Source organism: Oculina patagonica, chromosome 2 (assembly GCF_052425735.1).
Source record: "Oculina patagonica isolate OP01 chromosome 2, crgOcupat, whole genome shotgun sequence".
Classification (NCBI taxonomy): Eukaryota; Metazoa; Cnidaria; class Anthozoa; order Scleractinia; family Oculinidae; genus Oculina; species Oculina patagonica.
In genome coordinates, this window is record NC_135759.1 from 7,905,661 (window position 1) to 8,049,065 (window position 143,405).

General features: G+C 38.5%; 9 protein-coding genes across 15 annotated transcripts in view; 5 read left to right on the top strand and 4 right to left on the bottom strand.

Moving 5' to 3' along the window:
- LOC144642922 (pre-mRNA-splicing factor SLU7-like) overlaps positions 1–2,432 on the top strand; it is a 28,649-nt gene extending 26,217 nt beyond the window's left edge. Inside the window, exons 17-19 of the mRNA XM_078502026.1 lie at positions 1–9; positions 1,171–1,260; positions 1,772–2,432. The exon at positions 1–9 is cut by the window's left edge and continues 63 nt beyond it. Coding sequence (XP_078358152.1) covers positions 1–9; positions 1,171–1,260; positions 1,772–1,948 — 276 coding nt within the window. The 3' untranslated portion in view covers positions 1,949–2,432. The remainder of the gene's footprint in view (positions 10–1,170; positions 1,261–1,771) is intronic.
- A 3,666-nt stretch (positions 2,433–6,098) lies between these two features.
- Positions 6,099–14,686, bottom strand: LOC144642946 (fatty acid desaturase 6-like). Its single transcript, XM_078502067.1, has 2 exons — positions 14,605–14,686; positions 6,099–8,719 (listed from the first exon to the last, which is right to left on the bottom strand). Exon 2 carries the CDS (start codon positions 8,684–8,686, stop codon positions 7,622–7,624), a length of 1,065 nt encoding a protein of 354 aa, XP_078358193.1. The 5' UTR covers positions 8,687–8,719; positions 14,605–14,686; the 3' UTR covers positions 6,099–7,621.
- Positions 14,687–14,743: 57 nt separating this feature from the next.
- Positions 14,744–33,913, top strand: LOC144642909 (TATA box-binding protein-associated factor RNA polymerase I subunit B-like). The gene is made up of 9 exons (XM_078502014.1): positions 14,744–14,876; positions 16,684–16,774; positions 19,118–19,221; positions 21,554–21,794; positions 22,784–23,075; positions 25,399–25,500; positions 27,757–27,884; positions 30,515–30,683; positions 32,985–33,913. The coding sequence occupies exons 1-9, from the start codon at positions 14,790–14,792 to the stop codon at positions 33,673–33,675; spliced, it is 1,905 nt and encodes a 634-aa protein (XP_078358140.1). The 5' UTR covers positions 14,744–14,789; the 3' UTR covers positions 33,676–33,913.
- A 12,561-nt stretch (positions 33,914–46,474) lies between these two features.
- On the bottom strand, positions 46,475–48,621 carry LOC144642864 (uncharacterized). Its single transcript, XM_078501956.1, has one exon. It carries the CDS (start codon positions 48,410–48,412, stop codon positions 47,345–47,347), a length of 1,068 nt encoding a protein of 355 aa, XP_078358082.1. The 5' UTR covers positions 48,413–48,621; the 3' UTR covers positions 46,475–47,344.
- A 9,328-nt stretch (positions 48,622–57,949) lies between these two features.
- Positions 57,950–61,303, bottom strand: LOC144641755 (serine/threonine-protein kinase pim-3-like). Its single transcript, XM_078500781.1, has 9 exons — positions 61,042–61,303; positions 60,700–60,734; positions 60,537–60,627; positions 60,162–60,297; positions 59,978–60,069; positions 59,731–59,778; positions 59,191–59,563; positions 58,915–59,094; positions 57,950–58,736 (listed from the first exon to the last, which is right to left on the bottom strand). The coding sequence occupies exons 1-9, from the start codon at positions 61,195–61,197 to the stop codon at positions 58,636–58,638; spliced, it is 1,212 nt and encodes a 403-aa protein (XP_078356907.1). The 5' UTR covers positions 61,198–61,303; the 3' UTR covers positions 57,950–58,635.
- Positions 61,304–62,062: 759 nt separating this feature from the next.
- LOC144642902 (ATP-dependent RNA helicase SUPV3L1, mitochondrial-like) lies at positions 62,063–88,598 on the top strand. Its single transcript, XM_078502006.1, has 19 exons — positions 62,063–62,836; positions 63,762–63,839; positions 64,638–64,748; positions 65,013–65,127; positions 65,596–65,764; positions 66,533–66,644; positions 67,679–67,756; positions 68,179–68,270; positions 68,362–68,413; positions 72,099–72,233; positions 73,179–73,272; positions 81,110–81,250; positions 82,556–82,619; positions 83,925–84,005; positions 84,330–84,398; positions 84,689–84,799; positions 85,830–85,978; positions 87,465–87,661; positions 88,365–88,598. Exons 1-18 carry the CDS (start codon positions 62,275–62,277, stop codon positions 87,658–87,660), a joined length of 2,409 nt encoding a protein of 802 aa, XP_078358132.1. The 5' UTR covers positions 62,063–62,274; the 3' UTR covers position 87,661; positions 88,365–88,598.
- A 2,294-nt stretch (positions 88,599–90,892) lies between these two features.
- LOC144642951 (WD repeat-containing protein 54-like) lies at positions 90,893–99,777 on the top strand. The gene is made up of 8 exons (XM_078502073.1): positions 90,893–91,209; positions 92,444–92,506; positions 94,069–94,132; positions 94,320–94,376; positions 95,430–95,637; positions 96,109–96,271; positions 96,607–96,672; positions 97,882–99,777. Exons 1-8 carry the CDS (start codon positions 90,991–90,993, stop codon positions 98,011–98,013), a joined length of 972 nt encoding a protein of 323 aa, XP_078358199.1. The 5' UTR covers positions 90,893–90,990; the 3' UTR covers positions 98,014–99,777.
- Positions 99,778–101,336: 1,559 nt separating this feature from the next.
- Positions 101,337–118,892, top strand: LOC144642937 (LIM domain-binding protein 2-like). Of its 7 annotated transcripts, XM_078502048.1 has the most exons (14): positions 101,338–101,511; positions 102,090–102,252; positions 102,523–102,598; positions 104,202–104,304; positions 105,193–105,371; positions 108,652–108,855; positions 110,536–110,605; positions 111,442–111,495; positions 112,308–112,358; positions 114,809–114,868; positions 115,804–116,017; positions 116,776–116,821; positions 117,159–117,229; positions 118,081–118,220. In XM_078502048.1, exons 2-13 carry the CDS (start codon positions 102,212–102,214, stop codon positions 117,210–117,212), a joined length of 1,152 nt encoding a protein of 383 aa, XP_078358174.1. In that variant the 5' UTR covers positions 101,338–101,511; positions 102,090–102,211; the 3' UTR covers positions 117,213–117,229; positions 118,081–118,220. The 7 variants fall into 7 exon arrangements, 6 of the variants coding, with proteins under 6 accessions (XP_078358174.1, XP_078358177.1, XP_078358173.1 ...); XM_078502051.1 differs by lacking the exon at positions 117,159–117,229 and having other exon boundaries at positions 118,081–118,892; XR_013568816.1 differs by lacking the exons at positions 117,159–117,229; positions 118,081–118,220 and having other exon boundaries at positions 101,337–101,511; positions 114,809–114,867; positions 115,802–116,017.
- Positions 118,893–138,726: 19,834 nt separating this feature from the next.
- Positions 138,727–143,405, bottom strand: part of LOC144641756 (uncharacterized) — a 5,219-nt gene continuing 540 nt past the window's right edge. The window contains exons 1-3 of the mRNA XM_078500783.1: positions 141,092–143,405; positions 139,372–140,992; positions 138,727–138,955 (exon numbers count right to left, since the gene is read on the bottom strand). The exon at positions 141,092–143,405 is cut by the window's right edge and continues 540 nt beyond it. Of these exons, the coding sequence (XP_078356909.1) occupies positions 139,374–140,992; positions 141,092–143,405 (3,933 nt within the window). The 3' untranslated portion in view covers positions 138,727–138,955; positions 139,372–139,373. The remainder of the gene's footprint in view (positions 138,956–139,371; positions 140,993–141,091) is intronic.

Consider the following 143,405-nt stretch of genomic DNA (forward strand, 5'->3'; position numbering starts at 1 on the left):
TTACTTGAGGTTAGTGTTGGTGTTATTGTCCCCAGTGGGGGAAAATTTACGTTTCCTAGGGAGACGTCGCATCTTTGTTAAGTGTCATATGGTGTTTCGGGGGAGTAGTTAGAGTTGTGTTGAGTTAAGGGAATAGAATATCCCTTCGGAAATTGTTAAGGTGTCCTTGGGTTGAAATAGCCAATATATTCCATGGGGAAAATAAGTATATCCCTAAGGGGAATGTTTAACACATTGCTGGCGTAGAAGGGAAGCATGTCCCTTGGGTGAACAGTAAGCACATTCCCTAATTGAATAATTAGCTGGGTTATCTCTTGAGAGAAAGATTTGGCATTCCTGCATGCAACCTTAACCCTATTCAGACCGGGCTTTTTTGGATCTTTTCAGAGCGGGGGGGGGGGGGGGGGCGGATTCCGCCCCCCTCCGTAACTTCCAGAATATTTAAGCAATCACAATGAAACTTACTGGATAAATAGTATTTCCGAAAATCTAACTTTTGGTATACGTCACGTGGGATGATGACGTCACATCACGTGACAATGACATCATAATGCCAAAACAGCCGCCATATTGGATCAGCCATCTTGGATTTCGAATTTTTTTCAAAACGTCAGAAAACCGCCCAAAATTACTGGAAAGTACTCAAAATCAATAAAAGTGTGCTTAAAAGCCGTAAAAAGGTGAAAATAATTGCATTAAAGTTATTTTTCATTAATAGAAACACGAAAGTTTTAAATTTGGGAAAACATGCTTGTCAAAATGTCGTTGCCATGGTGACGTCAAGTTCCTGTCACAGCAACCGATCCTACCAAATTATTCCCAGATAAATTTTAGATAAAGTCGGAAAGTTTGGCAGCGTTTGGTTGAATATTGAAAAAGTTATTAGCGTTCAAAGTCAGCGCGGGCACTTTCCGCCCCCCCCCCCCCCCCCCGGTCTGGATAGGGTTAAAGGCCTGTGTCCGCCCATTTGGATTTGCGGTCTTGTGTTATTGTTTTGAAGTGACAATCTTGTTTCAAAACAATAAAGAGTGGCCGCAAAGCTAAACAGGTGAACAAAGGCCTTAAAGGCAGCAACAAGGTCATTTCTTAGGGGAATGAGTATTTCATCCGGGGGTGTGGGTTCAGCATTGCTCTTGGTTGCATTATTTTGACAATTATGTCACTTTCCAGCTTCATCAGGAAAATCGTAAGAAAGGCAGGAAAAGGGAGAAGTCAGTTGATGAAGAAGATGAGGATGCCAAACGTGAAAAGCTCAACAAGGTTTGATATAATTTAGCAACAGGCCACCCATTTTGTGTTTACCAGCGTGTATTTACCACTGCAACGTTAATAAGACATGTACATGTTAAGAAAACCCAGGTGGTTTATTTTACTCCATAGAAACAAAAAATTTACAATTCAATCAGCACAAGGTTATACAGTGTACCAGTCATGTCACACACATGAGTTAAACTCACAGACTGACTTAAAGGTTAGAACCACCTTGCACAGCGTAATAGACAGTACCACACAAAAGAACTGCTCAATAGCTTTCATTTGAATGGTCACACACTAGGCTTTCATTCAACGACTCTAATTTGAAACCCAATTATTTGTTTTTGATTATTTGAAGCGAAGGAATAGTTCCAACGCTGTGGGATGCCATTTGTGATATTAAAACCAAAAAGTTTCGGAACTCAGTAGGTTTTAATATTTCGGCTTTTACTGTTTATGTAAGTAACGGATGAAGACTGCAAAAACAACGATTTTTTGGTTTCTTCATTTCTGCTAGGCACTAAGAAAAGAGGAGCGTAACCAACAAGAAGCAGACAGGTTACTTGCAATGGATGAACGCAAAAGACCGTACAACTCCCTTAAAGGTGACTCTCATGACGTCACCGAGGAGGAAATGGAGGCTTATCGCATGAAACGACGTCAAGAAGATGATCCGATGAAAGACTTTCTTTAGTCATGTGAACAGCAATGGCGATTAACAAGTCATTTCTTAATTTCACATGGCATTGCTATAATGGTGGGACTGGAAGAGAAAGAACTGCAACATAAAAATCCATGAAGCAAGAAACACCAACTGGTGTTCTTCATATCTAAGATTTGTGCAGACTGAGATATCTTGCAAATTTTATTGTCTGCGGTGAAACGATTATGAGCTTCTGTATTGTGAAAGGTACGATCAACTTTCACAAAAAACAAAGACATAACATTAATTTTTCTCCATAACATGTTCTCTGGTGTTCGACATTACTCAACTATGTGAATATATATTTTGGGGATATTCAATTGTGATAAGAAGCAGTGGCAGTAAACTGCTGATGTAAATAGTGCTTTAGTTATTTCCTTAGAGTAAACACCATCTGATATCTTCGTACGATAATAATTATCAGCTGCAACCAGTCAGATGATTGCGTTTATAAAGAACATTGTCTATTATGCAGTCTTGAGGTGCCATCCACAAAAGGTTCGGCACTACATTCAAAATATTCAGTGGTGTATAACCAAACTCGGTCCCAGTCCCTACTTAGACTGGGGGAAAATAATATGGAGGTTGCGGGGCAGGCTGGGAAGGGCGAAGAAAAAGTAGGACGCTCCCCGATTTTCGTCCGACCTTCCCTTGATGCAATGCGTTCTACTCAAAACCGCCTCGGGAGCGACTGGAAACAAGCCTGGTGTATAACAATGTTATGTAAAATATGCTCTTGAGTTGACTGCTATTCCTGTTGGGTATTGATATACAGTACTGTGCCCAAAGCACAGAATTTTTGGCTTCTAATACACACAGATCGGCCAACATAATAAAAGATAACATGACTTCCATAAGAAACCCAATAACCCAATAACCCAAGAAGGACAAAATAATCTGGCAAAACAACTTTTCGCCATATATTTTCATCTAGCGACTTGCAATGTTTGCCCCCTAGCGATCCCAGAATCCTCCACGCAAAACACAGGATCCGATTAGTGGCAAATCATTCATTAAGACAAAACAATATCGCACGAGGTCAATATGCTGCTTTCAGAAATGATGAGTTCCATAGGGAACTCACCTCCCAAATAAGACAGAATAATCAAGCACGAGGTCAATATGCTGACCTCATAACATGATTTCAATAAGGAACTCGCCACCAAAGAAAGACAGAATAATCCAGCACGAGGTCAATATGCTGCCCTTATAAAACCCGACTTCCATAAGGAACACAACGCCCAAGTAAGACAAAAAAAAAACTAGCACCAGCCCATCAGCCAAGAACTTCAGGAACTCGTCAAGAACACCAGAAACTTATCAGCCAAGTGAAAAAAATAATCCAGCACGAGGTCAATATGCCGACCTCAGATAACATGATTTCCATAAAAACTCACTACCCAGTAAGACGGAATAATCTAGCACCAGGTCGATATGCCCTCTTATAACCCACCCAGTAATTTTTGCGCTCGCTTATTGGATAAAACGCATCACGTGGGACAAAATCGGACGACGGGTATCAGCGAATATACCCGTCCGATTTGATATCCGTCGTCCGATTTTGTAGGCAAGCACAAAACAAACGAATGAAGTCACCTTATTCAATTCTAACTTTTAATGAAATCACAGAGTATTAAAATATTAATAAACAAATCAATCACGTAAACAAATCAACTACATTTGTTTCAACCACAGTTACGTCGGGTTTATTAGGTAGGTTTTTCTGATAAATTTACTGCGATAAAGCGTGTTGTAGAACTTAATCGGAGGGTTATAAAATAAATAAACCCCTTCTAGCTTGCTGGTATATTGGAGGATAATGCCCTTGGCTGACAGATTGTCCTCAAAATTTCACAGTTGCCCTCGAAGCTTCGCTTCTCGGCCAACTGTTTATTTTTCGGACAATCTTTCAGCCTCGGGCATTATCCTCCAATATACCAGCCGCCTGAAGGGGTTTATTTACTAAATAATTATAACCTGACTTCCATAAGAAACACAACGCCCAAGTATGCTGCTCAGATAGCATTTGTTCCATAAGTACCTTACCACCCAAGTAGGACAGAATAATCTAGCACAAGGTCAATATGCTGCCATAATAATGTAACACGAGGTCAATTTGCTGCTATCAGATAACGTGAGTTCCATAAGGAACTCACCACCCAAGTAAGACGTAATAATGTAACACGAGGTCAATTTGCTGCTATCAGATAACATGAGTTCCATAAGGAACTCGCCACCACAGTAAGACGTAATAATGTAACACGAGGTCAATTTGCTGCTATCAGATAACATGAGTTCCATAAGGAACTCACCACCCAAGTAAGACGTAATAATGTAACACGAGGTCAATTTGCTGCTATCAGATAACATGAGTTCCATAAGGAACTCACCACCCATGTAAGCTTAAGACAGAATAATCCAGCACAAGGTCAATATGCTGCCCTCACATAACGTGAGTTCCACCACCCAAGTAAGACAAGATCATCTAGCAGAAGGTAAATATGCTGTAGCCAGATAACGAGAGTTATACAAGGAAGACGCCACCCAAGTATGACAAAATGATCTAGCTGGAAGTTAATATGCTTCCCTCAGATAACATAACTTCCATAAAGGCCCGGTAATACGGGCAACATTTTTGTTCAACTTGCTTTGTCTCGCAACATTGTTGCATTGCAAGTTGAACGAGTTGTTGCCCGTATTACTACCGCGCGCTCAACTTGGCTCGCAGCAAATTTCGGTGTTGCAAGTTGTAGCAACGTGTTGCACAATGTAGAACAGAGTTCTACTTTTTGCAACAACTTTTATCAACTTGCAACACCGAAATTTGTTGCGAGCCAAGTTGAGCGCGCGGTAGTAATACGGGCAACAATCCTTAATGGACTCGCGACCTAACTAAGACAGAATAATCCAGCATGAGGTCAATATGCTCACTACCCAAATAGGACAAAATAATTTGGCACGAGGTTTCTTCAAGTTTTACACGGCATAATAGCTTTCAAAGAAGATGGCGTTAAAAAGGATCAATTAAGAACTTTAGAAATTGTAAGTGCTGGACTCCATTGTGATCGTAGATAAAAAATATCATAATGAACTTAACACCTAACTATGACAGAATACTCCAGCACGATGTGAGTATGCTGCCCTCAGATATCGTAAATTGCATTAGGAATTCACCACCTAAGTAAACAAAAATCCAGGACAAGGTCAATATGCTGCCCTCAGATAGCATGAGTTCTAAAAGGAACTCACCCCTCAAGTAAGAGATAATGATTTAGAAGGACGTTGGTATGGGGCCTTCAGATAACATGAGTTCCATCAGGAACTCAACCCTTAAGTACGACAGAATAGTCTAGCAGGAGGACATAGCACTAGTATCTGACATAAGCTGGATATTGTGAAAAGAACAAGGACACGTTCAGCTGTGGAGTGAAGGACAAAAGACAAAGAAAGCACTTGTTCTTCACACGGAATGTATAAGCTTTCCATCTAAATTTTGGAATGAATTCCATCCTTGATTGATTGATTGTAAGGATAAAATAATAACGACTGTTTGTGATCTTTTTATATGCAAATCTCTCTAATTGCTCGAGAGCTGTGGTCTAAAGAGAGTATGGACCATGAAAATGACATTGCCTATGACACAAAGCATAGTTAGTAAAGGGGACTAATTATGCGCAAAGTAAGGTGAATTCCAAACCCCTCTTTTCTCAAATCAAATTCCGGCCATTTGTGAAACGCCAACTGAAACATTCTAGGCGACACTTCAAACACATTCGACAGTTTCGAGTGGAAAAACTGCGATCTAACAAACTGTCACATGCATGTGCGAACTTCGCACTGATATTGTATAGGTCGGGACACATGTCGCAGCGACAGGTCGCTTCGCGTGTACTGCTTCAAAACAAGTCGCTGCGACAAGGCGCTTAATAGTGGGAATGTGATTGAACTAGTTTTCCAATTCAACATGGCACAAGTACATGACGCTCTCTCATTGGTTAATTCATATTTTGTCTCAGCGACTTGTCGCAGAAGTCTGCACACGCTGCGGCAACGCAGATTTCGCTCATTTTGTCGCTTCGATCTGTCGCACGAATTCAAACTGGTTTGAGTTCGTGCGACACTTTGCAGCCACAAAATTCTGTCTCAGCGACATAGATTGTCGCAAGAATGCACCATGTCACACGAGGCAACATGTTGCAGAAACTTGTCGCCGCGACATGTCACCAAGTGTGTCCCGCCCTGTAAGCAACAAATTGACCACATTTTTCTATGGTCACTTTTCTAGACCATAGAAATGATGTCGTAAAATCGATCGTAAAATGTTACAGACTAGGCAGTGTACCAACATTTTATGACGTTATTTCTGTTCTTAGTTCTTATTAACTATACTTCAGTGACCGCACTTTAAAGCTAGTATCTTTATTTGTAATTCATAATACTCTTAATAAATTTTAACTTGCTTTACAAGAAACATTTCTGTGTAAATCTTTCAACTTTTGAAGCCGTGCGTTTAAAACAGAAAAAATGTAACCTTTGCAAACCTTGTTAAATTTGATAATCATCTTCTAAAGAAGACTTACTCTTCATTAATTATCATAAATACGGGACCCTTTATTTCAAATATAACAATACGAAATACTAAATATTATTAAAATCTGCCTCCAGTAGTTTTATTACCCACAAAAAATGATTTCTAAAAAAAAACAGGAAAGATTTCTTCAGCAAATCCCTGCTCATCAAATAAAAGATTTCCCAGCAGATTACAATGCTAGAATTCTGTTCTACATTTTATATGGTACCTTCATGACCTTTTATATCTAACACAATCTTCAAATATAATTCTCAAACTCATTAATAATTCATCAAGTTTAAACAAAGAAAATTATAACCGTGACGGTGGTTTGGAAACCCGATCTTAATTAGCATAGATTTTTACGATTTTATTTCTCCGATTGAGAAGAAATATCAAACACTCAAGACAGTGTTTCATCGGCTATCCAAACACCTCGAATTTCGTCAAAAATACTCCGCTGTGCGTCGTATTTTCAACTCTCTTATACTCGGTGTTTGGATATCCTGATGAAACACTGCCTCTCGTGTTTGATATACTACTTCTTCTTTGTGTTCATGCAGCCTTTGTTTCAAGACATGTTGCCTCCAACAAAGGAACTTAGACATCTTCTTGCTAAATTGCCTACTCTATTGCAACTTCTACTACCACTTGTGGTGAAATAATAGCCTAGAGATAAACTACCTTATATTTTAACATGTCTTTTAATCCAAAACTTAGCTTTCAAAATTCTTTTTTTGATGTTCTAACAAATTTTTAGTCCTAAGAACTAAAATTTAAAAAATCATTATGGAACAAGATACTCCCATGTAAAATTTTAATTTTCGTTTTAATTTTTTATTTTTGGGCTTAATCGTTTCGTTTTAATTTTTTGGGGGGCTGAAATCTTTTTCAAAAACAGTAAGCTTTTTTTAATTCTCGTTCGATGATCATTTTTTAGAAAAGTGAAAAATAAAAATGAAACTAAGCCAAATCACCTAGTACACAGTTATGTGCTTTAAACTATAAACGTTTTGAGAAACCAACACCAATTGTACAAACTTTTGTTGTAGAAGACTTCAAAACACAAACTGTTGTGTGCTTTGAGAAGTTTTTCACTGTATTCCAACCAGTTCTGTGATTGGTGGAGCTTTCACCATAAGTTCATCATATTCCTTGTAAAATTTGCTCAGTTGATCAATGTACGTTGCCTCGTTATACGGAAGGCCATTGTTCTTGAGGTAGCTGGATACAACTGGTTTGACCTTTAGACACATGTTGTCAGACAGTCGTGGGAATAGATGATGTTCCACGTGACAGCTGACGATGGCGTGACCAAAGGAATAGTCCAGCAGAGGATTCCTGGGTAGATTAAGGGCTGCCGACGCCAACTGGTAGAGTCGCCTGGGGCGCTTTTTGACATCATACATTGGTAAGCCGATATGCTGGAATACGTTTACATGGATATAAGGAATGGCAAACACAGAACGAGCAGTAAACATGCACAAGAGACTACCAAAGAATGACAAACCAGCAACATAGTGGAACAAGCATAAGTGCATAATATAGCCAGCTAATGCAACACATAGGAACCTTGCTATTGACAACCAACGTCCAGCTAGCAGGGTGACACCAATTGGAGTATTGAGAAGTGGCAGGAACAGTGGAGCAACGAACAGGTATGTGATTCGGTCCAAGAATGGTACACGCCATGAGCTAGAGTCGCCCAAGCCAATCACATTCGTGTAAGGGTGATGAAGCTGTATGTGAGCCTCATAGGTCCCTTGTTCTGAAAAACCTCCCCAAATCTCAACAAAGAACACAGTGAGAAGACGGTTCCAGAAAGGTGACGAGCCTGCCAATGCATTGTGCACAGCTGCATGTGCAAGCTTCACGGTAAACGTAGCATGAATGTAGGCCCACACAAGATAACCAATGACAAACAAGGGAATACTGCCAGATCCGATAAGGAAGTAGCTGATTGGAAGGAGTGAAAAATTGATGCACATGATTGCCAGGTCAATGCCGTAAAGATCCCACCAGGAACAGCGTGAGACCACATCTTTGACTAGTAAGTTCAGTTCGGTCATTGATGGCTTGTTTGGCAAGATGTCTTCATCTTTCTTGTCACTGTCAAGTAACAGATCATCAACAGCATCAGCCTTTCCATATGGAGGCATAGTTACAGTCTGTGTTGTAATGATGCCAGATTTCTGAAAAGGAGTAAAAATTGTGTTTTTAATGCTTCTATATATATCTTATTAATTATTTTAGGCCCCTTGCAGTTTTGCTCTCTTTTAATTGATTTGTTCAGGGGTTGATTTAAGAAAATTCAGTAACAGGGGCTTTAGCAGTTTGCAGGACAGACATGACAATGTAAGAGGGAGCAAAGCTCTGCCACCCCCTTTCTTTTCCCTCCCCCCTCCCCTGCATAAAAGTAAAAAATCTTGGTGCTCTGAAGTTAACCTCAAGATGCTCTCTTCTGCATTCTTTAAGAGTCTATGTGATGAAAAAGTTAGTGCTTTAAATAACAGATTTATAAATTTCCTTAAGAAAAGTGGGGCTGTTGCCCCTTCAGACCACTCCCTTAATCCACTAATGTTGTTTGCTCTGAAGTTTTCCTCTTATTGTATTCTCTGACACAATATAATGGGGAGGCAAGGTGGCCTGATGGTTAGTGCGCTGGACTCCATGCAGATTCGAGCCCTGGCTGGGGTTATTGTGTTGTGTTCTTGGGCAAGACACTTTACTTACTTTACTTACAGTGCCTCTCTGTCCAGGTGTACAAATGGGTACTGGCAGTTTCTGCTGGGGGTAACCAAGTAATGGACTGTAGCATCCCATCCGGGGGGGGGGGGAACTAGAAATACTCCTAGCCACTTCATGCTACAGAAACCGGGATAAGCTCTGGCCTGATGGGCTACTAGTAGTCTGGCAATATGGTGCATAAATTTGGGTGAATTGTGCGATTTTTGTTAAAAGCACCAAATTTGGCACAGTGACAGTATTTGACGAGCTGATCAATTTCAGATATAGGCCCATCCACAATTCTGTCAGGGGGGACATCTTTTGGACCCAGGGGGTGGGGGTGGGTGGCATTTAAGCTCTATGGCAAAATTTACTGCATCCTTTGAGTAAAAAGCACCAAATTTGACAAAGTGATAGTATTCGATGAGCTGATCAATTTCAGATATAGGCCCATCCACAATTCTGTCAGGGGGGACATCTTTTGGACACAGGGGGTGGGGGTGGGTGGCGTTTAAGCTTTCTGGCAAAATTTACTGCATCCTTTGAGTAAAAACCACCAAATTTAGCACAGTGGTAGTATTTGATGAGCTGATCAATTTCAGATATAGGCCCATCTACAATTCTCTAAAGGGGGGGACCTTTTGGATCCAGGGGGTGTGGGGTACCGGGTGGCAACATTTGGGCTTTATGGCAAAATGTACTGCATCCTTTGAGTAAGAAGCACCAAATTTGGCACAGTGATAGCATTCGATGAGCTGATCGATATCAGTTATAGGCCTGTATGAAATTCTGGTAGGGGGCACCTTTTTAACCCACGGGGATGGGGCGGGTAACATTTAAGCTTTATGGTGAAATAACTAAACCATTTTGGCTAAAGCACCTAAATTTGCAGAATTATAGTTATTAGCGGGCTGATTGATTTCATCTTTGGGTTTCTTTCAGAGTTGCCTTTTTTACCCAAGCGGATGGGGTGGTTTTCGTTTTGAGCTTTGTGGTCAAAGCACCATTTTTGGCTCGTTTATAGCATTAAATGTGATCACCAATTTCAGTATCAATAGGCTCATCTGAAATGGTTTATGGGAAACTCAGAGGGCAGACAGGGGTAGGTATGTTGTCAGCTAATGGGAAATTGATTGTGGATTTAATTTTTGGTTACGAGCACCACATTGATAAGATTAGCCTAGCTCATGAGCCATTCCGGTATTTTTCCAGCCAGGGTGAACTATTTGATCCCTGAAGAAGGATGAATATTTTAAGCAAATTGGTGAAATGATTGGACTCGTTAGGCTAAAAGAATCAAATAGGAATCAAAGAGCTTGACAATTTCAGCAATGTAAAAGGGGTATTTAACGTTTCTTCAACGGGTATTCAACGTTTCTTCAAAAACTGAAATGGAGGAATTAATGTAAAACACAAGCTAACACAACGACACCCATATTCACTGTTTCCGCCATCAGCTCTCACCATCTTGTTAGACTGCTTTCAAAAAATCTCACCCCACTTGCTTTGTAGTCTCACATCAGGTTCAACCCTTCGGGGAATTCCTACCCTGTTTCTGATCCCAGGTGCAGAGACCCTCTCCATCCAAACGAAAGAGAAACTCACATGGGCTATGCGAGGTTATCATATGTTATTAAAGGAAACCTTCGAGAGTTCTTCTTTCTGCACAGAACCGCCAAGAGGCAAAACAAGTGCAGCGCGCTCAGCCAATTTCTTACATATGTGGATGTTAACATCCACATATGTACGAAACTTATCCTTGTGTTGTCATGAAAAGACAGACACCTATCTACTTCTGTATGCACCGGACGGTGATCATGACAACCAACAAGTTCGTGATTAGAACAATGGACTTAAATATCTCTGATTCATGTACTTCAGATCAGTGGATTGCATTGCCTTCAGAGTAAGAAAACTTTTGCTATATATTATTGCACAAAACTCTTACAACTCTTGAGAAAGAAACGTCACGAGTCTTCCCTGAGTTATCCAGCTGTAAACCTCAGCATCCAGAAGAAGCGCAAAGCGACTACCTGCGCAGCATCAGGTTTAACACGAATAAGTAAGTAGAAACTCAATGGCATAACGACATTTCCGCTAATATCGTCGTTATTACTCGCACATGTGCTGATACAAACGGTCATATGTTTTGAAATACGGAAAACTTACATGGGATTTTGCATATTTTAGCCGATAAAGGACTAGACACTTTTCAGCTGTGTAGAGTGGAGTTATCGGCTAGGTCCCGAAATTGAAATATTCGCTTCAAAATCAAGGTCACTTTTCACTTGCAACCTTCGTTTGATGCCAATCAGAAATGGTCATTATATCCTTGATTTCGCATTTCCAGAGAAATTGAAAACTTGCTACTTTCTTAGAAAACTAGAAATGTTTATAAACGTATTTATTTAATATAAAAAATGTCAACCGTTCGATGCGAACGAAATATTTGACAGTGGCCCGAAAAATGCCTATTTTTCTAATTTTCCAGATGTTGCGGCGGGCCCGAAGGGGCAAAATATTTATTGGCTCCTAACGTTGGCCAGAAAATCATTTTCAATCAAACCAAATCTGTTTTATTTCTAGCCTCGGTAAAGTCTTTCAGTACTAGTTGCCAGGGTTTAAGGTAAAATTATTTTTTTGACCCAAATTTGAGTGGGTGGTTCAGGAAAGACAGCTTCTTAAATCTTTTTTCAGACCAAAACAAACGTAACCCTGAAAGCATACCAGAAATGCCCATTACTGAAATTGAACAATCAAGCTCAACAAATACTAAAGTTGTGTCAAATATGTCAACTCAATTTTTACATGGACGGCGGAGCATTTTTTCAACTGGGGGGGGGGGGGGCTGACTAGTGACTTGAAGTGGGGGGGCTTAAGAGACTCTTTTCTTATTAATTCTTTATTTTTTCTGTAAAAGTGGGAGGGGGCTAAAGCCCCCCAGCCCCCCCGGCTCCGCCGTCCCTGTCAAAGGGCGCAACAATTCCACCATAAAGCTCAAAAGGATACCATTGATCCCCCCTAGGCCGAAAAAATACCCCGAAAAAGCATTTTGGATTGGCCCACAGGTATAATGATCATCTTATCTAATTCTATAATCGTGGCAAAAATGGTGCGAACTCAAATGGCCCGACAGTGTAAAAACTCAAACGGAAACCACCACCTCTCCCTTTGGTCCAAAAAGGACAACTCTGAAAGAATTCTGGATATAGTAAACTCAGATCTGAAATTAATCAACTCGTCATACACTATTATAGTGTCATTTTTTTAACTTAAAGGGCTCAGTAATTCTAAAGTGCAAATGCTACCAACTCCAAGGGTCAAAAAGTGTCTCCCTCTGGAAAAATGTTGATTGAGCCCTCAGATGAAATCGATCAGCTTATCGAGTGCTATCACTGTGCGAAGTTGGTACTTCGTACTAAAAGGATGCAGTAAATTTTGCCATAAAGCTCCAATGCTACCCCCCCCACCCCCTGGGTCCAAAAGGTGGCCCCCTGTCAGAATTCTGGATGGGACTATATCTGAAATCGATCAGCGTATTAAATTCTATCACTGTGCCAAATTTGGTGCTTCTTACTCAAAGGATGCAGTAAATTTGCCATAAAGCCCAAATGTTGCCCACCCCACCCCCTGGGTCCAAAAGATGTCCCCCCTGAAAGAATTGTGGATGGGCCTTTATCTGAAATTGATCAGCTCATCAAATACTATCACTGTGCCAAATTTGGTGCTTCTTGCTCAAAGGATGCAGTAAATTTTGCCATAAAGCCCAAATGTCGCCCACCCCCACCCCCTTGGTCCAAAAGATGTCCCCCCTGACAGAATTGTGGATGGGCCTATATCCGAAATCGATCAGCTCATCAAATACTATCACTGTGCCAAATTTGGTGCTTCTTACTCAAAGGATACAGTACATTTTGCCATAAAGCTCAAATGCCAAACACCCCCACCCCCTGGGTCCAAAAGATGCCCCCCCTGACAGAATTGCGGATGGGCCTATATCTGAAATTGATCAGCTCGTCGAATACTATCACTGTGCCAAATTTGGTGCTTTTATCAAAAATCGCACAATCATTTCACCATATTGCCGGACTATAGGCCCATATGCAGCATGAAATGCAAGTGGTACCGACCTTAAATAAAATTATTTGCTTATTTGTGTCACGGTATTCTCAAGCGTAATCATACATTAGTCCGCCATCTGGTGTAACAAAAATATAACCTAATCAAAGAGCAAAATGCACATGAGAGCTTAGTATCTCGGCCATCGCTTGGAAGATGTGTTACACAATTTCAAATGTAAGGATTTTTGACCTCAGTAATACCTGCGCATCTAGGGCACTCAAGTGCCAAAATATGATAGTGGCAAACTAAGGTCTACAGATGCTTAACTAAGTGTCGGTTAACACATGGATTGAGCATCGGCCCATAGTGTTGACCAATACTCTGCCGACAGGTGCCTTAAGTACACAAGATCTCGATGTATCTGGGTCAAGTATCGGTAAAAATGTAGATAGCAACTGCAAATGAACTCATTAATGTGTAGAAGATTCTGGTAAACTAAGACGGAAGCAACCAGCTAAGAACAGGTGATCAACACCCATATTTCTGTTCATGCTGAAAGAAAATTAGCATTTCAAATTGTCTTAACCCGGCCTATTAAATTATAAATAGCCAGATATTGCCAATTTTGCTGGGGAGAAATATTTTGCACATTGAATGCTGAATACAGGCTTTTACAGACAAAGTAAGGCATGGTTATTATTCCCTACAATTTTACCACAGGTACAGGTTTCTAATTTGACAGGTTTAATTATAAATCTATTTTTAATCCTGCAGGGTACCTTTGAATGAAAACCGCTAAACTTAGTATGAACTTCAAGCTAGAAATCGGTTGCTAGCAACTTTAAACTTGATTAACACAGAATAACTGCTACAACTCTCACCAAATGCGTAAAAAATTTCACCTTAATTTATCGCCGTTTCAAACGTTCAAACAACGATATTTGTTTTAGATGCCTGGTGATATTAAAATTTTAATATTTAGTTCCTTGTCGCTTTTAATATTACATTTACCTCGAAAAAATTCCCAGGTTTTCTCTTGAACACTGCTGGATAATTCTTGCACTGTAACATAGAGGCGTTCCTGATTTTCATCCCGTAAGAGGTCGGCTATCATAGATTTTGTGATATTTTTTTCGGAGATGTTTTTATGCAGACCTGACAATTCACATGTAATGCGCTGTTTGCGATATCGTATTTCTCGGTGCCTTGTTGAGGCTCATCGTCTTAAATTTGGTTAAAAATGTTGACAGCCCAATAAAACGCCCAAATAAATACGACGTTAACTTACCTTTCAACCCGTGGAAGAAAATCGGGGAGATATTTTTGCAGAAGCGAAGCGAAGCTTTTGCCTTGGTTTGTTTTGATTTTGTAATGGTGCAAAGTTCAGTTTCAGCCGCGAAGGACTGTGAAGGAGTGGACATTTCAATTATGCATACATGATATGGCAATGGAGCGGATGCAAATCTGAAAAACATGCCTGTATGTGTGCTTTGTGAAGGCGAAACTTTTGATTGTACGGACGGACTTTATTACTGCCAAACATGCGGAACACAGTCACAGGTAAATTTTCATGTTGTTAGGTGTTAAGGTGTCTGATTTTTACGACTTTTGGAAGCACGTTAAGAAAGTTTTACAATAATAAACTGTAAAACGCAGTTAATGATCGTGACGTACTACACGTTTATACGTTCAGTCAAGGTCAACAATGCATGCATTCTGGCAATGTAATTCTACTGTGTTGCAACACTGTCTCATTTTTATTTCTTTCGCTTAATGCGGTTGGCTAAGGCCTTCAATGTTTCACAATGTTATCTCGTGATGCCTAGTTGCTTTACAGTACGTATTTTACTATTGGTTGTACATTGTACCTCATGTGTCTGTTAAGTTTATACCTTTGATGTAACACTTCGTTCTCCTCGTGGTAGCATTGTAATAGTATCACAGTTATTTCGTTTCAATCACTGTAAGTTTTTTTGGGGGGGGATACATGCCCTGCATGTATCTGTGGCGGTTAAATCTTGGTAGCGACTTCCCCCAAGCCTTTTGGCTTTCTTTTTGCTTGTGTTTGTTATTTCTTTGCCTGCCAATACTCTTGTCCGATCCAGCACTAGCTTATGGTGCTGGGGAGATAAGTGAGGCTTTTGATGGGCACACGTTATGTATCGACCTGCCAATACTCTTGTTCTGCCTGTCAGCGTAGTCCTGGGGAGACAAGTGAGGCTTTAAAAGGTCACGCAATTTTAGTCGCTTGTCACGCCAACCGCAGGGTGTGTCCCCTATTACACCAAACTTTGTGTTGTGTGTTTTGGTTTATTACATAATAAAGATATTTTGATGCGGAACAGAGACATTAACTACTGTTGAATCAGTGTTGACCTAAAAATTAATGCGTGCCAAATTTAAGTTGAGTCTTATAGAACATGAAATCAGTGAATTGTTCCTTGCAGACTTGCAGTTGATGCATAATTATATTTCACGTTTTCTCCTTATTTGGTCTGATCCCACGGATGTTTCTGTCAGCTGATATTGATACTGTCAGCTGATATTGTAAGGAATTTTAATAAATATGGGGTATATACAAGGTCCTCCTTCTCCTAAACAAATACATGTATGGGCAGCCCTCGTTTAGGCGGCAAATTTTGATAAAAAATCTATTGCCAGTTCTATTTCGATGGGGTTACCGTAATATAATTCCCACAACCAAGCCCTATATATTTAAAAAAAATTTAGGGGCATGTGTTCGGCAGCGAGGGGTGATAAGGGAGGGGGGGAAGGGGGGTGGTGGTGGAGCAAAAGCTGGAGATAATGGGGAGCAAGGAGTGGCAAGTAGGATATTATGTTTTCATATTCTCTTGATATTTGAGGTCTGTTTGTGATGTACAAACTACAATCAAAAGTTCACGCAGAAAATGAACGACATTGCTCAAACTGTTGAAACCTTACAAAGGTTACACTCAATTATCGAATTGTTCAATGTCCCATTTATACTTTTGGCGTTAATGACCTTTGACTACGTTGTTATGACACAATAGATTGCTTAAAAAAGTTGTTTACAGCCTAACAGTATCGGCTTCATTGAATTGTTTTTGCATGCGCTGTCTTTGCTGCTCAGTGTCATTGTTGACATGCTGTGACACAATTAATTGCTTTCTTGAAATCCCATTTGACATGAGCTCCAAGCCATCTGTGCCAGTCAGTCCAAAATGGCATCAAACCATAAAATTGAGTGGCATCAAATAGTAGTGTATGCGTTCTCCTCTGTTGAACGCAATGATAGATTGTTTGTTAACAAGATAGCTGTACAATAGTACAGTGATAATTCTTTCACTTGATACTAGTTTTACAGTTAGTGTGGTCTCCAATTTAGGACATTAGAGATGAAGAGGTCGCTGACGACCAGGTGGATGGCCGTTTGCGGGTGAAAAAACAAGGAAAACGTGGAGCAAAGAAACAATTCTGTAAGTCATCCTTTAGTTAAATGTTGGATAAGCAAAGCTTGTGGATAAAATTTTCAATACAAAGATTAGCAATAGCAAAATACAACGTTTTGACATCTTCAGGATGTCATTGATGATTGTCAAGTGAAATGTTTGTGCTTTACAAATAGATATACAATATGATGTGCGTGCGCATAAGATGACAAATTACAAGTGACAAGAAAAGGTGACTATTGATTGAGAACGGTCGGGAAGAGCTGGTACCTTGAGGATCCCAGATTTTGATTTCTTTTAGGTTGGCATCTCTTAACTCTACTATAAATTAAAGTACTTAATAATTACATACTGTAGCATTTAGTCACGCTGCTCCAGAAAATACATTTACATATTGGCGAAAATCAGTTTACATACCCTTGTCTTAAAAAGAATGACTGAAAATGCTCGTTTGGTAGAAATAAAATACTACGCTTATCAGTTGAGTATGTAACGAGGGAAGTTTCGTGCCAAGGTTTTACTGTTAAAACTCTGCTGTTGTCAGGGGCGACAGAGCTAGTTTCCATTGGAAACTTTTGCATGAACAGGACTAGAAACTAGCTTTGTCGCCCTTGACAACAGCAGAGTTTTAACGGTAAAACTTGGGCGCGAAACTTCCCTCATTGCATACTCAATTGATAAGCGTAGTAAGTCAGAGAATTCCTAGCCTCCCATGCAGTTGTTTTTCGATTATGGGGAGGGGTGAAACGTGATCGCCCCCAAAAACAACTGCGTGGGAGGCTAGAGAATTCCAAGAGCAGGAGTCAAACCCATAGATGTGCTTCAGGCTTGTGTAAGGTAGATCATAATTCTGACAAGATTTTATGAATGCAGCAAACTTTCTGCAAGCTGCTGGGATGTGTCAGTTAAGTATTGAAAGAAATGACAGTACAGCTGAACCTCTGCTAACAAACATCTCCTGTATGCAGACACCTCCCATAAGTGGACACTTATTCATGGTCCCAGCCACATACAAACACCACATTTTTAACTGCTTATAGCGGTGAATTCGATGGTATGATTTTGCCTACAATTATCGCATACAGCACACTTACACCATGACTACAACATGAATCGCGTCGTGTAAATCAACCTACCAAATCCTTACAACAGATGCATGCACGTAATGGTCCTAAGTCATATCGTAGGCCTGCCATAAGCTTGTCGCATACGAGAAGGCCCCAGGCAGACACTTTTCCAAGGCATAATTTTTCAAGTCTAAGGGTGTCACCTTATGTAGGGGAAAATTGGGGGGGTGGGGGGAAACACCACAATGCCACAAAAAATGGCAAATACCGTAAAACCACCATGACGAACAAAAATTGGAAAATACTACGGTATCATATCCTGCACTGCATAGCCAGCCATTTCGCTGTTACCAATAGCAAAAATATGATGCAAAAACCAGTGGCAGGACCAAATGACCACTTATATTTTGGTTGTTTAAACAATAAAATTGGAGATTAACTAGCACCATTTACTATCATGTACATAGATATACAGCCTATTTACTTGTGTGACAGAATAAGACTGTTTTAGTTTGTTTCTTTAACGATCATACATGTATATTAACTGAATATACGGTAGTAAAAAAACCCACAAAGGAATAGTTTTTGCACTGACTATTGTCAACCAAAATGCTAAGAATACAATTGGAGAATACCACAATACTGCAGTTAATGAATTTATAAAATTACCAAAATACTGCATGGAAGGGGTATCGAATGGTCTTTGCAAGCATTTGTGAGCATGCAACACAGCGTTTTTCTTTGCGAGCACGAGCAGTGACAATAGTTAGCCTTAGCAACAAGGACTTTTCAAAAGAGACAAACTAACTCCCGAGTTAGGATTTCGAGTTGGATTTTCGAGTTAGGATTTCGAGTTGGATTTTCGAGTTGGATTTTTGAGTTGGATTTTCGAGTTAGGATTTTGAGTTGGATTTTCAAGTTAGGATTTCGAGTTGGATTTTTTTTTGACAAAGCAAAACCCATAACAATTATTGAAAGCTAACCGTAAAGTAACAGGCTAACCGGAGTGCATAGTAGGCTAACCGAAGTGAATAGTAGGCTAACAGGAGTGTGTAGTAAGCTAACCGGAGTGCATTGTAGGCTAACCGGAGTGTAGAAGCCTAATTTTGCGAGCACTGCAAAATTTTGATAGACCATTTATGACCCCTCATGGAAAATTGACCAATACTGCAGTACCATTAACCCCAATCCCCCTCCTTATGGGAGCTTAACTTGCACAGGATTGCTATGCTTGATAAAAAGATTACATAACAAATACCGGTAAGTTTTAATTACTGTTTTCGTTTTTACTTGCATTCAACAGTTGCTGACAAAGGCAAACCATGGTTTATGTATGAAGCCTATCAGCACATCATCAAAGCACAAGTGGAATATCTCGTCAAACTTGGAGTTGACCCAGCATTAAAGGTATGTTAGTCATTCTTTTAAATAATAACCACATTGACCACATCTTTGCTGTTGCAGCACGTCCGACATGGATGTTTGTTTTCTTTACATGTAAACCCCCACCACCACCCCCTTGGAACTTCTAGGTTAGTTCAACATGGACGAATTTTGTTGTCTGTTTAAATGGAAAATTTTAGCCCGGTTGATGGGGATAAAATTCAAGAGACGAAACCAAAATGGTGACACATAAAGTTGCATCGTTTGTGACTATCGTAGGTGTGGCTTTGTTAACATGTGTAATTTTGCTAATAAATTAAGCTTATTCGCATAAATTATTTCTAAAGTGGGAATAGATACATGGCAAAATTATGCCATTTTGACCACCCAGTTACGAAATGGAAGCTATTTTCTCAAAAAAGGGTTCATCGCGGTAACCAGGATGGAGTGTTTTTATGGGAGAATTCTCTTCCTTGTTGCCAAGATCTTGGTTGCAGAAACCGAGATATCGGTAACCAGGCTGGTCCGCCTTCTCATATGAAAACATCGAAATTTTTACAAAGAAAAATAGGAGTGAGTCGAGATCTCAGTAACTGGGCCAGCCTGGTCAACCGGGATCATATGAAGAGGCCCTAAGAATTATTTCACGCTTCCCCACCCCCTTTTCCCTTATATTAGTGCAGAATGCACTATTGTGATGGTTTGTTGGCGCTGTCGTTCGCTAACACAGTAACACATTAACACAGTTACCCGCTATGGTGTAAACTTTTATAGTCAATTAATAAATTAATATCATTAATAATTCTCAATTAATTAATTATTCCTTGTGGAGGGGGTGGTGGTGGGGAGCACTTGACCATTCCCCCCAGGTAAAATGTAGATTATATCAATGTAAACTGATCAGTTTACATCAGTTTAATACAAAGATAGGACCAAAAAACTGAATTGTTACAGCATACACATACTGATGTAAGCTCAATATAGGCTACCACATAAACAGTGAAGAAAAATCTGAATAAAAATTACATCCTAAACGGAGACAGTAAAAAGAAATGTTAATGTGACAAGTACAAATTGTAACTACTACAAGCTACAGTGAAAAACATACTTTAAGTTAGTTAAAAAAAACTCATTTCAATTTTATAAAAAAAAATAAGAAAAAATTACCTTGAGTAAACTGGGCGGTGTCAAGTGGTGTGATATTCACAAGGAGTGGTTTATTAAGGGTTGAAAACTCCAATGGGAATAATTTGAAATACAGTGTACACCAGGCTTTTAGCCAGGCGGCCGTCCAGCCGTCCAAAGGACGGCCACTTTTCAGAAATAGGTGATTTTCGACGCCCTGTTTTGGGTGGCAATTTACGAACTTCTGTGGTTAATGTAACAAAACAGTGTGTATAAATTAAAAAAACTTACATTCCTTTTTGCTCTCAAGAGTTGTTTTAGTCTTGCTGGCGTGTTTTTCTTCTCTATTTACACTTTTTTTAGCGAGTTTCCTTACTGTTTTGTTCGCATGAATCAAAGTTAAGCGAAGCGATTTCACAAGCAAAGCCGCTGTTCAATAATATTAACTCCCCAAGTTGTGCCCAAGCTACTCTGCCGGGTGCTAAAAATAAATACGCACGTGGGTGCATATCCGTTCTTTCGTGTAAGTTTGTGGCTTGACAACTTCAAATTTCAATCACTGTTCATAACAACTGGAGTTTCTGTCCCAAATATAGTTCAATGTTAAACAAGGTAAGTTGAGGAAAGGATAGTTTTGTAAAATTATCAAGGAAAAACGGCGGTTTAATAAGTTAATTGAAAGACGTTTACAGCTGCTCAGAATCGCGGAAATCACGTCTTAGAGGCTTCAATTTTTCAAAATTTTCTGGGGAGAATACCCCCAGACCCCCCCACAAAAAAATGGACTCCCATTTTCTAAATCCTGGCTAAAGGTCGGGACACACTAGGTGACACGTCGCTGCAACACGTCATGGCGACATGTTGCTGTGACATGTCGCCTCGTGTGACATGGTGCATTCTTGCAACAAACCAGTCGCTGCAACAAATTTTGTCGCTGCGATGTGTCGCACGAATTCAAACTGGTTTGAATTCGTGCAACACATCACAGCGACAAAATGAGCGATAACAGCGTGGTCGCAGTGTGTGTACATGTCTGCGACAAATCGCTGCGACAAGTTGCTGCGACAAATTATAAATAAACCAATGAGAGAGCATCATGTATTGTTGCCGTATTGAATTGGAAAACTAGTTCACATTCCCACCCTTCCAAATTTGCTGTTTGTGCACCGAACAAACACCTTGTCGCATAGTGTGTCCCAACCTTAAAAGAAATACATTTTTGTGCCTTCAGGATGTTGTGTTCAAGCTTTGGTATAAGTACTTGCAAGTGACAGGCAATGCCTTTACTGGTTCTGTTGATGGCACTGTGCCGACCAAAGGATCCATTTTCTACTATCGGCATGCTGATCTGTTGGGTGTGAATAAACGGAAGCAAGGAGGCAGAAAGAAAAAAGTAGATCGTTTCACTGAGGATGATGATAATGATGAATTAGAACTGTGCTCGCATTTCAGTGATGAGGAGTTTTATGAAGGTATCAACACACGATTGTATATTCTATGCTAAAGAGAATCATAGAATGATTTACGACCCCATGAAAACTACAGAGAACTAAACAATTTATGATCATGGTAATAGGACTGAGTGGAGTCCAATTCGGTCTGTAATCATACAAGTGATTAACGAAATCGGATGACCGCGAAGTATGAGTCTGATTTGTTTAATCACAAGTATGATTACAGACAGAATTAGATGACACGAAGTCATGTAACTAATCACGTTCGAGAATTTTGTTAGAGTTTTGATTAACACTTAAAGGAGCATGTCATGGACAACACATCTTGAAAACATTGGCAATTTTTTTTCAAGTTTGATGTTCGTAATCTGTCTTAATCTACCTCAGTAGAAACCATCGACTTGTTTATTTTCAGGTATTTATCATTCCATTGTTGTTTTTCGGCGTTAGAAAACTATTATTTTGAGGTTTCCTTTAATTTGAAAGCAATCAGAAAAATAACTTACACTTTCAAATACCTTGACGTAGCTCCTTTAAGAACTGGCAATTTTGGCATAGCAGTTGCAAAGAAAAAGGCCTGACTCAGCTCCCATGCAGTGGCTTCATTGCCCAGGGGAGCATTAGCACTAGCATCACAGAGTCCATGCTGTGCCAGTAATTCTGAAATTGCATACGAATAAATAGGTTGATTGTTGTTGTTTTTTTTTTTTACGTGTTCTGTTTAAGGCCAGTACTGCCTGACTTTATCTCCTTATCTGTACACAGAAAACTAGGCTCCTCCCAACTTAGAAAAAATAAGGATTGCTTGCTTGCTTGAGTGACCGACTGATGCATTGGCTGACTGACTGGCTGAGTAATCAACTGGCTGACCAACCGACCAACTACTCGACCAAACAACTGACTGACCAACCGACTGACAGACTGATGGACTGACCAACCGACCAGTTTTCATTGGTTTACAGTTATCAGGTATGGTCTTCACCAAGTTATTTCCTGCCTTTTCTCAGATGATGACCCTTCAAAGGCTTTACCAAAAGATGGCAATGATGATGATGATATAAACCTTGGTGATGACTGGACTGCATTTTCTGGCAAAAAAAGGAAGCAAGTTGAAGATGTTCCATCAAGTGATGACAGCTCAGATAGCAGTGAAGATGAATTTGTTGGTTCTGTGACTTTAAGTGATTCTAGAAAAGCAAGAATTCAAAGTGGTCATGTCACTCTTCAAGCTACTCTTGCATTTTGTTATCTTGGCTTGCTTTGGCTCAATGAACCAGTGTTCCTCAGCGACTTAATAAGGTAAGTGTGTAGGCATAGTGGTCTCACTAGTGTTCTTTACTGGGAAAGTCGAAAAAGGACAGTTACGTCAGTTGTGATTTTTGGCTGACATTGCCAATACAACTCCAAATTTTGCCAGCAAGTTTGATTATGTGTATTGTCCTGTTTTTTTTTTTTTCGCTACATTTTCTTTCGTTTCAGCCAAACCCATATTGAAATGGATTTCAATATGGGTTTCTGAAATATTGTTGGGCTGAACAGTTTTCAAACTTAGTCTTGTTTGCTTGAAACTTTAAATTATAACGCCAGGGAGACGCATTTGGTTGCAATGAAGCTATATGGTTTTGTTATTTTGATCCAAATAATTACTTCCTTTGTAAACATTACCCGGTAAGTTTTATAGCAAGTATTTTGGCAAAAAAACTTAACTCAACTCAACAGTCCCTTTAACCCGACTTAAATAAACGTGAAATATTCAAGGGAAAATAAAAATAAAGGAAATATACAGTAACAACGTAAAACAGAAATTAACACAACGTAGACAGGACGAACAAGTTTATTTCAACACTAAGAGTGTAATCTTAAACGGAAACAATGTTCATGGTTCTTTCCCCAAATGTTAAGGGAAGGAATCTGACTGCTTTGTGCGTTTCTCATAGTTTTAATGATACTGGCAGATTTTCAGCCTTATAAAAATGTGATTTTTTCCAAGAGTCAAGAACGACTGGACTATATCGAGAAATAGGGCCAAAATAATAAAAATAAAGGTCATGGAAATTAACGCTCCACTTAATTAATGACGTTAAAATTAACGTTAACAAAAATATATTAACAAGAATTTTGAAATTCCCATTTCCTGAAATAAGGTATACAAAAAATGGTTCTTCCTGGCGACATCTTTTTAAAAGTTTGTTTTGCTTTTTCTTGTCAAACAATAAACTAAAAAAACAATGAAACCACCCAAGCTCAACTCATTTGTACTTTCCTTTTTTTGCAAGTTGAAGTTTGTTTTTGGCAATGTTTAATTTTAGCCAAAAATCGCTGCTGCCCACCACTTTTTCCATCACACCTTTTCAACTGACAATATTCGTATTCTGGGTAGTGGACTGGAACTAGCTTGCAATGGAGGCTAATGCGGGAAATCTTTTCAGATGCAAATGACAAGAAGCTTTTTTTTAGTGATATTCCCCCGCATTAGCCTCCATTGCAAGCTACACTGTAATTCCAGTCTAATACCGCGAATATGGTCTATTGTTTGAGGTTAAGATTTAGAATCTCACCGGATAAATATACAAAAAAAAACGTTTTAGAAAGAGCTTACAAAATATTGGTTGCTTAGTAGAATGGTTGCTATTTATTGATAACATGTCTATATAAGCTTGCCTTTCTAAAACTTTTCTAAATTTAAATTGCTCTAATTTTATGGTGAGTGGTTAAAAGAACAGAAAGCTGGCGTACACTGTAAACAGCACAGTGAACAGTGAGTTAGTTCTTACCCAATCGCTGTTCTTGTGTTGCCTTCTTCGGCAAGATTCTTTACTGTATTATTCAGTAATGTACCTTTCTCCACCCAGATGTATCCATGACTGCCTCCTCCACAGGCTTATATCCCAGGCCGATTGAGCGCGGATTCTGATAGCTGATAGATAATTGCGAGTGGGAGGATTGGGAGCAAACGCGTAGCGTAAGTGGGCGAATTGGGCGCAGTTGTGAAGCGCAAGCGGTGGTTTTTTTGTCCCTGCTTTCCTCAATAATTAACTAGCATTTCTCCCCACGATGAGTCCACGATGAGTCCACTAGCCAGATACCAGTGGACATCTATACATTGCAATTCTTGTGTTGCCTTCTTCGGCAAGATTCTTTACTGTATTATTCAGTAATTTACCTTTCTCCACCCAGATGTATCTGTGAGTGCCTCCTCCACAGGCTTATCTAAGGCCGATTGAGTGCGGATTCTGATAGCTGTTAGAGAATCGCGAGTGGGAGGATTGGGAGCAAGGGCGTAGCACAAGTGGGAGGATTGGGAGCGGGCGTGAAGCGCGAGCTGTGGGTTTTTTTTCACCCCCGCTTTCCTCAATAATTAACTAGCATTTCTCCCCACGATCGTGAGTGACTGGGGATGAGGCAGTATCTGTGAGTGTTTTGCAAAGTCTTTTTGCCCAAGAACCCAACAGAACATGAGTCCACTAGCCAGATACCAGTGGACTTGTATACATTGCAATTCTTGACTGTTCATGCACTGCATGCGACATAATCATAGTAAAAGTAAACTTTATTTTAGTGTTAGTCATTCTAGAAAAAAAATAACTGGGCATACTGGTAGTTAGTAAGCATTTTTTTCCAGGTGGGCAAAACAAGGGCAGCTCCCATACTTCCAGGTTACCAGGCACATCCCTCGCTACATGAAGTTTGGATCTAGAGATTCTCTTTTGTTGTGTCCCATTCGGTAAGAATTATTTGTGAGTTAAATATTGAAGTCTGTTTCCAGTCTTTCAGATCAAAGGGGCCAGAAGATGTGTTGGCATGGCTCATCTGTGCTAGTCGTTTACTCTGGTTTTTCTCCTTGATAAAAATCTTTTGAAGATATTTAAGGATCTTGAGATTTGCATGAGGATCTTTCGTGGATCTTGATGAGGATCTTTTAGGAACTTCATCCATATCCTCAAAGATCTTGTAGGATCTTTTAAAGATCATTTTAGCCCCTGGAACGTTCCTTCAGTTACGTGCAAAGATCTTCCAGGATCCTTTAAAAAGATCCTTCAGTATTCTTCAAGATCCGTAAGCATCCTTGAAGATCGTTAAGGATCCTTCGGGATCTTTGCACAATTTTTGGAAGATCTTTGCTGAACTTGAACGATCTTAACAAGAACCTGAAAGGATCCTTTCAAGATCCTGTATGATCCTAATGAAATCTTTGAGGAAACTAAAGGATCCGTGAAAGGCTCTTTGAAAGGATCTTTGTTTGGAACCTCATAAGATCATTGTAAGATCCTCTTGAAATCATTGCAAATCCTTAAAAGATCCTTTTCTTCAAGGATCATTAAAAAGAACTTTTGCAGATCTTTGCAGGTCATTTCACACTAGATGTAAGTTGCATTCGTAAGCAATCTTGACACTTGACTTGATCTTATCAGGAACTGCCAAAAAAAAAAAAAACGGGAAAACCTCGCGCAATTTTTACAATTTTCACCTAAATTCGGTTTGTTGTGGAAAATTATTATAGTGTTGTTTTACCACTATAATTGTGTACAACAGTTTTCATAGCTTTCAAGATATGCCTTTTAAAAGGAGTGATTTAGATATTTGTTTAAACAAAAAGCCAGTCAGATAAAAAAACTGCCCTACAAGTAGAAAAGAAAAAGAGGAAAGTTATTTCATCCAAGGCATTACACGGTCATTTGACAGAGGTCAGAGTGTAAACACTTCATCTCGCGAACGCTTATGCCAAAAACAAAACTGACATAAAAGATCTTTTTCAAACACAGGAAAAGTTGAAAAGATGGTTTGAAACAAGCAGTAGAGGTAAAATCTCACCCGAATATAAAAAAAAACATTGGGCAACAGGCTGTCATTTCTGTGTTACTTGGTGAAAGAGCGGGTGTCAAAATGGGTTTAAGATGACGAGCTGTCAACTGAAATACTCCAAATTTAACCAGTGACCATGAACGCTTTGGAGTGTTATTTGAAATCCTGCACCACTGTTATCCCTTTTGTCACGAGAAGACAGTGTGAAAATGCCACAAGCGTGAGTTAACCGCACTAAACTGACATCTGTTGGTTGCCGGCTGGAGAGAATACGCAATTTATGTATTATCCTCATTGACTATACAATTGACTATAAAAATAAGCGAAATAAGACTGTGATGTTTCAAAGTCATCTTGACTCCATTATCAAGTAGAAAGAAAGATAACGGTCTAACGTTAACGAATGCTTCTTATTCGTGAAAGAAAACCTACACTAAACACGCACTCGAACTCGATACGTGCGAAAGTATTTTTTTAATTAAATGCAGCACGCTTTGAACGCTAATTACCCGGTACCGCGAAAATTTTTCTAACATACCCTGTCACCTTTATTTGTATTTAAACTTGAAACTCGGCCGTTATCTTTCTTTCTACTTGATAATGGAGTCAAGATGATTTCGAAACGTCGTAGTCTTTTTTTGCTTATTTTTATAGTTAATTGTATATTGAAATGTTCTCTGACTATCTAGACATGCAGTAAAATGTGGCATACTTTTGTTGATTGATAATTAAAATCTCATTTTTGAAATTGCATTCTTTTTTAAATACGCGCGATATCAACAGTATATTGTTTACTGTTGTTACATTTTAAAAAAATATCGATCCAAGTTTTGTTGTTACTTGTTTTTCCCGTGGAAGTAAGTATGATAATAAATATTATATGTACTGTACGTAAAATCAATTTAACTCACGTACACACTTCATAATATCTTGTAAGACGCTTCTGTCGTACTTTGTATAATTTAATAACAACAATAAAATATTAAAAATTAAAAAAAGTATCGATCCATAATTGTTTTGTCTAGGGTACTTTGATCATTATACCAATTTTTAATAAAAATACTAAAAATGACAATGTGCTCAATCACTTAATTTTTTTACAGTCTGGTATAATATAACTGGTGGAAAACAAACACTTGTCTAGTCTTTCAGTAATATTTAAATTTTCTTTTCCTAGGGTACCCACTGTAACAAAAATTCTTAAACTGGCAACAAAGATCTCAAGTCTGCTGCGGCTTCCATGTTTTCCAGAACCTAAGTGGTCCACATACACCACGCGTTTTATCTCGGATCTACACCTTCCAGGTAACGCAAGTGGCAACAGTAGTACATGGAAGGCGGATGATTGAAACTTTTTAAAAGGACTATGTCACGGGGATTTCGCAGATTTTTGGTCTAAACTGCGCTGATATAAGTGGTAGTCAACTTTACCATGAGAAACAATATTTTTGAAAATTTAACCGAAGATATAACCTTTATTTGGGAATAGAAATCAATCTTCGGCCATAAATATCGATTTTTTTTTTTCAAATTGCAATCCATTTCCATCCGAGCCATCCGCAGCCAAACGCGCTTTTAAACAGTTTTAATGCTCTAATTATATAGCTGTCAGTAAATCCTATATTGTCAGCGCAGCTATTTTTCCTTAATTTCTGAGAACTGTCCAATTTGGGATTAAATTTGGATAGTTTCAATACCCGATTCCCTCTATAGCGCGCGCCTGCAGGGAATCACGGTAGTTGTATTCATCAAACCACGCGCGAGACTCAACAACGTGCATCGTTGCTGAGTCTCGCGCGTGGTTTGATGAATACAACTACCGTGATTCCCTGCAGGCGCGCGCTATAGAGGGAATCGGGTATTAGGACTTTCAGGTAAAATGCACAAACTGTCCAATTTAAGAAAAATTGGACAGTTTTGTCTCAGCCAATCAAATCGAAGTAAAAACAACATGTGACGGATATTAGCCAATTAGCACAAAGCATAGCGTCAGCCCTGTAAACTTGTCGCATTGTTAGTCGACAATGGCGGAATTCAGAGGCAAGTTTGCTACGTTTTTCCATTCTTTTTTAGCTTTTCAGCAATAGTAACAACAAAGAGAAATTTTCTACGTTGTCAGAAGACGAGCTAGCTACACTAAGAAGCAAACACCAAGAGCAAAACACCTCAAATAGTACAAAACTTGGGTGAACGTAAGTGCAGCGAAGCGAAGCAAGAAATCTGTCAGATATTCATAGCCATGAGCTAGATGCAATTCTTTGTCGTTTTTTTTTTGCTGAAATTCGAAAAGAAAAGACGGCGATGAAGTACGAACAAGATAGTGGAAAGGAGTTTGTCAGATTCAAGAAGTTGTAAAGCTCCTTGGACAGTGATGCAGTGTTTTCACTCACTTTGTAGCAAGCTTCGCAAACTCAGGTGAATAAAATTGCACTGTTTTGTTTAAGTTTTAATTGTGAAGACAATGCTTTGAGTGAGTTGCATGTGCTGTGTTATGCCTACTATTGTTGATTGCTTTTCCCGTTCTGGACATAAGTTTATTGTTTACGCTGGATTGACTGACTACAAGCTATATAATTAATATGTAACCGGACTACATGCTTGTCCAATTTGGAAATAATTAGATTCAAAAAATTCCTCTGACAGCCAAATTGGCTGCCCTCGGAATTTTTTTCATCAAATTATTTCCAAATTGGACGGTATGTAGTCCAATTACGTATACTAATATACCAATTGTTAATAAAAAATGGACCATTATTTTTAAGCTTTCTATGACACAAATATAAATTTTGGCTGTACAAAAATCTTTTAAAATCCGTGACATAGTCCCTTTAATTGTGGGGTGACTCTGTTGAGTAGTCTATAAAGTGGGCCTGTGTATGCATTTTTACGGGGACCAGAGGGGGTAAAATGGGAACTGCATAGAATTTCGGCAAATTTTCACTGGAAAAATGGGATTTAGATCACTGGGACGGGAATCACAAAAAAATAACAATAGAACTGAGACTAGGATTTGGAAAATCAGGAAAACAACGAACTGGAAATGGGATTTGTGTAACATTTGGGCTGGCGAAATGGCGTTTTATACCTCCGTTCAGAACCCACGTATATAGTAGAGTAGTGAGTGAGAAAAGCCGTATGTTAGTGTGCACGGTGGGTGGATCTTGGAAAAGGCACCACTATAATCATTACTACTCATCTGTTGAGAAGCGGGATGCAATTAATGTTGGGAATTTGAAGCCCTTCTAAAATGTTGTTGAAAGGTTGCTGGGTAGAGCCTGGTAGTAAAACAGGTACTGATGTTTTGGTCATATCAGCAGAAAACCATATCACGTAAGGGATAAACGCATTTTTCTGGTCTGAAATACGTGTATGATGAGGGTCGTGTGCGCCCTACATTCCTACCTAAATGATCGGGGGGTACCTTCTTCCTGGACACAGATGAAAGTTTCTTCCCACTTTTATGGTAATGAATAACAGTATTATAAATTATGATAACCATTCGGTTCCATGATAATACACAAGATATAAAAACGCGCTTTCATTGCCTCAAATTTCACTCCTTTTCCAGCCTAATTCAGGTAATCTACTTGTAGAAGACAGACAAATAATTGCGGATGAGGGAGAAATTAGCACGCAAAATGTTTTAACTGGAAGAGAAGCACTAATCTAATACTCTCAAGCTGTCCGTCACTGTCTGTTGCTCAGGAAGGGCCATATATATTCCTCTCCCGTTATTTACCACAGTTATTATGGATATCAGGAGCTCTTCCCTCGCGTACAAACCAAACCCTTTTTTCCCTATGAAGGGAGTTGCTTTTGGGCATGTGCAACGCCAAAGCAATAATTTAGTTTGGTAAGTTATCCACTTTTCAACAAACAATCTCTAGCCCCAAGGTGCTAAGCAATTTTAATGTAATGTTCCCTTTTTTAAACAGGCTTTCTGCATGGTGTAGTGCGTAACCTCACAGAAAAGGTTAAAGTTAACATGAGAATCCATCCTGGCCTAGAAAGAAGACGGTTAATCCCAAATCTTGAAGCTGGTGCAATGGCCTTCATTGTGCTTGCTTTGAAACTCTGCTATGGAATTGATGACAAAACAGAAAGGTAAGGATTAATAATAAATCTCAGTAGAATTAAGACTTTTTGAACCTCCAATGAAAACGAAATGGGTTTGTTCGAGAAATAGGGCGTAAAATCTCCCTGTTCGACTGAGTGAAACGTATCTAGAGAAATCTTGGATCCAATATGGCGGATTCAAGATGGCGGCTTTAAGGAGGCTCGATGTAGTTATTTTAGCCGAAGGGTGGTTGTTTTGAAAATTAAAATTATCTAGGAAGCAAATGTTCGATTTTTGCCAAAATACACCATAATCATCAAATATGACCAAATTTTAATTTTTTACTCGTCACTTTGTCACAAAGGTTACCATAGCAACCATTGACGTTTTCTTTTGTTCTCAAAGAAGCTTGGTTTTCTCGAAATCTAGACTGACACTTGGTATTCATTTTTTGATATGTTCAAGTACAGTAGATTTACTACCTGTGCTCAAAATTTTAGGAAAATCTGTAAGAGCGTTTTAGAGTAAATCAAGAATGAAGTTTTTGGTATTTTCTTATAATTTCTTACAATCGGCAGTCGATATATTTTAACAAATTAAAGCAAAAAGATTTCGCTTTTAGTTAATGGTCTTTGATGGTGTAAGTATTTATATTTCAGTGAGAGAAACTGTGCTCAAATAATACGAAACAATTTTAAGGCGCCTATTTTATATTAAAACGGTGTTTTTCTGAAAATTTCATTCTTGATTTACTTGAAAACGCTCTTACAGATTTTTCTAAAATTTCGTCAACAGTTAGTCAATCTACTAAACTTTAACATATCAAAAAATAAACACCAAGTGTCAGTCTAGATTTCGAGAAAATCAAGCGTGTTTGAGAACAAAAGAAAACGTCAATCGTTGCTATGGTAACCGTTGTGACTAAGTGACGGGTAAAAAATTAAAATTTGGTTACATTTGATCATTATGGTGTATTTTGGCAGAAATCGAACATTGGCTTCCTAGGTAATTTTAATTTTCAAAACAACCACCCTTAATCTAAAAAAACTACATCGAGCCTCCTTAACGTCCCATATGACGTCATTAGAGCCGCCATCTTGGATTACAATATTTTCTTAGTAAGTCTACTTTTGGTTTGAGATATTGGGAGGTTCAAGAAATCGAGGGTTCAAGAAATCGGGATTCTACTCCACTCTATAAAAGAAGAGGCGAGCTGCATAAGCCGTGTCTTCATCAAGTTTGTTGTTGAACTTTCTTTCTGCATGTTTCAGGCAAACAAGTAAGCAGCAGTAAAGATTTTTCATAAGTACACTGGTTTGACTAGATTTCAAACCAACATATGTCAGTTTGACTGGCTTTAGTTTGAACTGTAGCACTCCAATTGAATCCGTTATTAAGCGATGACATAGTCAATGCTTTATGTCATGTGCCGTCGACCAGTTCTGTCATGATCGACTGACCGAATAGGACTGGGAACTAACTACAGGAATAAATGAGATGTGAGCATAGATCGTGTTTAGCACAATAACAAACCGCTGCAAAGAACACAAAGCACACTACTTCTGGAAAATTAGAAATGAAAATACAAAATTTGATCAAAAAAGGGAAATTGTACTTGACGAGTTTAATTAGATTCAGTAAACAAACATCTTCTACAGTTGGCCTGTGTAAAACAGTTATGAGAGTGGACCTTGGTGGCTCGAGTGAAGAACGGGAAGAATTCTTTATCAAGCTTAAACCAGTTGCTATGCTACAAGATAGTGCAACAGTTGATGAACAATCATTCAATTCAGAAGTTGTCAGCTATCTTTATTTTATTGTTAATTTTTCTTGACAAGTTTCCTAAAAAATACTTAAGGCCCCCTAGGGAAATGTCATCGCTTCTGCATAGATTGCGTGTCGTTTATTAAATGTGGTGCCCAGGATTGTTGACCGATACCTAAATCACTGAATAATATTAAAGCATTTTACTGACTTTCTGAATGACTTTCTGAACGTCAATTTTAATGCTAAATTCAACTCAAGAATTAAAAAATTAAGGAAGTCAAATAATAAAACCATTGTTCAAATGGATAGCAGGTTATACATGAGCGTAAGTGGCATTTTCTTACTGCTTGACGTTTCAGACACACCAGCAAAAGTTGCAATAAATAAGTAAAATCTGTCCAAGGAAATTTCTTGAGCCAGCAATTTTATCCAGCGAATTGCCTAGCAACAATACCTACTCCTTTGATGCTATGCTGACGTCAAAGCCTTGAGGTGCTCGCCATTTTTTTATTTGCTTGTTTGTTCTTAGTGGATGACTTGCCGAGTTGTGTACGTCTTACACTCTTAACTCTAACTTGCAGGGAACAAGAAGCAATTGCAGTGCCTACAGAATCAAGCTCCAACAGGAAATCATGTGATACCATTCCCCTGTTCACCGATTGGCTGAAAAGCTGGAAGCACTGCGAGGCAAGGAAGTTCGAAAATGGCGTCCCTTGGACAGACGAACAATTCAAACTCGTACAAAATCCCACGGCTTATACTGCCTTCTGTAAATCAGACATTTTTGGCTCTTGGGAACCCACCGACCAGGTTTACACTGGAAACCAGCAAAAAAACCTTCGTGCAAACCGCATTACAAACGAGGAGAGCCAAGAAAAATACGCACAACTCTTTAAAAGCCTAATGAGCCGTGAACAACAGGAGGAGTTTGACAGCTCAGCCACGCCCCAAGTCACAAGTTTTCCTGCCACGTGCGTGCACGAAGCTAACACTGACAGAGGAAAAGCGAACTGTTTTGACAGAATGCAATCTCGTGGAATTGAAACAGACAGGCTTTTTGGAGACGATCCCCTCTCAGCAGACAACGATTTAAAGTACATCAGCTACCCTGCGAACTGTGCAGATCAGAGCTCATTTCCTAGCTCGTATGAAGCGCTGCTAACTATTCTGGCAGATCGCATTGAAATGAAACCAATGGACATACAAAGTAAAGTCAGCAAACTTGAAAAGTCCTTGTTTTCGGGTAACACTCTTTTTGATGGAATACTCTGATATATAACTTTTTCATAAATAAACAAGGTTTTTTAAAAGGGGTTCTACCTGAATTTGAATGACATCATTAAGAGGTTTCATGAAGGGTTGAAGAAAATTGAAACACCACCAGACAGTTGACCCCAACGCAAGATCACTCCAGGTTGTCAGTCGATTGTCAGGGGGACTGTCTGGTGTCCGCCAACCAATTTTAAACTCCAAATTCTAATTTTTTAAATCACATTTAATCTCCAATATTTCTTATTTCTCTACATTTTGCTAATCTTTTGAAAAAAAAAACACCTTCTCTCAACCCCTCCCCCCCCCAAAAAAAATGTACAAAACACCGCAAAACATAGATATATGGGATGAGTGAAGCGTTTTCGGATTCCGTTTAACCGGCCTTTAGGTGAAACCCTGCCTTAAAGGGACCGTGTCAAGGATTTTAGCCAAATTTAGGCATAGGAATTGACCATCAAATTTGTTTAAATATATAAAATAACATTTTAAAACAGTGAAAGGATATTTAAATAACACACCAAATGCAAAAGAAGGTACGGATGGCCAATAGTGACGAAGATTGAAACGGATTGCGATATGGGTTTTTTAAAAATGGTCCGGCGGAACAGTTTTCAAAGTCAATCTTATTTGCTTGTAACTTTAAATTATAACTCCGGGAAACACATTTGGCTGCAGTGAAGCTATGGTTTTGTCATTTAGAATCATAGAATTAATTTCTTTGCAAACATTTAGTTTCATAGCGGGTGTTTGGCAAAATTTAATAACATAAAATTAACTAAGCCGTGACACAGTCCCTTTAAAGGGTCTGTAGAACGATAAAACAATAACTAGCTATCTCTTATTCTTGGTAAACCTAGATGTCGGGAATGTTAAAAATTTTGCTTTATATTTGAAACAAACAAAACATTTTTCGAGTTTATATGAATTTTAAAAACACGTGTTTGGGAGAACGAGAAATGCTGTGGGAACACGAGCGGCAGGCCAGAGTTTACAGAGTTTTGCCAAGTTTTACGAGATCTCCCACATTTTCACAAGCGTCCTTCTATTCAAAGGTTAGAAAACGAGCCTCAGTTTTATATTAAACAAGACGCTAGCAGAGCGTTCACTCCGGCCCTGGAAGTGACATAGGGGTGGAGGATTAGGGAGGGGATTGGGTACGTATCGGAACTCCCGGGTATAAGAGGCTAAAATAAAACATAAAATACACCTATTGTTATTAATGTGCCATCATGAAGGAAAATTTTGCTTGACCTGCATCTTTTAAAACGCTTATTTCTCAGCTGTTATGGGTGCGATTAAGCTCAAATTTTACAGAGACATAAAGAAATGACGAAAGATTGTGAATGCCATCTTTTATTTGGTAGATTGCATTTAACGGCGATGTTATAGCCTCGTTAGTGCCAAATTTGGAAAAACATGGTTTTGTGGCAGAGTTTGCGGAACGAGTAGGAGACACCACACTGTGATCTTGTCAAAAGCTAATCAGTCAATACCTCAAGAGTGTCATAACAGAAGCGGATTTTTTAATTTAAAGTTTGCCAGCAAGTTATGGCGGTTTAAGTGCGCAAATTTGAATTCAATGTCTTCTACCTCTTTCTAAAAGCGCTCTTTTAAAATTCCGCTTCTGTTATGACACACTACAGTATTCATAGTTTACCTATCTGCAGTGGCAAGTAATGAAGTTTTGTATCCGCGCTGTATTCTCTGCCACAAAATTGTCGGAAAAGTCCAAACTTTGAGATTTCCGAAGGTGTCCCGACCTAAATACGATCATTTTGCCAAGGAAAGATGTAATTATGGTAATTATATTCCACGCTTTTATGGTGAGAACTATTGTTTATGCCAAATATTTTGTGATTACTCTGAGTTGCAGAAATATTCAAATTTAAATGAAAATAAGCTTAAAGACTTCCTTCAATCTATATGAACGTTTATCGCTAAGTGTTGCTTTAAATTGGTTAAAATATCAAAGAAACAGGGATTTTTTACAAATCACACGCACGCGCCCATATTTTTGTCCAGTCATAAATATCTCGTAAAGTTGTCGATGTCAGTCGTTGTACTTCGTGCATACACTTTAAATAAATGCATAATGATGAGCCTAAGGTGTCCCCCGCGACCTTAACTTGTTGGACATTTATCGAACGTTTAAATAACAAAGACAATGTTTGTAAACAAATATCTTCCCTATAAAGAATAAAGAAAAGCTGCCTAGATAAAACTAGGAATATAGACGTGGTTTTACAGTGTGAAGACTTAAATGCAAACAAATAAACAAAATGACCAGTAAACTTAGACAATACTGTGGAACCCCGATATATAAACGATGTACCAAGGGACTGGCGAAACCATATCGTTATATCGGGGAATCGTTAAACGTCTTAAACCAGGATTTCGTTCCGCTGTAGTAAGGACTCGCTAATGAAGACTTGTCAAAATATGAAACCATCTCAATGTGGTACTTCTTGGTGCAGAAAAGCGTTTTTCGGGAGTTATTTATGAATCACGGAAGCGTTGCGTGACCACCAGATAGCGGCTGCGAAGGAGACTAGAATATTGTTTACACAACTCTGAAACTACATGATATGGTTCCTTCCAAAAACTGAATTGGTAATACTTTCTTCATTTACTTAACTATTAATGAAACTACTTGTTTGCATTTTTCTGGAGTACTGGAGTAATTTTTTAAATCTTTTATAAAACACAAAACCAAAGTCTGGTCGCCGTTGAAAGATGATCAGATAACACCGCGTCTGTCTCGAAACAAAGATCGATGACCCTTCAAAACCTAAAATACCGAACTAAAGATGGACAAATGAAAGAAACTTGAAAGAAACGTTATTTCAGATTAATTTTCATAGAAGATGAAGCAACGAAATGTATTCAAAAGGTCTCAAAAGCGTCAATTTTAAAACTCGTGAAACAACCCTTGCACGCTTTAATTAAATTTATTCACGCAAAAGCATTTCTTGTACTGCAGCGGACGGCTTTTGCATTACAATTTTTTACTTGACTACTTTTACTGATCCTTCTAAAAATGCCATCTAAAATTCAAAGCAATAATATACATAACATTTGCTTTCTGAAGTCTCGAGATGCCGCAGAAAGTCCTTGATCAAGTCCATGATTTGTATTCAAAACACACTGCGTCGCGACACAGTCTTCGCGGCCCCGAAAGAAAGATGGATTTCTTAACACTACCAAGGTTTTAGCAATCTGTACTTGCCCCAGAGAGGGAAGTTTACGTGTTTAGCATAACAAACAAGACCTTGAAAGTTTGTAATCCCTTCCGTGGAACAAAAGACTCCGCATCAAGGACTTCACTTGCAATGACGACTTTTCCCGGTGGTGGAAAACACGACCCCCAGTCCATGGACTACCCCCATGGACTACCCAAATGGACTACCTAAAATGGACTACCCCTAAAAATGGACACCTATACTATTCCGATGTGTACCACTATGAGCTTTTTATACACTTGCACTTACGTCTTCCTTTTTTCGCGCGATCCCACCCTACTATACATCCGCTGATACGAAGAGACTCAAAAAGCATATTGAAGGAGAGCCGCACTCACTACGGATTTTTATTAGATAGTTGTGAACGATCTAGGTGGCATTTTCAGGACGGGAGAGAGGAAAAGAAAAATAGGCCTGTAGAGATTATTCAAGGAGAGTTAAGTGCGTATACAGCTCAGTAGTGTACACACTGGAATAGTACTAAGGGTATTCCTTTTTAGGGGTGTCTTTAGGGTCCAGGGCCTGGTAGTCCATGGGGTAGTCCATGGATGGGGTCAGTGTTTTGTCCACCACCACTTTTCCCTGTCGAGGTCAAGCAGATTGTACGCAAAGCACAATGGGATTACGTCACTCGATTGCGCAATTTTGCAGATTTGTGACTACAAAGAAATCAAGCCCATTTTACTACTCCTGGCCTCCAGCCGGAGTAACAATATTTACAATTATATTACGAGCTCGAAATTTAAATCATTTCATAGTAGTGTTCTCAAAAAATTACGTCCAATTTAACGATTTCCAATTATTTGTTGCATCACAAAGTGTGATTAATCATCACACATTCCAAGCTCGTGCGAAATCGTTTACTAATTAACAATTAGACGGCGAGCTTGAGGTTTCTACCGGCTGATAGTTGGCGAGGGGCGAAGCCCCGAGTCAACTATCAAAAGCCGGTAGAAACCGAGAGCGAGCCGTCTAATTGTGTTAGCATAACCCACTGACCGATCTATTAAACTCAGAATATCGCTAGAATTGATTAATGGAAGGTTTTGATTGATAAAATTAAGCGAAAACTAAGCGCGCGCTCCGAGAGCCTTCTACGGATCAATAGTAGGCACCTGTGTAGCCAATCAGATTGCGCGATTACCAATAGTAGGTCAGTGTGGTTATGCTAACGGCTGATAGTGTATGAGTAGCTGAACCAATCAGATTGTCGCATTTGCATTAGTTTACTAGTAGAATTCTACTAGGCACAACCGAGGTGCAACCGGGTTGACTATCACTCATAGAAAAGGAGGGCTAGTAGTTCAACTACTAGCCCTACTATAAAACAATTAAATTGTTTTAGTAGGATAAAGGGCAGTCCAGAACTTAAAATTATAGGTATTTTAAGCCAAAACTAAAGAATCATTTTCCTTTTGAGGGCAACTCGTGCGTTTTCTCGGCGATTAACAAAGATAACGCAGAAAGTACAGACGAACTACAAGAAAACTTGACCCTTTTTTATGAGCTGGGCTCGCCCCAGTCCTAGTAAGTATTCAATTAATTCCACTTGTAGCATAAATAGCGTGACGAAGGACGTCGTTTTCTAGATCGTGTCTGGCAATTCTTTTCACTAGCACGGCAAAAATAAGCAATTAGTTATACACGTATTAGTAGCGAATAACGGTACGGGGTAAGACGGCGTTGCAAATTTCCCTTTCGTAAACGGTCGTTGCCATTTGAAGCGGTCGATGCCATTTCTCAGAACGGTCGTTGCCATTTGAAATGGTCGATGCCATTTATACTTTGGACCAAATCGCTTGAAAGGATCTTTCAAACTTCTTGAGAGTATCAGATGTTTGTTAAGAAATGTCAAGCGATTCCAAAAATTATTTTGGTTTTCTAGTTGACGAAATATCCGAGCTTCGGTATACCATAAGATCGCTATGTTCTCGAGACTAGTAAAAAATTTGGCTCAGCCCGAAAGTAAGAAATATTGAAACAGAAAACTGCAGAAAACCTCACGCAAACGAATGAATGGATGAATATCTCTATTTACTTTAGTAACCTAATGAGAATATTCTATGCCTGTTTAGAAATGCCAAGCGATTCTTAAACTTATTTTGCTTTCGAAGTGGACGAATTCTTCGAGCTTGTGCATACTATTAAATCGCTACGTTTTTTGCTTTCGAAGTGGACGAATTCAGGGCGAATTCTTCGAGCTTGTGCATACCGGCATGCCGAATGTCGAGAACGTAGCGATTTAATAGTTTTATTTATCCTCTTATCTGATGTGAGGCCCCCCTGTGCAATATTCGATATTAATAATTTTCTGACGGTTTTCATTTTAAGGCCGCAATTTAGCTAGTCTTTTCATCAGCTTACTCGTTTGATACGTATTCTTCTTAAACTTATTAATAATTCATCTAGTTAAAACAATGAAAATCATAACCGTGAAGGAGGTTTAGATTCCCGGTTTTAATTAACATAGATTTTAAAGATTTCATTTCTCAGTTTACTCCTTAGTTTTTGTTTCAATTGAAAAAATATATAAAACACTCGAGACTGTGTTCCATCGGCGTTCCAAAAACCTCGAATGTCGTCCGCAGCGCATCGCATTTTCATCTTAGTCCAGGAGCAAATGTCGCTGAAAAAAGTTCCGTGGGAATTTCGTGAAGATTTTTGACGACCAGAGTAAAAGTGTTGTGGAGGGTCTAAGGAACACGATAAATGTTGTCGGCACTTTTGTAACCCGTGCAGACGGTTTCTATGGGGCGTTGAAATGTGCCCTGTGTGGCTCAGCATGAAAACGAGGCTGAAGTTCTAAATTGCTTCGCGCGAGTCCTAAATTGGTTGAAATATTGCCGTTTTTTGTATTTAAGGACGAAATTTTACTAGTCCTTAAAATTATGAAATAAAAATACTATAGCTTGCACTGATTATACTGGTCACAGGTCTTAGCCCTATTGAGACCCGGGGGGAGGGGGCTTTTCACGCCCGCAATGACTTTGAACGCTTATAACTTTTTCAGGGTTCAACCAATAGCTGCCAAACTTTGCGAATTTATCTAAAATTTATCCGAGAATATTTTCGTAGGATAGATTGTTGTGTCAGGAACTTGACATCACCATGGCAAAGGCATTTTGACAGGCACGTTTTCCCAAATTTGTAATTTTCGTGTTTCTATTAATGAAAATTAACTTTAATGCAAATATTTTCACCTTTTTACGGTCGGTAAGCACAGTTTTATTGATTTTAAGTACTTTGAAGTTATTTTGGGTGGTTTTCTTGCGTTTTGGTAAAATTTTGAAATCCAAGATGGCGGATCCAATATGGCGGCTGTTTTGACATCATAATGTAATTGCACGTGATGTGACATAGTCATCCCACGTGACGTATATCAAAAGATAGATGTTCGGACATACTATACATCCTATTAGCTTCATTGTGATTGCTGAAAGTTATTCTAGAAGCTACATGGGAGGGGGGGGGGGGGTGGACCCTCTTGGACCGCCCTTGGTCCAAGAAGGTCCAAAAAGTGCCCGGTCTGAGGGGCCGGGCTAGGTTTTTTGTTTAAAAAAAAAACAGCTCCCCTGACTGGCTAAGCTTTGAAACAACTGATTACTTCCAGTATCAAATAAAGATTCTTAGATATTAATTACTATCGTATATTGTTTTAAAACTGTTAAAACCTCGACATGCATATGTTAAGTTTAAAATTAACAATAACTGCAGCAACAGAAACCTATTGGATGTGGACTATAAGTGGTCAAAGATGCCCATTATTTTGCAAAATGTCCTAATAGAATGAAGTGCAAGTCTTTCGGTTCTGAATGTGGACAAAGAGGAAAATCAATCATTTATTGAACTTTGTTTTTAGGCGTTTCAAAACTAGACTGCTTTTATGTCTGCGTAGTGAAAACCGAGGATTGGACGACTGTAGCGATGCGTAGAAAGTTCACCCACAAAACTTGCTACAATCTGAGAGGGGGAATGGGAGGGTCTGTAGACATATTACATTTATTGAAAAAACGGTTTTTACTAGCGTCACTAGACCATGAATAGCCTTTTAATTTCGTTAAGTTGCCGAACGCCGGGATATTCATTGACCGCCGCCTGGTTAGCTCAGATCGTAGAGCGCCGGACTGCTGTGCAGGAAGTCGTGGGTTCGAACCCCAGACTGGACCAACACTCAGGGTCTTAAAATAACTGAGGAGAATGTGCTGCCTTTGTAATTACATCTGCAAATGGTTAGACATTCTAGTCTTCTCGGCAAAGGACGATAAACCGTAGGTCCCGTCTCCTGTATCTTCAGTCTTATAACAGGGGACGTTAAAGAACCCACACACTATTCGCAAAGAGTAGGGCAGCAAGTTCCCGGTGTTGTGGTCTGGCCTTTGTGTAGTAAATTACAGTATGTGTACAGCGCATTTGAACATTACATATGAAAAATGCGCTATATAAATTGATTATCATTATCATTATCATTCCTACTGACATAACTTGGAAACTGTTTGGCAAGGGGTCGGGAGGTACTATGGTTCCAGGTCCTTCCACAAGAATCACAAGAAAATGTAGCCTCGATTTCATGGTCACGTGATCGAGACTATCCATATCAGCCGCCATATTGGATCCGCCATCTTGGATTTCAAAATTTTTCCAAAACGCAAGAAAACCACCCAAAATAACTTCAAAGTACTTAAAATCAATAAAACTGTGCTTACCGACCGTAAAAAGGTGAAAATATTTGCATTAAAGTCAATTTTCATTAATAGAAACACGAAAATTACAAATTTGGGAAAACGTGCCTGTCAAAATGCCGTTGCCATGGTGATGTCAAGTTCCTGACACAACAATCTATCCTACGAAAATATTCTCGGATAAATTTTAGATAAATTCGCAAAGTTTGGTAGCTATTAGTTGAACCCTGATTAGGTTATAAGCGTTCAAAGTCATTGCGGGCGTGAAAAGCCCCCTCCCCCGGGTCTCAATAGGGCTAAGACCTGTGACCAGTATAATCAGTGCAAGCTATAGTATCTTTATTTCATAATTTTAAGGACTAGTAAAATTTCGTCCTTAAATACAAAAAACGGCAAAATTTCAACCAATTTAGAACTTGCGCGAAGCAATTTAGAACTTCAGCCTCGCTTTCATGCTGAGCCACACAGGGCACATTTCAACGCCCCATAGAAACCGTCTGCACTGGTTACAAGATTGCCGACAACATTTATCGTGTTCCTTAGGTCCCCCTTAACACTTCTAAACTAGTCGGCAAAAATCTTCACGAAATTCCCACGGGAATACCATTGCTCCCAGACTATCTCTTTTCTCGGCGTTTGGATATCTGATGAAACACTGTCTCTCGTGTTTGATATATCCACTTCCACCACCAGCCGGCCGGAATTACGTTGTTGCGGTACGTTTAGCAAAGTTTATAAAACGCCTTCCAATTCCCCTCCTGCTAATTATTGGAAGCCGAGATAATAGAGTCTACCAATCTAAAATTAAACTCAAGTTGATTACTCCTCATTTATTACCTTTAAACTGAAAACTGCTGAAAGCCTTCGCATCAATGTTTTAATTTGTTTGTCACAGGTTCGTTCTGTTCGAGACTGCGTTTTTAATATGAAAACCTCTTGTCGAGCTTCGAATCTAGAAGAGGGAAAATTAAAACAACGTTTCTTTGCTGAAAAGGCCACTCACTTGAGTAGGTTTTTGCGAAGGATCGTTGGCCTTTTTGCTTGCAATTTACAGGAATGCAACGAGAGATTCGGTCGAGTGATCTTGAAACTTCAAAAAAATACCTCGCATAACTAATAGCAAATAGTCATGCATATGCATGCTGTATTTTAAACTTCCATTGTTATACCGACACATCTGTACACGGACTAAAAATAAGCGTGCACTCCTTAACGTGGGAAAATTCATCTTGTGTTTATAGTTGGAACGAGTAGCTCTACAACAGAAGTCAAGGATGATTGACATGCACCGAAACTCTATAAACCTTTTGCCTAGCCGTTTCTTTACTATAACTAAAATGAGATCTGGTATTTATTGTCGTGTTCGTAATTTTGTTAAAAGGAAGGAGTCAATTTATGCAGAGACCTACACATCTAAAAAGGGAACAAACACATATTATTCGTCATTTATGCAAATACACTCGAAAACACAAAAATGTCTGGCGGTGCCAACTATAAAACGTGTTTTACAGTTCGAAATTACTGCTTTTGTTTTTTCGTTCTCGTCGAATGAAAAAAAAAAAGTAGTTATATTTCACCCGAAAGCTGTCATTCGAAGTTTACTTCTTTACAATGTTAGGGAAAAAAGGGTCGAGAAATGTCTCACAAATGATCCTTCGATATCATTGCTTTGACCTGACTAATTTCTTGAGTGTTTGCTCTGAAGCGTAATTCACCTAATGTAGTTGCACTCAAATAAAAAAATACGCCACCTTGAATTACTCAAACAGCATTGAGCATACAAACCTAAAAAGACTAATTTATTTGGTAAATCATATAACAACCTGACAATCGTAAGTCTAGAGTGGATAGAAAAAATCGACATACCTTTAGTAGCATCGAAAACTAATCATTCTTACTTTGTTGACGACTCGCACCAAAAGTTCACAAAATAACAAAGACCCTATAGCCATTACAAGATCTTTTTGGGAAGACTAATAACTACGACTAGCTTGCTATTTAAACGGACTTAACGGTCTATATACGAGTCGTTTTGGTAACACGGGGTACATTAGTATGAATCTTATTTGCACTACACGCTCTTAGTGAAATAGCAAGGCCCTGCGTGTTTAACTTTCGTTGGCCAATAGATGTCCTAAATATATATCGCGTTAAAGGTTTTCAGCTCGATAGCATTCGTCTTGAAAGTAACAATTTGAAACATCCAGACGACCGCCTGAAGTTTCTCTTTGGATGAGAACGTATCACACGTTGTGTTTCAATATGTATCTAACAAAAATAATTAACTCCTTAGCCAAAAATAGCTTGCACATTTGACTTGCACGTACGAAAAGCGGTTCGAGGTTGTGAGGTGTGTAAATGATTTTTGACTCAAAGAAGGATGTCTCAAACGGTCGCATAGTGCTGAAAACTTCAATAAATGCATTCATGTCGTTCTTAATTTTATAGCAGCGGCAGCAGCAGCAGCACAATTTGGGAGTGAACAACGACAATGGAGTGTTTAGTTTCAGTTGGGGGTAAAATATGCACAAAGTATTGACTGTGGAGGTGTTCATAGTTCAGAGTACATAGGTAGCGCATTACCCACTGCCAATTTGTTTCTCTTGCACGTTAAAAATAATACACGAGTAATTCACAACAAGGAGATATAAGGGGTACTACTGCGGCCGTTAAAACTAAAAACTTAGCGGAGGTTTTCGTCTAGAAGGGGCTGGGAATTTTGTTTTGTTTCAAACTTCAAAAAAACTTGGAAAGTTTGGCAACCATTTGGGTAAGACCGGAAATCATACTGTTTCATTGTTGTATTGTTAAACCACACTGTTTCATTGTTTGTATCATTTTGTTTCGCTTCGATCATCAAAATTATAAAATCCAAAATAGCAAGGCCCTAAGTTTTTACTTTTATTGGCGAATAGACGTCCTTTAAGGTTTTCAGCTCGATGACATTCTTCGTCTTTAAAGAAACTATTTTGAAATTTGGAGTTTTCACGCCACACGACATCCAGACGACGGCCTGAAGTTTCTATTTGGATAAGAACGTATCACACAATGCGTTTTAATACTATCTAACAATAGTTACTAGCTCCCTAGCCAAAAACAGCTTGAACATTGGAATTGCACGTAAACAGGGCGGGAGCCTTGTAAACACAACACGTACGAAAAGCGGTTTGAGGTTGTGAGGCGTGTAAATGATTTTTGACTCAAAGAAGGAAATCTCGAACGGTCGCAAAGTGCTGAAAGACTTCAATAAATGAATTCATGTCGTTCTCAATTTTATGTCAGCTGCAGAATAATATTGGAAGTGAACAACGACAATGGAGTGTGTAGTTTCAGTTGGGGGTTAAATATGCACAAAGTATGTTTGATGATCATAGTTCAAAGTACAAAAGCCGCTCTTCCCAGAGTTTGAAGGCAGCGTCTTCCAGCAGGGGGGGGGAGGGAGGTACCCAGCTATCTTTTGGGTGGATATATATGTTTTGTGTGGGTGGGTCTTCAAAGTAGCACTCCGTTTTAGAAAGAATTTGCCTTCAAAATGATACCCCGTTGTAGAAACAGGTAATTTCTTAACACCCCGTTTTGGCTTCTGATAGTTTAAAACGTTTGTGCGTTCGGAATATCATACCGTGTTCTAGGAAACGTCTCCAAAATCGATACCCAGTTTTCGAACGGGATCCCCAAAATCACCACTCCATTGGGCGGTACATATGGTCAATTTGAGGGAATTACCCCCCTCCCCCCATTGTAACAGGAAATTATCATATAGTGAAACCACACTGTTTCATTCTTTGATTCCCCTTGTTTCAAGGCCCTGTAAAGTCTGTTTAAGGGCCCTATAAAGTTTCCACGCTACACGACATCAAGATGGCCACCAGAAGGCTATAACCGTGACGTATATTAAGAAAAATAACTGATCCTGTGCGTAAGTTCTAGCAATGAGTCATTGCCAAAAATGTTTATTTGAATGTTTACTGGGCATGGGGTTAGCGGATTGGTTGTAATAACAGAAGTAAATTCCAGATGTTTTCATCGAGTCCCGGCTGTTATCTTGGTTCCCCTCTGCGGGGAACTAAATTTAGCGTCAATTTCTACATTTCTACATTTCTTCAGCGAACCTTGTAGAACACATGCGAGGTTCATTTGTTTACATGCTGTAACATAACTTTTCTTTATTTGATTTTGTTTATTCACCGTGTGTTCAGCTGATGCATCTGATGCCCGGTCTTTTGGGGAAGACTTATAACTACGACTTGCTATTTATAAAGACTATAAATTCCCACTGTATCCGAAAAAGCACTTAAAATAAGCGTGCACTCCTGAACGTGGGACAATGCATCTTTTGTTCATAGTTAGAACGAGTAGCTCCACAACAGAAGTCAAGGATGATTGACATCCAACGAAATTCTTTTAACTTTCCGCCTAGCCGTTTCAGTGAGCCAAGTTTTTCCATATAATTACTATCACTGAAATGAGATTTGGTATTTCTTATCGTATTGGTAACTATAAAGACGTGAAAGAGCCAATTTAGATTAAAGGAGAACAGGAACCCCTACCCACGTATGAAGAGAAGGAATAAACACATTATTATTTGTCATTTATGCAAATACAATAAAAAAGGGCGAGAAATGTGTCATAATGTTCCTTTATTGTTTCCAACTGAATAAATTCTATGAAAAGCGCAGAAAAAATGTCGATAAATTGAAATGTCCCAACCGTTGTTTCAAATGGTGGATGTGATTAGTTTCCTTTAGTGAAAATAAAGCAAAAAAAAAAACAGTCTTCCGCTCACACTTATGGAGTGTTTGCTCAGTAGCATAACTCACATAGCCGGCGTAGTAACACTCAAAACAGAAAATATTCCACGTTGGATTGACTCAAACAGCATTGAGCATAACCTAAAAAGAACCATTTATTTGGCAAATCATATAACAGCCTGACAATCTTTAATTCTAGAGTAACTGATTGTAAACATGATACACTTTCAAAAATCGACATTCCTTTAGTAGCATTGAAAACTAATCATACGGATATAGCTTAAACAAATAAAAAGATTAACTAACTTACTTTGTTGACGACTCGCTTGAAAAGATCGCACGCAGTATAACAAGGTTCCTATGATCGTTACACGGTCTATTCGGGAAGACTTATAACTACGACTTGCTATTTATACAAACTTAAGGGTCTATACGAGTCGCTTTGGTAACAAGGGGTACATAAGTCTGAACCTTACTTGCACTAAACGCTCTTAGTGAAATATATAGCTGTGAATAAGCATGAAACTGCAAATTCCTAAACAGAGCGTAATAACGTATTTCGCATGTTTAACTAAAACATTAGCTATTGATTGATTCACGGTTAAAGCTAATACAAATATAAATACTTTAGTACTTTGTTGACAACTCGCACCAAAAGGTCGCAAAATATCAAGGTTCCTATGATCACTACACGGTCTTCTCGGGAAGACTTATAACTACGACTTGCTATTTACCATGATTTATACGGACTTAACGGTCTATACAAGTCGCTTTGGTAACACAGGGTACATAAGTCTTAACCTTATTTGCACTACACGCTCTTAGTGAAATATATAGCTGTGAATAAGCATGAAACTGCAAATTCCTAAACAGAGCGTAATAACGGTTTTTTGCACGTTTAACTAAAACATTAGCTATTAGATATGACCCAAAAAGTCAATAAACTCGACCACAGTTTTGGCTAATGTTCACTGTTCTCAATTTTTCACAGAAATATCAGTTACTTCGAAGACTCCTCCGATTTAACCGACTCCGGTGGCTCGTCGGGTGGGTTGTCATCATTGGTGACTTTTAAGTCAACGCAGAAAAGATTCTTCTCATCGCCAAACCCCATTTGATACTGCCAAACGTAGGCCGTACCGTTAGGTGGGATATGCATCTTAACTCTCTCGGTTTGCACATGGACATCACTCCAGTCTTGCTGCTCTGTGTTGACGCTCTTTCCACCATACTGGGCATCAAAGCTAAACTGATACTTGGAGATGGCCTCAGTCAAAATACCGCTACTGTAACTCGCTCCTAAGTGGATGGACCAGTCTTGCTCTATGGAGGACATTTCGCTTTTCTTGAAGCCAACGCTTTCCTCGACGTCTCTTTCCCAGTCGACTGCAACGTCAGAGACGTTGTCAATAGATTTAAGCTTTTCCCAGTAATCAAACGCTTTTCCTTTGGTTTGTGCCACGCCACCGGGAAGAAAATTGAGCACTGACGGGTGAACACTGTAAGTCTTCGAATCTTCGTCTGAATTCATGTTGGTGCTTCGGTGGTAAGTGACACCCCATTTGCCTGCTTGCTTTAAACAGTAGACGTAATTCTTCACACCCCAATAATAGATACCATCTTGGTACGCTTCGTGGATTCTGAAATCATGGCCTTCTTCGTCAGAGTTCATGTTCTTTACTCGTCGGTAGACGCCCCTGTCGGTAAATACGATATAGTAATAACCGAAGGCAGCGTAGTAGTAGCTTCCTCCTTGACAGTTTGGATGAAGACTGTACACCACCGCATCCAGGTCCTTATTCATGTTGGTGACTCTACGATACTCATTCCCTTTAATGATGTAGTAATAGCCATCTCCAGTAGCCAAGTAGTGATCGCCCCAACTGCAGGATGGGTGTAGAGAGAAGATCTGGATATCGCTTCCAGAGTGGAAATCTTTACTTCTCATATAGACACCCAGATCAGAACGGATGATATAATAGTACTCGTTGGTACCACAAAAATCGGTTCCCCTGGCCTCTTTTTTGTTTTTCGGGACGATGTCTGTATAATCTTTCTCGTCAGACATATCTTTATCTCGTTGTCTGAAGCTGGTCGAAGTAAATCTCTCTTCTTGAGCACTGGCGAAGCAGGCAAACCTCTGATTGTCGATTGCAAAAGTGAATACAATGAGGTTTTTTATATGTACCTCTGACTGAAGCGAAGTTTTTTATTGGACGAGAGGTTATCACGCGATACGCTTCAATAATATATATAACAAAAGCTACTAGCTTCCTAGGACGTGAACGTAAACAGGACGGGCACCCTGAAGAGGCCTTCCAAGGGGTAAAAGCGACAAGCAAGGCAGCCCTGAGTCTTGGCGAGACAGGAATTTCTAAACAGCGACAAGCGACATGATCGCGGCATTGAAATGCGACAGTGACACAATAAACACTAAAACAATGACAGCAACACGATTGCAACTTAAATATTGCATGAAAGTGAGTGTACGAAATGGCATTTCTGAAAGCTCAGACTTTCAAAGGTCTTCAAAATTTCCATGCCCTCACACAAACAAACAAAAAGCTACTAGCTCCCTAGAGAAAAAACAGCTTGAACATCGCACGTGCAAGTAAACAGGACGGGCGCCCTGAAGTCCTTGAAAACACGACAAGCACGCAAACTGGTTTTAGGTTATTAGGTGTGTGAATTTTTTTTTGATTCAAAGAAGGATGTCTCAAACGGTCGCAAAGTGCTGAAAACTTCAATAAATAAATTCATGTCGTTCTCAATTTTATTGCATCCGCGGCAATGTTTGGGATTGAACAACGACAATGGAGTGTTTAGTTTCAGTTGGGGGTAAAATATGCACCAAGTATGTTTGACTGTAATCATGATCATAGTTCAGAGTACATAGGTAGCGCATTACCCACTGGCAATTTGTTTCACTAGCACGTTAAAAATAATACACGAGTAATTCACATATACGTAGCGAACAAGGAGAAATAAGGGGTAATACTGCGGCCGTTAAAACTAAAAACTTAGCGGAGGTTTTCGTCTACAAGGGGCTGGGAATTTTGTTTTGTTCCAAACTTCAAAAAAACTTGAATAGTTTGGCAACCATTTGGGTAAGACCGGAAATCATACTGTTTCACTGTTGACACAGTTTCATTGTTGTACTGTGTTGTATGTCTGTTTCACTTTGTTTCACTTTATCAAAATTCTAAAATCAAAAATAGCAAGGCCCTGAGTTTTTAACTTTCGTTGGCTAATAGACGTCCTAAATATATATCTTGTTAAAGGTTGTCAGCTCGATGGCTTTCTTCGTCTTTAAAGAAACTATTTTGAAATTTGGAATTTTTCACGCTACACGACATCCAGACGACAGCCTGAAGTTTCTCTTTGGATGAGAACATATCCCACGATTCATTTTAATACTATCTAACAAGCCTACTAGCGAACAAAAATATATCATTTACACACCTCCCAATTAAAAATAAGCGCGCACACCTGAACGTGGGAAAATACGTCTTTTGTTTATAGTTACAACGAGTAGCTCCACAACAGAAGTCAAGGATGATTGACATCCAGCGAAATTCTTTCCGCCTAGCCGTTTTAGGCAAACCTCTGACTGTCGATTGCAAAAGTGAATACAATATGAGGTTTTTTTATATGTACCTCTGACTGAAGCGAAGTTTTTTATTGGACGAGAAGTTATCACGCGATACGCTTCAATAATATATATATATAACAAAAGCTACTAGCTTCCTAGGACGTGAACGTAAACAGGACGGGCACCCTGAAGAGGCCTTCCAAGGGGCAAAAGTGACAAGCGACGCAGCCCTGAGTCTTGGCGACACAGGAATTTCTAAACAGCGACAAGCGACATGATTGCGGCATTGAAATGTGACAGTGACACAATAAGCGCTAAAAAAATGACAGCAACATGATTGCAACTTAAATATTGCATGAAAGTGAGTGCACGAAATGGCATTTCTGAAAGCTCTGACATTCAAAGTTTTTATGCCCTCACACAAACAAAACAAAAGCTACTAGCTCCCTAGAGAAAAAACAGCTTGAACATCGCACGTGCAAGTAAACAGGACGGGCGCCCTGAAGTCCTTGAAAACACGACACGCACGCAAACTGGTTTGAGGCTGTGAGGTGTGTGAATTCTTTTTGATTCAAAGAAGGATGTCTCAAACGGTCGCAAAGTGCTGAAAACTTCAATAAATGAATTCATGTCGTTTCAGTTATTGGCAGCAGAGCAAAATGTGGAAGTGAACAACGACAATAGAATGTCTAGTCTCAGTTTGGGGTAAAAGTCTACAAAGCCTGTATGACTGTAAACATGATCATAGTTCAGAGTACACAGGTCGCGCATTCCAGAGTATATAGGCAGCCTGGTTACCCATTGGCAATTTGTTTCACTGGCATGTCAAAAATATTAAATACACGAGATATAAGGGTTGCTACTGCAGCCGTTAAACCTAAAAACTCAATGAAGGCTTTCGTCTAGCAGGGGTTGGGAATTTTGTTTTATTTCAAACTTCAAAAAAAAAAATTGAATAATTCGGCAACCATTTGGGTAAGACCGGAAATCATACTGTTTCATTGTTGTATTGTTAAACCATACTGTTTCATTGTTTGTTTCACTTTGTTTCACTTCATCAAAATTATAAAATCCAAAATAGCAAGGCCCTGAGTTTTTAACTTTTATTGGCGAAAAGACGTCCTAAATGTATATCGGGTTAAAGGTTCACAGCTTTACAGCATCATTTTCCTTTAAAGTAAAGTATTTTGAATTGGGAGTTTTCACGCCACACGACATCCAGGCGACTGCCTGAAGTTTCAATTTGGATGAGAACATATCACATGTTGTGTTTCAATATTATCTAACAATAGTTACTAGCTCCCTAGGCAAAAACTTTAGCTTGAACATTTGACTTGCACGTGAACAGGGCGGGAGCATTGAAAACACAACACGCACGAAAAGCGGTTTGAGGTTGTGAGGCGTGTAAATGTTGTTTAACTCAAAGAAGGACATCTCGAGACGTTGCACAGTGCTGAAAACTTCAATAAATGAAATCATGTCGTTCTCAATTTTATGGCAGCCGTAGCAAAATTTGGGAGTGTACGACGACAATAGAGTGTTAAGTTTCAGTTGGAGGTAAAATATGCACAAAGTATGTTTGACTGTAAACATGATCGAAGTTCAAAGTACAAATGTCGCTCCTTCCAGAGTATAAAGGCAGCCTCCTCCCGGAGTGGAGAGAGAGAGAGGGGAGGGGGGGGGGTTACTCAGGTATGTTTTTTTTTGGGGGGGGGGGGCGGGGGTACGTGCTGCCCAGGTCTCCAAAGTAGCCCCCCGTTTTAGAAAGAGTTTGCATTTAAAATGATATCCTGTTCTAGAAACAGGTCACTTTTTTAACACCCCGTTTTGGCTGCTGATAGTTTAGAACTTTTGTGCGTTCGGAATATTAAACTCCGTTCTAGGAAGAAGCTCCAAAATGGATACCCCATTTTGCATCGGGAGCCCAAAGTCACCACCCCGTTGGGCGGTACATAAAGGTATTTTGGGGGAGTCCCCCCCCCACCGTTGCCTTTTTTCACTAGCACGTCAAAAAATTGGTAATTCACAATGATTTATACGGGTTACTCCTGAGGCCATTTAAACAACGCACATGCCAATGAAGGTTTTCGTCTAGAAGAGCCTGGAAATTTTGTTCAAACTTCAGAAAGACTTGAATAATTCGGCAACCAATTGGCCATTTGGGTAAGACAAGAAATTATCATATGGTGAAACCACACTGTTTCATTCTTTGATTAGTCTTTTTTCAAAGCCCTGTTTAAAGGCCTAAAGTTTTAACGCTCCAGACATCAAAATGGCCACCAGAAACTGCCAGAATGCTGTCATGTATGTTTAGAAAAATAACTGATCCAGTGCGTGAGTTCTAGCAATGAGTCATTGCCAGAAGTGTTTATTTGAATGTTTACTGGTCATGGGGCCGGGGTTAGCGGATTGGTTGTATAAATAGCAGAAGTAAATTCCAAATGCTTGCATTGAGTCCCGGCTGTTATCTTGGTTCCCCACTGCGGGGAACTAAATTTAGCGTCAATTTCTACATTTCTACATTTCTTCATCGAACCTTGTAGAACACATGCGAGGTTCATTTGTTTCCATGCTGTAACATAACTTGTCACGGTCTGTTCAGCTGATGCAGCGATCTGCAATTGTTAGTTTTAGCAGCAGTAATCAAAGGTGCGTAAAGTGCTGCCTTGTCCCCAGGCGTCCTCCTCCTTCGTCTTGCACGGTTCGCTTGGCGTCGTGGGACTGATGCGGATGGAAAGGTGGACGCCTAGACTACGTGTAGCAGTGCCCATCCCCTGAGGAAAGGTGGTTCCAACGGTTTGTTTTAAGATATATGTGGAGAAGAATCCGTTGGAACCAACACTCCAAAAATAAAATTGAAAATAAAACAATGAAAAGGTTTCGACCCACACAACGAGTTTGTTTGTGGATGGCTGTTTTTTGATGTTACTTTCACAAGACGTTTCGGCTAGTGCTTAAGCCCTCATCAGTTAAAATGTTGAAGCTGTTACAAGCGATTTCTAAGGCAACACGTTAAGAACGCGCGCTGCAAAATAACGTGTAAAGTTTCAGAAAAGAACGTGGCGCGAGACTCATGCGCGTGCCAAGGATTTGTTGCACCTTGGACTGCTTTGGTTTTCACTTTTAACTTATAAGCATATCTAAAAAGCAATTTAAAAGGGCGGAAATATGGTTTTCTGTAACATCTGAGATCACAGCAAGTTAGGCCCCTTTCAAGCTTCAAAACGCTTCAAAACAAAAAACGCTTTAAAACAAAGCACTCTTCTCGTGCAAAAATGTTTCCAGTTATAAGTGACAATGATGTCAGAATATATTAATCAAAGATCTCTTCGAGATATCGACTATTTTGCATGAAGTAAGAGTAGGGGAAATGATAATACAAACCAAAATTAACTCTTTGTTCAAAATATAACACTAACTCAAAGCACTAGCTCAAAACACTCTGGTGAAGGGTAGGTTTTCATTCTGTACAACTGTCACTGACATTAATTTAACCACCAGTGGTATTATCTTGGTGCAGTAAAGCGGTAATTGGGGATAATATAAAAATTATTTGCGAATCATGGTGCCGTGAGATAGCGAAAAACCGCTTGCAAAATGAACTATTGAATTCCTTCATTGTTTTTTTTAATTAAATTCCATCACTTTAACTAATAATAAAAATACTTGTTTGTATTTTCGGAAGTACTGTAGTAAATCTTTACATGTAAAGGGTCGTTAACTGGACAAAGCGACTTAAATAAACAAGACGGTAAGTCGGCCGTATTATATTATACAGATGCGGCGTATCGGATGTCACCATGTGCTTTTCAAATCAATTCACTTAAAGCCTAAAATTCCAAACGTTAACTGGACAAATGAAAGAAACTTCAAAGAAGTTTTGTTTTAGATTAATTTAAAAAAAAACCCATCCAAGTTCGAAGCAATATAGTACATTACTTCCTTTCTGAAGTCTTGAGAAGCTGCATTAAGTCGTGATCAAATCCGTGAATTGTATTATGATCTAGTATTGATCTTCTTGGCCGCGTAATGAAAGATGAATTTCTCACCGGAACGGTATTAGCACACTGTACTCCATGATTTTCCATTTTAGATCCACTTAAAAATTGATCGGTGTTTCTTCATTTCATTTTAAACTTTAAGATGGAATTCTCGGTGTTCAGAAAGGAAAACAAGATACTGGAAGTTTGTAAATACGTGCCGCGAGGCGCCATCATCTTGTACATTTCGTTTATCGGAGAAGATTGCGTGACGAGCTAAAAAAATACTTCTTTCAATTACAGACAAACGACATGCATTGTGGACGACTTGAAACAATAGAAAATCGGCATTGGCCAATATCCTCTGACAATAAAGATTCGCAAAAGGTTTTAAGCATGTTAAAACTAAGCGATGCAATCGATGAATGGCAGAGATCTTCTAAAAAAAACGCCTAATAAGTGATTATTTACTCGTGTTTAGCGTGAGTTGCACAATCAATTGTCACGAAATCAAATGCCTTTGGTTAAATATTAGCGCCTCTGTGGAGTGTGAAAGACTTGTACCAGTACAAATTTGCGTTCTTAATCGTTGCCTTCGTGCGCTGAACCACTCACATTCTCAATTGGTTATGTCATGCATGATTTGGGATAGTCACGTTTTAAAATTGTTATATAACGTTTGTAAATTTGACAAGTCACGTTTTTTCTACCAGATCGCAAGTTCTGACGCACTACTATTGAGTGACGCTTTGATCACCCACAGCGGAAAGCAATCCCTTGAGAAGTTAAAATATTCCCTTGTGAAATTAAAACAGTCCCTTGAGAGTTTACAACTATGTGGTAAGAGAGTGACAAGCTTGTCCTCATATCATCTATTTTACTTGTAAACAAGCAAAATAGCCGAAAAAATCAGCTTTGTAGGCACGATAGGTTTGAGTTAGAATTTTGACGACGTCACGTGACTGACGCTCTATTCGAGAGCTTCAAGTTTTAACGGCCATAAATAGAGGTGAGAATTCGTGAGACCCACTCACGAATCACGAGCCTGTTTTGACCCTCAAAGTTCAGAGCCTCAAAGTTCTAAAATGCACAATCGCAAGGCCCTAAGTTTGAACTTTTATTGGCTATTAGACGTCCTTAGTATACATTACATGTATCTTGTTGAAAGTTTTCAGCTCGATAGCATTCTTCGTCTTTAAATTAAAGAAGAGAATTTTGAATTTCGGAGTTTTCATCACCACATTCGGATAGCTGCCAGAAAGCTGACACGTATGTTTAAAATTAACCCACATATAAATCACGACAGTTTTGGGCAGTTTTGGTACCCCTCCGCGGGGAACTATTAAATTTAGTTTTAGTGTTGGCATTAATTGGTGCTTTTTTTTACATTCCTTTAGCGAACCTCCTAGAACATTCGTAGAAACAGTTCAATAAGCTCTGTATACGTTGAGCTATCAAATGTTCAAAATGTCTTGTGATAGCACAGGGGAGCGTTTGAAAGACAAGGCGGACCAAATAGTAAGTAGAAGGTCAGAAATAGTGAGAGCTTTGCGCCGCTTTGGGTACGAGCGACCAAAAATGGAGCAAAACTCTTACTTTTCTGACTCCCTACTTACTACCCATTTATCGGCATCCCTCTCTCATAAACAAACTTTAAATGCTATCATCGCGTACATTTAGAATTAAATAAAGGCCTTACACAGTAAAAAACATAGGCACGCTAAGCGTGCAGGAGTTATTTTTTCAATTTATGAGGTGGCTTGGGGTGAAACTGGGTTATTGTCCTGTTGGGATGGTTTATGCCATGGGTTGAGCTATTTTTTTTGGCGCCTCACGGAGTCACTTTTTTGCACAAAGTTTGCTTGCAAACAAAATAATTTGTACATGCATTTTGATACATCAGAACTGTTTTATTTAATACGGAAATTTTCATCATTTAATTAAAAAACAAAACTAATTCAATTGTCAAAATGTCACAAAATGGCACATTCTTATTCTGTTTAAAGCGGTTATTTTGTTGCTAGCTTTGTAGCAACCGTAACGGGTTACTTTTGTTTGTTACGGAATACTTTTGGCTTTTTGCCAAACACTGTTACATGATACCGTTGTTTTTCTCACTGTTGTAACATGATACCTTTGTTTTTTTTAAAACGAACGTAACACGATACCCTTGTTTTTCTCGAAAAAGCCACGTCTCCATATAGACATTGAACGAAAAGTACTATAATAAACGAAGTAATAAACGAATTAAATAAAAAAACCACTCTCTTCGGAAAAGTTCTTTAAAGCGCAGTACACCTGGAGTATTTGTTTCCTGTCAAAACTGTTCAACAAAGATTTTCGTTCATTCACAACGTAAATTCTATTCAACAAACAAGAACTAATTGAGTTATCAAGTTGTCACGAAATGGCACGCTCTTATTCTGTTTTTGCTATCGATCGTAGTTGCTTTTAACAGTAAAGTTACTTGTACCGGTTCAATGTTTGAACGAAATGTTAAATGTTTGAACGAAATGTTTTACAGTTGATTTCATTTTACTTTGGCCGCCCGCTGAAGTTTGTTGGGAAATACAAATTTCCCGACTTCGGCCCGACTGAACTTTCCAAGTTTGGTAGTTGAGGACAAACAAGACATGTTGCTCGAAAGTCGTGGCGATTTCTGAACTCGAAGATTTTAGAACTTGTCAAGGAAAGTAGCTTGAAGTGCAAGACAACGTTTCGCATCAGCGATCACGCAAGTGATTTGCCGATAAATAAATATCATGCATGTAGAAATTTGGTCAAATTTTAACTTTTTTGTATAAAAACACATATTTAACGATTTCTGTGAGGTATAATCTTTACTGTCTTCAATTTCAAGTCTTCTGCGTTTGTAAACCGGATGAAACTGGATGGTTTACCCATATGTAAAATTGATTTTAATCGAAGCCGACGCGACGCGACAGGGAAGACTAATATGTCCGAGACAACATGTTTACGGCTCGCTGAACATAAAAAGTTTTTCATTTTTATGACATTTGTTTCCAACAGTTTAGCGTAGCAAAGCCCTTTTTGATAACATAAATACAGAAGGGTTTAATAAATTCGGGCCGAAGTTGGGAACTTTGAATCGAAGCTCACAATTTGATTCGCAAACTACGAATACGTTTCAAATCCATGATAATTCACAACTCACTAATTAATCTTTCAACGAAAACGAACTGCGACACGCTGCGACACATAACTTCGTCAGATTACTTCGCCTTTATAAACTGCAATTTGATTGGTTCTGATAGTACCTGAAATCTGATTGGTGTGACAAACAAACATACTTCACTGACCCACTGATCCACTGACTGAGTCACGGAACATCGCGCCGACTAAAGAGCTATTTTGAAAAGATAACTCAAAAAGGCTAGCTGTAGGGCTCCGCGTTTAGGCGTGGCTAAATCTAATATAATTTACCACTGGACTACTACGAGCCCAAGATTTCTTTAAGCGAATACTCGTCGAGGTGTAGCCCTGCTGACTATCACCCACAGAAAACACGGGCTGGAAATCTAATTGTTTTAGTAGACACTCTAAACACTTTTAGTCCAAATCTACAATTATGTATATTTTAAGCCAAAAATAAAAAAAATATTTTCCCTTTCAAGGGCAAAACTAACGCGACCATGCTTTAGCGGATTCCCAATTGCACAAGCCGAGTGTCTACCAAACGCCGATCATTCGCGTGGTTTATTTACCAATAAAAGCGTACGTAAGACCCAAACATATAATAACCATAACGAGAAGAATATAAGATATCATGTCTTTTAGACACGTTTGACGTACTTAAAATAGCTTAAAAAATTGAAAATCGTGCTGTGCGTGGTTGTTTGAAAAACAACATCCACGATTTCACATTTTTATTAAGCTGCTTTAAGTACGTCGAACGTATTCTTCCCGTTCAGTTTTGACACGTTCTTGGCTTCGGCGTATAGAATTTCACCAAAAAAACATATTTTAGGGCATGGAAATCAAATTGACAGTAAAAAATAAACTTTCAAAAATAAATACGTTTTTATTTAGAAATTAAACTACTGTTGTTCAAAGTATAATATATGTTATAGTTGCTATACACACACTGGAAGTTATAACTTGGAAATTTGGGTACAGAAAAGTTTTTCTTATTTATATACAGAAGAGAGTGAATTTTTTTTTTTTCAGATAAAGCCTTCGATTCTGGGTCTCAAAAGCACTCAATGTTTTGAAAACAAATGCAGCGTTGTTAGCTACAAACTAAAGGATTCAATGGCGGAATAAAATGCAAATATCTTATTATTCTATGTTTGCTGATATCTAAGCAAATAAACTTGACTAGTTAATAAAAAAATATTAATTTTGGTGTAGAGTTCTAGTTGGCCTGTAATAACCGAACAAATTTGGCGAATTCATGAAAGATATCTATTATTGATCTAATGCACGGTTCATTAGATCAAAAATAGATATCTTTCATAACTTGCAAATCGGCTAATGTATAATAGTTTGTAATAAGCTTACAATACAAGTTGGTTTGGTCGGTAGCTAGCAACTCGACTCTTACATAAAGTATTGGGCATGACGAATTAAATTGATTACATCAGAAACTAGCTAGTCACGTTTCTTATATAATATTAATTATATTACAATTATATTCAGTTAATAACTGTTCATTGACTAGATAACAGAGGTCTTTCTGAAGCAGTAAAAGATGATATTTTAATCTGTCATGGCGAACCATGGGTGTCGCAGGGCTTGTTGCAGTGTTGGACGATTGCTTGGATTCGTGTTTAGCAGTGAGTAGATAAGGTTTTTCACCTCTGTTGAAAAGGAAACAAGATAAATCAATTGATAAAAATATCAGCAAGTTGACTGAAATAAAATAACAAGTCGTACTTATATCTAGTCCGCAGTCAGTCAGTCAGTCAGTCAGTCAGTCAGTCAGTCAGTCAGTCAGTCAGTCAGTCAGTCAGTCAGTCAGTCAATCAAATTAAATACCTGGTGAAAGGTGCTGTGGTACTCTAGGCGCCATGCGCAGAGCGTGACGCGGATGTTCAAATGCCCGCACTACAGGTGACAGCATATCCACAAGAAGGATTCCCATTTGCCACACAGTACCCTGACAGCCGTCATATTTTTTGAATTTACTGAATTCGGGAGGCATGTATTGAGGTGTGCCTGAATGAATGCAAAGAAATCACACCATTACAAATGCTGCGAGGTCGTATTTTACTTGAAGAGGCTCCATTCAGGACATTCCAGCATTATTCTCACCTCTGAATTTTGTGAAAGGTTCTTGTTGAACCTCAGATGCCAGCCCAAAGTCAATCAACTTGGCCTCATCAGTGCGCATGTCCACCAGGATGTTCTCTGGTTTGATGTCCCGGTGTAGAACACCAGTCTCCTCGCAGTTGATGTTGGCCTGCAAGATCTGGGCAAAGTACCTCCGCGCTTCTCTTTCTGTCAGCTGCCGGTCCAGGCTGTCTCGGTCCTGTATGATATCAAACAAGTCTTTACAGACTTCCGGTCTTTCCATGACATAAACATAGTGTTCCTCCGTGTCAATGACGTCATATACGTCAATCACGTGACGGTGGCGTGCTTGGCGCTGAAGATAAGCCTCGGCTGGAATTTCTCCTTCGTTTATCTGTAAAAGGGAGGGGTAGGGAGGGTGAATTATGTATACAGTATCAGTTTTTTTTTACCTTTGCGTTACTGATATTTCTACAATTTATGTGGGAAGATCTTTGAAACCAGCAGCAAACTACCTGTTGTGTTATTTTCCAATAATAAAATAGTCTTACTTTTACCAACCTTTTTGAATTCTTTGACAGAACTTTTGTGTACAAATTTAAGCGCCACCTGGGAAGAGATATAATAAAGTTAGTTTGACCCCTCTCTGTATTTAAATTAAAAGAGCTATTTGTGGAAACTGAAACTGATAGACGAGACCCCGATCTTGGAAGGCACATAGTATTTTGTTGGTATGAGCCGAGGCAAACACCATTTCTAAAAGTACAAGAAAGAATAAAAGAACGAAATAATATCAACTTCAACTTACCGGCAGATTGTCTGTTTTGCGTGTAGCAGCGACGACTTGACCGAAAGCACCGGCTCCGAGAACTTTTCCAATATCATAATCAGCAAGCTGAGCTGAAATTCAATAAAAAGGATATTTGATTTATTAAATTGTTACGAAAATAATGAATTACATGGATGGATAATCAATAGAGAATTAAACCTACTTTTAGAAGCTAGTCTCTTTATGTAATCTGGCAATTCAGAGGGTTTTACTTGATCCTCTTCATAACTTGAATCCCAAGATGACAGGCTGTCGGCTGACAGTGTAAATTTCATCTCGGCGTTTACCCAGTCAGGTTTCTGAAAAATAGAGAAATGACACAAAAAACGTAATTTTTTTTTAGAACAGCTCAAATGAAATAGTTATCGGTATAAAGTTTGTCGGTATTTGAACCACCTAATAACTTGTGACCAATTGCCGATTTGGTCCTTCCCGCTGTACTGGAAATAGTTTCAACTCTCTATAATTGCAGTATTTTAACACAACGGTGGATAAAAGTAATGATTTTATGTTTAAACTGTATCAGAAGTCATTGTACCTCGTAATCGAGAGACAGGAAGCTGTCGTAACTGCTGATTTTCTTTAGATAATCTTTGTCAGACTCGCTCCAGATACATCTCCATTTGTTTCTGTGGAAAAAACGGAAAATAGAATTTCATTTAAAAGCTTCTATTTAGGTAAAAGTGGCACAAATGTATTACCTTTTGAATTTAGAAGTACTATCGCTGAAGCAGCCCTATGGAAAAAAAGAAAAATCTGTTAAACGAGACACATTGTAAGTTGGGGCATAAATTAACAGAAAGTAAATCTATTTTTGAAAGATAAGATAAATAAATTAAAAACACAGTATTTTAGCCGCCGTAATCTTTTGTTCTTTTGCAGAAGAGAACTAACAACTACGAATGAATCAAAACCGTTTTACCGCACTAGTCCGCAAAAAGAAAATCAAGCTGATTTCGAGCCTAAGGATATTAAATACTTCGTAGGTATTTTCGCAAGCACATAGACAATACACTTTTTCGGTCAAAGGAATTTTTACTCACCTCCGTACGTCTTCTTTTCCTCGGGGAAGTTGTTTCTGTTTCCATTTTGCGCTTTCTTTTTAAGCGCGCGTTTTCCGACAAATTCGGATTATTAACCACACGTTTTTCATCACGTGATCCCGCACTATTTGATAAGTATTCCTTAATCTCAGTCATGGTCGATCTCTTGATTGAATCAACAAGTAACTATCTTGATACCGAGAGCAAACAGCGTAAGTTAATTCTCGCAGTGTTTACGACGAACTAACCTGTTCACAACTGATCGTTTCTATGGCAAACTTGCAAAATAGAACATTTTGCCGTTTGTGACGCGTTTGGGTGATGCATTGCTCGCGCTTAAAACTCGTTGCATGCGCGCGCTAACAAACGTTTCGTTTTTTTTTTTCACCAGTTAGAAGGGTTTCAAACTGAAATTGTTCAGTCAATGTGAGTCCGCAGACATGCTCAGCTTAATAAAAGTAAAAAAAAAAAATAAAAAATAAAAAAGATTTTATATTTATTTGTTGGACAAAATTATGTACCAAAACTGTTTACATCTTATTGCAAACTTCTGGGTTACTGTTTCAAATATCTTATGAAAAGAAATCATTCAGTAACAACACCAAACATCGAATACAAATTCCACTGAATTGCTTAAATGACAATTTTACAAAATAGCTACACGTGAGACTTTACCAAAAGCTTGTGAACTTTGAAATTGATTTTCTCAGGCTCTGATAAGAAATAGTTGTTGGTGTTATCACGGATAATTACTTACATCTTTAGCTTTTTAAAAGGGTAGAAAAGAACGCAATCAGATTTAAATTATAGTGGTACTCGATTTTTGTCCAACTAAAATTAATATCACTCAATTTCCTGACGAATTTCGTCTTAATATTTACGCGAATCAGATTCAGAATTTTTTTAAAAGAACTCGATTTTTGCACGTAAGGTTACATCATCTATTTATTGAGAGCGCAGCTACTCTCCGGAAATGTTTTTGCGTATTGTTAAGTATCGTGAAATTTGTGAACCGTTGACTTGGTTTGCGTGCCCAAAATTCACGCTGTCCAGTGTTCCGTAGTCCATTCCTTACTTTCCTCTCTTTCGAGGTCTGGGCACGAGGATCACAGCCCCGACCCAATCCTTCACGGCGTCTTAGCCAACATGGCGGTCGTTTTAACATGTGTTCTGCAAAAAAGAATTAGAGTATATTTAATAACAGTTCAGTACATTTGACAAGTCAAGAACGAGATGGCGTTTTGTGGCCTGATAAATTTTTACTCCAGGAATCGCCTGCATTCGGGTTTATGCCGTCATGTTGGAAAACGAAGTGTTGCAATTTGGAGAAACGTCCTTCGCCCTGGATGTGATTCAACTCACAGGTCTTCGCTCTCAGGAAGTTGCACTATTACTTCCAAACATTTCTCGATATGGAACAAGCATTCTTTGTCGTGTCCATGTCTTAGGCCTCAGGAAAGACGATTTAATGTCAACAAGTTAGGTTTACATTACTCAAGAAGTTTGCTACAAGAAGAAGCTGTTGTACAACAGAGTATAAAAGACGACAAACACATTGAAACGCTCCAAGAAGATGCAAGGGATAAAGCATCTGTTTGTGAAGACGTGTCTAAACACTGTCAAAATTCTGAGGCTCAAATTACAGTGGATACGGCCACTGAAAATTCTGTTACTATTGAATCTTTAACAAATTGTACTGTTGAAAGTTCCACATTGAAAGGAACAGAAACTTCATTTACAGAAAACTTGCCAAAGAAAGACAGTTCTTCACAGAAGTCAGTCCCTCTCACAACAGGTTGGTTAGCAAGGGTCCCTAATAGGTTTTTTCGGGATCCAGGATTTGGCTTATTTGAAGGCTGAGATCTTAGAGAGAAAAGGGAGTGAAATTCAGGATTGAAATTATAAACAGCCACAGGAATTGAACATGTACTGGTAATTTAATATGGAAGGTATAAAGTTTCTGTTTGAGCCTAGTGGCCCATCAGGCTGGAGCTTTCCCAAGCAAGCAACTCCTCCCCCCTCTTGGATGGTATTCTTGTCCATCACAGGGTTCCCCCCAGTATAAAATTCGACAGACCCTATATATACAACCCTCCAAGTTTACTTTTTTCCTTAGTGGTCATTTGGCCACCAACTACTCAAGTTTTGGTCGCCAGTGAAAAATTTTAGTCACCAAATTAAGCTGATACTTTCAATCATTCCTCTCAATTTTAGTCGCCAGGCTGGCGACCTTGCTTCAAATTTAGTCGCCAGGTCCAAAATTTTAGTCGCCATGGCGACTAAAATGGTCTTAACTTGGAGGGTTGATATATATATGTTGTGGTTTAATTTTTTCTTTGGTTTAAAATTTTTCAAACCAGTTTGATTTTTATTTCCCTTTGTTTCAGATTATGTTAATGAACATAAGACAATGAAAAATAAAAATCAAACTGGTTTGAAAAATTTTAAACCAAAGAAAAAATTAAACCACAACATATACACCTGGGTGGAGAGAGACAGAGAGAGAAGAGAGTTAAGTGTCTTGCCCAAGAACACAACACACTCTGGCCAGGGCTCGAACCTGGACCACTTGATCTGGAGTCAAGTGCACTAACCATTTGGTAACCGCACCTCCAACCATATATACGTACATCATTTTAAATACTGTTTGCTCCCATTGTTTTCTATAGTGTTATGTGTTCAGCTCAGTTCAGTATATCTCCAATTTTTGTTTCCAACAGAAATGGCAAATCAGTTTCTTATGGGATTCTTTGAAGACTGGCGAGTAAGAAAAGCTGCCCGTCAAAATGGTATTAGTGGTAAGGAGTCTAGCGTTACCTTTTCTAATTAATATTAAATTATTCTTTTAATTCTTTTCACTCTCCTTCTTCATCCCTGTTTGTTTCAGTGCATGGTGATTTGAAATCTGAGACTCATGCATGCTTTCTATTGTACTCATATAACTATACTACAAAAACTCTCCTTTTTTCACTCAAGTCATCTTAAAGATGAATTACAGTCCGTACTCGTCTCGTTTTTTTGCTCTTTTTTTTTTTTTTTTTTTTATTTTTTTTTTTTTTTTTAAAAAAAAAAAAAAAAAAAACCCATTAAAGGCTGGTTTTCACTGACGACAGCTTCGTAGTCAGAGTTGTAAGAGGACTTACTACCTAGCTCGTAAAAATTGAAAATTGGAGTCGTAAGCAGAGTCATAATATTGACAGAATCAGAGTCAGAACATTCCCTTTTTCTAATCCTATTTCTGAAACTTTCACCTCTCATCTTAAGAAATTAAAATTGTTTACTGTTTTCCGGGATCTTTTCCGAGGTTAAGAATATTTAAAAAAACGAAACGTCGATTTTTAAATATTCTTAACCTCCGAAAAGATCCCGGAAAACAGTAAACAATTTTAATTCCCTTTTTCTTCCGATTTTTCTTAGGACTCTGTTACTCATGATCCAGTGAAACATGCATTTCAAAATATTTCTTTATACTGCATGAAGGTTTATAATTAAGTGAAATGAGCTTCTGATACAAACTAGAATAGCCATTGGCTTCCCAAAAATAATTAATTTCTTGTTCAAAGTAATAATCATGGTCTGTTTTGTTTGTTTTGTAGATGTTTTATTTAAAAAGATTTTTCGAGATTTTAGAAGGAAGCTTCTTCTACAGATAAAGAAAGGGAATGAACAAATGTTGAAAGTATTTAGTACATCTTATTATAAATCTGGTGAGTTTATGTTGACAGTTCCCTGCCATTATATAGTTTATTTGAGTTTGTATAGGTAATCACACACTAATTAAAAGCTTTCAAAATTGCATGAGCCTGTACGGCGAGTGCAATTTGTAGTCTTTAATGTATTTTCATGTCTTACAAAAATATTAAGTTATGTACATTTTAAAATTTTCATTGACAGTTTTTCTTAAATTTTTCCTTAAAACTGATCTGTGTTAGTCTGAATGTGCATTTATTATTTGTCTTTATGATCCACAGACTATATAGCAAATCTTTTTCCTTTATTTCTGGCATATGCACGGCGAGCACACCCCATGCTAAACTGCATTGATGAGGTCAAAAAAATATCAGACCTACGTGGCCCTGCAGATTTGTGAGTAAAGTGATTTAAATTATTTTACTGATTACTCTGTATGATTTCCTTTTTATAAGTAAGAAAGTTACCGTTCACGTCTTGGCATGTACTTAAACCGAAATGGCAAAACGAAACAAAACAAAACCACCGAAACAAGCAAAGCCTATCCGTTATTGAGAGCTAACCATAAACAGGCCAACCTGAGCGCTATTCAGGCTAACCGAAGTGCCATGTCATTTCATTTTGTTTCGGTGGTTTTGACTCTGGTTAGCCTGAACAGCATCACAGTTACCAGGGTAACCTGAATAGCACTCCAGTTAGCCTAAATAATGCTCAGGTTAGCCTGTTTATGGTTAGCTCTCAAAAACAGTAATGGGTTTTCACTTGTTTCGGTGGTTTCCTTTCCTTTTGCTTCAATGTTTCGGGTCTTATTACATGCCTGGCATCATTACTATCATCAATAATTATTATTTTATGTTGCACTAGGTTCCCAGCAGCCAGAACAATTAAAAGGAAAATTATTTTCCATGCTGGTCCTACAAACAGCGGCAAGACACACTCTGCAATTGAGAGATTTCGGGCAGCTGACACTGGATTGTACTGTGGTCCACTACGGCTTCTAGCAACAGAAGTGTTTAGAAGAACAAATGACACTGTTAGTGATGTTATAAAATATTAATAAAGTATACTTTTAATTAGGCACATCAACTTGCATGCAATTTGTATGGGACGGTGTAACACGGTGTTTGGTTCCTGGGCACTTAGAAAATTTAATCTTTTAGTAAGGGTTTAAGCTGACTCCAAGTTTGAATTGCCAAGTCCACAGTTGGCTATTGTGGGCAGGGTTCGTACTGGTCCTGGAAAAGCAGGAAAGACCTGAAATTTTATTTTAGCACTAAACAGGACTGGAAATTCCTGGAAAAAGACAACAGGTCCTGGAAAGTTCTGGAAATCTGTTTAACTGACAAGTAACAACTGAATTCTCAGAACTAAGATAATAAATGTATGGCATACAGTGACAAGAAATCATAGTGAGATCTTGGAAGTGAAAGGGTTATTGTGAATTTTGGAGTCCTGGAAAAACCGATCTGAGTCCTGGAAAAGTCCTGGAAAATTGTTTGTGAAAAAAGGTACAAACCCTGTGTGGGGATCCAACAATAAGGTTCTATGACCAGACAAATTGTACTCAAAACACTAATTTTTATTGCCAACATCCTCTTCTATAATATTGATGGAGATTGATAGAGTGTGGGCCTGAGGAAAGGGCTTTGGATAATTTCTTGTGATTTATTGATTGAAACTGGCTTCTCAGCCTATATAAATTATTTGATCTAATACTAATAATACATTAACCATAGAGATTGCTTGTTTTTGTCGCAATCAATTATTAATGGGTTACTTTTTTTGTTATCATTGGTAACAGGGATTGCCTTGTGACCTGGTGACTGGTGAGGACAGACAGTGGGCAATATCATCAGATCAACCAGCCAATCATATTGCTTGTACTATTGAGATGTGCTCCACTAGAAGACCTTGTATGTAATACTTTAGAAAATAGAAAACATGCATGCCTGCTCACATATAGCCAGATGCAAAGAAAAGAGTGTTTTAGTAATGAGAAGGGGGGGGGGGGGGGGGGGAGAGAATTTCAGGGCTTATACTTCTGATGTGTAAAATTGGGTTTTGATGTGCTGCAGATAATATTTTACACAAGTACCCGGTACTTTGAATTAAAGTTCTGATCTGCCAGGCTGTTCTACCAACATTTTTATTGCAAGCCTATCCTAGCAAGTTACTAACTATTTTTTTAAATTTACTTTGAATTAAACATGTAATCTGTAGTTGTTGATTTCCAATATAACAACCGTTCGCATGTAAATCAAAGATCAAATCTGTTCTAGATTACCCGTAACAATTTTTAGTACTTCAGTCATGTACATGTTGGGAGGGTTGGGAGGTGTCATGTTGTGGTCTAATGGTGAGTGCACTGGACTCTGGATCGAGTGGTCTGGGTTCAAGCCCTGGCCGGGTCACTGCATTGTGTTTTTGGGCCAGAGACTCTACTCTCACAGTTCCTCTTTCCACCCAGGTGTATAAATGGATACCAGCAAATTTACTGCTGGGGGTAACCCTGTTATGGACTAGCATCCCATCCTGGGGGAGTACTTAGAAATACTCCTAGTCGCTTCATACAGAAACTGGGATAAGCTCCAGCCTGATGGGCCACTAGGCTTTTTTTTAACATGTACATGTCATGCTAACTTTGGTAATTTATAATGTTATTAATAGTGTATAATGTATAACTAGTGTATATATAATGAAGATGAAGTGTTCAACATGACTCGAGCATGGGACAAAGAAAAATTCTGAGTCCCCGACGGGAATCGAACCCATGGCCTCCCAGATACCGGTCTGGGAGGCCATGGGTTCGATTCCCGTCGGGGACTCAGAATTTTTCTTTGTCCCATGCTCGAGTCATGTTACTTCATCTTCATTATTTATTACCGAGCTTAAAATTTACCATCTTTATTATTTACTAGTGTATATATTATGTTAATTCTTTGGACAGATGATTGTGCAGTGATAGATGAAATTCAGATGATTCAAGACAATGACAGAGGCTGGGCCTGGTCACGTGCTCTCTTAGGTAAGTTCTGTTTTAAACCAGTTTAATTTTTTTCCCTTTGTTTCACATTCATTACAGTGCAGCTACTTAAACCAGGTCACTTGGAACAAAACTGACCAATTAAGACCAATTAACACATTAATTGAGAACAACGGATGGATAGAGCAATTTTTTGATTGGGTGTTGTAAAACCAAAACCAAAGAAATCACTCTGGCCAATTTCAAAGGACACAAGCCAATCAAACCAGCAAACCAATCAAGACTCGAAGCTAATACATGATGCGCAGGTTTTACTTCTGATTGGATGAGAAAGTGACATGCATTTTTAAACCAATTACTAAGCATGGGAATGCAAAACCAAAGAAAATGCAAATTTTTACACTCATGTGAAACCGCTCTTATTTGTTATTGTCAAATGTTTATCCTTGGTGTCTTCATAACAGGTCTTCCATGCCCTGAAATTCACCTTTGCGGGGAAAGCTCTGCCATAAATGTTGTTCAGAGACTAGTGGCTTCTTGCAGTGATGAAATGGAGGTAACATTGGATTAAATTATAATGTCACACATTTGAGTGCAACTATCAAAACTTAAGATACTAAAGAACAAATCATGTTTTTTAACAATAGGTTCGTCGTTATGAAAGACTGTCCCCTCTGGAAATCAGCCATCACAGCCTTGGTAAGGCCTTTCTCAAACTGATTGATTAATAATTCATCAAGTTAAAACAAAGGACATCAGAACTGTGACCATAGATTTTTACGGTTTTATATCTCTGTTTTTCTCTGTACATTCAGTTTTATTTTTGATTGAGGAGATAAATGAAACAATTGAGAAAGTGTTTCTCACTCGAAGTTTGTGAAAAATACTCTTCTGTGCAGCCTTAAATGAATTGAGGCTTTGCGTGTGTGGAAAATATTTAGTAAACCTTACAGGTATCTATCAAAATGCACCCAAGATGTCACAACATAATGCAAGTGCAGACTGTATGCAGTTCAAAACCAGGGTATAGCCTGAATATGGATCTCGGTGATGCAGGGGCAAGCAGGGGTAGAGCAGTGGTGAAAGCACTCGCCTGGCCCGGGTTTGATTCTGCCCTGGTGCCATACGTGGTTTGAGTTTGTTGTTGGTTCTTGTCCTTGCTCTGAGGGTTTTTCTCCAGGTTCTTTTTTTTTTTTTTTTTTTTTTAATTTCAGAATTTCATTTCATTTTTTTTTTTTTTTTTTTTTTTTATTATTATTGCAACACCAAAAAAAACACTACTTACAAAGCAAAAACATACGCTAGTTACAATACTACTTACAAAAACAATACTTATACTACACTACTTACTATACAATAATTTTATAAACTAAAGTATTTACTACTACTATACAGGTTTTTTTTTTTTTACACAATTTTGCTTCATATATAATACACGCTTACACACTAGTAACACTACATAACACTACAAAAATTACAAATTTTCCGCCTAATTTTGAATTATCCTACTTTACCTACAATACTTATATGCTTCAAATATACAGTACGAATTTAGAATGTTATAAAAGAAGTCTTACAGAAGGAAAGCCCACGTACGCTGAAATTGGTCTAAGCATTTACTTGCGATTGCACTCTCTCTAAGTATCTGCAATTTGTCGCGAAGACGAAGAAGAAACGTTCGGAAACACAGTTCGTCTTGGTCACCATTTGTGCAGAAAATATAGTGTTTTCCCAGGATAATTGAATAGTTAAGTGCCTGCCAGTGTGATGTCTTACCGAAAAAACCATATAGTATGATGCTTTGAGTTAGAGATAGTCGTTCTTGGGACTTTTCATACCACCAGTCTTCAAATAATTTCCAGAAGGAGGTTGTTTTTAAGCAATTGACAAGCAAATGGTTTAAAGTCTGTTTTTCAGTATTGCAAAGAAGACAGATGTCGTTGTCAGAAAGGCCATCACGATAAAGGCTCATCTGTGTGGGGAGTATGTTGTGTATAACTTTATATTGGAACATGATGATTTGGGTTTCTTTTGTAATAATGAAAGGTAGTTGATAAACCTTTTGGACATTACTCTCAGTAAAGCCATGACGAAGGATCCTACTTTGCGAAGTTGGTGGTTTGAAGGAGTTATCTAGGAAAGTAGAGTAAATTGAAGCAGTCGATAAGAGTGTTTCACTATTTTGGTTGACAATGTCGGTATGGTTACACAGTTTTAGTTCATTTTTCCACGCACGTGGTATGGCATCGAGGAGGCCGTAGTAGACGGTGAAAGGCACGTTAAGGTTGTATTTTATTTTAAATTCAGCAAGGTTGTAAAAAAGTCCATGCTCGTTCAGTAAATGGTGCAAACGAACAATTCCTTGGGCGAACCAATTTCTATAAAAGATTGGCTTTCTGTCGATAAGAATGCTGCAGTTATTCCATAGAATTTCCTGTTTAATATCACTGTTGTTGTCATCTAGTGTTTTAAAATTTTGCCAATATTTTAAGATTGAGCAATAGAAATCCGGCAGATTTTCAAGCTTTAGAGATTTAACATCATAGTTACAATGCGTTAAGAAAGTGAGATTTCCGTGGTGTCGCATAATGTGGTCCGGAATGAATTTCCATGCAGCGGATGAGTTGCTTTGAATTCTGTAGATCCAAGCTGTCTTTAGTGCCTTTTCCATAATTGTAAAATCGCACATTTTTAGTCCACCGTTCTTTTTTTCTCCTATTATGGTAGTTCTTTTGATTTTAGATGGTTTTCCGTCCCAGATAAAGTTGAACGTAATCTTGTTGATTTTCTCGATAAAGTGGTATGGGACGTGCAGGACTGAAGCATTAAAGATCAGTTTAGAGAGACCTAGTGTTTTAACTATATTAATTTTTCCATATAGTGTTAGCTTTCTTCTTTGCCACGCGCTCAGCGATTTTTCTAGGTCTCTTATTTTAGCACCAAAATTGAGTTCATCTGCATCAATTTGGTTATGTGAAAAGAAAACACCTAAAGAAAGTATCGGTTCTTTCGGCCATTTGAAGCCGAAGGGAGTGTCCTGTCTGTTTTTCCACTGCCCTAACCACATTGCTTCAGTTTTCGCGGTATTAATCTCTAGGCCGGAGATGGAACTGAAATCTTTAAGAAAACTAAGCAGCTCATGAACTGATTTTAGATCGCGGACAAAAACAGTGGTGTCATCAGCATAATGTGCTACTTTTATTTCGTTGTCACCAACTTGAATGCCTTTGATGGAAGCATTGTTCTTTAAGGCTCTTGCAAATAATTCAATTCCTAAGATAAACAGAATTCCGGATAGGGGGCAACCTTGTCGAACTCCGCGTTGTAGCGAGAAAAAATCAGAAGCATGACCGTTATGGATGACACAACTGGAAACATCGTTATATATTATTTTGATCCAATTTAGGATATCAGGCCCGAAGTTGAAGAGGTTAAGAGCGGCATATAGATAGTTCCATTCTATCGAGTCAAAAGCTTTTTTAAAGTCAAGAAAGATAGCTATACCTTCACAATTTGTTTGGCTTGTGAAATAAATAGTATCTTGTATTAGGCGAATATTTTCTCCAGGTTCTCCTGACCAGTTTTCCTCCCTCCACAAAAACCAACATTTCCAAATTCCATTTCAATCTGGATAGAGGACCCGCATGAAAACCAGCAAGTGCTGTTGTGGCTTCCTCTCTAAGGTAAAGGTAAAGTCTGTGTCCGAGCCCATACAGCCGGAACTTATCCCGGAGTATTGCTACTCCCCCCTGTATGGGATGGTAATCCATTGCAGGGTTACTACCAGCAGTAAATTCACCAGTACCCATTTATACACCTGGGTGGAGAGAGGCACTGTGAGAGTAAAGTGTCTTGCCCAAGAACACAACGCAGCGCCCTGGCCAGGCCTTGAACCCGGGCCGTTCGACTCGGAGTCGATTCAATAACCATTAGGGCACCGTGCCTCCCTCTAAATATAGCAATTAAGGCCAAGTAAAAGAAAAAAATGTTTTAATAATTTTAAAAGGGATAAAAAGTTATAAAGATCTAAAAAACAAAACGTTTTCGACTCTAAGGTCATCATCAGTGTTGAATAATGATGACCTTGTTCATTTAACACTGATGATGACCTTAGAGTCGAAAACGTTTTGTTTTTAAGATCTTTATAACTTTTTATCCCTTTTTAGCCTTTTAATACTATCTTTTTGAGCAACATTATGACAAAAAATGTTTCTTTTACTTATTTAATTATTTTTATTTTAGGGGCAGAATGTATGGGCCCTCTTAAAATACGCCCAGAAAAACCATTCTTACAAAAATTATACAAGCCCTGGGATCACTATTCTACAATTAGGGCGTATCATGATGTTGCGTGAACTGTTAATTATTGATTTGATTTTTGAAGGTGGGAGTTTTAGAAATGTCAAGCCTGGAGATTGTGTTGTTGCATTTTCCCAACGAGACTTGTATCAAGTTAGAAGAGAGATTGAAAGAGAAAGTAAACAAAAGTGTGCCATTATTTATGGAGGCCTTCCACCAGGTAACTGAACAATGGTCTTGTTTAATACTGGTAATAAAGAAAGTGTTTAAATTTAGAGATTAAATACCAGCTGAAAAAAAGCTTGATTATGAACTATGTTAAAACCTGTGAAAAGGGAAGACTGCATCTAGTGAAATTCTTTTAAATAGAATCACATCGCTCGAATCCGCAGAGACGCAGGTAGTCGCAAGTTCAACTTCAGTACATCAGCGTTGGCTGCTGCCTCGTCCCCAGGCGCCGATTGGCCGGACGTTGAGGCGGTAAGGCGGGAAAACAGGGAGCACGGGGTTTGATGGTTAGGGAGCGATCAGGCCCAGAACGCCAAGCGAACCGTGCACGTCAGTCCCACAATGCCAAGTGAACCGTGCACGACCAAGGACGAGGACGCCTGGGGACGAGGCAGCGTTGGCTGGCCAAACGTTTAGATGCAAGTGCACGCAAGTTGTCAAAAAAAAAAGCCATTTCAATGCAACTGCGCGCGCGATTCAGTAAACAGCAAGGCTTGTGATGACTTGCGTTGGGTGGCCAAACTGTGAAAAACTTCCTATGACTTGCCTGCAAATTTGATCCCAATCAAAGGGAACGCAAGTCATTGCAAGTCAACACAAGTACAAGCAAATCCTGGCCAAACGGAGACACAAGTTGAAAATTTGCGTCAACTTGCGCCTCCGTTTGTGCCAGGCTTTGTGCCATTCTGATTAACTAACATGGACAAAGATGGTTTAAGGACTTGCTGGGCACAACTGAAGAAAAGCTTTTGCATTCACAGAGAAAATTTCATATTATTTTTGGCATTGATTTAAGTGCTGTGAGATTCAGCATAAGCCCATGCACCTAACTTGTCGATTCCATGCTAAATTTTGCTTATAGCAATGATATTGTAAATAATGAGCAATTTTTGAAGTAAATTTAGTGTATTTTTTCAAAATTGTTTTTTTGTTTCAGCTACAAAAGTGGAACAGGCGAATAAGTTTAATGACCCATCAGATGAGTGTTCTGTGCTTGTGGCATCGGATGCTATTGGAATGGGACTTAACTTGTAAGTTTAATAAAATGTTTAAAGTTTGTGTACATTAGAGCAGTTTTCAATTGAGTGTCGTAAAACCAAAACCAAAGTAATTACTCTGGCCAATCACAAAGGACACTGACAATCCAGTGAACCAATCAAAACTCGAAGCGACACAAAGCGCGGGAAAACGTGCGCGAGCGAGTCACGATTGGTTTTGGTTTTAGTTCTCATTGGCTGAGAAAGTGGCGCGAGATTTTTAAGCCAATCACCAAGCGTAGCAATGCAAAACCAATCAACTGGGACTGAGTATGGCGGAGTGAAGACGTGCATTTTACGAGCTCCTGGCTTCTCCGTCTTCTCTCGTGCGCTCTTTGCTTCTGTATGGAATTTTCGTCTCTCTTTAAAAGAAAAAGCCGAGGAAGCAGAAGTCCAACAAATATCGAGACTGTATCGCCTGAATCAAAGCGATTAAGAGAAGAAGAAGAATCAGTTTTACAAGACCTCGCGCCAGTCGCCATTTCTCCTTCAAGCAGCGATCCAGGCGACGAAGTCCTGTCTGCACTCAACATGGCAGACAAACTCGGGTCAAAAATGGACGAGATCCTCGTTAAGTTAAACCAACTAGACAGTATTGGTTGCCAAATAAAGTCGCTTCATGAATCGATGGATAGAATTAACCGAACTGTAAAAGGTTTAGAGAGCGAGTTTAACCGCTTAAAACAAGAGGTTACCGACGCGGCTCAGGAAACAAATAGCCTCAAAGACAGCGTCAAATTCCTTAATGACGAGGTTGAAGATGGGAAAATGAAACTCCAAGATTCTGACAAAAACACGCAGTTAGAATTGGAGAAATTACGCCTGCAACTACTAGATTACGAAATTTATGACCGTCGCGAAAACCTACGATTCTACGGCATTCCCGAGAGCGATGCGGACGAATCCACAGAAGATATCCTTATGGACTTCCTCGAGAGGAATCTAAACATGGAAAACGCTCGCTCCATCGAATTTCAACGCGTACATCGCATTGGGAAAAAGTCCATGTCCAACGAAAGCAAGCCGCGTGTCATAATAGCGCGTTTTCTACGCTTTAAAGATCGCGAAGCTGTCTTCGCTCGCCGACGCCACATTGATAAGGAGTCAGGTTATGGTATCGGTCCGGATTTCCCAAAAAAAGTCTTCGACATGAGAAGGAAGCTAACCCCCCAAATGGAAGTAGCCCGATCACAGGGGAAGAGAGCCGCTTTCAGCAGATCTGAACCATACAAACTTGTTATAGACGGTAAAGAAATAATGTAGACTCTACATATATCTAAATTCCATTACCTATGCGCGGTATTTAGTTATATTTACTCATATGAAGCAGGATCATTACGAATGAACGCGACAGGGTTGGCTATGGAGTCAGGAAAAGGTTAGTGTAGCTTTTTCCCCTTTTCCTCAGGCTTTTGACTCGACACTTACAGTAGCTTTTTTTTTCTGTTTATTTACCGTATTCGATACGCGCACTTTAAATGATTATTGTTGTTTCTCATAGAAGCGTTAGGAGCTCGCAAATTTGCATATTCTTTGCTTGTAACAATTAGGTGACACTTGGTCTCATTCACTCGTAGCATTCAACAGTCTTTTTCACACTGGCTACGTTTTTATTTTTTTCTTTTATGTTTCGTTTCGTGTGTGTTATTATGTCGACAAAACCACCGACCAATCAGAAACAAGGTATTAACGGGGTGACACAAGCATGTCTAACTGTAATTAACAACCAGTATCGTGATAAAGGAAAACAATGCAAATAACCTACAATTAAAAGCTCTCTCTCTCAATGTCCGTGGCATTCGCACTTTCGCAAAGAGAAAAGGAATTTTCAATTGGCTGACTAAACAAAATGCAGATATTTGCTTTCTTCAAGAGACATATAGTACCAAAGATATAGAAAATCAATGGAAATCGCAATGGCGCGGTGATTTCTTCTTCGCTCACGGCTCTCCTCATAGTCGTGGGGTCGCCATACTCATACGGAATACGTTTGATTTCGAACTTAAATCAGTTAAGTCGGACGAGGAAGGAAGATTTCTTCTTTTGGAGGTCATTATTCAAGACGTTCCTTTTTTGTTGTTAAATATATACGCACCAAATACGACAACTCAGCAATCTCAATTTTTTGAAAAACTATCCGATCTTATCAACGAAGAGGATCACTTCAAAGAATGCAAAATTTTACTCGGTGGAGATTTCAACGTGACTCTAAATCCCTCTCTCGACGGCTTAGGTGGGAATCCGACTCTTAAAGAGTCCGTTAAACGTTTAGATGACACGCTATTGGAGAATGAGTTGACTGATATTTGGCGAATTCGAAACCCCGCTCGTAGGAGTTTTACTTGGAGACAAAAATCTCCCTTTATCCAAAGACGACTAGACTACTGGTTCATCAGTGACCAATTGCAAGATGACGTAGCCACAGTCGACATTGTGCCTGCTATTAAAACCGACCACTCAGCGGTCGTTCTTGTAATAGATAGCATAGGCGAACAAAAACACGGCCCGTCCTTTTGGAAACTAAATAATAGCCTTCTAGAGGACAATAAATATGTCCTTATGATGCGTGAAAAGTTTCGAGAATGGAAGGCGGAAATTGAGTTCTGCAACGACCCGAGAATAGTGTGGGATTGGATTAAACACAAGGCTCGCCAAGAAACTATCTCTTTTAGTAAGCAAAGAGCTCGCCAGAGAAGAGACACCATAAAAATAATTGAGACCAAATTAAGGAAATGCGATGAAGCAGTAGCTGCGTCTCCAACAAGAGAAAATATTGAGAATTTAGAAAGGGTAAAATTGGAATACGAAAACGAATACAATTACATCATAACAGGCTCAATTATTCGTTCACGTGCCACATGGTACGAGAAAGGTGAAAGGAATACAAAGTATTTCTTGAACCTAGAAAACAATAAAAAGAAAAAGAGCTCTGTAAGAAAGCTGTTACGGAAAAATGGAAAAGAGACCACAGACCCCAACACAATTGCGGACGAAATTTTTTCTTTCTATTCTGACCTATATGCTGAAAAAGCTGACGATACTGTCGACCTGTCGACATGCCCTTTCCTAAACTCTGCGTACATTCCCAAATTATCACCGGAAATGCGCGACACGTGCGAGGGCGAACTAACGTATGCCGAGTGTTTTAATGTTCTCTCTTCTTTTAAAAACAACAAAACGCCAGGAAACGATGGTTTGTCTGTGGAATTTTATAAAGTGTTTTGGCCTGAAATCGGGCGGAACTTGGTGGATTCCCTAAACTTTTCCTACCGTCATGGTGAACTCTCTACAACTCAGAAAGAAGCTGTAATCACTCTTATTGAGAAGAAAAACCGAGATAGGAGGCTGATTAAGAACTGGAGGCCAATCTCCTTAGTGAACGTCGACGTCAAGATCGGCTCAAAGGCGATCTCTAAAAGACTGGAGAAAGTCCTCCCCCACATTATTCACTATGATCAAAACGCATTCGTCAAGGGTCGGACTATTTTCGATGCAGTCCGTACTATCAATGATGTTATTGATTTCACAAAACTAAAAAGCTACAGAGGTATTCTGACTGCTATAGACTTTGAAAAAGCTTTTGATTCGCTTAATTGGGACTTTCTTTTAAAATCTTTAGAAACCTTTGGCTTCGGAAAATCTTTTATTGCCTGGATAAAAACATTTTATAATAACACATCGAGTTGTGTAATCAATAACGGTTTTGCCACTTCCTCCTTTCAACTCAAGCGGGGTGTTCGCCAGGGAGACCCACTTTCCCCATTTCTTTTTATTATCGCTCTTGAGACCTTGGCAGTCAACATCCGCAATAATAAACAGATAAAGGGTATATCCGTCGATGGAAACGAATTAAAACTAACAATTTTTGCGGACGATATGACATCGTTTGTTCGTGACAGAGCCTCTTTCTTTGTTCTCATGAACACTGTCAAGCTTTTCGGCAGATACGCTGGTTTAAAAATGAACCACGAAAAAACTGAAATCCTTCCACTAGGTAATATGGTGCTACACCCCCAGGATTTCGGTGTGGAAGAGATTAAAGACGTTGTTAAGATTCTCGGTGTCTGTTTTACTAACGACCACCTATTGTTTGATAAAAGAAACTTCGAGTCAATTGAAAAAAGTGTCAAAGAATTTCTGCAAGGTTGGAGTTGGAGAGGCCTCACAATTATCGGCAGAATACAAGTAATCAAATCGTTCGTTATTCCAAAAATCCTATACCGCGCAGCTTTGGTTTCTTGTAAAAAAGATTTTATTAAAAAACTAAATTCGCTCATCTACACGTTCGTATGGAAAGGTAAAGATAAAATAAAACGAACGGCGCTTATTAATCCAGTTGAGAAAGGAGGTCTAAACATGCCTGATATCGGGTCAATGATCTCTGCACAGAGAATAATATGTATAAAAAGATATTTAGATCCGTACACCGCAGGCTGGAAATTTTTTTTAGATACGTATCTTAAAAGGGTGGGAGGCAAATTCCTATTTCATTGCAATTTTGACTTTGAAAGGCTATCGGTAGTTACTCCGATCTTCTATAAGGAATGTCTAATCCTATGGTCCTCTATGAATAAAACAGATCCCTCTACACTGGAAGAAATTTCTAATGAAGTAATATGGAACAACAAGTACATCTGTATTGAAGGTAAATCTGTCTTCAGCGCCAAAATACGTGAACATGGTTTATATAAAGTTGGCGAGCTCTACGACTGTGCGGGGGAGCTTGTGTTTAAAAAAGAACCTTTGCGATCGGCTCTTTCACCCATAGACACTTTCTTACTGTTCAGTATATACAAGGCTCTTCCATTACATTGGCGAAATACTTTATACGCAAACAGAGGTCTTATACCTTTTCACACACATCCACTAAATCTCTCCACTTTTCATATCAAAATTAACAACGAAGAAAACGAAGTAGAAAAATTGCAATCAAAATCTTTGTATAGCAGCCTGATCTCTAAAATTGTACATGCGCCCACTGCCATAAAGAAATACGAAGATCTTTTTAATACCGAGTCTTTTCAATTAAACTGGAAAGACATATTCCTTTTACCATTCCAAGTAACCTTGAGTACAAAACTACGCGAATTTCAGTACAAAATATTAAATAGGATTCTCTACACAAACAAGTCGCTTCATAAATTCAAAATAGTCGACTCCCCATTATGTTACCTATGTAAAGCGGACATAGAAACTATAGAACACTTCTTTTTCTATTGTCCACGAGTTAGGATGTTCTGGAATGAAGTTGTGAACTTGTTTAGAGACCAATTAAAAGTCTCTAAGGACTTCGAGATCACAGATGTTTTATTTGGAATAAGTAATAAAGAAACTCACAGTTCTTTGATGAACTATATCATTCTTGAAGGCAAATATCTCCTGTATCTTTTCAAATTAAATGACAAATTTTTATCACCAAGACTTTTATTAGAACGTATTAAGAATACTTACAAACTGGAACGTTTCATTGCGAGAGAGAACAATAATCTAAATTACCATTATACGAAGTGGGAGCCTCTGCTCCCTCTATTATCACCTTAGGTTTAATGTCTAATTAAATCCTTTTTAATTGTCACCCTTTCTTTTTCTTTTTCTTATTCTTATTGTAGTAAATTAACCAAAAATTACCTGTATCTGTACCCGCTGTCGGAGGCAGTTTGTTTGTTTTTGTTTTTGTTTTTTTGTTTTTTATTTGGTCCTTTCAATTTGTACTAAGTTTAAGTCACGTTGTGCAAGGCTTGTTTAATATTGTAATTCGTTTGTGTCTGTAGCATTGTCATTAGGTTCTTGTATGTATTATTGTCATTGTAATTTCTAAAAAAAAAAATAAAATACAAAAAAAAAAAAAAAAAATGCAAAACCAAAGCAAACGCAATTAACTTTCGACGCTCAAGTGAAAACCGCTCTAGAATATCAAACCAATAGTTCTATTACATCAGGTGATTCGCTACGTAAATGTTGAAAGTTTTAAAACAAATTAATACTCGGCCTATCTTGACTGGAGAGTCCACTGGCTATTTTCAAGAATAAGAATCTTAGTTTTGATTTGCCGTTTAGTCTTAGTAAAATTTCACAAGTTTCATAACGCACTCTGCTCTTAGGTTGTGATATTTATTAAAGGATTGACCTAAAAAAGTGCTGCCCACGTTGCTCGAAAAGTGGATAACGCTATTCACCGGATAAATTGCTATTCAGTAGATAGTTGTTTACTGAACAAACCACGCTATCCATTGGATAGTGATTTATCCTGTTGATAGCGCTATCTTGCCTTTGAACAACTGGGCCCTATATTTTAAGCACCGTAAATTTCCGAAAGTAAATACTCTTCAAAGTGGCGGTCCTCCGAAAAATAACGATAAAGGACTGTGTCACGGCTGGGTTAAGTGTATTTTATTAAGTTTTGCCAAATACTCGCTATGAATCTTAATGTTCGCGAAAAAATTACTTCTTTGGATCTCAATGACAAAGCCATAGCTTCATTAAAAACAAATATGTCTCCCTGGCGTTGTAATTTAACGTTACAATCAAACGAGATTAACTTTAAAAACTGTTCAGCCTAACGGTATCCCATATCGCAATCCGTTTTAATCTTCTTCAGTTTTGGCCATCCGTACTTTCTTTTGTATTTGCTGTGGTATTGAATTGTTCCTTCACTGTTTTAAAAGGTTAACTTTATGTTTCACCAAATTTTGTGGCCATTTCCTATGCCTTAATTTCGCTAAAATCTGTGACACAGTTCTTTTAAGTTGTTAGCAAATCGAAAAAGTAGCGACTTCCAGTTAGAAGCAATGAAAATAACAGATACAAATCATACAATAAGCTAGCTGTACCAGACCTATCTTAGATACATAAGCGGAAAGCGGAAAGGATAAAAAGAACGCCTTTCTGACCGAGGACGTACCTGTTTTTTCGGTCTGAAAAATAATTCCATAACGTTGTTTTACAAACCAATAATAAGTACGAGAGGGTTTTTCATGCAGGTCAAGTTTATTTTTTTACTTTTGTAACCAAGACCGTACTTGGAAAATAGAGCGGTTTTCACTTGAGTGTCGAAAGTAAATTGCGTTTGCTTTGGTTTTGCATTACTACGCTTAGTGATTGGCTCAAAAATCTCGCGCCACTTTCTCAGCCAATCAGAACTAAACCCAAAACCAATCGTGACTCGCTCGCGCACGTTTTCCCGCGCTTCGTGCCGGCTACATGTATTTGCTTCGAGTTTTGATTGGTTCACTGGATTGTCTGTGTCCTTTGTGATTGGCCAGTGTAATTACTTTGGTTTTGGTTTTACGACACTCAATTGAAAACTGCTCTATCAGCCCGCAGTCTTGACAGTGCGAGCCTCACTGCGCTCGGGCCGCACTGTCAAGACTGCGGGCTGATATTTTCCTTGTGTGACCTTCGCGCTTGGTGTATTTAGTACAGTAAAAACCCGTATGTAAAAACCTAAAATTGTGTTAATTACCCTTTTTGTAAGAACCTGTTTAGGCTAACCTGAAAAAATTAGGTTCTTACTCGCGGGTTTTTAATATGGTCTTCAATATGTTTTTTTAGTAAAATTTCTCCATTTCAACTCAACATATATATTAAAAACATCTTTTAGTTAGTTTTATTAACAAGGAACGGCCTACACACGGTAACGATACCCAAATGTTGCGAGCCTCCCATAGCAGCGAAAGGAAGAGACTTAAGTTGAATGCAACGAAGGTCGTTACTTTTGAAGTCAGTAAACGCAGCGGATGGATTTTTGGTTCTGTTGCGTAAAACAAGTACATATGTGTTGTTCTGTTTGCTATTTTTTTTAAAAAAATGCTCCTCTTACGCTCTATTTCAGGAATATTAAAAGGATTGTTTTTAGTACTCTGTTGAAGTATGATGGAACCAGAACAGTGCAGCTAACTTCTTCTCAAGCCAAGCAGATCGCTGGTCGAGCTGGCAGATATGGCTCAGATCACCCCGAGGGCGAAGCTACAACGTATGTTGTTGTTGACAATCTATTTTCCAATTGTCTGGGCTTGATCACCGGTCGTGTTTAAAGGGACTATGTCACGGCTAAGTTAATTTTATGTCATTAAATTTTGCCAAATATTCGCTATGAAACTAAATGTTTGCAAGGAAATTAATTCTTTGATACTAAATGACAAAACCATAGCTTCCTTGCAGCTAAATGTGTCTCCTGGGCGTCATAAATTAAAGTTACAAGCAGACAAAATTAACTTTGAAAACTGTTCCGCCGGACCATATTTCAAAAGCCCACATCGCAATCCGTTTCAATCTTTGACACTTTTGGCCATCCGTACCTTCTTTTGCATTTGGTGTGTTATTTAAATATTCCTTCACTGTATTAAGAGGTTATTTTATACATTTAAACAAATTTGATGGTCATTTCCTATGCCTAAGTTTGGCTAAAATCCGTGACACGGTCCCTTTAAATCCCCAGATTTGAGTGTTACGTTGGACAAGGATGAAGGTGTTTCCTCTCTGAATTGACTGAAGTCTAATAATGAAAGTGGATTAGAAGTTGTCTTCTGGGCCTTCAATCAATTCAAATGTGGGAAGATATTTTGACCTTCCGTTGTGTTTCTTTACACACTTTTTGCGAACGGAAAATTTCCAGCCCCTCTCATTCCCAAATGTTTTCATGTACAATTATACAATTATATTAATTCTGAGAAAGATTTACTTTTATTTTGTCACGAGCGTGGGACAAAGAAATAAATCCGAATCCCGAGAATCGAACCCGTAACCTTCCGCACACCGGCCCGGCCGGATGTGGCGAGCTTGACAATCTATTCTATTGGGGGGTGGGGGGGGGGGGTAGGGGCGGCGGGGCGGCGGGGGGGGATGTTATGGACTAGTTTTTCTCCAGGGGAAGAAGAAAATACTCCTAGTTGCCTTATGCTGTGGAAACCAAAGTCAAAAGTGTCTGTTTTATATGAGTCATACCCGATTACAACATTTGTTATACAGCTGGAGTGTTTCCTCAACAGCACACGCTCTCATTGCCTCTTTGAAAGTCACATGACATGTATCTTACAATAAAACTGTTTCCCGCCAAAAGTCTCTTAGCGGGCAACATTGCAAAATCTATGACGTTAGAGGGTAACAGTGCAACCGCAAATGGTGACCGAAGGTTGCCTTATTTCTTATGTCTTTGTTGTGCTACATAACAAATCATGTGAATGTTAGTCCCTCGGGAAGCCAGTTAATTTTGTTTCTCTTAGGACCCGCCATCAGGGCTTTAAATTTTAACTGAACAGACTTTTCTTTCTCGGAATAGGTTGAGTAAACAGGACTCCAAAGTTCTTCGAAGGCTCATGCAAGGACCGATCGAAGACGTTCAGGTAATTGTTTTGAAAGCCTGTAAATCATGTCCTGTTACTCCAAGAGGCGCTCATTGCTCGCAGTAACGTGATGGTCAAATTTAAATTGGAAAGGCTCCCTTTTAATAGAAAATCAACGCTTCATGAAGTTAACGCGAAATTTAAAAATTCGCGTTTATTAAAGTCGAGTTAATTTTTGTTAACGTTAATTTCCGCGCCGTTAATTAAGTAGAGCGTTGATTTCCGCGACCTTAATTTTCATTATTTTGGCCCCAATTTCTCGATGCAGTCCATATGTTCTAATGTCCTAGGGAAAAGGGTGGAAATTTACCTGTATCACTGAATCTGTGAAGAACGCCCGAAGCGGCCAGATTCCTTCGCTTTAACCCATGCTTTGGGCAAAGTATCACGATCATGTTTTCGTCTCGGATATATTAAACGCCTAGTGTTGAAATAAACTTGTTCCTTTGTCTCAACATTAGTGTTTTTCTTTGTGCACGCTCCGTTAATTTCCTTCATTTTGAAATGTTACACTCTCTTTCGCGTTAATTTCCTTTATTAGGAAGTAATTTTTCCTTTTTAGTGCAGAATGCACTATTGTGATGGTTTGTTGGGACTGTCATTCGCTAAACCCCTAAACCTCTAACGCGCTAAGGCGCTATGGTGTAAACTTTAATAGTCAATTAATTAATTAATCAATTAATTAATTATTTAATTATTTCTGTGAAGGGGGTAGGGTGTGGGGAGCACCTGACCGTACCCCCAGGTAAAACCTGGGGCATATCTACGTTAGTTTCATATGAAGATTTCAAAGGTATATATTTGTTTCAGAAAACCCTTTGCTCTCCTTGTGGTACTTTTGTTTTATAGGGCAAAGTACTTTGCGCCAAACGCATGCGCAGTTTAGTCAACGTTTTTTTTTCTGGAACTCTCATGAACGCTGCTTGTATTGCGTGTTTGCGGTAGGATTCCTGCAGACTCTGTGGCACCAAGTGAAAACCGCAAATTAATTAAATTAGATTTGAGACTTTCGCAGCGCTTTTCGTTATTAGGAAATGCAAAAACTTGCACCGGGACTTTGGGCTTGAAACTCCTGATAACCAGGAAACAAATACCCTAGCTGTACTGCCTGCGTTTTGAAAAACCTCTCGAAAGAGATGTTTTTTTTATTAGATTTGTTCCTTACTTCTTGAGAAACTGTCCTTTGAGTCTCTGAGTTTATTAATTTAAGTGGCGTTAAGTTTAAATACCTTAATTAACACAAGCGTTAATTTCCTTAAAAATTGTATTTCTGGTTGTTGTTGATGTGTTTTTTTTTTCAAACAGGCAGCAGGGTTAGCCCCAAGCATGGAGCAGATTGAAATGCTCTCTGAACAACTTCCAGACGCAAGCCTCTTAAAATTATACGTAAGTCAACAAATATTAAAACAAGCGCAATGTCGGCAGGGAATTTTGCAAAAACAAAACTATTTTAATGACAAATTGAATAAGGGTTTAAATTTAGTCTGGAAACCTGATCGTTAAAATGAAACAAACTTCAACAATTACATTGTTGTTAAACTTTACAGTGCTTATATGGTGCGTGTAAGTTATTTAAATTTTGAGGGCATGACGAGGGGTCTAAAAGGCCCTTCATGTCTCAAATCATAATTTTCGCCAGTGAAAATCTGAAAAGTTTTGTAGCGTTTTTATGATGGAGCTTTTTATTGAGAAATTTGTTTGATATTGCAGGAAGTTTTTGAAAGTGTGGTTCAGCTGGATGGCGCCAACTATTTCATGTGCGATTTGGAAGACAAAAAGGTTTGTCTGCGTGTTAAATGTTTAACTGTTTTTGTCAGATATAAAACGTTTTCAACTGACAGCCTAGCTTGCTTTAGATTTGCAAAAGCTCGTGTCACTTACGTGCTGTTTTTTTTTTCAACCAATCAGGAGCACACCCAATCAACCGTGACTTGGCTTCACACGCGTTTTCCCGCGCTTTTCACCAGTATCGTGATTTTGCTACGAGATCTGATTGGTTCGTTCAGTTTTAAGTTTTTATTGTAATTAGATGTAACAGATGTCCTGATTGGTGAATTTTTTTGTTCCAGTTTGTCGCCAAAAAATTACGAGGAATTCCCTTGTCCATAACTGACCAGTATGTGTTCAGCACAGCACCGATCAATATAAAGAAACAACTGACCATTGATCTGACAGTCCAGGTAAGAGGTATTAGGGACTTTAAGATACCTGGACGGCTGACCTCGAGGACGGTAGAATTTCGCGAGGAGGACTGGGCTGATGTCGACGTTCTTGGCGGGAACTTCCAACGTTAAGAGCCGTCGTGTGTGAACGGAGGACGGCTTCGTTAGTGGATCAATAATTGCTTAGCTTAAAACATGCGAAGAAAAACATTTTGGCGCTTTTAGCTCAAAGTGTGGGACCAGAAAGCACTATTTTCATTCACAGGGTGCAAATTCCAAGTGAAATTTTTGTAGAAACACAAGCAAGAAAGTTCATGATTCCACGCAAAGTAACAGAATTAAAAAAATAATGAGATTTTTAAACGAAATCATACAAAAAGCAGTCCTGTTCACTGGTGGACGGCAAAACTCTACTTCTCACGTCCTCGACAACAGCTGGACGGAGCTGGACGGCAATGTGCATGGAGCGGGCATGCGCAATATAGGCTACACGCGAAAAATTACTTCCGGTCAGCCGTCCTCGAGGTCAGCCGTCCAGGTATCTTAAAGTTCCTATTTTAATACTTGAACAGCGCCAAAGTACAAATTTTCGAAAAAGTGTGTTTGAGAAAAGTTGTGAAACAAACGACACCAAATGAAATTACTGCTCAATAGCTTTCATTTAAATAGTCATACACTAGGGTTTAATCCACAGACTTTAAAGATAGAACCACCATGTACAGCATAATAAACAGTACCACATGAAAGTAATGCTCAATAGCTTTAATTTGAATGGTTACACACAAGGGTTTTATCCACAGATTTAAAAGTTAGAACCGCCTTGTGCAGCATAACAAACAGTACCACATAAAAATACCGCTCCATAGCTTTCATTTGAATGGTCACACTAGGGTTTTATCCACAGATTTAAAAGTTAGAGACTCGTTACAAAAGTTCGCTTGCTCGAAATTCGTATTCCTTGTACTGGTTGCCATAGATTTTGTATGTTGGTTTTAAGAATTGCGATGTTTATCAGAGCAGTAACGTTTGGTTCGGGCCTTCTTTTTAGTTTGCAGAATGCGTGTGCCGTGATTCAGCCATGACATCTTCAAAGCTACAAGCGTCATTGAAGTGGCCGCCACGAGTACCCAGGTCCCTTGAACAGCTGCAACATCTGGAGGCGTTACACGAGGGACTGGATCTATACCTTTGGCTAAGGTGAGTCCATTCTCGTCCCCAGAGCCGATTGTCCCTCTTAGCCGGCTGAGCCTGGGCACAAGGAACAAGTGGCTCTAAGGACACATATAATAAAAGATTGGCTAGATCATCAAATCAACCGTTTTAAAAACCCTCGTTATAGCGGACACGCTCGGAGCGTCGTTTAGTGTTCGTAAGCAAGGGTCGTTAAAGATGATTTCTAGTCCGTACTGCGCAGCCTCAGGGTTAGTTTTCATTTTTGTTTTGAATTCGTTGAAACGTTACACTTCGGTGATAGCGTACATGAAGTTTTTTAGTTCGCCATTACGGATCGTTTCGTTCAAGAATTCACGATGAGCTAAAACGTCCGTTTGAAATACCGTCGAGCTTCTTTTACTTGTTATTATTGTTTTGCAAGGATATCTGGCGTTAATAATGAAGAAAAAGGTAAGTTTTGTCCCGGAATTTTTATTTTTGCTAGTAAACATTCTTCTGTTTGTGAGACTCACAAACATTGCAGGCGGAGATTGCGCAGTACGGACTGGAAATCATCTTTAACATACGTTATATAATATAGACTATGACGAGGTTATGGTCGAACTGCTAAGTAGACGTTGGGAATGGTGGGTGCGGGCTCGATAAAGAGTCTGAATGGAAAAGGCCAAGCTGAAGTGATAAGGCAAAGTCTTTCGCCTGTATCGCCACTGAATCACTGAAGGAATTGATGCAAAACTTTACATTCAAGTACTTTTATAGTGTGTTTAGACAAATGACGAGCAACAGACTGCAATCTTACGTTTTATAACTTATATGAGAAGTTCATGGTGTCCGCTTTATCGAGAGTCAAAGCAATAAAAACTGTGATAATGAAGATGAATTTTTCAACAATGACACGAGCACATGGGTCAAAGAAAAATTCTGAGTCCCCGACGGGAACCAAACCCATGGCCTCCCAGATACCAGTTGGGCGCTCTAACCAACTGAGCTACGAGAGACTCGTGGTGACCTGGGCCATTTAGGTTGATATGTGACACGCGTCCTGCAAACTGCTAGGAGCAATGTCGAAATCATCAAGTGTGTTCAAATGGGTTTGATTCCCGTCGGGGACATTGTCCCATGCTCGTGTCATTGTTGAAAAATTCATCTTCATTATTTATCACCGAGCTTAAAATTTACCATCTTTATTTTTTACAAAAACTGTGATGTTGGTACCACAAAGTTTCCGTAATTCCGTAATAGCGGGAGTCGTTTTCAGTAAAACCTCTATTGCCTTCGCCAGGGATCTAGATTTTGTCCGCAAAAGCGGGTGTCCGTATTAAATAGCGGGGTGTCCGCAAGGCGACAGTTGACTGTATTTCACTGTTTAGGTTTTATACAAATATCTGCAAAGTTAAGATAGAGCACAAAATACGGGAGAAAATTCGAGTCATTGAACAGCAGCTAAAGACTTTTTATAGCACGTTTTCGTATCCATATATTAATTTTCCTGTCTTTTCTTTCTTGTTAGTTATCGTTTCCCTCATATATTTGTGGATCAAGAGCATGTCTGTGAAATGCAGGACCGCGTGGAAGCTATTATAGGAGAAGCAGTCTCGTCCAGCACGTTTGGCGTGTACACGACACGAACACACCGCCAGCGCCATCACAGAAGACGCTACAGCGATGAAAAGCTTGTCAAGTGGCTGAACTTTCATAAATTTTAGGGTAAGCATTAAGAGGAATGTGCAATAAAGTCTTGAAGCGTAGCGTTTCTCGTCGAGAGCTCAATTCTTAGGAACCGTCTGAGGTTCGATCCGAAAGTACCGCACTGATGACGTAGTTTCGTGTAGTGTCTTCCGATTGGTTGTTATTTGCGCGCCAAAATGCAAAAACGAGTAACAGCCAATCAGAGACACTGCACGGGTTTCTGTAGAGATACGTCATCGTTGTGGAAACCGGCGTGTCATCGCCTTGACACTTTTTTGTTGGTTTCTCCGTTATTTGGCCAATCAAAACGCGTTAGTCCAGGATCTGCAATCGACGTCATTGGCCTTTGATTTTTTACTAGAGACGTGTTACCCGTCTAGACGAGCTTCGGCAAAAATTTCGTTCTTCTGGTTATGCGTCTCTAGTATAAAGACGGACACAAGACGCGTGACACGTCTAGACGAGCTTCCTTTCGTCATCCGTCTTTCAAGACGCATTTCCAAAAGTAGCTCGTCTAGACGTGTAACGCGTCGTGTGCCCGTCTTTATTCTAGAGACGCATAACCAGACGAACAACAAACACGTCTCTAGTATAAAAACGGCCATTGACTGCTCCGCCTGTAGTGCACGTGCGTTTCTTGCAACTCTCTAGCAGTCAAAACATCGTCATTTAGAAGCTGAATAAAACTAACAGAATTCTTTTTTTCCCGTTTACTTTTCAGAAAAGCTGTAAATGTGAAGAATGGCACGAAATTTTGAAAATTATTTAAAGTTCTTCAGCTGCATGAGATCAAGAGAATGAGAGATGCTATCTGAATTGTACTTTGAATTACACTATTACAAGAGATCTGTATAATTATTGTATATTGTCATTCAGATGTAATATTTTAAGTCGTGAGAGATTTTTTTTAAGTCACACGATGGAAAAAAAATAAATAAAAAATCAGAGAACGGTCTTTTTGTGTCTTGTGTAATATTCCTTGGTTAAAACCAAATAAGACTAAGTTTGGTAAAAAGGCTAGAGTTTGCGTCGAGCCTAGTGGCCCATACAGACGGAGCTTATCCCGGTTTCCGTAGCTGAAATATTTCTACAACCCCCTAGATGTGATTCTAGTCCATCGCTGGGTTGCCCCAAGCGTAAATCTGCTGGTACCCATTTATATACCTGGGTGGAGAGAAGCCCAATGGGAGTAAAGTGTCTTGCCCAAGAACACAAACACAACGAATCTGGCCAGGGCTCGAACCCGGAGCGCTGGGTCCGGAGTCCAGCGCGCTAACTATGAGGCCAACGCGTCTCCCACAAGACTAAGTTTACACTAAGTACTGAAGTATTCTTTTCCGGTATTTTAAGTACGGAAACCTATGTCGACATGGTGACGAAGCTTTCGGTCGAGGAAAGACCACGGGGATTCATGTTCTGAATCCGGATTTCGTGACGATTTCGATTCCGAATTTCTCAAGTGGAAACGGAGTCTCTAGGGTTAAGCGTAATCCTGGGAGTAGGGAGGGGAGTACCGTTTCAAACCATTGCTACTACACTAAAGGCCAAAAATAGATTGATCGAAAAAAGAGATACGATATGCTTATTTAGCATGGTTTTGTCCATGTGCTTAAATGATTTGGAATGGCTGTGCATAGCACATTTAAGTTATTTTGCTTTGCGAGACACCTTCGTGACCATTTGGATTTCTTGTCCCCCGAAACACGTGATGTGGCTGCGCGTGATTCGGGGGGACAGGTGAGCTCAAAGTACGGAACTCGATACAGAGTACGTTTTTGGCAATTTATTTGCGTTGGCTCTTTGAGCCGGCTGCTGTATCGGTTCTAGTCGTTTTGGTGTCTCGCAAAGTCGACTTTTCATGTAGTATGATCAGCCTTGCAGTCAAGTTTGAAAAGAAGAGACCCAACACATATTAACCTGCGTTGCAGACGAACTTACCCGAGGGTTAAGACATCACAGAAGCTCGAACGATCAAAGCAAAACTGAACAAGCGTAAAACTGAAGTGGTTATACCAAATGTAGAAACACGTTCAAATGATTGGGTTCCCTGTAAATCGTGGTAAATCTTGCTCAAAGGTAAATTTGACTTGATGAATATCATCATTCTTGTTCACTTATTTTTTCAGACAGTTTTCTAGTACCATCCTGCCAGTTTTAATTTTTGCCTCTGGCTCGAAAGGAGAAGGTAAAATAAAATTTACGGCCCCGTCGGGGAATCATTTCTTTCATGCCTCATTTTTTCCGACCCTACCCGTTTTTCACCTCTCCCTCAACAAAATGTAATAAGAATCTGTAATACCACAGCGGCAAACCGACGAGTGGTGCCGATTTCATGTAGACCTGGATCAGTAAATTGGTTAGAACGGAAAATATCCCGGGGGGGGGGGGGCACTCCCATATATGAGCTATATAGGTATGTGCCGCTGTGAAGGGTATGGTCAAGCAGTTTAGTCTGGGATAGGGTATAGAAATCAGAGAGTTTTGGTCTAGAAAAGGGTAGTATTTGCCGGGAAACTGATCGGTGGTATGATGAATTAAGTCCAGAATAGGAAAAAAAACTCGGAAGAGAAAGAGGCTTTCCTAAACGTAAATAAAATAATCCTGGCATCGTTGTTGACAGATGGTTTTCCATTAAAATACTGATAGTGATACAGTTCTATATAAATGCAAGTCTGGGATAGGTTAGGGATTTTCGGTGTCTAGCCTCGTATAGGGTTGCAAAAATCAGCTGAACATGGTCTGGTATAGGGTAAGGGTTTCAGAGTCCCAGCGGCACACCCCCACTCAAAAATATACAGAGTGCCCCCCCCCCCCCCGGGGAAAATATAGACGCCAAACTGATCCTAACGGCGTAAGCGGCGAAAATAAAGCCCGTTTACACAGGCGATTTTTGTCGTGCAACTCAATGCGCTGAAGTTGCATCAAGTCGCCGCGATATGATCGCGGCTATAACTGATCGCCATGAAATCGCCGCGATATCGCAGCGCGACAAAAATGTGTTTCCCTCAACCCTCTGCCCCACGCCCTCCCATTGCCCGACACTTCTTTTGTTACAAAAGAAACAGAAACCAGAAAATAGGGGAAAACTAACGTAACTTCTTCCATTTAAACACTGTTTAAAGCGCTTCAAGTTGAAAAATTTTCCCAAGAGCTAACTACAAGAAACACTCATTTCCGGTTGCCCTACTTCCTTTGCTCGATGGGCCTGGAAACTAATTGCCTTGATCAGCACCTGGAGCCTTTTGACACCTGCTCTCAACAAATCCACCCTCGGCAAACTTTGCCGCCGATGAAAATTCCTAATTTATCCTAAAACTATTCGATTTTAAGGCTGTTAGCCAGTGAAAATGTTCGTAAAAGATACTTCGGTGAGTTTAAAAGCCAGTGCTTCCTCGCTGTGTAATAATCTAACGGTTTTATCGTCGAAGGAGAAGCAATCGATCACTTATGGAGTCGTCCACAAGGCATTTGTTTGTATCACCAACGTTACAAAGGGAGTTGTTGTGAATCAAAAACAGGTCTCCTGTAAAGGAGAAGGAGCTCATAGCAGTTCTGCTGTGTTACAGGTAAAATGAATTTGCCTTTTATTGCGTTAAAATGGGGCTTTTGCTATTAGAACTATCTTTGGAAGGATATGATATCAAGCTACCATTTTGCTTATTTTCGCAATTAAGTCCGGGAATTAAGGTTCCAGGATCTCTTGATCGCTTATTAAAATTTCATGTTTTCCCTTGTAATGACAACCGCTATGATTAAGCCAGCTTTAATTTCATGTAGGTTTGCTTTTGGTAAAAGCACAGGCTACGTGTTGCTCTAAGTTAACTTCGCGGCACCGACTGCTTTCTAGGGGAGGGGTGGGTTTAAATGTATATTTTGAACTTTTAGTCATTTGAAACATGATAGTCAAAAATTGTCTGTGATGTTAAAATTCACTCTCCCATTTGACCACCTTGCACTTTTATCAAATATGTATTGTTCACTTTAAGCCTGTTCAAATAAATGTCTCCATGATAGTCAATGATCATAGCTTTTCCTGTTTAAATGTGCATCTGATATTTAACAATAAGACTTCAAGTCCAAATAGCGAAGTTGACTACTGTTCATAGAAAATGAGGGTCCAGTAGACTAAAATGGCCTTAGTAGACACTATAAAACAAAGCAGTCCAAAAAATGTGTTGTTCCAGACAATATCCATACCCCTCCGGTCCCACAGATGTTTTTTATTTTGAATGTCCCCACCCCTCTGGAAATTTCAGTTAAGCCCCATACGTACCTTCAAACATTTTGGCTTTTGATACCCCCACTCCCTTAGAATTCAAATGACCATCCATGGGGTGGGTATATGGATATTGTCTGGTGTGTTAAATATAGGGCCACAGCCAAAAATGTCCCATTGATTTTTCGGATATCTTTGAAAGTGCTCGTACATTAGAAACATTGTTCTGTTTTTGAGAAATAATATATGCAAATTGTCGATTACAATGTGTAGTTCTAGAAAATATCCATACTCCCCCCACAGAAGGGATTGTAAATTTCCTGGGGGGGGGGTGGGGGTCTCAAAGACCAAAAATTGTAAAGAAATGTATGAAATTTAACTGGAATTTCCAAAGGGGTGGGGGTTCTTCTAAAAAATCCCTTCCATGGGGGAGGTATGGATATTTTATGGATCTACACATCCGATGATCGTCACAGTACTTGGTACCGGTTTTAATATGTGTATTAAATTTTGTGGTCTCCCTACACATGTACATGGTGGTTATTTCCATTCAGTTACTCACTTATTCTTAACTAATTTATCAGGCAAAATGGTGTGAGCTTCCTGAGAGAACTGTTTTGGTTATCACATCTGTCAAAGGTGCACAGGTAGAGTGTGTTATATATTTGTTATTTATTGTTGTAATACAGATGTACAAAGTCGAGTACCTTTAAGGGTGGCAAATGGTTAATTTGAGAGTTTGCAAGATGGTGAGACAAATGCCTTTTCTGCAAGCTCAGGACTATCTTAGCCTTGCAAAAGAAATTAAAAATCAAACGTCTGTAGTTAGAAAAATTTTAAACCCAAGATGAATTAAACCACAACAAAGTAAATAAGTAAAGCCTGCGTCAAGCTTAGTGGCTCATCAAGCTGGAGCTTATCCCAGTTTCTCTGGCATGAAATGGCTAGAAGTATTTTGATCTGTTGTGGTTCAATTTTATGCTTGGTTCATATTTTATTTTTCTTTGTTTTTGGGTATGGTAAATTGTATGATAATGAGTTATAAGATATAATGATAAAATAGGAAAATAAAAATTGAACCACAACATTTCTACTTACCCTGGCTGGGATGCTAGTCCACTGCAGGGTTACCCCCAGTATTAAATTTGCCGGTACCCATTTATACACCTGGGTGGAGAGACCCCAGGGGGGTACTCCGGCTTGTAACTGCCGGGGATGATCGAATGGAGGCAAAACTCAGGACCCAAAAAAATCCCTTAGTCTTCCGACATTACCCAAAAAAATCGCCGGACCAAAAATAACCCCCCCAAAAATCCCTTAAAACCATAAAAGAAAACCATGAAAAATTGAACTCTCATGTTTGTTTATTCATCATACCATAAATACGCCAAGGCCGCGCCAAGTCACTAAAGTTTGTTTTTAATACCCAAAAAAATCCCCTATTTAGATCAAGTCACCCAAAAAAATACTTGCCAAATTTTCCAAGAACCCAAAAAAATCCCGGAATCGAAAATGTCAAACCCAAAAAATCCTTCAATCATCCCCGTCGAGTGCCCCAGCCAGGGCTTCAGAACCCAGACTGCTCGATCTGGGCTCCAGCACTCTAACCATCAGGCCACCACACCTGCCCTAACATGATATTTATACATAATATTATGTTGTAGATAAAATATGAGCGGGAGATCTGTATGGGCGGTTACAATGGCAAGCCGATAGGCGAGCCATTGTAAATGCCCATACAGATCGGACGCGAATATTTTATTCTACTTGTGAAATGAAAACAATAAAAAGAATGCAAAGGATTGTTATGCGAATCAGTAGAGATCTGTATCAAAAGTTAATGAATACTAATTAGCTGAGCAGGAGTTTGTATCAAAAGTTAATTCTATTGTTTGATTTGTATTGAGGTTTACAGTTGTTTACATGTGATCTGAATACTGTGCTGGGATTGGTTTGCACCCTCATGAATAATTAATGAATTTAACAATATCTATTATTAGGTCTCTGTCTGTCTGATGTCTGTCTCTGTCTGTTAAACAAATATGTCATTTATATTATTTTAAATATGAATTCAAGTACAATCAGTTAGAGCAGTGCATAGACAAATTAAATGGGATGTCCCATTCTGATAAATGTACTTGTTACGTGACTGGTTTATAAATATTAAGTAACATTTATTATATAAATTAATTGTTTTTTTTTTTTCAAGATGTTTGAAACTGATGGATCCATCATGATATTCTGGCAAGCACTTGGTGAATCAAAAGAAGGAGGTCAGTTCATGATCAATAATGTTGTGTTTGTTCACAATAGATATTAAATAATTAAGATGTACATCGCAATCAAAAAAAGCTTTTTACAGAGTTTAATTTATAAAGTTTGTAAAACAAACCACAAAGGTTCCAAATGAAGGCTTCAAACTGGTTTAATAAACTAATTTGTTCTTTTGGTCCCCCATAGTCTATTCCCATTTTGCAAGAGGGATTACGGCAGTTGGAGACAAGTATATTTGTGTTGGTAAGAAAAATCATTCTGAGAACTTTTAATAAAGAAATACCCAGTATAATATTATACCCGGTAGTAAATAAAACATGTTTAAACGTGCTGTAGAGACAGATGGGTTGACATAGGTTGTCAGGAAAAATATGTCTGGCCACACATACATCAGTAATTCATTTAGCATGCACTATTCTGAACATTATTGTCAAAATCACTTCTTTCCAACAAAATTAAGCTGGATGGCAAAGTATCTTTGGCTCTTAGTAATTTTATTTTGCACCATTAAGTCACTGCAGGATTTGACACTGTGTAAGCAATGCAAGCCATTCAGGTTAGCCTAAACAACACACTGGTTGGCCTAAATAGCACGCTATAGAAAGGTAGCCTACAGTTAGCTTTCCACGGGTAGGTAGCTTGGGATTTTGGATTTGGGATTTCTGGCTTGTATGGCCCATGAGTCATGCGAGCCATTCCCAGGGGAGGCTCGGTGCCCCAAGGTCCAACCCCTTACCCTTTTAAATGTCATTCTGACAGAAAAGGTACCCCTTTCATATACCTACACGACACAAAATATTATACTTAAAACAGGACGTTTTCTTGACATTTTTTATGTAGCGCTTTATAAATAAAGATGACACAGCCATAAGTTGCATCTGTTAGAAATATTTAATTTAAATTAAAGGCCTTTTTAAATATCTTAATGACAAAATTTCCTACCCTTTCATATACGTAAACTTGTGAAATCCCTACCCTTTTTTATATACCTGAAGCCTGAAAAAGGTACCCCTTTCGGGCAGAGCTTCCCTGTATAGGCCATTATAGGAAGTACCCCCGGGGAGCCATTCCAGGTAGCTTTATAAATAGCACTCTCATTTCTGGTTAGCTTAAATAGCACTCCTGTTATCCTACAGTTACTGTGGTTTAGGTAGCTTGCAGCTAGCCTTTGTATTAGAATTTTGGATTTCTGGCTTGCATGGTTCACTGGCTTACATATTGTCCACAATCCTTTGTCACTAAACTCAGTCCATATGCAATAAGCCTAAGCCAAATATTTTTCTTTCACCTTCTCAGGCACATCTCAAGGTAGCATCATGGTATTTGACATCCCTCCTCGTGGCACAGCTGTCAAACTACAAGAGACACTGGATTCTCACAAAGTGGCCATTTGTGAGCTAGAGGCGCAGGGTGGACGAATGGTGTCAACAGATGAGGAGGGTAACATTACAGTGTGGCAATCAGGAGGACATTTTACAGAGATTATTAAAATAGATGGAAAAGGGTAAGTAATAATTTTGCTGCTTTGTAAAAAAACAACTTACAGTACCAGTACTTCATTACATGCGTACAGTCGAACCTTTCTTTATGGATACCTCTCTATTATGGACAATCTCCAATGTCCCAACAAAATTCTCATATATTTTCTTTAGAAAAAACCTAGAGCTATGATATGAACCCTCACTAATTTAGACAACGGCCAATTTGCCTAAATCTCTATTCTAATTTAGTCACTAGCTCAAAAATTTTAGTCGCCATGGCGACTAAAATGGTCTTAACTTGGAGAGTTGTCAAAATTGTAAAATTGAAACCAGAACAGCTCTCTCATAATGGACTTTTATGTATACATGTGATCTAGATGTGGCCTTAGTTATTGAACGTACACAAGTTTACAAAAAGCTGTTAGTGTACATTTTTGTGTGTTGCCATATAAGAAGTTATATTTGTTGTCATGACTAATAATTCTTTCCACTAGGTTACCCTGTTCCTCAGTGTGTTTCTATAAGGACTTCATAATTGGCGGCTTTGCCACAGGCCACATTAGAGTGTTCAGTATTTCAACTGGTGCACTGTGTATTGAGGCCTGTGCTCATGCGCGATGGATCAGTGGATTGGATATCTGTGTAGAGGCAGGGCTGGTAAGAAGTTTTTTTAAAACATTTGTTTTTAAAAAGTGGCTGTATATAGAGTTACTTATTAACTAGTTAAATGGATTTTGTGTGTATGTATTGAATTAGTACAAATGCAAGGAGATGGGTGGGTGGTTTGCAGAAGGGATCTAACTTGGGACTTATTTCCAAAGACGTCCACAGATGCTTAAGGTATTTCTCTGAAATAGACCTGAACATAGATTTTCATTCAAACTTTTGTTTAGCTGTAACTAGTTAGATTTAGGGTTAGCAAACTGTGACCATTTGCAGTTTAGACTAACCACTGTTTTTTTTAACTGTAACTGTTTTTTGTTTTTTTACAGCTTGTTTCTGCATCAGAAGACTCTTTTGTCAGAGTTTGGAAAATTTCAGCTGATGACAGTCCCACAGTATGTTAGCCAATGCTTTGTGATTATACGTTTATTATTTTTCATTTCATGTGTCCTTGAGACATTAATTTTATGTTATTATAATTAAGCCAACCATCTTAGCATTTCTATTATTTTCCAACAGCAAAGTAAATGTTACATGTTTAAAAGTATTATTTATTAGTAGTAATCCCATCAGGGACTAAGAATTTTTTCTTGACTCAGTGTTTAATTTTGTATGACAAACTGACTACAGTTCCAAAAATTGTAATTCCCTCCATATGACCAAGCTGAACATTTTACCATCAATATTTATCAATATACTCGACACCGTTTACATGATTCTCTGATAATAGCAGTATATAGGGCATGTACATGTATCACAAACATGTATTACTAATTATGATTATAAACCCACTGCTCAGTGGTTAGAGCATCCAAGTAGTGTGGGAAAAATCATGGGTTCGACTCCCATCAGGGACAAGCAATTTTTTTTTTGTCACATATACTCCATTTTCATCCCCAAACCGGCCTGTCTCTTCAAGCCAGCAGGGCCTTTGCATGAGGAGCAGGTGGATCTGGGGACATGATTTGATTGGCTAGATTTTAACAAAGGGAATTCATTTGAAAACTAGCCAATCAAATCAACCATTAGAAAAACCCTTTGTTTTAAGAGAGAGTTTAAAACAGTTGATTTCATTGACCAGTTTTTAAATTTCCTTAAAATCGTAAAAAATCTAGTCAATTAAATCATGCATAGCCCCAGAGCCACTTGTTACTAATGTGCAAAAACCCTACCAGCTAAAAGGTAGAGGTGGCTCTGGGGACAAGAATGGCACATTCTTTTGATGAACTGAATACAGTTACTACAGCAATATAATTATTAGGATGACAGTCAGAGGGCAAATAACGAAGCGTGTGCATGACGTCACGACTCAGACAAACAAACCAACATGGCAGACGATTTTCCTAAAACTCTTTCTAAAGCAGCCGGTGTTCCTAAAACACTTTCATAAAACGACAACTTTGCCTAGATTCCCTCTTATTCTCTCAGAACTTGTGATGTTTTCTTAGTCTCCGAGAGGTTATATTCATTTGCATTTTATTTTTAGACCTTGTGCGTTTTGCTATTAGTCCTCTTGGGACAGGAATGCTCATAAAAGCTCTTTTATGTCTTTGCTCTGATCTCCTTTGATTAATAACACTTGCTTGCTCTATCTAATTCTACAGATGGAGATGGTCTTTCAACAAGCCATTACAGATGCCCAGCTTTGTGGAGCAAGATTTGTAGACCTGTCAGGCAACTCATTTGGTGTGACTGGCTATGATTTAGGAGAGATAATAATGTTCTCCAAGCAATAACAAGTTCGTTAAAAAAAATTAAACTTGACCATTATAATTTAAGTACTTTACAACAGGCATTTACGTTGGAATAAATGTATGTGTGCAAACAGACTACAAGTTAGATGGTTTCAATTAGAACTGTGTCCTGTTTAGTTATAGCCATTACTTTCCATACTTGCCTATCAATGTAGCAGTCCCTTTGCAGGCTGCAGCTATTTGAGTTTGGGGAGGGGGTGCTCCCTTTTCTAAGCTATATCAGGGTGCAAAGAAAAATGCATTTTCCAGCTTGCCCTTCAGGCAGGTTGGAACCATCAGGTTTTAAAAAACTCCAGTTGCTAACTAGAAAAATTGCAGTTATGTAGCAGCTCTCATTAGCTTTTACAGTCAACTCTCTCTAAGACGGACACCGTCGGGACCGGTCCCAACTGTCCGTCTTAGAGAGGTGTCCGCCTTATAGAGAGTCGAGTTAACCTAACACCAAGAATCTTGAGATGATAAAGCTAAAATGCTATGCACAACGAATACACGTCTGTTTTAAGTCGCTAACTTTAGCAAAACCTAAAAAGTGGAACAAAAATAATATCAGAAATTCGTCTCATTTGCTCATTACAAACGGTAATACTGTAAGTAGAAAACTACCTCTTTGGTGCCCATACGCAGAGAAGTAATATGTTATAGCGGATTGTTTATGGTAAGTTTGGTATTCTAAAGACGCTGACTCGATACCAAGTTTTGAAGTATTATTCACTAAAAAATAACTTCTTGTGCGTGTCCGTTAGCGGTTTCAAAGTGTCCGTTGTCCATCTTAGAGAGGTGTCCGTCTTACAGAGAGTTTTGTTATAGTAAAATGACTGAAAAACGGCAGGGACCATAACCAGGTGTCCGTCTTATGGAGGTGTCCGTCTTATAGAGGTGTCCGTTAAGAGAGACTTGACTGTAATTCACTGGTTCTAGGCAGGTTGGAACCCTCGGGTTTTAAAAAAACTCCAGTTGCTAACTAGAGAAATTGCAGTTATATAGCAGCTCTCATTAGCTTGTAATTCTACTGGTTCTCTAGTGTAGCAGTTTCTATTGTTTTTGGGGTTAGGGGCATTGTTCCTGTTGTTTGTTTTATCGTTCTGCCAAAGGGTAGCAATTCATTCATGTGAGACCACTTGCAGGAGCTACTGCCCAACTCAGAACTTCACTATTCATGTACATCAGTACAAGTTTGTTTACTTTGCGATCAACCTTTTTATTCTTTTATTCTGTCTGGTTAACTTTATAATAATATTTCAAAGAGAATTTTTATCTTGATCACATTCTTCTTTAGGGGTTTTGATAACATCAATACTTGCTTTGTCATCATTTTCATCTGATTTACTTGCAAATTCTCAAAACTAAGTTTAAAGGAATATATGACAGTTTGTAATAAGAATTTAGATTTTGAACTTGGGTCTGAATGGGTAACATACAGTGTGCTTCTGTGTGTGCTATTTATTAAACAATATTACGTTTTAGTTGTATTTATTATAATTATCTGTCTGGGAATTTCAATAACAAAAATAATTTGCAAGTGTGAAAACCTAAGAATTTAGGGAAGTCTGTCATTTAGAATGATTCAACAGGGACCATGGACAGCATATTTTAAACTGGTAGGGTTTAAATCTCTAGCCATCGTGGCCAAGACAAACGCATTTTGTTTCCTTCAAGTTGTAAAATTCATACATTATCCATGTTATCTGGAGGCCTAAAAAATCGATCCAAGTAAAAAAGTGGTAGGGCTATAGCCCTACCAGCCCCCCCTCCCCCCCCCCTCTGTGGTCACTGTTCAACAAATAGAAATTTCAAAATTTGATTTTTTTTCTATTAATTGCCTTTGCTTAAAAGTTATCTTAACTCAGACTGGAAATTTATGTATTTTAAAAAGGCACTTGTTCATTTCAGAATGATTTATAGAATCTCACAAATGTACTCTCTCTAGATGAACCGGTGGTTTGATTTGATATAAGAGAGGAACACTTATTCTCTTATTTTTTAGGAATCATTTACAGTTAGTTATACTACCAAGAAAATTCCACATAAAGTAAGATAACATGGTTAATTTTATTTTATTCCTCTTCAACGCAATTACAAGTTGTATTCGTAGGTTTTTCTCCTTAACTTACATAAGATCTGAAATAAAACTGCATAGCCCTTACAAACGCAAAAGGACTTGTGTGATGTTGTCTTTTTTTTAATAAATAGCATCTTTCAACGGCATGAAGTGTTCAGAATTTCGAAGAATTCCGGCAAAGTTTTAAAGCGCGTAAAAGAATCTTCATTGTTTTTGACGTGCTTTAATTAAAGGCCTACAAGATCAAAAAATCCTTTGCAAAGATAACTTAAAATTTTATAACGCGCAATTTAGAAACGACTTTGTCAATGTTCTGTTTTTCTAAAAAGACATCTGACCATGTTATGTGGCAGGTTTTTTCAGGCCTGGAGATAGTCTAAAGTTTTTGCGAAACCTAATAAAAGTCAAGGTTAACATATTCAACTACATTTTATTTTTGTTGAAAGCCGTACTTTTTTTATTTATTTTTTTCTAATTCCGATTGGGGCCGGGTTTTCCGCCAAAAAACAACAGACGAAAATGAAAAAAATGAAAAATGTATTTCTATCTTTTGGCTTCGGGCATGTGGAAGTTAAGTTGAAACTTTTATACAATCATTCTTCGTAAATTTAACGCTAACTGATGCTAAAAATATGTTCAAAACTCCCAAAGGGTGTCGACGATTTGCGCAACCTAATAAAAGTCAAGGTTAACACATTCAATTGCATTCTATTTTTGTCAAAAGCTGTACTTTATATCTTATTTTTTTTGTTTTCTAATTTTGATTGGTGTTTTGCGTCAAACAACAATAAGAAAATTTAAGGAAAAAAAAATGAAAAATATGCTTCTAGCTCTTTGCGACTGAAATGTAGAAGTTTTGCTAAACTTTTATACAATCTTCGTTAAAAATATGTTCAAAACTCCCAAAGAGTGTCGCCGATTTGCGCAATCGCGCCGTTCGATCTAGTAATTTTCCGATTTTTTTTCTTTAGCCGCTGTAATGAAACAAATAAAACGAAAGACAAAAACATCCGGCTAAAGCTATTTTTATTTTCTGAGATGGACTATTTTAGACAAATTATGTTGTGCTCAAACCTCCTCAAAGTGCTTTTCAATTCGGCAAAATCTGTATTTTATGTTAATATTATATTTTTCTTTTAAATACCACACCTGTTTTCAGAATCTTTGACTTTTGTTTCGCGGCAAATGTCCTAACTCGCTTTCTATTGGTTGAGAGCGAGCCAATCGGTGCTCAGCAAACATTGGTGCTTGTTTCAACGCCGCGCTGCGACCCTCGCATATAGAGCAGACATTTTGTTTTGTCCTGCTCAAATGTGGGCACCAAAATTATACTATAAACAAATGGATGTACCTTGGGCATTATAAGTCATGATATTTAACGAGTAACGGCCTTGGACAGCGTCCAGTTTGACCAAAAGAAGGTGAGTAAACAGCGACTTTTAGCGCTCGAACTTCACCGCCAACTTGTTGATACTGTGAAAGCTTCAAATCATACGTTTGTCAACTGGCCGTGCTCATACACAAAAAACGCGGAGCGAAGGATTAAGTGGATATGTGAAGTTGCGATTCATTTCACGTGTTATGCGATCTATATCCTGTTAAATCACCCGCGGTATCCGGAAACTAAGAGAGACCAGACGACTAGATCGAAACAGGCGAAATTCAGTTGCGTTACTCGTTGTATACCCCAAGCCAAAACTGACTAAATTTAGCCCTGATTATTTAGTTGTATGAAAGTTAGGTCAAAGAAACGCATAATATTTTTTTAGGTGGCTAGCATTCGGTTACAACAGCTGATCAATTTTATATTCTCTGCAAAAGATCGCCCTAACATTGATTTTTGTAGAGGTTAATCTGAGTAAAGTTTGTTAAGGCAGAAATGCAGTTATAAGCTTAAACGATCATATGAAGTGAAGCGTACATTTGTGCAATTCGATCGGGCTCACTGACCCTTTGTTATTGTAATGACTCTAGCTTTCTTTGTTTGAATCTTATTCAGCTCAACTAAAGTCTTCAACTTCCCGCTGGACGCCATAAGCCTGAAGAGACGCTCGAATATCTGATCGAAGCTTCGTGGAGGCTTCGAACGCTTCGAAAACGGCCGAATCTTGGAATTGGAGGATGCCCAGTGTCCCACTTCCAAGCCCAAGCTATTCAACGGGGTAATATCACAGATTCCTTGTAATATTTTGCCTTGTGTTCCGCTGGGTTAAACTCGTTTAGGGTCGATTCGTTTTATCAGCTTCCGTCGTGTTCAACGATGCATGCAAGTGTAAAACAAAGTAGACATTTCATGTCGATTTCAGACGTCCGTATTGAAATTTTGTATAACGCTCATTTTGCGTGCTCGCCGCATTAAGTTTATATAATAGAATCGAGACACAGCGCAAAAAGTTAATCGTTCGTTTACCAATATTTCCTTCTCGCTTTAGGCGTCATACTCCGTACTACACTCATCCTGATGTGAGAATTTACGAGCTGAACCGTCGCTTACAGCATCGAATAGAGGTATGTATTCAAGGCTCACTTTTATTTTTTCACGGGCAAACAAAACTGGCTAATTTCTTTTTCTCGTGAGGTTCGTCACGAACTTAGGGACGATGCTTGGCTTGTTAGAAGATACTGTTTAGAAGTGTTAATCTGTGGGGATCTATGCACAAAGAGTATGCTTTCGTGATTTTTTCTTTGCTCTATCTACATGCCGCATAAGATAAGCAAAGAGGGGGCTAGCACGTAAACAAGGCCGCGCAATAAATAACTTTTATTCATTCAATGATGTATTAAGTGATCACAAAATACACTGTACATATTTTTCTTCTTTGTGCTCAGCTCTCCCAAGAAATAGGCTAATATTGACCATAACGCATTGAAAAAGAAAAAAAAAGTGGCGAGGGTAAAATAAAAAATTTAAACTTTTTTTTTAATTAACTGTACCCAAGGTATAGACAAAAGTACCTGTAACCTTATTTTTTAAAGTGTACAGCTTAGCCATTCACATTCCAAACAATTTTTTCTTTTAAATATTAGAAAACTGTCAAACTTACTGAATATAAAACAAGCCCAAAGATATGCTATTTATGGCATGGTCCATTGTGGGTATGTCACTTGTCAAACTAGTGTGACTGATCCTTTTAGAGAAATATGAGAGGCGCTTCCTGTTGTGTTGTTACAATCTTAATCTGACCAAGCCCATAGCCCAGAGTTGTACTGCTAAACTTTACATCGAGTAGAGGCTTCTCTATAACATCAAGGATTTACCATTGTTTGCGATATGTGGATCTGAAATGCAGGCATTTAAAATCTTGTCATTGCAGAATTCCACATGTTACTTTCACTTTCTCTTACTGCAAAAATACTATCCACTATTGTGAAACACAATCTGCCTTGTTTATAAAACACTAGTGAAAGGACGAGGGCTCCTTTTAGACATATTGTCAACATCAAATTCTCATAACCGTTAAGAATAAATTTGTGGGAATCCTCTTAGGAGAATTTAATTTCAAGTCAGCATGGACCACCTGCTTCCTTGAATTCGCTTGATAAAAGGAAAAACAAATCTACATTGTAGGAAAAAGAAAAATTTTGAGAATTGAGTTTGCTCTTTCGAAGCCAGTGAGCAACTTGATGTATAATGCTGCCCTCATGGATGGGATGGTATCTCATGACAGGTTACTACTTCCGAGACAGAGAGGCGTGCTGTGAGAGTAAAGTATCAGTTTTGTGTCATAGCGCAATGCAATTTCCCCCGCCTAAGACTTGAACGTGGACAGGCTCATTCCAGAATCCAAAGTGTCACCACACCTTCCTGGAGAATGAAATTCCATTGCAAATTGAAGTTTACCTTTCCATGCTGCAAAGACTAACAGATCCTTCTGTGATTTCTTTGTACTGCCCACTGTTTACAATGAATTGGTTACTATTTTTGTTTACCATTTCTGGAATGGTGTATAAGAAAATGTCCACACTCTGAAAAAAACAAATGTTGACTTTCAAATTTCAAAATCAAAAGGGTGGAGTTAATCACAAAGAATAAAACCAAATTTGTAATTATCAATTTCTTTGCTCTAGTCTAGAGAGACTAGGAACACTTATGTCCTTCTTTGTCTTCCAGGATGCCGATAACGTATGGTGGGACGCATTTGCAACAGAGTTTTTTGATGATGACGCTACCCTGACATTAAGCTTTTGCTTGGAAGATGGGCCAAAAAGATATTGTATGTTTGACAATCCATGTAATTTATAGACATAGTTACGATCAACACTCCTTTCATTAATTTTCCCTTTTGCCTCATCACTATGAAACTTTACATTCACTGATAGCGGTGAATATTACAAACTTCATGTTAGGTCACATAATAATATTCTGCTGTAGACCAAATTGTTTTAGAAACAATACAAAAATTTGGATATCTCTTGCAGTCCTTCAAATTCACAATACATAAATGTTAGTTAGAAAGCAAAGAAAATCAGCCACCAAAATCCAACTGAATTTTGGTAATAATTTACCTACCTAAATACTATAAAAAATTATTAAATCTTATTGGCTCTTTGTATGCCTTTCTTGACTGCTAATTGAGGCACAAGTAACTTAGGTCTCAGATCAAGGCTATGCAAAGCCTGTGCCTATGAATGAAACAGTCAGAGAATCCAACTTCTAGTTGAAAAAGTATATCAGGTTTTGTACAGGTCATGGAAAACCTAAAAAGTCATGCAATTTGAGAATTCCATTTTCCAGGCCTGGAAAGCCATTGAATTTAAGTGTGGGTCATGGAAAGTCATGGAAAATGGTATTGATTGTACAAAATAAATAAGTAGGTTATATTTTTTTGTGAAGAAAAGGGTAAAAACCTACCCAAAATCAAGATAATTTTTGAAAATTTCCAAAAACGTGGTCAAATTTAGGTCATGGAAAACTTGAAAAGTCGTGGAAAAGGTCATTTAAAGTCATGGAATTTCAAAAGCTCAAAAGAGTACGAACCCTGCATATAATCATGTGTCTGCCCTGCTTAAATTTCTTTTTTCGTCGAAGGGACCTTGGGAAAAACTGAGAGCATGTTTCTTTTTGTAATTGTCTTTCACCATTTTTCTCTGTGTTCTTGTAGCAATAGGACGAAACCTGATCCCGAGGTACTTTCGCAGCATATTTGAAGGTGGAGTAAAAGAACTGTACTATCATGTGGTACAGCCAAAAGAGTCCTTCCACAATAACACGAGTACAATCACACTGGACTGTGAGAACACGACTATGGTTACACATCATAAATCACCAGTCTTCACAAAGGTTTGTAACACAGATAGCTACAACCCTAGTCAGAACTAGTTGGAAGGCTTACGCTAAGACGATAAAAAATGCGGATACTTGACGCTTAAACTTTCTTAATAGTGCATACAAACATTTTAAGAGCCCCCCTCCCCCCTTTCAATGTTGAACCCATTGTGGCTAAGAATTGTCTGTGCAATATGTTCGGGAGCTCAACATTGAGAAGGGGAGGAGGGAGAGAAGGAATTAATTTAGTAATCGTGCCAACACTTCTGACGATGGTTGTCTGAAAACCTATACATTGAATTAATTGCTTATAAAACGAAAACGGTAATGCATATAGCCACTATATATTTCCTGGGGATTGCTTAGTTTCTAGCCTTTTTAGTGGCAAGGTCATGACCCGTGACTGCATAATTGACCAATTGTATTAATTCGAAGAGAATGTCACATAATGATTTGCGTGACGTATAATTTTCGTCTATCTTTTAAAAACGGAATAGCGCGTTGCAAGGTTCCTTTATAATATAAATCTTTCAAAACTTTGTTTAATGTCTCCGTTTATACTATAGGCACATGTAAATTGCACTACAAACGTAATTTTCATGGAATGGAAGTGCAATGGCATGTAAAAAGAACTTTGACGCGTGTTACAATAGTATGTTTGTCATTGTGATCATAGGGCAAGTGTAAGTTAAGTCTGTACATGTGGTGTATTTCAATTTCATTCTTTTCCGACTATTTAAAAGACATGCCATAGCTTATGAATAAGTTATCGCACGTTGCCAACATATTATTTTTGCTAAAATAAACTTTTGGAAAACTCTTGTATTGAGTGGTTATGCAATGGCGCTCGGCGTGTAAGCAAGGAGACGTCCTTCAATAAATTGTCGAGCTGCAGTCGGAATAAAAAGGTTTCCGAAATAAAACGCAAACTGCTTTAAGGTCGTTGAAGTCGTAATTTAAAATGACGGGTTTAGCGCTTTTTAAGGGTAAACAGCATTCATGGAGCTCACGAAGCTTAAAACTTATTCAGTCTGCTTTTTGCGTGACCTCCTGCCTGTCGATCCGGTTAGGCATTAACATGACTTCCCTACGGTACACCGTACAGTACACCACAAAGAAACGACGAAAATTCATAATCTCCATGGCAAAAGACTGCAGTTTCATCAGAAACCTATAAAGAAATTTATTATCTTGGACTTATGGCGATATTCATCTTACCAGCTATAGAATTCTCCTTGTTTTTCACAGTACACCATCATAAAACAGCAAGTAAAACCTTGTTTACCAATTAATCTTTAATTTTTATCGGTAATGTGGTGTACTGTGCTTATTTTCCTCAAATAAAACAGAAAAACCTCAATGTCAATTTCGGTATGATTGTTACTGTACAAAGATTAATTTAAGCCAGTATTGTGCCTTGTAGAGCCTTTAAACAATCCCAATTTTGACATTTGGAATGGTGTACTGTCGTGGTGTACTGTCTATGAGAGTTATTAACCACTGCGTCTCCGTTTACAAAGGAGTTGAATTAATGAAACTTGTAAGTTAATAAACTGTTATAAGAAAACTACCGGCATCCAGTAGAGCGCCAAAGGTGACAAGCAAATGAACTCTGTACATTGGGGGATTAGTTCCCAATTAGCACCCAGAAATTTCACATTCATTGCCCTTTTATCTGTATGGCAGTTCCTCTACGTATGATTTCGAATGGCATAAGAAGAGTTTAAGCACAGTGGGTATCAAAAGCCTGGACCTCACCACATGTAGCAGAGATCGATACATGCATATGCAAGAATTCACTAACATACGAACTTTTATTTCGCTGTAGCTAATTTATAGATTAGCGGACCACTTTTCCACTCCTTACAAATTTTGAAACTCTGCTTATCCTTTCTTTATCTCGCGTTTTTGTTATGATTATGACAAAAATTATAGTGCTTTGAGCATATATCCCCTCCAATTTCATTAGAAAACCATTATTCTAATTCATAACACGAAATAGGGTTCACGGACGCCCCTTAATTGCGATCAATAACAAGAAACCGTAATTGACCACACCCGTATTTTTCAGACAACCCTAGTCAGAAGTAGTTGGAACGCTTACGCTAAGAAGATAAAAAATGCGGATACTTGACGCTTAAACTTTCTCAATAGTGCATACAAACATGTTGAACCCATTGTGGCTAAGGATTGTCTGTGCAATATGTTCGGGAGCTCAACATTGAGAAGGGGAGGGGGGAGAGAAGGAATTAATTTAGTAATCGTGCCAACACTTCTGACGATGGTTGTAGTTCTTGTCTACGTCAACATTACCTTCTTTTTTGTTATTGTAAACATAGCATCGACTTTTGGAAGTCCGTTGTTCTTTGGCTAAAATCCATAGACATAAATATTGACTTTTTAAATGATTACGATATCATTTTCGGCCTAGCTCAAAAGAATCTCAATTGGACCCTTCTAAATCATATTATTATTATTGGTAAACAGGTCATTTACTCTAACCGGCTCAAGAATATTCTACCCCTTTTGCCACATGTTATCATAAAAATAAAATACATTGAATCAATTGAGCGATCCATTGCCCTAAAAAATAACAAACTGAAAACTCACGTTGAAAAGTGGAAGCCAATTATCAACTCTTTGTAATATAATGTATAAGATTATTAAGTTTTTTGGAGATTAGGTGTTTAACATGTACCGTAATTACTTTTGTAACGTATAACGTAAGTAATGTAGTATGTTTGTGTAACATAATATAATGTACTGTGTAATGTAATATATGTAGGGTTAAACAAATGTAATGTACTGTAGTGTAAGTCTTCTAAAGCATTAAAGTATAAAAAAAAAAAAAAAAAAAAAAAAAACATTACCTTCAGGCATTTTCACTAAAAAATACCAAGGAAAATAACCCATTCAGTAGGGAATGTACATTTTGTAACATAATTATACAAAGAAATTGTGTTGCTCTAAAAAAAATAAATGCCATATATTATATATATATTCTACTGTTAAAGTCTGTGGATGAAACCATAGTGTGTGACTATTCAAAAGAAAGCCACTGAACAGTACTTTCATGTGGTACTGTTTATTTTGTTGTACAAGTCTGTGGATTAAACCCTAGTGTGTGACCTTTTAAATGAAAGCTACTGAGCAGTACTCTCTTGTTATGCTGTACAATGTGGTTTTAATTTTAAGTCTGGTGTGGATGAAATATTTTTTCAATTGGTAAATGGTTAGTGCTTGGCTAATTTTTTTATACTCATCTGGTAACACGCCTTTGTATAATTTTTTCCAGGTTTGTACAGAGGGTCGCCTGTTACTAGAGTTCACGCTGGATGATCTCATGAGGATACGAAACTGGCACTTTGCCATCCGTCATTACACAGAAATGATTCCACGGAATGTGATTGTTGGGACTCAGGATCCAAACTTTCTGGACCAGTTGTCTAAAAACATCACAAGACAAGGAATGACAAATGTCACGCTAAATTATCTCCGGGTAAGACAAGGATTTGACAGCCTTAAAATAATATTTCTCTCAAATACCGATAGTTTTATATATTTTGTATATTTTATATGTTTATATGTAGTTTTAAGAATTTGATAGTGCAGTCTTCAGTGATCAAAATAAACAAAACATAAGGGCAAGGTTTGAGGGATTTGAAAAAAATTGATGATTGAAATGCTTAAGACTATAGAGTCCCAAAGTATAGTTTTATAGGCAATGATTTTGTTGTTGTTATCTATACCCCTCCCATGGGAGTTTTTTTTGCTTTGAGCCCCTTTCCCCTCCTCCACACCTCTTAAACATTTAGTTTAGCTCTGTAAATATACCTCTTTTTAACCCCTTGCCTACCAAGGACGTATAAATACGTCCCCTTTGTTGCCACGCAACAACTGAGGAGGTATATATACGTCCTCAACCAAAGGACACCACTGAAAGCCTGGTTGTTCGTGATGCCTTGAATAAATCATCCCCCGTTGTTGAGAAAGGTCTGGCACTACTTTCGAAACACCGCTGACCCAATAAAATTGCTTTTAGCTCGGACAATTTACAAAATGGCCACTGGTGTGCATGAAGGCCAAATGGACACAGATAAAGCTATTGGTGAAATTTTTGCCAATTGCGACTCTGATGTAAGCGTTTAAGTCACAGCGAATGTGAGCCAAGTGATTCTGAAGAGTCTGAACAAAAAGAAGAAGAAGGTGGCATAGAAGAAGCCTTGATTGATCGAAGAAATTGAACCTCCAAATGCACATGATCAAGGAGTTCGCCAGGGAGCTGTATGAGTCAAATGTACAGTAAGAGAATGCGGAAAAGGCAGAGGAATTCATTTTAAATGCTTAATCTTGGTGTACTTTAATATTTTATCTGAAAATACGCCATTGCTTAGCCAAATTTAGAATCTCATTAAAAATTCAATACGGCCGCCGGTTGCTTAGTGTGTTTGGCTCTGGTAGGCAAGGGGTTAAGTACTTTTTCTTTTGGACCTCTCCTCTCCCCCCCCCCCCCCCCCCCTGCTGTGAAATTTACAGTGATCTCTCTTGGGGAGGGAGTGGATATTTCCTGGTGCCGTGTAACATTATGCACATAGAGAACTTGACCTTCAAATTCTCGACAAAGCATTTTACTGTGTTCAACCAATACTCAAGTTTTGGATTAAATATCATCTTAGATATTGAACTCTTGAACATCTGAAGATTGGACTTAGGAAAGGAACAACAAAATCAAATTTCAAATTCATTCTCTGGGGAAAACGGATTAAGAAAGAGGATTTGATTTCATTTAAGTTTTCTGTATTGAGTTTTGAACTCTTCATTTACTTTTTATTTATTACAAAAATATCTGCTGCATCAGGACATATTAACTATTTCTCAAAAAAGTAAATCGCGTCGCATGAACTCCGTAGCAGTAGCCCAACGTTGTTTTCTGTTAAAAAGCTGTAAAGTTCGCAGTTCCTAGACCTCTCCTGCTGCTTTGCTTTGTTTTGTTAAATTGCGTTAGCATTTTTAGGGTGAAACAAAGGCATGAATTTTGCATGTAGTATTTTTAAATGTATTTATTACTGTCATGATGTGATTATTTTACAATATTGCTCCCCTTAATAGCATCACTGGAGAGTGTTATCCACCCTCCATTAGGTTATATCTAAGAGTTAACCTGTTCTATGTATCACAGCTTTGTGTTATCCTGGAGCCCATGCAAGAACTTATGTCACGCCACAAGACGTACAACATGAATCCGAGAGGTAAGCTGTCTTTTGGAAGTGAACCCTTGTCTGAATGATGTGAAGCTGTATGATGCTTATTAGCTAATGGCCTGGGCTAGATAGGAATTTTGCTTTGAGATTATCAGATGTGATGTAGAAGTCGAGGATGTCAGTAATGAGTCAGACACTTGTAAAGTATCGAAGAATTGGCTGACATACATATTTGAAATAAACGCGACTTAAATTAACGCAAATTGAAGGAAAAGTTACTTCCCAATAAAGGAAATTTAGGCGAAAGAGAGGGAAACATTTTAAAGTGATGGAAACTAACGCGATGTTAACAACATGAACAAGTTTTTTTGAACACTTGTAGGCGTATAAAGGCAAACAATGTTTGTGTTCGTCATACTTTTCCCACTTCGAGCGTTCTTTGCAGTATCAGTGATAGCGAACTTGAGGTTTTAATTGTTTTTTATTGACAGTTAACAATATTAAAGAGGCACCTACAATGTACATCACTCAGTTGTCATTTGTTTATGCACCTATCAATGTTAAGCCAGAGGGGGGAGGGGGGTCAGGCATGGGGTGGGGATTTTGACATTTTATTTAAAAAAAGTCAAATTCCCCACCCCCGGGACAAAGTTATTGGTCAAAATCCCCACCCGGGAGCAAGGGAAGGTGGTCAGATGTCCTTCAAACCTTGTTGCAGGGGCTCATAATTTTATACAACCAAAATCCCTACCCTGGGGACATCACAAACAATCAAAATCCCTGCCCTGGGGACATCACAAACAATCAAAATCCCTACCCTAGTGACTGACCTCACTGATAGGTGCATTTATGCCAATAAGTTTAACTATTTCTTTTCTTGTCAGATTGTTTAAAGTCAACACTTTTTCAGAGATGGCAAAGAATGTGTGCTCCTCCAGGTAGGACCTGACACATTTTTTTAAAATCATTTTCTGTTGTTGTATGTTAAACAATTCGCTATCCTAAAGCATAAATTTTACACACACACACTTCCCTTTAAACTAAAGCCACCTCCTCTAAAACTTAAAATGCCATTAAGTTCCATAATAAACAACCCCCTAAACTATTGCAAATTCCGAAAGTAGCAATATTAGGAAAAGGTTGCCAAATAGCAGCAAGGGTTGTAACTTTCGGAACTTTATAGAAACATCTTTTTTTCCAATTTAACCTGCTGCCTCACTAATGGGAGGTGGGTGCCTGGGATATCCAAAAGGCTTCCACTGTGGCCAGCCAGCCTCTAGATAGAATACTGCTCCCATGGCTGGCTAATCCCCGCAACCCAGCCATGAGCCCCCATTCCAGGCACCCGTCAGTACTGATTGAATCAGTGGAAGGAGAAAAAGGGGGGGGAGGGGGAGTGGGGGAATGCTGAACAAATGCTGCTAGAAAAGTGTTCAGAAACGACCACTTGGCACAATAATATTAATTTTTGGTTGTTTCCTTTGTTTTATATTCATTATCAAACAAGTATATTACCATACACCAGTTGTGGTGTGAATTTCTTTTTGGCTTCAAATTCAAAAATTGTTTCAGATTATAATTTATCTTGAAAACAATATCAGACAAAGGAAACTAAACATCAAATTGGTTTGAATTTGAAACCAGAAAATTGCAACCACATCTTGCATACTATGCAACTAGTCTGTTTTGCTTGGTTAGCAAATCTTACCTTATGTTTTTATTTCAATTTTGTGTGGTGATTCTGTTACAGATTATAATCAAGGTGAAATGATGTGGCAACCCAATACTCCGACCACTCCAGGTAAGGGCTTCTTATCCCTTGATCTCCATAAAATTCTCCCTGCTGTGTTTAGTACATTTTCTTTAATTTTAGTTGGGTGAATTTGGAATTTAATCAAGATGTTTTGTCTAAGGTGATCAGGTTCTTTATTAATTCTAACAACCTGTTCACTTGTGAATGAGTTTGTTAAAGAAAGGTAGGGAGAAGATATGTGTAGGTTTAAATCGCTGCTTGAAGGAATAAAGGGTGTAAAGAATTTCTGCCAGGTAGTTAACTGAATCTGATTCAAGATAGCTTGTAGGGTTAAAATTGATTGCATTTTTCTGACAGACTTTCATATTTAGCCAACATTACAACAAAGGGTGCAATGCCCTTGTTATTACCTTGTTCACCCCTAAGAGAAGAATCAGACATTAATGAGTAAAAACTTCTAAATTGATGATGTCATCTGAGAATTTTGGTCATTGGCTAAATTTGGATCAAAACCAAACAGCCCCACTATGATTACACCCGCTTTCAGTGTTTGGTGCATAGCCACTTTCTATGGACATCCATCTTTCGACGTGCTAAACAAACAAAACGAATCAAAACCCAGTGTTCTCCTTATCAGGCGGTAACCGGTAAAATTTACCGCTTGTAACACGACTCTTTACCGCCTAGAATCGCTAAGATATCTTGTAAATTCAACAGGTAAATAACAAAGTAACACCACTCACCTTCGTAGTCATGATTGAAAATATAAAATAACAGATTGAAAATAAACAGCGACAAATACAATATTCATTTACGAATTTGTGCTAGTATTCAATATTCTTTATTTCCCTTCGCTTTCCGAATCTCTGAGGGCTGGTATAGAGGAAAGAGCAAGTTTTGCAGGTGTTTCTCACTTCGCGGCAAGTGCACATCTGTTGATGCACAGTTTCCACGATCGATTCCACAATGAAGCGGCAGCAATCCTTGCTGTCCTTTCACTTTGTCCATTGAAAATAAAAACAATCACAAAGGCAAAGAGGTAATAATAATTCCAGAAGTGCGAAATACATAATAGTTCAGTTTTCAAAAACATGCAAAATGCAGAAAATAGTTGATTGCTTAGTTGACCGTAGCTGACGCGTGGTGAAGACAAAGGCGGCTTTCGATGTCAAATTCTTCTCTTAAGTTCGTAAGTGTTTAAAACAAAATCCAGATGACAGGTTAAAAGAAGCACTCGGAATACAACTTTGTAACAACGCTGTCGTGAATGCTGAGTATTCGAAGCAAAGAAAAAAAGAGCTGCAGCAATTCGTAGCAAAGAGGAAACAGGACCGCCGATTTTTTAAGTAGTGCGTCATGTAAGCGACAGCAAATGTATCCTTAAAACAACAGAAGATTTTATGCAATTTTTCGTAGGCTGTATAGCAGGCGAAAGAGGTCTGCAAGGCCATAATAACGTTGTCATGAGATAAAATTCGACCAGCATTCGGACAACATTCTGTTTCATGTAGGTAGACTAGAAAACGGCTGGGATTTACCGGAATTTCTTTACCTGCTGTGCTGAAAACTAGGGAGAACACTGAAAACCAACACTGGTATGCATTGGTTTTGACTGGCTCATTTTAAAGGAGCAGTATCATGAGAATCACTAGGAAAAGTCAAAGTCAAAACAAATATTTACATTAATGGAAACTTTAAAATGATGGTCAAGCTTTGTTAAAAATGACTATTAATAACAGTCCACTGAAGTAACAAAAGATGTATTAGCATGAGTTATACAGGCATGAGATTTCAAAGAAAAATTGAAAATGTCTGGCAGACATTTTCAAACTCTGCCCATGTGTCATGGACAAATCGTTAAAAACTAAATACATTTTGCTCTCCCTTGAAAAATTCACGTCATATTTTCACCTTGGTGTTCTCTGCGCATCTTGTGAATGAGTGAAGCCATTGAGGCATAATTTTAGCTCTGTTATGGCGAAAATGCATGAAAATCACCATGATACTGCCCCTTTAAACAGCACATCGAAAGATAGATGTAGAAAAAAAGCTATGCACGTAACACTGAAAGCAGTTATAATGTATTGCTACGTCACTGATGTGGAATTTTCCCTGTTGAGTCTCAAATCTGTCTCTCCTGGGTGAACGACGTGTTGCACACGAGGATAGATTGATGTTTTGACACTTACCGTAAGTTGTGAGCTAATATACAGACATTCATGCTAGGAGCTTTGTGTATCCATGTGGATAAAATTCTTTAGTTCAAGACCATTTGGTGATAGCATGGTAACCTAGTTGTTATTAACAACTTTTCTTGCCCTTTTAATATCTAAGGTGCAGCCATCTTGGACAAGAAGATGTTTTATGGCTCGTTATTTTTGAACAGGATGAAGAGCTATTGAATGTCATCAAGTCTAAGATGGCTGCATCCACGCGGATATAAGAGCAAGAAAACCAACTCCTCATTATCTCATATATATACTGTTTTACCCCCAAAGGATCCCCCTTCCCCAAACTTCTTGAGAGAACCTTGACTGGGCAGCCTGCTTCCAAAAAAGGTTAGCCTCAGTTCAGACTATAACAGTGTTTGATCACAGGACAACCAACTTGGTCCTTATAAGCTAGGACACCTGAGTTTGATCCTTCTAAATTTAGCAAAAAAGAAAGAAAATGAATTGTGTCTGACCTAGGTAGTTATCATCCAAACATGTTCTGGCATCAAATTTTTTAGACAGATTGTCAGCAAATCTTGTGATCAAACACTGTGTCTCTAATCATTAAAAAGCATGAAATTATTGTTGACCCATTCAAACCCATTGTAACCAGACACAGTTGTGTCTGTCTGTGTGTCTGTATATACAGTGGGTGGGTATCCACCAGTCAGAGATGAGTGACAGATCACACACCTGTAGTGATCAACTTTTTTGCTACTTCATGTAGCAGTTATTCATTCTTGTAGTGCAATTCAATATTCAGTGTGCCGAGCGATTTTCACAGGTTTCAAAACCAGTGAGATTACATGTTTACTATTTTCACCAAGCGTTTTAGTAAACTACAAGCAAGAGTAAATTTTGGTTTTTTTTTTTTTTTTTTGGTTAGATTACCCTGGGGGCCTACATTTGGTTTAAAAAAATTTTTTTTTTTTTTTTTCCCAAAAAAAAGAAAAAAATAGGTTTGTTTCTTCCTTGCAGCAGTTTTTCAAGGAGGATAGCTGTTCACTTAAGAATATTACATTAAAGACAGTGTTTTACTAGGTTTTGAGGTAGTTGAATTTCAACCTTTTGCAAAAAAAAGTGCATGTTATATAGTGTCTTTTGTTCCCTGCGACAATGCTTCCAATGCCATGTCATTTTGGTTTTTGCCAGTCACAATACCAACTTAACATTTACTGTCTAACGTCGGGGTAATGTATAGAACATTGCCGAACCCTGCAATGCACACTCATTAAGCTGTTGTAATAGTAGACAATTCAACTTGCTTGGTTTTCTTGCAGCAGAAACTCCACGTGCCCCAAGGACAAGACGGAAACGCAAGTCAACAAACACAAATTCATCGACTCCCAACACTGGAATGAACAGTACGTCGAGTAAAAAGAAGTCGCCGAGTGCCTCTGGGTTTACGTTGGCAACACAGGATGTTATGGTTGTCGGCGAGCCATCTCTGATGGGCGGGGAATTTGGAGATGAAGATGAACGGCTTATTACAAGGTGAGGCTTTGATGGCAAGCATCCACATTTTTGTTTCACATTTTGGAGATGTGTACTTCAACAGAAAGTTTCCAACATACTTAAAGGATTTTATCATTGCCCTGTTTATTCGATTAAATGCCACCCTTGAATAAACGCTGCATTTTAGAGCAGAAATATTATTAAGCGCTGCCCTCGATTTATTTGAGTTATAGACTCAAAAAGCAAGTGCATTAATAATCAAGTTAGAGAAAGCCTTAAAAAAATTATTTTCCTTCATTGATAACAAATTCAGTTAATTCCAAGCTCAAAGGCATATAATTAAAACACGAGAACAATATACAGTAGTTCAGCTTAATCAAGCTTTTTAAAATCTGCTTTCATTGATAACAATGTTTTCAGTTCGAGGTGAGTATACCTCAGTGCTCTTTCACTAAAACATGTTTCTGTTATTTAAAATTCAAATTTTCAGTTACCATATTATTGTTTGCAAGAAATATATTGAATTTTAAATAAACCCCTCCCTCAGATAAACACCACACGAATCACAAAAAATTTAATAAATGCCATGGCTTTTAATTGAATATATATGGTAATTTCATTCTATTATAAAAGTTTACATCATTTTATTTATTACATAGTTGAGAGGACAGAAACCCAATGTTGCACACAAACAGCAAATTGCACACAAACAAAAAGGATAGGGGGCTTAAAACCACCCAAAATTTTCAGAATTATGAAAATACAATAATGCTCTTATTGTTCACTTCAAAATGCAGATTGGGTTATGAAGATGGTGAAAGCAGTTTCCCTGACTTTTCTTCGGTAAGTGTAGATCCTCCCTCACATGTTAATTGACCTCTGACAAAGTGATAAATAAATGTAATAAACAACCTCCCCACTGCTACACAATGGAAAGAAAAATTGGTTTAGTCAGTAGTGTTTAACAATTTTGAAAAAGTTATAGAACTTGAAGAAGCATAAACGCTGTCGGCACAGGAAGTTTGGTCAAGTATCTTACCCATGAATCCAAAAAATTTTGTGCAAGGTTTTTTCATCCTGTGTTTCCTCCAGTAAATTTTCTTGCTTTACAAAACAATAGGGGACCTGTTTTTGTAATACACTTTGTTTTGTTCTTTACAAGTTGTTTTTATTTTGTCAGAGGGAAATTGAAGAGGGAGGATTTACCGAAGGAAGCTCAGAACACTTGCATTAACCCTTTTCAGATCCAAGGTCAGAACTTAAATTCTCCTTATTTGTTAGCTTACTTTTGGCATGACTCTCTTTGGGAGAAGTTAGTTCCAAAGGAGCTTTGGCACTTTGGCAATTTATTACAGTGCAACTGCTAACTGTGGTAACCCAATCATATTAGTTAAACGCCTAAGTTAAATCTATTTAACAAAATGAAAATTAGCAACAGACAACTATAAGGCTGAATTCATTCTTTATTTCTTTTCCTGGCCGGGGCAAATATTCCCCCTGCACCCCCCCCCCCCCCCCCTCCCCCAAATTTGTACAGCCCGCCAACTTGAACTTTAACTGTGTCAAATTTGAAAATGATAACCATCAGTTAGCCAATTTCTATGAAGAAAACAATTTAAAACCGTGTTAACTGTAAACAACTTTTAAAGCTGTTTTAGCTTTGGTGCGAATTGGGTATTAAACACGTCAGATGTATCGAGGAAGCAGAATAGAGAATTTCAACTCAATTCCAAAGTGAAGTATTTTGTATTGAACCGAGAACTTACTGACTCAGTCAGCTGATGCTGGAATTCACTGCCTTTATTCTACTAGGTAAAAAGGTTTAAATAAATAATTTTTAATCACTTTGGTACTTGTACCTTTTTACTGTGCATTTAATGAGCACGAATTCAGATGCTATGCCCTTTAATTCATTAACCCGGGGCCTGCTTTAGATGACCAGTCAAATTAAAGGAACTGTTTACTTGTGTACATGTATCACAGTTTTTATTGTTTAAATATCTATTGGTGTTCGCCGCACAGTCTACCCTGTGGTGATTACAGTTTAATACTACTCTCTTGAACCAATCAGATTACTTAGTTCATTTGATTTCTGTTGCCAGGCTGGAGAACACTCAGTATGATGCCAGCAATGGTGTCGGTGACGACGGCGACTTTGGTAACAGTCCGATGAGTGGTAGTCCCAGTCTATGGAGCGCAGACAGAAAGCCAAACCAAGACGACAGTATAGGAGACTAACCCACTAACATTGGACATACGGTTTTACACCCATTCAAAATGGGCATCATTATTTATCCTCGCAGATGCCCGCTTTAATATTGCGCTTTATTTCATCTTACATGTCCTGAGGACATTTCAGGACAGTGGTACATGAAGGCCACATGGACTTCTGGCCAAAGTTTGTAAACTTTCACTCTCTAAAAGAGTTTAAATGTAGAGATTTTATGAGGGTTGTTTAAAGTTATTTATGCTCTTTCTGATAACATTCTTGCGACAGATATAATTTTGACCAGTCATTGCCCTCTTGTAGTCTCTTTTTATTAGTAGAATTTACCAACATAAAGTATTTTGCATTTTTCCGTTTTCGTGGAATAAAAAAAGGTCTTTACTCTCATGGTGTTAAAAATGAGATTGTAGAAACAATGTCTGCTTTATCCAGTCGCATATTATTTTACAGACTTGCAAAAGTTAGTTAATATGTCGCTGGTGACTCTGTGTTTAAGGATGCTTCCTTGCCTAGCAACAGTGTACTGACTCAGTCGGTTCTCAGGTTTTTGGAAAAAAGTCTTAATAAATACTGGAGAAAATTATCCCCCGATCTTAGATTTTAAACTTAAGAAGACCATTAACAATAATTGTGCGTTAAAAAAAAAAACAATTGTGCGCTCAATTTGCTTAACTTGCAAGGAATAAATCATTTGCCTGACCTGCAGAAGCACAATATTTTGCATGTGCCTATTTTGCCTTGTTCTGTTTCTCTAGCAGTGCTGTAAAAATACTCCTGGAGGAAACTAGCAGGCTACAATTCTCACACTTGTCCCCTTCAGCCATGATTAAAACCGAGCTTTCTATTAATGTCAAGAGTGTTTTTTTAAGTTATGAAAACGGGGAAAGGGTAACGTCTCTCAACATTTTTGACGGAGATTGTTTCAAAGGATAAAAACCACTTAAATTCCACTGTTGTTAAACTCTTCAGACCCAGTACAGCAATATTAGGAATACCATATGTGTTGTTGTCGTGTGTGTTAACGCTCAAAGGCTCAACTTATATGGTATTCCTTATCATTGCAAACTATTTTAGTTTTGTTGTACAAAGAACATAAATCAAAGTAACAAACACATTATCATATTCCATTCAATAATAAAGGTTATAAAAAAAATTGAATACTGTTATTTGGGTCTGCTTTTGTTTTGTTTGTTTTCTTTTCTTTCTTGTCACAAATTGCAAGTATTCCCCGGAGCCCCCTTTTCCGACCTCGTGACAAAAAAACCCCGGAGGCTCTAGGTCTCTTTGTAAATGTGGAGAGACGATTAACGATTTATTCTTTTTCTTTAAAGGTAGTTTTCAATGCTAATTGTGAGTTTTAGTTAAAGGAGAAACAAACGAAGTGAACGAAAAAGCAAATGGGATTTATCATTTTTGAATAAACTGAATTGGTAGTTGACGCAAATCCCGGATTAACTTAAGGCTACGTTTACACGGACACGGTTATCAATCGACACGGTTTCATGACCTCGAAACCGCATCGAAAACGACACGGTTTCGAAGTGTTTACACCGAGCCTTTAACGATTTTCCGACTGTTTCGAAGTGATTGTATAAGCAAGCGCTGCTCTCTATGCTTGTTCACCATGTTTACCCCAAAGCCAGCCAGTTCGTGCCATACATGGCCGTTTCAAATCGATCGGTTTCGCCGTTTTGACCGTTACACGCGAACCGTATCGTTTGAAAACGCCCACTTGACAGCGTTTTCAAAACGACCCGGACAGTAGTGGTCTCGATCGGTGCCGTGTAAAGGCGTACCGCGCTTTCGATGCGGTTACATGAAACCGTGTCCGTGTAAACGTAGCCTTAATCCTTACCTTGAAGGACTAGGCCCTGTTTCGACCCTGCTGGGTAATATTATTACATCGCACCTAGAATCATTGTCATCCCCACATGTACTTAACTTGTTCTTCTTGTGTCGAACCCTAATAAAACTGTTGTAATGCAGTTAAACGGGAAGGCAATCCTCTTTTTCTTTCTTTTTTTTTTAGTGATGCTTGTCCAGGGGTTGAGTCTCTTCTTTGTTCGTTTGGTTTCCTGCTTACTTTATTTTTTGGTGCAAGTATTACACCCAGTCGCACAAAGATTGAAAAAAAATGTGTCGTCTACCTGATTATTACAACTTTTTAAATTAGGCGTTTGCCTTTTATGATACTTTTTTATATATTTTAAGGGAAAGAAAAATTTGTATATAGAAATCAAAATTAGGGGTCAGTTTTCGTCTTAGACTGTCCACAGCCCTCTATTTTTTCGTGTTTTTCGATCGATGAGCGCGCGGTGAGAACGGCGAGAGAACTGGACGCCAGCGCAAAACGGAAGAAGCAAGGGGGTGGGGGACAGTCTATTTTCGTCTGCATACCGTCCCGCAGTACTGCGGGAGCAGGGATGGCGCAGTAGGGAGAGCGCTCGCCTCCCACCAATGTGGCCCGGGTTCGATTCCGGCCCGGTGCCATATGCGGGTTGAGTTTGTTGTTGGTTTTCGCTTTGCTCCGAGGGTTTTTCTCCTGGTCCTCCGGTTTTTCAGCCTCCTGAAAAACCAACATTTCCAAATTTCAATTCGACCTGGATAGAGGACCCGCATGAAAACCAGCCATAGATCAATGATGTGGCTTCCTCTCTAAATATAGCAATAACATGATCGTAGATTGATGTTAAAAAGCAAAACCTTTTCAGAAGGAAACCAAAAAACAAGGTTCTCCAACTATTTTGCAATTTTAACACGTTCGCGTCTTTTTTTTCATAATTTGCATTTAACCAATCGTTAACGCCTTTCCTGCATTGTGCAAATTAATTTATTCAAAGTTACTGCATGTGAAACTTTTCCTTCATTGAACCACGTTTTGCTGCAAGAGTCGTCGAAGTTATGGAACAGGAAAGCATTTCCTGCTGGACGCAAATTCAGAATGTTTCAGAGCTTGCATATGCCACGGAAGAACAATAAATGGTTTTCGCTTGTCTGAAAAATACAAGCTTGAGGTAAGTTGAGAAAATGACCGGGCTTTATTGTTCAAACTTTCCGCTCCGAAAATGTTCTACAACAGTCAATTTGATTTATTATCACTAGTGTAAATTGTTCCCTTTTCGTAACGGTGCCAGAAACGTAAACGTTTATTCGTTTTGTGGATTACATTGCTCTTCTTAAAGCTAGGAAACCTGTTTGGGGCAGTTTAACGATAAATACAAACTTGAGGGAATCTCGAGTTCATGCATTGTATACAAGAATGCATATTAACGTCGTCGAATAAGTAGTTATGGACTACTTCTGTGCATCATTTATTATGGACAATAATGAATTTATGTGTCGTGCATGTCGTACTGACATAGACACAATATTTCTTGATAAATAACAACCTACTTCATTTCAAAACTATAACATAGAATGAGAAATTAAGACCTGAAAGAAGACCGAAAAAAAAAAAACCGAACCGGCCAAGAGCACTGTCGGAATGGATGTAATATAATTACATGTAGTCTAGTAGAAACAAGGAAAACAAAAAACTATAACATAGAATGAGAAATTAAGACCTGAAAGAAGACGAAAAAAAAAAACCGAACCGGCCAAGAGCACGTCGGGATGGATGTAACATAATTACATGTACTCTTTAGTAGAATTACAAGGATATCAGCGGGTACTCTTCTGCTGTCGTGATCCTGTCACTTTTCTAAATTCTGAATTTAATCATTCACTTTTCCACGATCTCAAATAACTAGTAAAAATGCACGTATTTGCTCAGTTGCTTTCCTCAACAGTTTCAGGATAATTTAACTGACGATACAACAACTTACAAAGACTTGGAAAAGATTTTTTCTTTTTTTGTTGTTTTTTTTTTTTTTTTTTAAATTTTGGGGGGGGGTTTTGGGAAGTAATACCCCAAAAAATCCCCTATTTGAATCAAGTCACCCAAAAAAATAATTGCCAAATTTTCCAGCCCAAAAAAATCCCGAAATCAAAAATTTCAAACCCAAAAAAATCCTTCGATCATCCACGTCATTTACAAGCCGGAGTACCCCTCCCCCCTGGGGGTAAAGGGCCACTCGCTTTGTCTTTGGCTCTTTTTGACTTTCCTACCAGGGACAAGTTTGGACATGCAGAATTGAATATGTGTGAAACTGGGAGGTCCAATTGTTGCAATTGGCTCGGTTGTCAGGAACAACTTTTCTCATACAAACGGTCGGTAAAAGCATAGGCAGGGGAGGGCAGGCGGGCTGTAGCCCCCCCCCCCCCCCCAAAAAAAAAAAAAAAAAAAAAAAACGAAATTTGTTTGAGGGACTCAACCCCTAACGTTTTGGTGCCGAAAACGTCGCGAGCGCAGCATAAAATAAATTTGTTTGTCAAGATATTCTGTCTCGTGAGTGAGTTCAAACATCTTCAAAACTTGGGAAACTTCGTTTATCTTCGGAAAAGTTCGAGAATAATGGGAAACGTACGTATGGCCCTCGAACAACAATTGGAGAATCTTTGGAAATCTTCGGTCTAGAAAATGCTCAGCTGAAAACAAAAAGTTGCTAGAACGGAAAAAACATGAAATATGAAAACCTGTCGAGTATTTTTGGGACAGTCTAAGTCCCCCCTCCCCCCCACCCCCCCTCGCCCCACGTACCAAAACGTTCCGCAGCCTCTGAATTTAAAGATTGCTCGGGAGAGTAAGTATCCTTGTCCCACAAGGGACAACTTTCCTCCGTATTAGCAGGCCCTAAGTTTCCCTATATCTGTAGGTACAAAACCGTTACACTGTTCATTTTTTAAATGTATCAATAACATTCTGTTATCACCAACAACGAGAATAAAATCATACTGATCTATTTTGTTTTCTCAACAGTTTCTGGACGATTTCATTCAAGATGGGTTAAGTCTTTAAAGTGGGATTGGTAAAGAACTTCTTAGCTTCACATCAAAAAGTAAGTACAATAATTTTTCTCGGCAACATTTTGATTTGTACTAAGGGCCTGTTTACATGTAAGGACCCCTTCCCCACCCCACCCCAGAAGAGATCCTGTCCTGGAAGATACAACGTAAACTTGTCGTGGAGAAAGGGGGTATGTCAGATGTGTGGGGTAACTTTAATCCAGAAACGGAAGATGTCCCTAGTACCTGGGTCTCTATTACTCGCTCCGCGAACTGTCAATGTATTCGACTTTTGAAAAACTGGTTACAGAGTAAATTCGCCTTCTTCAAAATTAATGGAATATCAGTACTGTTGCTATTGTAAGTTCTTCGATCGGAGAGAGTTTTTCTTGGAAGCCAAATAAGATTTAAATGAAATAAAGCAATCATAGTGGCAATGTGTAAGCAGAATGAAAAAGGAAAATCGTAGATAGAATACCGCCCGGCTTTCGGTTGAATTTTGCTGTCAAAATCTCAGTTGGAGTTTCGTGTCATTGCGTCTCATTTTGTAAGCTTTTTAAACAAAGTCGATTTCTAAACCGAAATGTTTGGAAACGAACTTTTACCATCGGGTTTGTAATTCCATGCATTTCAAAAATAGAAATGTTAAAGAAAGTTATCCCGGGGGGGGGGGGGGGGGGGGGGCTACCATATGAAAGGGACGGGGATGCTCGTCGTCTCGCTTAGGGATATAAATTTCGGACTTTGGGTCTCGCTTAGGGTGTTCTGGGCAAAATGGCAATATGTTTAGCAGTCAGGGTCTCGTTTAGGGTTACACGCGAAGAAATGTACAAATATAAATTCTCTTTTCAGAATTTTGGTATCTTTTAGGGGTCTAAAATAGCTTGAGCCACGCCCAGATTGGTCTCTTTTAGGGGTTATTTTCAACATTTCCGAATAACATCCCCGTCTTTTTAGTATGGGAGTCCCTCCGGGGAAAATTATAAAGTGCTTTATTTTGTCTTGATCTACCACGAGATTCACAGAACAAACATTAGAAAAATATTGCGATCAGTAAGGAGAGGTAAAACAAAGAACTTGACACTAGGTTCATTTTGTAGAAAAAAAATTCAGTTGTCGAAGGGAATGTAGTTAGCTTTTGGTTAATATAAATTTTAGTCCAAGACAATCAGCAATGTGCTTTTGAACATAAGATTTTAAATCTCACCCATTTCCCAGAAAAATTACCCTTGTAATATTTGTAATATCGTGGAGAGTTGGGGAGGATAGGGCTGTCCCAAAATTTGCTCCAAAATCCAAAAAGGTGCTCAAAAGGTTGCTCCAAAAGATGATCCAAAACGTTACTTTTGAAGAAAAGAAATCTCCAGATTTTTACTAATTTCCCTATGAAGGTAAGATTTCTAAGCAATTTAACTGCACCAGAAAATATCTAAATATTATTTTAAGGCCAAAATGTGTTGAATTACAAGTTTTTTTTTTCACTGAAAACAATCGTGAACATATCGACGACGCCATGTTTGCTGACGAATTTTTAATGCTGAATGATCTGAAAGTTGAAGCATCTTCTGAACTTCCAGGGAAATCTTCGGCAAATTTCGTTAATCTTCGGATATAAGTTCGTGTTCTAGGAAATGTTCGTAATGGCCTTCGAACATCACTTACAAAATTTTCGGAAATCTTCGGTCTTGAAATTGACAGGGTATTGTTCGCAATTAAATTTATTTGTGATCTTTCTTTCTAGGTTTGAAGGCAACATAGAGAGCTCAATGGAGTCGTCAACATGACCAAAGAGCAAAGCAAGGCAAAGCAAAGCCAAGCAGATTGCAATAAAAAGACTTTTAGCAGGAAATTGCTCAGTATTAATGCTGTGCTTTTACAACTGGCCGAGATAAGAGTCGAAAAAACCCGAAGTCTTTTGACGCAAAAATTCTCTTGGATTGAAAATTGTGCTCGGGAAAAAAGGTTGAAAAAAAACTAAGTCTTTTGGCGGGAAAAATTGTCCTTAGAAAAAAACGTCTGCGTTTTTAAATGGTGTCTGGTCTCGAGTCAAAAACATACTAAGTCTTTTGGCGGGAAAATATTGCACTGTGCAACAGATTTATCCCATCAAAAGTCCAAGTATATGTTTGATTTCTGACTAGACTCTGTTCAAAATCACAGAAGTTTTTTTCTTTATGGCAACCCTACATAGTCAAATTATAGTAAAAGAGATAGCCTACATTTCTCCTAGTTACCAGGCCCCTTTTAAAAGCGCAATATTTTTTTACTTCTTTTGTATACAAATAAAGACAAAAGAAAATTAAAACAAACAATACTTGTAAAAGTGTTTATTGTTGTATACCATTAACTAAATTACAAGTTTTATTAAAACAAACTTATTTACAACACTTGAGTTGTTACTATGGGTAAAGCATGCAGTTGTAAAACCATCAAGTACCATTTCTAAGTAAGAAAATTATCTGTAGCAATTACAAAAATCAGTAGACAAAACTAATTTACTGTAAAAAAAACTAAGGTCTGAAAATATCTGCAATGATTACAAAGATCGCAAAAGTAGTCATTTTGGCTAAAAATTACTTGAACTACAGAGTGGGGAAAATTTTTTTCCGTTTTACAAACGAGTGTGCAAAATTATTGGTGAAAGAAATTTTTAAACTAGCTAATTGTTTTTTACTTCGGATTTAAGTAAACATTTGCTGTGATTTCTAAAAATGACTTTTTAGTGACTAGCTTGATAAACGTTTTTGCAAAATTAAACTGAAGATTTTTAGACACGTAAATACAAATGTTAAATGCTTTAAATGCAGACCCATGTTACGTAATGAAAAGACACGGTTAAGATAGTTTTAATTTGAAATGTTTGCTAACGAAATTGCATGTATGAATCCTTGCAAGAATTTCACTAATAATAAAACAGCGAAACACGGTGACGTTTAAAAACAAATTCTGGTTAATTCTGTGGTAGTAAGTAGTTTTTTTTTTTTCAATAAACTAAACGAGTCTTTGGTTTTCATAACATGGATCCGCGTTTGTTAAAGCCTTAATCGAGCCTTTAGTCCAAAATTTAAAGTAAAATTTTTTTCTGATTGCCATACTTTTCGGTGAATTTGGTGGTCATTCAAGATAAATTAGATTAATTTTCCTTATCAAGTATTTTGTTCGATAGCGTACTCTATTTGCAAGGAGAAATTGATCCCGATCAGACTTCTTAGAATTGAATTGCTTGGAGAATTTGTCCCTATCCATTTGCCTTGATATACAAGTACTAAATTATTGTTCTTTACCTAACGAAGCGCAATGATCAGAAACCAGCATGATCCAAAATTTTCTTCACGACAGCAGAATTTGTCCTCCACAAATGCCCATGCAATTCAGTCATGAGAGGCCATCACAAATCCACAGCAAGACGTCTATGAGAAAAATAAAGAAACCTTTATGTCAACAACTTTATTACCTTCCAATTTGACTGTATTCAACAAATACGCATTATACTGGGTAAATTTTTATTACCGATATATACACAGTCTGAACTCAACAACAAATTTCTACCCCAGAAAGAAAGCGACGGTGATTTATTGTATTACGGACAATCTCCGATGTTCCAACAAAATTGTGATATGGTATTTTCTTTGGAAAAAACCTCTCTTATATGGACCCTCTCTAATACGGACAACGGACACTAAATCTCGACCCCATGCAGGGAACAAATTTATATCAACTTAATCTCTTTATCATGTTATTACGGGCACTCCGGTGATCAGGCGATGATATTTTGTGTTCGTAATGCAATTTTCGGTTCGTAGTTAAAAAAACAACAACGTAACGCTTTATTCATCTAAGACGCTCTCGGATGAGAGCTTAGTGTTAATTTTTACCTGCATCATTAAATATTGCTAAACATTTCGGGTTACTAAATACTTTAAGCTGTCTGTGAAGTAAAAAGTGACGTCATAGTGGTGACCTCTATTATACGGACACCTCTCTAATACGGGCACTTTGCTCTGTCCCTTTTTCGGTGTCCGTATTAGAGAGGTCCAACTGTAGTTAAATGTGACAAAATAGAGCAGTTTTCAATTGAGTGTAGTAAAACCAAAACCAAAGTAATTACTCTGGCCAATCACAAAGAACATAGACAATCCAGTGAACCAATCAAAACTCAAAGCAAATTCATGTAGCTGGTACGAAGCGCGGGAAAACGTGCGCGAGCGAGTTACGATTGGTTTTGGTTTTAGTTCTGATTGGCTGAGAAAGTGGCGCGAGATTTTTAAACCAATCACCGATCGTAGTAATGCAAAACCAAAGCAAACGCAATTAACTTTCGACACTCAAGTGAAAACCGCTCTAACACACATTTTGTTCTTGTTATTCGCATTGTTGAATACAGGGCGCGTTCACCATAGGTTTTCATGTCATAAAGCACATTAGCCATTTGTTTCTCTCAAAAGTAAACATTTGAAAAGAAATCTTTTGTTTTGGAAAATCGATTCTTCCCAATTATTTGCAACAAAATCATATTTTGGAGAGCAAGACCATGTCAGTGGAATAGTTGCTCTGTACTCTGCTTTTCTTTAAAACTACGCAAGCCGTTTATGTTTCGCTACGAAAGCCACGAAACTATTTTATATTTTTGAGTCAACAAATATATTTTTGTAAATTTAAATAAGAAAGAAGTTTAAAAAGATTAAGTCTGAATACTATGAAGATATTTTGGTTGAAATGTCTTAATGTAAAGTTGTTTACCTTTTAGAGACCACATGGCTAATTTGCATTATAATGTGAAAACCAACATGGGGCGGCCATGGAGAGTGCGACCTATTGAAGGTCGTTCAAGGTCACCCAACGAGGGAACGGAGAATTTATGGCAGTACTTTGTCAGCAAAAACCTTCGCTTATATTTGTTTAAACGTTCCACGCTAAAATCAACGCTAGCGAGAAATGAAATTCAGTTAAAATTTAGTCATCGTTTCGCAATAGATGAGTTGCCCTCAAATCTACTATAAACGGAGCAAGATACTTCAAAGAAAATTTGTCTAAAATCTTGGAATCTTCGTTGCTCCTTGTTTTCTTGTTCTAGTTAACGCCTTTTGGAATATTAAAAGGTTGGTCCTCAAAGACTTCACAAGTTAATTTGCAAGGCGATTTAACGAAGGTTTTCACATAGGCGTACAGGCACCTTCGGTCCTGGGGGGGCGGAGACCTTTTTGCCCGAAAAAAATGGCATGGGTTGAACGCCGTAAATAAAGTAGTTTTATTAATTTCGTGGAGTTGTCCGAAGGTGTCAATGCACTGAGTCCTTTTCGGAAACATTTTATTTATTCACTCTAGTTCAGCAAAAATTAAATTAATTTTCGAGAGCCAATTTACATTGGTTTCCCAAGGCCCATTTGAAATCAGTAATACGAAAGCGTGCAAAACATTCAGGGATGAATGGGTTAAAACATTTCGTTGAAAGTTTTAAGCTAGCCCTGAGCACTTAACATTTGAGTCGAAAGTATTAACTTCATCACATTTATGACAGCTTGGTTTAAAGGTCTTGCACTAAATCCGCCGCGTGCAAACGCTCAGGCTATGGAAAAGCTGATTGCAACTGAATCAAACTGAGGGGTCACGTAGAATTTGCGAGAAAAATCGAACATGATTATAGCAATTTGCGAGAGGAAACGAAAGCAGATGAATGAGAAATTTGGACTTTTGAACCACAAAGTTCGGCACGGTATATTTCCAATACTTTTCCTGTTGATGTAATTTATTGTGAATGTAATGTTGACTAGACTTTTCAGCTTATTTTCTATTTTTTCTCAAGGCTTGTTGCCCGAATTCTAGGCATTTTGCCCGAAAAATTTTGGCCGCTGGGGGGGGGGGCTGCAGCCCCCCCTCGCCCCCCCCCCGCCTCGTACGCCTATGGGTTTTCAGCAGTGGTTTTAAATTAAGTGTCAATAATTCCGCGGATTTTTGAATTAACAGTTCAACATGGTTAAACTTGATATTCTCGATTTCCGATTAAACAATCGCCTGCAAATGTGTGTATTGAGAAACAGAAGTTCACACAGCACGACCAGGCCTGGTTGTTTAAAGCACGATAGAGCTAGTCCAGTATTAGCACAAGTTTTTATTTTATTTTTATGCCCTTTGCAGCGAGGTTTTCTGTTATATTTTCTGTTCTTCTGTTTTGATCCCGGGGGGGGGGGGGCACTTCCTATAAATGGGCTAATGGGGATGTGCCGCTGGATGGGGTCGCATTTTCACGACTGGACTGACTATAATGGGGTCGCCATTTCAAGCATTTTTTATAGGGTGACTAGAATGGGGTCACACTTTTCCGGGATTTTGAGAGTACGAAAATCTGGCAAGTTGTGATTTATGAACGGAAATATTCGCCGAAAAAAATGTTACCGTATTTATTGCTGTTGTTCAATATTTGACAAACGGCTCCCAGAAAGTGACTAAGTTGGGGTCGTAAAAATTAAATTTACCCAAAAGTGACTAAGATGGGGTCTATAATTGGCCATAGAATATGACTATAATGGGGTAAGGGTTCTGAGAGGCCAGCGGCACATACCCAACAAAAATTTACCCAAGTACCCCCCCCCCCCCGGGGTTTTGATGTCCATTAATCTCAAACTCCACAAAACATTAAAAATGAAAACACTTTTATACAAGGAAAATTAAACCCACGATAGCCTTCTACTCCTGGATAAGTAGGGGTCATGAATGGTCTATCAAAATTTTACAGTGTTCGCAAAATTAGGCTTTTGCTGGGAATGCTCACAAAATTTAAGTGGATGCTCGTTTGCTCGTGGTCCCATATTTTGACAAGTGCTCGCATGCTCGGTTTCTAGTGGAGGTAGCTTTTTGAAAAATGCTCGTGCTCGCAAGGAAAAACGCTCTGCTCGCAAAGACCATTTGATACCCCTATTAGTGTTAATTGGCATCCCAACAACCCGGTTCTACAGTAATGTGAAATAAATGCTATGGTAAATAAAGGTTTCTAAACTCACCGTTGTCGTTAATTGAGCATGGCATTTCCCGTCTTTCTCTCCTCAGTCTAACTCATCATGAGGCACCAGATATACTTATCTACAAAGCGATTAAGAAAACAACCTAAGTACAGCATACCAAAGTTTTTTGTTGCTGAAAACATTGTGCATTCTAAAAAACATATACATATGTTATTGCCATCTCTAGAGGAAACAATGATATCATGCAAAGGCAAAACTCGAATTAACATTGTTCTTTACAAAGCTTAGTTTGCCGTGAAGAAGTAAAAAAACCCAGTCAATTGCACTTGAAAAAATAGCAACAAGAACGCCTAGTCGAGGATCTCAATGGGGTTAACCGTTAGTCGTAAAACGGCCAAAAATTAAGCCGTTAGGCGTAAAAATTGGAAAAATTTAACCGTTAGCCGTAAAATATGTTAACCGTAAAAAATCGGTCAGTAACAATAAAGTAACCAAACTAGTTCACCTCATCGTCCCAGAATGGCCCTGAGACCGAAAACATGTTTTTCAATAATGGAAATTAATTTTTAACCTTTTAAAACAATGAATTATAGCTTTTAACTTCTGTTAACCGTTATGGAAATAAATTAACGGTTAGCCGTAAAAAAGCCAAAATTTAAACCGTTAACCGTAAAAGCCACCACCCCATTGAGACCCTCCTAGTCCAGTCCTCAAACTCTCCCTACCCCCGCCCTACATAGACTGAACCCCATTGAGCGGTGGTAGGGAGCGTTTAGGATTGGACTACAAGACGGTCAAACGATTTCAAAATCTAATATCTGGGGGCTTATATGCGGAGAGATATATACCTATTTACTCGAATAAGCGCCGCGGCGCTTATTTAATTTTTCGCGCTTCAAGTGCGGCGCTTATTCGAGGGCGGCAGGTATTTGAGGGCGGCGCTTATTTAAAATTTGGACGCAACAAAGAATCTTATCTTTAACAGTAATTGAAAATAGCGTCTTTTGATTGTCAGTATTCGTCTCTTGCTAAAGAGAGAAGTGGCGCTAGCTGTCCTGGCAAAGTTCGCAGCCTTCACAACATATACAGAACTACCAGAGAACTACATATTGTTAGAATGTTGGATAGAAAACTTATGGGCGAGCGGAAAAACAATTTACATTAAACTGCAAAACATCGCTTTTGATGGAAAGAAATGTCCCAGTTTGTTTTAGAATTGATTTGTAGTGCTGTTTTTAGTTAAACGGAGTTCCTCAAATAAGCGCCGCATGGGGACTGCGGCGCTTATTAAATTTTTGTCCCAATTGCGGCGCTTATTCGAGGGAGGCGCTTATTCGAGTAAATACGGTACTGCTAAAAAGGCCCTAAATTCTTCGGAAATTTAAAGCAATATTCCCAGTTTTAAGGTAAACTCCTTCTCAAGTACAGCCACTAAATTAAATTTTGAGCTAGGAAAAGAAGGGTTCGAGTTACCTGAAGTAATGGTGTCATGGATCACTCCACTTGAATCTCCGCGGTTTTACAGTCATTTCTAGTCCTGTAAAATGATAAAATAGTTTATACGACTGATTTAAAGTTATCTAAGTATGCAGGCTTCTCCAATCAATATCATTTTGCTGACATGACACCTTCATTAAAATATTCTGACAAAAGTTGGTCGAACTACGCGCGCAAGCCACTCAGTAACATTTAACGTCAGAGAACAAGGAAAATATAGACTTCTTTGAAAGTTTTTTTTGTTATCATAAGACATTGCTAATAGCTGGTACACCCGTCAAATAAGAACTCTGCTGGTCTGACGCACAGACACTTCCGTCGCTAAACATAACAATAAACAACTAAAACTTGACAACTGCCACAAATTGTAGACTAACTGAGGTCTAACAACGCCTTTCGAGAAGGAAAAGCTAAATTACAACTACAAAAAGCTTTTAATTATTGTATTATACAATTCTTACCTTGGAAATAATCAAAAATCATTTGCCTTGCGATATCTTCCCTTTCTCCGAAGCACGTGTTTTCAGCGTTTGCTTAGCGCAAAGTTCTTGTTGAGATATTTCTGCTTCGTTACCACTCCAAACGCAAGAATACCCCCACAGCGAAACTTGGTACTTTTTCGTGGCCATAAGCGAAGGAGACAGTGAATTTCTGCTGGTTAAAATCTTGAACATAGATAGTAAACTTCTACCGAAGTACACTACGCGTAAATGTTTTAACACATGTATAATTTACAATTTAAATTTTTAAAAGCGTAAAAACACGCACCGTTGTTTCAATGCGATTGTTTGATTGGTTCGTCTTCTCAATGCGGGATATCTAAATTTTCATTTACATCTAACTTGATTTGACAAAAGGTGTCTCCCGAAATTTGACATGACACCGTAGTTCTGAAGCCCTATTTCTGTAACGAACGCTGAATGAGGGCTAATTTTAGCTCAAGTTTAACGTAAGGTACTCTAGTTTATGTGTTTTTTAACCAAAAAGACTGCATATACGGCATTTTGTTTAAATCAAGAATTCTATCAATTTAATTAAGAGTGTTTACAACTTGAAATGTGAGTCAAAATTAATACCAAGATAGACATAAGAAAACACTCGGCGGAGAGCTGAACTGTAGCTTTCTTAAAGCATGCACGTCTCAAATAAACTGAACTAAAGCATTCTACATCGACATTCGATTCAACTTTAAGCAAATCAGGCGAAATATCTGAGGAAGCGGGCATGTGTTATCTCAATTGTCAACTCCATTGTCGCGGCCGGAAATGCACACGATCGCATCGCTTCCCACTAGCGAATCACAGAGAACTATGAACTATGAGTGTTAGCTAGGCGGAGAACGCCTAAAATTGAGGGAAAAAGAAAACTATGTACTCACATCAGCGCTTGAAGCGATTCCTTGGCTATCAGCCACTCTGACATGTTTCTTTTAGAAATAACCGACAATGTCCCGGATGTATTTGAATGTCGTCGAGCGCATAACGCCCGCTCCCCAAACTTCAACAGTAAAAAACTAAGTCTTTAGCCACGGTAAAGTTCAAGCCAAATATCGTTATGACCGCCTTCAAATCAGCCCGTATAGTCTAGTTCCGAGTCCTAATTGATGTGGCTAAAGACCTTTGCTGTCTAAAGCAAGCTCAACATTATCTGTACCTGGCAAAACGAGCCGACCGGTTATCTGTGTTTAACCGCCTAAAGCTCGGTTCGAGGTACGATAACAGCCGACGCACAACTCGCAAATCGTAAGACTTTCACCTTCACGGGACTTAATGATGTCCTCCGGCAAACTTCCTTTAGACAGCAGAATGGAAAGCTATAGATCAAAACTGTTCTACTAGTTAGCGCGCGCGCGCAACTAACATTCAAATGATAGAGAGGGGTTGGAGTTAGAGACTGGGCTAGACTAACCACAAGTAAATCTAGAGGGAGGGAGACGGGGGGGGGGGGGGGAGAGAGACAGGGAGGAAGAAAAAAAAAGTAAGATTGAATTCACTACATTAGACAGGGCGACATTTCGTTGGAAGAAAGCCGAACAATTCTCCGTATCCTCCAAAAAAAAAAAAAAAAAAAAAAAAAATGAAACCCCATACATTTCTTAACAGCCCGATAGCCACCTTTTATCAAATCAAGTTAGACATATACGGACAAATATGGGTTAATAAATTTTTTCCAGCGCCTGTTTTCATCGTAAAACTTGATCGGAAAAAAAATAAAACTGACTTTGTTTTGGGGTATCTTGAGCGGGATAAATTAAAAAAGACCCTGCGAGCCAGATTAATCGGTGACGTTAATTCGGTAGATTCCAGACCCCAAAGAACCGAATCGAGTAATGGAGGGCATAAATAAAGCACTTGATTTCATAAATTTGAAAAAATCGGCTCTTTTTACAAAGGCCACCCAACGTGTAATTTTTTCACGTGGACAGTCGCTCTATCTAACAATTAGTTTATCACGAATGCTTGCGTGACAATCATTTATAATTATAGCAAGACCAAGGCCCTTTACCTAACTCTACCTGTTTTGGGGACAAGTGGCCCATCAGACAAAGCTTCTCCCAGTTTTCGTAGCATTAAGCGACAAGGAGTATTCTACTTCTCCTTGAATGGAGTGTCAGTCTATTGCAGGGCTACCCCCAGCATTAAATTTACCGGTACCCATATATACAGGGGGGGGGCCTTGAGAGAGTGAAGTGTCTTGCCCAAGACCATGACGCAGTAGAGTTTAACGTAAATTGATGAGCGTGATGTTTAGGAGGCGAAATGTTAAGGACCTAACGATATCAACGTTTTCACACAAGCTGACCTAACTTTATTTCCTTTTAATTGTGTCTTACACAGTTTATTTTTTAAAGATGCTTCAACAACACCAACAACAACAACAAGCTTTATTTGCATGACTATAAATACATGCAGTATTGAAAAAGCATAAACTTGAACTAAAACGAAACTTATAACAATCATAATCATGTAATAAGAAAAAAAGCAATTACGTATGTGATACATCACTTTCATTCGATATAAGATTATTTCGTGTTATCGGGGGGTGGAAGAGGAATTATTGGAACTGACTTATTCTTTATTCCTTCACATTTTTCACGACTTATTCATTATTCATTTTCAGAATTTTCTTGTTATTCATTATTCCCTATTGCCTAAATTAAGTGACCGTTCATTTTGGGATGGGGGTGGAATTGATCGACAGTGCCTGAAAAATGCATTTTCCCTCCTTCGTCATCAGATATTTTTACCCTGCCCCCCTTCGTAATCTTAATTTTTTATGACCCCCCCCCCCCAAAAAAAAAAATGACAACGTATCACGCTAAATTTCGAATATCAGACAAAATTGCAGTTTAAAATGATAACAAAAATACTGTACATAGTGTATTGGTGGGACGTAATTGTTACTGTGTCGATTACTGTGAGTCAGCTTTAATTTTTGGCAACCAGAAAGTTAGTGGGATGGACTTGATGCTGCTCGGTACATAACAAAGTAGGGGGTCCGGGGGCATGCTCTCCCGAGAAAATTTTCATTTTTTGAACCCCAAACACGCTATTTTAGGCATTCTGGTAGAAGTTTTGCACTATTTTAAATGCCCATCATACAACACTTAAAGGTAATTGTTTTGAGTGTCCCACCCTCTCTTTGGCCTGAAGATAAGAAGATAATGTTTGAGTACGGTGAATATCCACTATTCATTATTCTTTTACTGGAAATGACTTATTCATTATTCCAAGCATTGAACCTTAAATATTCCTTATTCATTTTCTGTTTTAGACCGTTATTCATTATTCATTATTCACCTTCCACCCCCGAGTGTTAGTTGCTGGTTTAGAGACTAAAGCGCCGAGTATTGAAAACGTATTTTTTGCTCGACTAATTTAAAATGTTAAATCACCAAAGAACTGTTTCTCTGAAGGAAAAATTGGCGGACGGTCGTTTATTTAGGTTTGTGACGAGAAAGGAGTTGAAAGCGAAACTTGTGATTGTCACGAGTATTATTTTTGGGAATACGACCAAACATGAAACAATTTCAGAGGGAAGACATCTTGATTGATAAAATCGCTAGCAAAGAGTATCGTACAATTCCACAGTGCTAGGAGGAGAAAAAGCGATTGCTGGCACAAAATTTGCAAGGATATCCTTAAACTTAAACTCGTAAAGACCATTTCAGTTTCAACTAGGAAAACAAAGACCTGCGAACGTACCGAGTAGGATGCAATAAAACATTCCCATATTCAATCATTTATTTTCTTAAAAAATATAAAATGAATGCAGGGTTAATGAATGTTGAACCTGTGAGCCTTTATAATTTCTTTCTAATATGCTCAGTTGCCGAAAATGTAAGCTCAAATCAGCCTAAAAACTATTCTTGTCTTTCAATTTCTAAGGAAAATGAATAACGCAATCTGTGATTCACGCTTTTGAGGGCATTTTGAGAAAACACACGTGACATCATGTTGGGAACAAGTGTTTTGTCGAATATTTATAAAAAGCTACAAGATAAAAATAATGCGTATCTACAAACATAGAGTGGGACAAAGATTCTCATGTGCGTAAGATTCAGATTATAATTTTGGTGAAGGCTCGCGCAAACGACGGATTCACTCTCTGTTTGCATTGATAAAAAAATATCAAGATTAACTAACGGTTAACTTTGTTCAGTAGTGTTTTAGTTTCGAGCCGATATTATTCTGGCGTTTTGACGTTTTTTTGCAGTGGTGGGGGTGGGGGTAGTGGGCGGCCAAAGGAGAACAGCAACACGAAAGTGAGGGAATTGGGATGGGGGGGGGGGAAGGGGGGGGGGGCTCCCTCCATTTCTGGTACTTCCATGATCTTGCTCTACGCTCCTAAAATGTTTCGTGGGAATAAACTAGTCAGTTTCAACCAAAGGAGTGTTCATTTCATATATAACCTATACTCGTTACATTCACAGGGCTTAGAACTCTCCATCACTGTTAAAAATTGACCAGTCATGGGTCGCGTTAGCAAAGAGGCCCCGTTAGAGAGGAGTCTGACTATCCCGCATCCCATTAATTGTTTGCCTAAGTATCCCGCATCCAGTAAATTTTTCCCCAAAATATCCCGTATCCCAATAATGTTTTACCTAAGGGACCTGTCATAAAGTACAGAGAGGGTGAGCTATGAAAAATTGGGGGTGGGCCACTAACACTAACAATGGGCCACTTCAACATGTCAAAAAGGGTGGGTCAGAAAAAATAATGCATTACGTACGTTATCGTGCGTCAGCAAAAACGCGACAGTGGAAATCCACCTTAAGGCTTGGTTTAATCGGGTCACTAGTTTTACTGACTTGTACTCTGCTATCTCCTACACGAAGTCCACTTTCGTTACTGTGCAGAACCGCTGACAAGTTAAACGAAGACGCTTGCCTTCTGCGCACGCATCGATTTTATGCAACGATACGATAGACAGCCATTCTCGATCCCACGGCCCGGTGACAGCGTTTTAACGTAACCTGTGATCAGGCGTTCTTTCTTCCCGCGGCGGGAAAAAACGCCTGATCGCAGGTTGCTTTTAACGACGTTAATCGGAGTTTGCTCGCAGAACACAATTAACACAATTTGTGACGTTTAGCAAAGCCAGTAGTTTCTCCTGCCCACCCCCCGCCCCACACATAACCTTCCCCCTTCTCCCCCTGAAGGTGTTCATTTGAGTCTCACACACACAATATCATATATTTGGCGGACATATAGGCTGTCTTCAGTCTTCCTAGTTAAGAGATTTTTTGAAATCTTCATGAGAACAGCCTGTTCCAGGCGTTCGGTTAGTCTGGGATCAGTACGAATAACAGTGAGTGAATCAAACGGCGTCTCGTGGCGTTTCCTGAAAAGGAACTTTATTTAGGGTTTCTCTGTCAGAACGGAACACAGAAAAAAAAGCGAAAATAACATTTTAAAGTGTTTATTTGATGTTTATTTTCGTGCCAAATCTTTCCCTGATTTATTCTAAAAAATTGCTTGTTTACTTGACCCTGACAAGCTAAGAATGGAGGAATGGAATCGAAATTGGAGAGTTGGAACGAAATTCACTTCGAGGTCGAGACTTGAATCTGTTGAACGCTGATGATATTCTACAACTTCCTTACTCGTTTCAGGTGACGAAAAAAATTCTTACATGGTCACTGTTTTTTTTTTAATTTTTAGCTCGTCTCCATCTTCTTGGAAAGGCGCCAGTTCTTCTCATTCTACAGGAGAACATTGTTATTATTCCCCTCAGCTGAGCTGAAAAGCAGACCAAAGTTGGGAATCTTTTTCTTTTTCTCCGGTCAACAGCTGTTCGGCTTTTTGTAGGATATTTTCAATATAACAGCCCTCAAAGTTGAACTGACATTCATTGATACTCTCCATTTTCGATTTCTTGTTTATAGAATCTCGAAAGTGCAATCTCTTTTATTCAAAGCCACTGACGTCAAGCAATCAATCAAAGAGACGCCTTAGTAATCTTAAAATGAAATTTAGATTCACTGAGCACAAATTCAAAAAGGGTAAATCCCCCACCTATTTGAAACCTCTGTTTATAATTGCCAAGTATAACATCTACTCCGCCTCAAAAGAGGAAGAACGCTATTACTTTGATACCTTGCTTGCTTTCCTAAAAAGCAAATTATCTATAGAGAAGACTAAATTCGAATTACAAATTAACTTCTAAATTAAATGTAAGCTTTTGTTCTTTTTTAAAAACAAAGCTACAGGCTAGAGGCCTCTTTAAAACTAAGCTATTTTAAGTTTTTCTTTCACTCTGATAAAAGAGTGATAAAACAGTGTATTGTACAAAAGGTTTAACGTTTACGACTTTTTTCAGTAATTAAGCAAATGTAGAAGAGATTTTTCGTGCTTCTATCAAGTAAAAGTGGATGAAAAGTGGATGTTTGGGAGTAAGCCGAGAATGCATTCTGAAACACGAGTTGCAGGCGAGTATTTCCACGGCTTTTTCGAGTTCTCCCAAACTTTTAAAAGTAATTCAATCATAACTCGATAGAAACGCAGAAAAAAGGTTTTCTATTTCTACTATAATTTAGAAAACACAGCGAAAAAGAAAGGACATTCGCTCGTATATTTTGATAATCAAAAATTAATGTCTATTCTCTTTTCTCGCTCGTCGTCTAATTGCTAATTTAAAAATTTATTCAAATCCGTAATGTAACCTGTTAATTTGTCAAAATAACTTTTTTACAAAAATTATTAACTTTGAAATTCGAATGATTCACGCGTTTACAATTAATAGGTGATTATTCTCTCAAAACACTTGGAAAATCATTTTGAAACAGCAACAAAAACCAATTGTGGAAATCAACGATATCAGTGTTATTTTATAATGTACTTGCAAATGTTTGTCAGTTTCTTGCTTGCTTTCTGTCTCTATGGAGTCCATTGATATGATCCATTCATCCTACAAATGAAAAACAAAAGACAAACTAGAATTTTAGAAATTAGATCAAAATATGTCCTAAAACATTTTGTAACAAATTTCCTTCGGTGCATTCCTGTACTTGAACTGCAATTGCAATTCGACTTAAATTCCATCACGAAAATCAAAACAACATAAAGCCCAGAAGGAAAAGGAAGCTGCTAAAAGATCTGACCACCTAACAAAATAGAATTGTGATTAAAAAAAAATGACCCAACAGTAGGAATTCAACCGGCTATTGCTATGTAGCCTCTCACTGTAAAATTTGTACTGTACAATTTTGATTCTAAATTTGTTATTTGTTAAGAAATAAACGGTAGAGTTTTCGTTTTGATTTAACTCACACAGTTAAGCAAAGTTATGAATGAGTAGTTTTTTCTTCGCAATTTTAAACTTACCTCTATTTTCCAAAGTCAAACGTCACGTTATCTCCAATGAGCATGAAAGGTGCCCACTCCTTCACATCAGAATAGCCGTTTTCTCTCATCCACTTCATGGCCTCGTGAAGAGACTCACTGGCACTTTCCCCACGAACAAGTTGCTCGTAGAAACGACTCATCAACTGCAATGTTGCGCTGTCTTCCAGAGCCCACAGTGCCACCAATACTGAGCGTGCACCGGAGCCTAAGAACGCACGAGCGATTCCAACAACTCCCTCGGCTCTAATTTGTCCACGGGCACTGTGACAACAGCTAAGTACCACCAGTTTAGCTCGCAGTTGAATTTGTGAAATGTCAGTCATTTTCAAAAGGTAGTCGTCTTCTTGTGGAATCCCAGTAATAGAGGCTGGAGGGGCAAGGGCAATTTCTCCTCTTTCAGCGTTACCATGTGCAGCCAAATGTATCAGACTCACTGAATTGATCCTTTGAAGTACCGCCTGCTTCGTTGCGTGCTGTTCCAACAAAGGCTGAACGCCCAGCAGTCGTCCGATCATCTCTGCTTCCTTTCTTGCACCAGGCAATGGCACAAACTTTCTGTTGAGACTTCCGCAGTACATAACATCACCAACAGCAGGATCACCCACTATCAAAGCACCAGTCTGACTGTGATAGTCTGCAGGACTGTCTTGAATGAGCGTGAGAGTCGTTAACGAAGGAACGACGCGGATCCTGAATGTCTCTGATAAAAACTTCCCATTTTTATCGAGTAAAGCTGGAAATGGAACACGGTACAAGCGGCGATCAGGGACGATGATGATTTCAGGCTCTTTAAGTAAGTCGGACACAGGATCGATGAGCATTTCGTAGAACAAAGTTAGACTTGGTTTGGGATCATCCTTATCCTTTCCTTGTCGCAAAGCTGCGAGATTCTCTTCCTGAGAAGTATCAGGTTTCGGCTCAATGTCATTTAAGGATCGATCTTCGCAAAGCTCCTCGGGTAGAATACCAAAGCTGCGGAAACTAGTAGCCATGATAGCAAAAAATTCATCCAAAGTTGTAGCAATCTTGGCTAGTCTCGTATGAAGAGTCTTTTTATCCAGTGTAATGTGTCGGAAATGAATGGCTCCGCTTGACTTGAGAATCCACAATAACACTTGTTGAGGAAGATAAGAAATGTATAGACATGTGCAGTTTCTTTCCTTCTTGATGACATTTTCAATGCCAACCCATGATTTCGGGTTACCTGATATGTGTGTTTCAGCAGAGTACTGAGTTGACATCAAGTCTGCTAGGGCTCTAGCTCGTCCCAACTCAACAGCATAGAGAGCATCGTTAAAATTTCCAGCGGAACAAAACAATGCACTGAGCTGCAGGTAGAGAGACACATTCACATCTGCAAATGATATCTTAATTTGATCGTTTTCTGTATTGAAACCTCGCAACTCTTCGCATTTTTCAATACTTTGAAACAGATAAGATAAAGCTTCCTCAAACTTTTCTTGTGATAACTTCGTAAGTGAAAGATAACAATAGCAGGCAAACTCAATTTCACCGTCCCTTATATCTTTACTTATTGAAAGCGCCTTCTCAAGATATTCTTCAGCCGCGACATATCCACTGAGTGATTGAAGCAGATTTCCTAGTTTGCTGCAAGTAACTGCTTCTGTTCTTTTGCTACCAATTTCAACTGCGATCGCGAGTGATTTCTCATAATATTCTTTAGGCTTGACATGATCACCAAGAGCTCGAAACAGATCTCCTAGGGATCTATAACAGTTTGCTTCTCCATCCCTGTTACCAATTTTAATTAGGGTCGCGAGTGTTTTATCAAGATATTGTTTACTCTTTCTGTATTTTCCAAGACAGTTAAACACAGTTCCTAGGTTTGCATAAGATGTTGCTTCTCCGTTTCTGTCACCAATTTCCATGTTGATCGCAAGTGCTTTCTCGTGATGTTCTTTAGCTTTGACATATTCACCGAGAGATTGAAACACAGTTCCTAGGTTTCCATAACATGCTGCTTCTCCGTTTCTGTTACCAATTTCCATGAGGATCAGAAGTGCTTTCTCGTAATATTCTTTAGCTTTGACATATTCACCGAGAGATTGAAACAAAGTTCCTAAGTTTCCGTAATTTGTCGCTTCTCCGTTTCTGTCACCAGTTTCCATGTTGATCGCAAGTGCTTTCTTGTGATATTCTTTAGCTTTGACATATTCACCGAGAGATTGAAACAAAGTTCCTAAGTTTCCGTAATTTGTTGCTTCTCCGTTTCTGTCACCAATTTCCATGTTGATCGCAAGTGCTTTCTCGTGATGTTCTTTAGCTTTGACATATTCACCGAGAGATTGAAACACAGTTCCTAGGTTTCCATAACATGCTGCTTCTTCGTTTCTGTGACCAATTTCCATGTTGATCGCAAGTGCTTTCTCGTGATATTCTTTAGCTTTGACATATTCACCGAGAGATTGAAACACAGTTCCTAGGTTTCCGTAATTTGTCTCTTCTCCCTTTCTGTCACCAGTTTCCATGTTGATCGCAAGTGCTTTCTCGTGATATTCTTTAGCTTTGACGTATTCACCGAGAGATTGAAACACAGTTCCTAGGTTTCCGTAATTTGTCGCTTCTCCGTTTCTGTCACCAGTTTCCATGTTGATCGCAAGTGCTTGCTCGTGATATTCTTTCGCTTTGACATATTCACCGAGAGTTTTAAACAAAGTTCCTAGGTTTACGTAATTTGTTGCTTCTCCGTTTCTGTCACCAATTTCCATGTTGATCGCAAGCGCTTTCTTGTGATATTCTTTAGCTTTGACATATTCACCGAGAGATTGAAACACGATTCCTAGGTTTCCGTAATTTTTTGCTTCTCTGTTTCTGTTACCAATTTCCATGTTGATCATAAGGGCTTTCTCGTGATATTCTTTAGCTTTGACATATTCACCGAGAGATTGAAACACGATTCCTAGGTTTCCGTAATTTGTTGCTTCTCTGTTTCTGTCACCAATTTCCATGTTGATCGTAAGGGCTTTCTCGAGATATTCTTTAGCTTTGACATATTCACCGAGAGATTGAAACACAGTTCCTAGGTTTCCATAACATGCTGCTTCTCTGTTTCTGTCACCAATTTCCATGTTGATCGTAAGGGCTTTCTCGTGATGTTCTTTAGCTTTGACATATTCACCGAGAGATTGAAACACAGTTGCTAGGTTTTCATAACATGCTGCTTCTCCGTTTCTGTCACCAATTTCCATGTTGATTGCAAGTGCTTTCTCGAGATATTCTTTGGCTTTGACATATTCACCGAGAGATTGAAACACGATTCCTAGGTTTCCGTAATTTGTTGCTTCTCTGTTTCTGTCACCAATTTCCATGTTGATCGTAAGGGCTTTCTCGTGATATTCTTCAGCTTTGACGTATTCACCGAGAGATTGAAACACAGTTCCTAGGTTTCCATAACATGCTGCTTCTCCGTTTCTGTCACCAATTTCCATGTTGATCGCAAGTGCTTTCTGGTGATGTTCTTTAGCTTTGACATATTCACCGAGAGATTGAAACACAGTTCCTAGGTTTCCATAACATGCTGCTTCTCCGTTTCTGTTACCAATTTCCATGTGGATCAGAAGTGCTTTCTCGTGATATTCTTTAGCTTTGACGTATTCACCGAGAGATTGAAACACAGTTCCTAGGTTTCCGTAATTTGTCGCTTCTCCGTTTCTGTCACCAGTTTCCATGTTGATTGCAAGTGCTTTCTTGTGATATTCTTTAGCTTTGACATATTCACCGAGAGATTGAAACACAGTTCCTAGGTTTCCATAACATGCTGCTTCTCCGTTTCTGTTACCAATTTCCATGTGGATCAGAAGTGCTTTCTCGTGATATTCTTTAGCTTTGACGTATTCACCGAGAGATTGAAACACAGTTCCTAGGTTTCCGTAATTTGTCGCTTCTCCGTTTCTGTCACCAGTTTCCATCTTGATCGCAAGTGCTTTCTTGTGATATTCTTTAGCTTTGACATTTTCACCGAGAGATTGAAACAAAGTTCCTAAGTTTCCGTA

Excerpts from the sequence above, each read along its gene's own strand:
- LOC144642937 (XM_078502046.1), top strand. The coding sequence starts at position 102,212 with ATGCCCAGTGTCCCACTTCCAAGCCCAAGCTATTCAACGGG. Across the intron at positions 102,253-102,522 it reads AGCCCAAGCTATTCAACGGG|GCGTCATACTCCGTACTACA; the intron begins GTAATATCACAG and ends TTCTCGCTTTAG. Across the intron at positions 104,305-105,192 it reads AGATGGGCCAAAAAGATATT|CAATAGGACGAAACCTGATC; the intron begins GTATGTTTGACA and ends GTGTTCTTGTAG.
- LOC144642909 (XM_078502014.1), top strand. The coding sequence starts at position 14,790 with ATGCCTGTATGTGTGCTTTGTGAAGGCGAAACTTTTGATTGTACGGAC. Across the intron at positions 19,222-21,553 it reads GAGTTGACCCAGCATTAAAG|GATGTTGTGTTCAAGCTTTG; the intron begins GTATGTTAGTCA and ends TTGTGCCTTCAG. Across the intron at positions 21,795-22,783 it reads TGATGAGGAGTTTTATGAAG|ATGATGACCCTTCAAAGGCT; the intron begins GTATCAACACAC and ends GCCTTTTCTCAG.
- LOC144642864 (XM_078501956.1), bottom strand. The coding sequence starts at position 48,412 with ATGTCTGACGAGAAAGATTATACAGACATCGTCCCGAAAAACAAAAAA.
- LOC144642902 (XM_078502006.1), top strand. The coding sequence starts at position 62,275 with ATGGCGTTTTGTGGCCTGATAAATTTTTACTCCAGGAATCGCCTGCAT. Across the intron at positions 65,765-66,532 it reads TTAGAAGAACAAATGACACT|GGATTGCCTTGTGACCTGGT; the intron begins GTTAGTGATGTT and ends CATTGGTAACAG. Across the intron at positions 72,234-73,178 it reads TTATGGAGGCCTTCCACCAG|CTACAAAAGTGGAACAGGCG; the intron begins GTAACTGAACAA and ends TTTTTGTTTCAG.
- LOC144642951 (XM_078502073.1), top strand. The coding sequence starts at position 90,991 with ATGTTCGTAAAAGATACTTCGGTGAGTTTAAAAGCCAGTGCTTCCTCG. Across the intron at positions 91,210-92,443 it reads GCAGTTCTGCTGTGTTACAG|GCAAAATGGTGTGAGCTTCC; the intron begins GTAAAATGAATT and ends CTAATTTATCAG. Across the intron at positions 92,507-94,068 it reads CATCTGTCAAAGGTGCACAG|ATGTTTGAAACTGATGGATC; the intron begins GTAGAGTGTGTT and ends TTTTTTTTCAAG.
- LOC144642946 (XM_078502067.1), bottom strand. The coding sequence starts at position 8,686 with ATGCCTCCATATGGAAAGGCTGATGCTGTTGATGATCTGTTACTTGAC.
- LOC144641755 (XM_078500781.1), bottom strand. The coding sequence starts at position 61,197 with ATGACTGAGATTAAGGAATACTTATCAAATAGTGCGGGATCACGTGAT. Across the intron at positions 60,628-60,699 it reads AGTACTTCTAAATTCAAAAG|AAACAAATGGAGATGTATCT; the intron begins GTAATACATTTG and ends TTTTTTCCACAG. Across the intron at positions 59,779-59,977 it reads GCAAAACAGACAATCTGCCG|GTGGCGCTTAAATTTGTACA; the intron begins GTAAGTTGAAGT and ends ATCTCTTCCCAG.